Here is a 144,179-nt window from a genome sequence, read left to right as displayed (position 1 = left end):
TTAGGTCCCCAGAGAGGCAGGGAAGTGGAAGAGGCCAACTCAATGCACAGGTACTTGTCTGGGCTTAAAGGCCCCATGTTCTCTGAATCAATTTCTGTTATAAAGTCTCCAGGTGCATTCAAAGACATGGCTGGAACTGATGATTGCCACTTTTTGAGTTTTTTTTATTACAAATCTTTTCTAACTGTGCCCCAGATGAAACTGCAGAATCCAAATGGGCAGTGAGATACTACGTTCAGATTTTGAGGGCAGGTAAGATCTTCACTGAACAATTGTGGCTTGGGGGAAGAAAGCCTGAGAAAAAATTTGATGGGTATTTGCCAAAGGCCCTTCTAGTAGGAAGCCTGGTGGTTACCTTTTATATTTGATCTTGTATTTCTGAACAGTCCTTGGGAAAATAATTAAAAGAAATTTGTCTCCCAATCTAGAATGCCTCTTTACAAAGGTAGAAGAGAGATAAAACTGTTTTATATAACTCAAAACAGAATGTGATGTGCATCAGAGGCAAACATAGTGTTTAAACGTCATAGTCTGGTTTGAGTTATAAAACATATGTGTTGTCAAGATTAATAATAATAGTCCTCAAGTAGGAAGATTTGACAGCACCAGCTGCCATAGGTTATCCCAAATTCACTTGGTAACCAGAAAGATGATCTAGGTTTGGTACTTGGCTTTATTAAATGGAAAAATAAACTTCTAATCTTTGTGACAGAAAATGGTTTTGCAACTTGGAGCTAAGTTCCTGATGAAATTAGGCTTCTATCTTACTGCAAAATTGTGAAATAGGGCACTATCTTTTTCATATTTAAATTTCAAATACATTGTTCCCAGGTCCTGGAGAAAAGCATTTCTGAGTTTGTTTTCTAAAGCTTTTTCTTTTTTTTTCAAAGAGTATCAAATCAGCCAGCTAAATGTCAGAAAGTTGCACGTTTTGGAGACTGATTTAGTTGAATAGGTGGGCTTCTTAACTTAGCTTGTTTCTTAGATTGCTGGCTTCAGGGTAGAGCCACTTAATAAAGCAAAGAAAGCATGCATGCAGTTTTTAGAGCTTAATATTTAAATATGTGCAAAGCAGGAACAGCTGGAAGGCATAACACTTAGATCCCCAAAAATCAAGAATCCCACTTTTACATTGAATTCTGGACTCCCAAAAGAAAGGAAATGCCAGAGGACTGGACAGTTCAATGATTCCACAGTGCACCTCAGTAGAGGGACATTTCTTTGAGGTTGGTGGGCAATCCTGTGCCAGTTAGCACACACTATGATGAGTCCATCCCACATGGGTGTCCTACCCCTCAATGAGGTGGGTGGGAATGTTTCTGTAGACTCTAGTTTCCAAACCATGCTTTTTCTATCCAATCACCCAAAGAAATAAGCAACTCTCTAGCGTGATAAACATTTACTGTAAGCAACTGCTGTCAGCCTCTAACACCATAGCTCTTACCAATGACTCACCAGCAATTACATGCACCTAGTCAAGTTCTCTCACAATATACAATGTAATCTCTGGTATCTCCCAATACAAAAAAAGGGCAGAGTGTTAGACCTCAGAGGAATCTGTCTGCTTACAACTCTGAGGGCCTCATGAGAAAAAGCAGGTTCCTTTTGAGAGGAACCTGCTTTTCTGTTTTCCTTAAGTGATTCTAGGCTAGAATTCTGTTAGCAATCTTTTCTTGGGGGGTCCCCCCATGTGGTATTTGGAGTGGCGACAGAAAGAAAAGACAGAAGTAAATGGAGAAACAGAATTCATTTGACTGATTGTTTTACAGAGAATCTTAAAATAATGCATATGAGTATGTACATAGACTAAATATCAGTTTTAATAAGTCAACGTTTGACTGTAGAGCTCTTTAACAATCCTTTTCTTAATTGTAATTACTATTCAAGTCATTATACTTTTGCTGCTAGCTGGACCTCTGTAGCCAAATGAGGAGCTGTTAAAACCTCAGTCGTTGCTCACCACCCTTCCTCACTGCAGTGTGATAGACAGCTCTCAGATAACAATCATGCTAAACCTGCCAGAAGTATCCCAACCAGTCACCCTATCTTGAATAAAGGCCAGGTAAAGCCAAACTTGTGGCTGGGCATGGTGGCTCATGCCTATAATCCCAGCACTTTGGGAGGTCAAGGTGGGCAGATCACCTGAGGTCAGGTGTTCAAGAACAGCCTGACCAACATGGGGAGAACCTGTCTCTACTAAAAATGCAAAAATTAGCCAGGTGGGGTGGTGGGTGCCTGTAATCCCAGCTACTCAGGAGGCTGAGGCAGAAGAATGACTTGAGCTGGGAGGCAGAGGTTGCAGTGAGCCAAGATCACACCATTGCATTCCAGTCTGGGCAACTGAGCAAGACTCTGTATCCAAAACAAAACAAACAAACAAAAAGCCAAACCTGCTGGATTACTTTCCAAGGGGGTTGGGCATTCTTGGTCCCAAGATATTTATGCTTGAGACACTGAGTTAATGATGTTAACCAACTAAATAAAACTCAGAACTTATAAAAATGTCACAGTATTTTAAGAACAAAAAGCATTGTTTTCCTTTAAAAATAATACTCATAAATTCTTGCTAAAATCAATAGTAACATAGAAAAGTAACACTACTAATAGCCTGTCACAAGCTGATTACAAGTCTCTGTAATAAAGTCCACTATTCTTCACCTATATAACCATTTGAAATGGGTGGACTTCTCCTCTTGCTTTCTGAGGAAGGCTTACTCTAACAGAGTAGCTTTCAATAAACTATCTCTTCTCACTGCAAGGCATTCTTCTTCTTGTTTTCTGAGGCTGCCCTACTCTGTAACTGAGTAATCTAATTAACTATTATAACTTTACTTTACTCTGCAACTCACCAAGAATTCTTTCCTGTGTGAGATTCAAGAAACCACTCTTGGGGTCTGGGACAAGATCATCACATCTATTCTAGAGACTCTGCCAGAACTTCAGTGAGGTGAAGTCCCAACCCAAGGAATGAGGTCCCAACCCAAATGACTCCACAGCACCAACTGGCTGACACAAACTCTACCTATGAATTTTTGACAAATAAATAAACCCATATGACCTTCACCTAGTTTAGAAACAGAACATTTTCATCACCTTTAAAAAATTCACGTGTATTTTGTCCCAGGAATCTTTTTTTCCTCAACCAGAGGCTATCAATGTGATTTATTTCACCATAGGTTTATTTTGCCTGAAATAATACAATACATAAATACACAAAACACAATTTTTTTTTTTTTGAGACGGAGTCTCACTCTATCATCCAGTGGCATGATATCTCACTTCAACCTCCACCTCCCAGGCTCAAGTGATTCTCCTGCCTCAGCCTCCTGAGTAGTTGGGATTACAGGCATGCACCTGTATCTATGCCTGGCTAATTTTTTGGATTTTTTTAGTAGAGATGGGGTTTCATCACGTTGGTCAGGCAGGTCTCAAACTCCTAATTTCATGATCCGCCTGCCTCAGCCTCCCAAAGTGCTGGGATTACAGGCATGAGCCACCATGCCCAACACAAAACACAATTTTATGTCTAGCATTTTTCATTTAGGAGTTCTATGAGATTCATCTGGGGTGTGACCTTTAGTTCTCTGTTTCTTCGAATGGCTGAGTTGTATTCTGTTATATGAGTGCTATACAATTAATTCAAACCACTACTTTAACCCAACACCTTTTGGTGAACTACTTACAAACTGGCTCTCAAATGAATGTAAAACATTTGTTGCTAAGTTGTGGCCTTTCAGTCTTACTTGCATTAATCTACTCATAACAAGATAGTCACTATGAGAAAACTATTCTCCAAATTACTGAAAGTTTAAGTCCTCCAAAAAAAGAAATATTAGGGAAGACATTTCACAGTTAGCCCATAGTATATTATTTTCATCTGTTGACCACAATCTTAGATAAGACAGAATAGTTTAACATTAGTGGCAGTACATTTCATTCATTGTACATCAGTGTTAAAACATTAAAAACCATCTGATTTTATTAAAAGAAATGTAAGTTCACCCATAGTCTAAGCAAAGCATTTTAAAATCCACTATATTCTTCCTGGTCAAAATACAGTTGCAAGTACTCAAGCAGCATTCCTTTTCCCCAATATACTAATCTTGCAGTTCTGTCTCTACATTTTTTTAAAGTGAGGCTAATTAGTGAATGTTGACAGGAACTATCTTCATACTTCCCTGATATAGGTGAAGATGTTATTTTCATCACATCATATACTCAACTCTTTCAGTGTCTTCTATCACATCAAATAATACTAAAGACACCTACTTTATTCTATTTTAAAGATATGTTAGTACTGTAACTCAGTGGTCTCTAACCTTTTTGGCACCAGGGACTGGTTTCATGGAAGACAATTTTTCTACAAACCGGCAAGGAGAGAGATGGTTTCGGTATGAAATATTCTATCTCAGATCATCAGGCATTAGTTGAAGTCTCCTACGGAGCACAAACCTAGATCCCTCACATGCACAGTTCACAATAGGGTTTGTGAAAATCTAATAACACTACTCATCTGAGAGGAGGCAGAGCTTAGGTGGTAATGCTCACTCACCCACCACTCACATTCTGCTGTGCTGCCCAGTTTCTAAAAGACCACACAGACCAGTACCAGTGTGCAGCCTGGGGAATGGGGACCCCTGGTTTAAATGAACTTTGTTTTCTTTTGTTTTGTTTTACTTACAGGGGAATTGGTGAAGTAATTTGTCTTAAAAATTCAGAATATCCCTCTTACTCTAATACAGAAAATGCTCGAAACACATATCATATTTTTACATCCATTACCACTTTATTCAAAAACAAAGAGCATATTTTTAAACTTTCTCTTCATGTGTTTTACACTTGGCATTAAACTTCCATGAAAAATGTGGATAATAATGATGTTCACCTACTGTAGAAGGATCTCACATTGTTCTGATGCAGAAAAAAAACCAGAACACATATTTTCACATGAACACCATGGATTAAGGAAAAGCAGCAATGGATTTGAGAGCTCAATTATATAAATAATATTTGCTTTCCAAAAACCTTGAATACTATAAATACAAATGAAGTATCCACAAAATGTACCTGTCAAAATATCAATGTTCTAGCGACTTTAAAACATATAAGCAAATAAATAATCTATTTTGCCTTTATTCTGTATAAAAAAATACTCTTATTTAGCATAAAGGCTGAAAATGTCTGTGCTTCAGTCCTTTCTTGAGTAAATTGACACATTTAGACTTCATTTTTTATTAAATACTTCCTCACATTTATCACATCTGCAAACTTTTTCTATGAACCCCTAGATGACTCATAAGTTTGATATCTTGAGTAAAACTTTTCACATTTTTATATCTATACTGTTTCTCTAGTATGGATTACCTTGAGTAAGGGTTAAGCATGGTTTAAATAATTTGCCACATTTTTGATATCTGTGTGGCTTTTTTCCAGTTTATATTCTCTGCTGTTGTCTAAGGCTTGAAAAACGGTTAAAGGTTATGCGCATTCTTAACCCTTGCAGGGTTTCACTCCCATATAAATTATCTGATGCACAATAAGACATAGGTAACAAGTAAAAAATTTGCCCCGTGTTTTACATTTTTAAAGTTTTTCTCTAGTATGACTTCTCTGATGTGCAGTGAGGTATGACCTAGAGTTAAAGGCTTTGCCACATTCTTCACATTTATAAGGTCTCTCTCCAGTATGACTTCTCTGATGTGTAGTGAGGTATGACCTATAATTAAAGGCTTTGCCACATTCTTCACATTTGTAGGGTCTCTCTCCAGTATGACTTCTCCGATGGGTAGTGAGGTATGACCTAGAGTTAAAGGCTTTGCCACATACCTCACATTTGTAGGGTCTCTCTCCAGTATGACTTCTCCGATGGGTAGTGAGGTATGACCTATAGTTAAAGGCTTTGCCACATTCTTCACATTTGTAGGGTCTCTGGCCAGTATGAATTCTCTGATGCTGAATAACATCTGAACTATAACTAAAGGCTTTGCCACATTCTTTACAGGTATAGGGTTTCTCTCCAGTATGAGTTCTCCGATGCGCAGTAAGACCTGAGGAGTCACTAAAAGATTTGCTACATGCTTTACATTTGTAAGGTTTTTCTCCAGTATGAGTTCTATGATGCCGAATAAGGTGTGAACTATAAGGAAAGGCTTTGCCACATTCTTTACATTTATAGGGTTTCTCTCCAGTATGAATTCTCTCATGCACAATAAGATTGGAGAAACAAGTAAAAGGTTTGGCACATACTTTACATTTGTAAAGATTTTCTCCAGTATGAATTTTCTGATGTTGAGTAAGGCATGAACTACGGCTAAAGACTTTGCCACATTCTTTACACTTAAAAGGCTTCTCTCCAGTATGAACTCTCTGATGCATAATAAGATTTGAAGAACGAGCATAAGATTTGCTACATACTTTACATTTGTAAAGTTTTTCTCCTGTATGAGTTGTCTGATGTTGAGTAAGGCATGAACTACGGTTAAAAGCTTTGCCACATTCCTTACATATATAAGGTTTCTCTCCAGTATGAATTCGCTTATGTTTAGTAAGGTATGAACTACAGCGAAAGGCTTTGCCACATTCTTTACATTTGTAGGGTTTCTCTCCAGTATGAATTCTCTGATGCACAATAAGACTGGAGGAACGAGTAAAAGATTTGCTACATGCTTTACATTTGTAGAGGTTTCCTCCAGTATGAATTTGCTGACGTTTAGTAAGGTATAAACTACAGTTAAGGTTAAAAACTTTGCCACATTCTTTCCATTTATAAGCTTTCTCTTCAGTAGGAATGATCTGATTTTGAGTAAGGTACAAACTATGGTGAAAGCTATCACCACATTTTTCATATTTGGATGGTTTCTCTTCGTTATGGATTACCTGCTTTCTAAGATTTGATGATTGACTAAGGTCTTTATATTTATTACATCTATGTGAGTCTTCTCTGATAGGGATGGTCTGATGTTGAATATGTTTTAATGACTGGGTACAAACTTCTACACATTTATCACATTTGTAAGACTCTTCTTGCTTCTCTTGCACATGCATACTCTGAAGAAAGACTTTCTCAAATTCTTTACATTTGTATTGTTTCTCTAGAAAATAATTTTCCTGATTATTTTTAGGGCTTGACCTTTGGTTCAAGATTTTATCAGAATTATTGCACTGATAATTTTTCTTTCCAATAAAAATATCTTGGTAACCATTTAGAGTAGAGGCCTGCCTAAAGAACACTGAAGGTTTATCATATATGTGATGTTTTCCCCAAATATCAATTTCCTGTTGTTGATTAAGCAATGATGAATGAGTAAAGATCTTCCTATATTGATCAAAGTTATAGCTTTTGGCACAAGAAGAAAGTATTTGTTGGTGAAACAAACTTTCAATAGAGGACTCATCAAATTGATTATATTTAAAAGTCTTTTCATCATAACACCCACAGTGCGCTTCACACTCCTCCCTTTTCCAACTTTTCCTTATATGTAAATTCTCAAGATCACAGCTCTCATGTCTCTTCAGTATCACTTTTTGGAATGATGCCTCTGTGCAGTGCTGTGTCAACAGGTCCTTGTTATAATGTGAAAATATATCTGAAAGATATAAAAATTTTAAGAATTCCAATTACTAGATTCAAGTACATATATTTTATAAATCTAATATACAAAATTATGCTAAGTTCATGAGATAAATAAGGTTTCTGACTTCAATACCTGGTTCCCACACATATCTCTTGACACATCTGGGGCCAAAGGGAACTTATCGCCCTGAGGAGACACAAACCTGGCTTGTTGCCACCTGCTGCTTGTAGACCCCTAAGGTCTTGAGTAAACTTAGGCGGTAGCCAAGTAGTAATTACACTAGGCCTTGGGTGAGACCCAGTGCTGTGCTCACTTTAGATCTAAATTACCACAGTCCCAGTGGTGGGGGCAAGAGGGAAGCTTGTGTCACCCTACCCCAGCTCCAGGTAGCACAGCAAAGAGAGAGAACTCAGTTTGTCTGGAAGAAATTAAAGGAAAAGAACAAGAGTCTCTGCTTGGTAATCCAGATAATTCATTCAGATTTTAACCAAGACCAACAACATGGTACCTCTATGAGTCTGCAAGAACTATGTTACTGAGTTTGAGGTCCAAGTACCTTCAAATTCCTAGAAAGCCTTCCCAACAAGGGTGGGCACTAAGCCCAGACTCTGAAGGCTACAATCAATGAATGCCCAGACACAGACAAACATGTACACATTAAAAAAACATGTACACATCCAGGAAAATGTGGCCTTGCCTAACAAACTGAATAAGAGACCAATCCTAAAGAAACAAAATAAGTTACTTTTCAGACAGATAATTCACAATAGTTGTGTTGAGGAAACAAATTAGAGATAACATGAAGAAGGAATTCAGATTCTATCAGATGAATTGAACAAACACTAAAATAAAAAGAATCAAGCAGGAATTGAAGTTTAAAAATGCAACTGGCATACTGAAGAATGCATCAAAGTCTCTTAATAGCAAAACTGATCGAGCAGAAGAAAAGATTATTGAGCTTGAACACAGGCAGTTTGAAAATATGTAGAGAAGACAAAAAAAAAAAAAAAGAATGAAGCATGCCTACAAGATCTAGAAAAAAGCCTGAGAAGGGAAAATCTAAAGGTTATTCACCTCAAAGAGAGAAAGAGATAGGTATAGAAAGTTTATTCAAGGAATATGATCAGAGAACTTCCCAAATCCACAGAAAGATATCAATATCCAAGTAAAATCAGGTTACAGAACACAAAGCATAGTGAACTCAAAGACGACTACCTCAAAACATATAATAATCAAACTCCCAAAAATTAAGAATAAAGGATCCCCAGAGAGATCCAAGATGGTTGATGATTAGCAGCTCGGGCACGTACCTCCCAGTGAAAGCGCAGAGAACGAGAGGACGCCACACTTTCAGACGAATATTGGTTGCTCACGGACCAGGAGATTCCCAGTGGAGGAGCTCCACGGGTCGCCAGGGCGACTCTTGTGGCCGGCGTGGCGGTTTTGCTGGCACCTTAGCACGCCAGTTCTTGGTGCGGAGTCTGGAGACTCCCGGGCAGAAAAGCACCATCAGTCTTAACACCGCTGTTTTGGCCGGCTCAGTGGATTGCTCAGATTTCGGCGCAGGGAATCAACAAGTTGGACGTCAGAGACCCAGTTAGAAAGTCGGTAATTATAAAGACGACAGATGGACAAATATATAATGAAGGGAAGAAACCAGCGTAAAAAGGTAGAGAATACTCAAAATCAGAATGCCTCTCCCTCTACAGGGGATTGCAATTCCTCATCAGTAACGGAACAAGGCTTAATGGATTACGAGTGTGTTCCAATGACAGAAGCAGGTTTCAAAACGTGGGTGATAAGAAACTTCTGTGAGTTGAAAGAACTTGTTCTGACCCAATGCAAGGAAACTAGGAACCTTGAAAAAAGGTTTGACGAGATGTTAACGAGAATGGACAATTTGGAGAAGAATATAAGTGAATTGATGGAGCTGAAAAACACAACACGAGAACTTCGCGAAGCATGCACAAGTTTAAACAGTCGAATTGATCAAGCAGAAGGAAGGATATCAGAAGTCGAGGACCAGCTCAGTGAAATGAAACGAGAAGACAAGAATGCAGAAAAAAGGATGAAAAGGAATGAGCAAAGTCTCCAGGAAATATGGGACTATGTGAAAAGACCTAATTTACGTTTGATAGGTGTACCTGAATGTGATGAAGAGAATGAATCCAAGTTGGAAAATACTCTTCAGGATATCATTCAGGAAAACTTTCCCAACTTAGCAAGGCAAGGTAATATTCAACTCCAGGTAATACAGAGAACACCACAAAGATATTCTTCAAGAAGACCAACCCCAAGGCACATAATCGCCAGATTTATTAGGGTTGAAATGAAGGAGAAAATACTAAGGGCAGCCAGAGAGAAAGGTCAGGTTACCCATAAAGGGAAACCTATCAGACTTACAGCAGATCTCTCAGCAGAAACCCTACAAGCCAGAAAAGAGTGGGGACCAATATTTAACATCCTTAAAGAAAAGAACTTTCAACCCAGAATTTCCTATCCAGCCAAACTAACCTTTATGAGCGAAGGAAAAATTAAATCTTTTGCAAACAAACAAGTACTTAGAGAGTTCACCACCACCAGGCCTGCTTTACAAGAGCTTCTGAAAGAAGCACTATACATATAAAGGAACAACCAATATCAGCCTTTCCAAAAATATATCAAAAAGCAAAGAACTTTAACACAATAAAAAATTTACATCAACTAATGGGCAAAACAGCCAGCTAGCATCAAACGCCGGTATTAAACTTATATATATTTTAATTGGATAAAAAGCCAAAACCCATCAGTATGCTGCATCCGGGCCCATCTTACATGCAACAATACACAAAGACTCAGAGAGAAGGAGGAAGATTTACCAATCAAACAGAGAGTAAAAATAAACAAATAAACAAAAAGCAGGAGATGCAATTCTCGCCTCTGATAAAGTAGACTTTAAAGCAACAAAGATCAAAAGAGGCGAGGAATGACATTACATAATGGCAAAAGGATCAATGCAGCAAGAAGAGCTAACGATTCTATAGATCAACGAGATAGAAAATTAACAAGGATATTCAGAACTTGAACTCAGACCCGGAACAAGTAAACTTAATAAACATTTATAGAACTCTCCACTTCAAATACACAAAACATACATTACCACCTCACACCTATTCCAAAGGTGACTATATAATTGGAAGTAAATCACTCCTCAGTAATCGCATAGCATTTCATAGGTTTAAATTAAATATTGGTTGGCTGTTTGTTTGTTATCTTCTTCCCTTATTCCTTCCTGACTACATCATTAAGTATAATTATCAGTATAAAAGAGGTTTTCAATACCCATTACTAAATTGCATTCTAGCCTGGGCAAGAAAGCAATACTCCCATTCTCTCTCCCTCTTTCTTTTCCTTCTCCCTCCTCCCCATTCTCTCTCTCTCTTTCTCTTCCTTTTTCCTCCTTCCTATTCTCTCTCTCTCTTTCTCTTTAAAAAAAAAAAAAAAAGAAATCACTAAGGGCAGGCCAGCACAGTGGCTCAGGCCCGTAATCCCAGAGAAAAAAAAAAAAAAGAAAAGAAAACTTAAATACAAACCTTGACACTTAAGCTGCCATACTTTCTTCGCATTTCCTTGTCCTCAAAAAAAAAAAAAAAAAAAAAAAAGAATAAAGGATCCTAAAAGCAGCAAGAGAAAAGAAACAGCATACAATGAAACTCTAGTTAATGTCTGGCAGCAAACTTTCAGTGGAAACCTTACAGGCCAGAAGAGAGTAGCATGACATATTTAAAGTGCTGAAGGAAGAAAGCTTTTACCCTAGAATAGTGTAACCAGTGAAAATATCCCGTAAGCATGAAGGAGAAAAAAAAACAACCTTCCCAGACAAACACTGAGGGATTTCATCAAAACCAGACCTGTCTTACAAATAATACTAAGGGGCATTCTCTTTCATCTGTAAGAAGAGAATGTTAACGAACAATATATAAGTCATCTGAAGGTACAAAACTCACTGGTAATAGCACAGAGAAAAACTGAATATAATATACTAATTGTGGTGTGTAAAATACTCAACTAGAAATACCCATTGATGAATCAATACAACTACAATAATGTTTCAAGACATAGACAGTACAATAAGACACAAAGAGAACCAACAAAGTTTAAAAATGGGGAAACAAAGTTAAAGGTAGAGTTTTTACTAGTTTTACTGTTGTTTATTTGTTCAGTCATCAGTTAAAAATAATAGGCTATAAAATAGTATTTGTAAACCTCATGGTAACCTCAAATTAAAAAAAAATACAACAGATAAACAATGCAATACAAAGCAAAAAATTATAGCATCAAGAAAAATCACATTCACTAAAATGACAGGAAGGACAAAAGAGAAGATACAAAACCAGAAAACAACAAAATGGCAGGAGTAAACACATACTTATCAATAATAACACTGAATGGAAGTGCACTAAGCACTCCAATTAAATAACACAGAATGAGCGAGAAAAAGAACAAGAAAGACCCAATGGTCTGCTACCTACAAGAAACATACTTCACCTGTAAACATACACAAAGACTGAAAATAAAGGAATGGAAAAATGTTTGATGCAATGGAAAAAAAAAAAAAAAAACAGGAGAAGCTATACTTAGACAAAATATATTTCAAGACAAAAACAGTAAGAAGACGGAAAGAAAGTCATTTTATGATGATAAAGGAATCAATTCAGCCAGAAAATATAACAATTTTAAATATATATGCACCCTACACTAAAGCACTGAGACATATATAGAGCAAATCATATTCAGCTAAAAAGAGAGGTTCCAATACAATAACAATTGAGACGTAACACACCACTTTCAGCATTGTACAGATCTTACAGACAGAAAATCATGAAAGAAACATCAGACTTAATCTGTACTATAAACCAAATATACCTAATAAATATTAACAAAACATTTTATCTAATGGCTACAGAACACAACATTTTAGGTTACAAAACAAGACTTAAAACATTCAGAAAAGTGAAATAATATCAAACATCTCTGCTCACAATGGAATATAACTAGAAATCAGTAACAAGAAGTTTGGAAACTATACAAACAAATAGAGATTAAACAGTGTGCCCCTGAATGAAAAGTGAATCAGTAAAGCAATTAAGAAGGAAACTGAAAAACTTCTTCCAACAAATAATGAAAAAAACCACATACCAAAACCTATGGGATATAGCAAAAGAAGTACTAAGAGAGAAATATATAGACAATGTGTTTATATCAAAAAAGAAAGAAAAAAATCAAATAACCTAAAGTTGCATCTTGAAATAACAGTAAAACAAACCAAAAATTATAATAATAAAGATCACAGCAGAAATAAATAAAATTGAAATTAAAAAATACAAAAGATCAATGAAATGAAAAGTTGATTTTTATAAGCAGATAATGTGTATAAACCTTTAGCTTGACTAAGAAAAAAAAAAGACCGAAATAAAATCAAAGATGAAAAAGGAGACACTATACCTGATACTGCAGAATTTCAAAAGATTATTAGTGGCTACTATTAACAACTATATGCCAATTAATTGGAAAATCCAGCAAAAATGGGTAAGTTCTTGGATATATACAACCTACCAAGATTAATCAAGGAAGAAATCCAAAACATGAACAGACCAATAACAAATAACAAGATCAAAGCCATAATAAAAAGTCTCCCAGCAAAGAAAAGTCCAGGACCTGATGGCTTCATCACTAAATTGTACCAAACACTTAAAGAACTCATACCAACCCTACTCAAAAACTCTTCCAAAACATAAGAGGAGGAAGGAATACTTCCAAACTCATTCTTTGAGGCCAGTATTACCATAATACCTAAATCAGAAAAAGATACATCAAAGGATGAAACCTATAGGCCAATATCTATAATAAATATTTATGTAAAAATAATCAACAAAATATTAGCAAATATAATTCAACAACACATTAAAAGATTGTCCATTATGACAAAGTGGGATTTATCCCAGGGATGCAAGAATGGTTCATCATATGCAATCAATCAATATGATACATCATATCAACAGAATGAAGGACAAAATCATAGATCATTTCAACTGCTGCTGAAAAGGTATTTAATAAAATTCAACATCCTTTGATGATTTTAAAAAAGCCCTCAAAAAGCTGGGTATAAAAGGAACATGCCTCAAAATAATAAAAACCATATAATGACAGATGCATAGCTAGCATCATATTGAATGGAGCAAAAAAAAAAAAAAAACCTAAAAGTCTTTTCTCAAAGGTCTGGAACATAACAAGGATGCCCACTTTCACCACTGTTATTCAACATAGTACTGGAAGTGCTAGCTAAAGCAGCAGGAACACAAGAGAAAAAACTAAATGGCATCCAAATTGGAAAGGAAGAAGTCAAATTATCCTTATCTGCAGATGGTATAGTCTTATATTTAGAAAAATCTAAAGACTCCACCAAAAATTATTAGAACAGATAAACAAAGTTGCTGGATATAAAATGAACATACAAACATCAGTAGCATTTCTACATGCCAACAGGGAACAATATGAAAAAGAGATCAGAAAGTAATTCCATTTACAATAGCCACAAATAAAATTAAATACCTAGACATTAATTTACCCAACTAAGTGAAAGACCTCTACAATGAAAACTATAAAAGATGAATGAAAGAAATTGAAAAGGGTGGATGGGTGCAGTGGCTCACACCTGTAATCCCAGCACTTTGGGAGACTGAGGCAGGCAGATCACTTGAGGTCAGGAGTTTGAAACCAGCCTAGCCAACATGGTGAAACCCCATCTCTATTAAAAATACAAAAACTACACCAAGCACAGTGACAATTGCCTATAGTACCAGCTACTCAGGAGGCTGTGACAGGACAATCACTTGAACCTGGGAGGCAGAGGTTGCAGTGAGCTGAGATTGCACCATGGCACTCCAGCCTTAGCAACACAGTGAGACTCCATCTCAAAAAAAAAAAAAAGAGGACACACACACACAAAAAAAAAAAAAAAAAAAAAATTCCATGTCAATGGACTGGAAGAATCAATATTATTAAAATATCCACACTACTCAAAACAGCCTACAGATTCAACGCAATCCCTATCAAACTACCAATGATATCCTTCAAAAAAACACAAAAAGCAATCCTAAAATATATATGGAACCACAAAAACTAAGACTAACAAAGCTATCCTAAGAAAAAAGAACAAAACTTAAGGATTCACATTACCAGACTTCAAATTACACTACAGAGGGGGACAACCAAAGATGGCCACTTAGGAGCAGCTCAGGATTGCAGCTCCCAGTGAAAGCGCAGAGGCTGCTGCAGGTGATCCCCAGGCAAGCAGGGCCTGGAGTGGACCTCAGCAGTCCTACAGCAGAGGGGCCAGACTGTTAGAAGGAAAAATAAGAAACAGAAATAACTTCATCATCAACAAACAGGACGTTCACTCAGAGACCCAATCAGAAAGTCAGTAACTACAAAGACGACAGGTGGATAAATCCACAAAGATGGGAAGAAACCAGCACAAAAAGGATGAAAACACCCGAAACCAGAACACCTCTCCTCCTACAAAAGATCACAACTCCTCACCAGCAAGGGAACAAGACTGGATGGAGAATGAGTGTGATGAAATGACAGAATCAGCCTTCAGAAAGTGGGTAATAAGAAACTTCCATGAGCTAAAAGAACATGTTCTAACCCAATGCAAAGAAACTAAGAACCTTGAAAAAAGATTTGATGAAATGCTAACGAGAATGGACAACTTAGAGAGGAATATAAGTGAATTGACGGAGCTGAAAAACACAACACGAGAACTTCGTGAAGCATGCAAAAGTTTCAACAGCCGAATTGACCAAGCAGAAGAAAGGATATCAGAGGTCGAAGATCAACTCAATGAAATAAAACGAGAAGGCAAGATTAGAGAAAACAGGGTAAAAAGGAATGAACAAAGTCAACAAGAAATATGGGACTATGTGAAAAGACCTAATCTACGTTTGATAGGTGTACCTGAATGTGATGAAGAGAATGAATCCAAGCTGGAAAATACTCTTCAGGATATTATCCAGGAAAACTTCCCCAACCTAGCAAAGCAGGCCAATATTGACGTCCAGGAAATACAGAGAACACCACAAAGATATTCCTCAAGAAGAGCAACCCCAAGGCACATAATCGTCAGATTCACCAAGGTTGAAATGAAGGAGAAAATGCTAAGGACAGCCAGAGAGAAAGGTCAGGTTACCCACAAAGGGAAGCCCATCAGACTCACAGCAGATCTCTCAGCGGAAACCCTACAAGCCAGAAGAGAGTGGGGGCCGATATTCAACATCCTTAAAGAAAAGAACTTTCAACCCAGAATTTCATATCCAGCCAAACTAAGCTTCATAAGTGAAGGAAAAATAAAATCCTTTGCAAACATGCAAGTACTCAGAGATTTCATCACCACTAGTCCTGCTTTACAAGAGCTCCTGAAAGAGGCACTACACATAGAAAAGAACAACCAATACCAGCCACTCCAAAAACATACCAAATGGTAAAGAGCATAAACACAATGAAGAATCTGCATCAACTAACAGGCAAAACAGCCAGCTAGCATCAAAATGGCAACATCAAATTCACACATAACAATATTAACCCTAAATGTAAATGGACTAAATGCCCTAATCAAAAGACACAGACTGGCAAATTGGATAAAAAGCCAAAACCCATCGGTGTGCTGTATCCAGGAAACACATCTCACATGCAAGGATACACAAAGGCTCAAAATAAAGGGATGGAAGAAGATTTACCAAGCAAATGGAGAGCAAAAAAAAAGCAGGAGTTGCAATTCTCATCTCTGATAAAATAGACTTTAAAGCAACAAAGATCAAAAGAGACAAAGAAGGACATTACATAATGGTAAAAGGATCAATGCAACAAGAAGAGCTAACGATCCTAAATATATATGCTCCTAATACAGGAGCACCCAGATACATACGGCAAGTTCTTAATGACTTACAAAGAGACTTAGACTCCCACACAATAATAGTGGCAGACTTTAACACCCCATTGACAATATTAGAAATATCAATGAAACAGAAAGTTAACAAGGATATCTAGGACTTGAATTCAGACCTGGACCAAGCAAACCTAATAGACATTTACAGAACTCTCCACCCCAAATCCACAGAATATACATTCTTCACAGCACCATATCACACCTACTCTAAAATTGACCACATAATTGGAAGTAAATCACTCCTCAGCAAATGCAAAAGAACGGAAACCATAACAAACAGTCTCTCAGACCACAGTGCAATCAAGTTAGAACTCAGAATTCAGAAACCAACCCAGAACCACACAGCTTCATGGAAAATGAACAACTTTCTCTTGAATGTTGACTGGATAAACAATGAAATGAAGGCAGAAATAAAGATGTTCTTCAAAACCAACGAGAATGAAGACACCACATACCAGAATCTCTGGGACACATTTAAAGCAGTCTCTAGAGGAAAATATATAGCAATAAGTGCCCACATGAGAAGAAAGGAGAGATCTAAAATTGACACCCTATCATCAAAATTGAAAGAGCTAGAGGAGCAAGATCAAAAAAACTCAAAACCTAGCAGAAGACAAGAAATAACTAAGATCAAAGCAGAATTGAAGGAGATAGAGACATGAAAAACCCTTCAAAAAATCAATAAATCCAGGAGCTGGTTTTTTGAAAAGATCAACAAAATAAACAGACCATTAGCCAGATTAATAAAAAAGAAAAGAGAGAATAACCAAATAGATGCAATAAAAAACGATAAAGGGGATATCACCACAGATGCCACAGAAATTCAAACCATCATCAGAGATTATTACAAACAACTCTATGCACATAAACTAGAAAACCTGGAAGAAATGGATAAATTCCTGGACACTTGCCTCCTCCCAAGCCTAAACCAGGAAGAAGTCAAAACCCTGAATAGACCAATAACAAGGTCTGAAGTCAAGGCAGCAATTAAGAGCCTACCACCCAAAAAAAGCCCACGTCCAGATGGGTTCACAGCTGAATTCTACCAGACATACAAAGAGGAGCTGGTACCATTTCTTCTGAAACTATTCCAAATAATCCAAAAAGAGGGAATCCTTCCCAAATCATTTTATGAGACCAACATCATCCTGATACCAAAACCCAGCAGAGACTCAACAAGAAAAGAAAACTACAGGCCAATATCCATGATGAACATAGATGCAAAAATCTTCAATAAAATACTGGCAAGCCGATTGCAACAGCACATCAAAAAGCTTATCCACCATGATCAAGTAGGATTCATCCCAGGGATGCAAGGCTGGTTCAACATATGCAAGTCTATAAACCTAATTCACCATATAAACAGAACCAAAGACAAAAACCACGATTATCTCGATGCAGAGAAGGCCTTCGACAAAACTCAACAGCCCTTTATGCTAAAAACCCTCAATAAACTAGGTATTGACAGAATGTATCTCAAAATAATAAAAGCTATTTACAACAAACCAACAGCCAATATCATACTGAATGGGCAAAAACTGGAAGCATTCCTTTTGAAATCTGGCACTAGACAAGGATGCCCTCTCTCACCACTCCTATTCAATATAGTACTGGAAGTTCTAGCCAGAGCAATCAGGCAAGAAAAATAAATAAAGGGTATTAAAATAGAAAAGGAGGAAGTCAAATTGTCTTTATTTGCAGATGACATGATTGTATATCTAGAAGACACCATTGTCTCAGCCCAAAATCTCCTGAAACTGATAAGCAACTTCAGCAAAGTCTCAGGATACAAAATCAATGTGCAAAAATCACAAGCATTCCTATATACCAATAACAGACTTAAAGAGAGCCAAATCAAGAATGAACTGCCATTCACAATTGCTACAAAGAGAATAAAATACCTAGGAATACAACTAACAAGGAATGTAAAGGACCTCTTCAAGGAGAACTACAAACAGTAGTAGCTCAATGAAATAAGAGAGGACACAAACAGATGGAAAAACATTCCATGTTCATGGTTAGGAAGAATCAATATCGTGAAAATGGCCATACTGCCCAAAGTAATTTACAGATTCAACGCTATCCCCATCAAGCTACCAATGACCTTCTTCACAGAACTGGAAAAAACCACCTTAAACTTCATATGGAACCAAAAGAGAGCCCGCATAGCCAAGTCAATTCTAAGCAAAAAGAACAAAGCGGGAGGCATCACACTACCTTACTTCAAACTATATGACAAGGCTACAGTAATCAAAACAGCATGGTACTGGTATCAAAACAGCATGGTACTGGTACCAAAACAGATATAGACCAATGGAACAGAACACAGGCCTCGGAGGCAACACAACATATCTACAACCATCCGATCTTTGACAAACCTGACAAAAACAAGCAATGGGGAAAGGATTCCCTGTTTAATAAGTGGTGTTGGGAAAACTGGCTAGCCATATGCAGAAAGCAGAAACTGGACCCCTTCCTGACACCTTACACTAAAATTAACTCCAGATGGATTAAAGACTTCAACATAAGACCTAACACCATAAAAACCCTAGAAGAAAATCTAGGCAAAACCATTCAGGACATAGGCGTAGGCAAGGACTTCATGACCAAAACACCAAAAGCATTGGCAACAAAAGCCAAAATAGACAAATGGGACCTAATCAAACTCCACAGCTTCTGCACGGCAAAAAAAACAGTCATTAGAGTGAATCGGCAACCAACAGAATGGAAAAAAATTTTTGCAGCTTACCCATCTGACAAAGGGCTGATATCCAGAATTTACAAAGAACTAAAACAGATTTACAAGAAAAAAACAAACAAGCCCATTCAAAAGTGGGTGAAGGATATGAACAGATACTTTACAAAAGAAGACATACATGAGGCCAACAAACATATGAAAAAATGCTCATCATAACTGGTCATTAGATAAATGCAAATCAAAACTACATTGAGATACCATCTCACACCAGTTAGAATGGCGATCATTAAAAAATCTGGAGACAACAGATGCTGGAGAGGATGTGGAGAAATACGAACACTTTTACACTGTTGGTGGGAGTGTAAGTTAGTTCAACCATTGTGGAAGACAGTGTGGTGATTCCTCAAGGACCTGGAAATAGAAATTCCATTTGACCCAGCAATCCCATTACTGGGTATATATTCAAAGGATTGTAAATCATTCTACTATAAGGACACATGGACATGAATGTTCATTGCAGCACTGTTTACAACAGCAAAGACCTGGAACCAACCCAAATGCCCATCGATGATAGACTGGACAGGGAAAATGTGGCACATACACACTATGGAATATTATGCAGCCATCAAAAATGATGAGTTCGCATCCTTTGTAGGGACATGGATGAACCTGGAAACCATCATTCTCAGCAAACTGACACAAGAACACAAAATCAAACACTGCATGTTCTCACTCATAGGTGGGTGTTGAACAATGAGAACACATGGACACAGGGAGGGGAGCGCTACACACTGGGGTCTGTTGGGGGGAAATAGGGGAGGGACAGTGCGGGGTGAGGAGTTGGGGAGAGATAGCATGGGGAGAAATGCCACATATAGGTGAAGGGGAGGAAGGCATCAAATCACACTGCCACATATGCACCTATCCAACAATCTTGCATGTTCTTCACATGTACCCCAAAACCTAAAATGCAATTAAAAAAATAGATATAATGATGAGAAAAAAAAACAAAAACAAAAAAACAAATTACACTACAGAGCTATAGTAACCAAAATGGCATGGTACTGGCATAAAAACAGACACAGAGATCAATGGAACAGAATAGAGAATCCAAAAAACAATTCCACACACCTTGAGTGGACTAATTTTCAACAAAGATGTTAAGAACATACACTAAAGAAAGGACAGTTTTTTCAATAACCGGTGCTTAAAAAAACTGGATATCCACATATATGAAGACAAATTATTCATTAAAAAAATACAGAAACTAGACCCCTGTCTCTCACCATATACAAAAATTATATCAGAATGTATTAAGGACTTAAATCTCAGACTTCAAACTATGAAACTACTACAAGAAAACATCAGGGAAATTCCCTAAGACACTGGTTTGGGTAAAAATGTCTTAAGTAATGTACTAAAGCACAGGCAACCAGAGCAAAAACAAACACATGTGATCATGTCAAGTTTAAAACCATCTGGACAACAAAAGAAATAATCAACAAACAGAAGAAACAACCCACAGAATGGGAGAAAATATTGACAAACTATCCATCTGACAAAGGATTAATAATCAGAATACGTAAGGTCCTCAAACAACTCTATAAGAAATAATCTAATAATGCAATCAAAAATGGGCAAAAGATTTGAAGGGATATTTCTTAAATTAAAAAAAAAAAAACAGGCTAGAGAACAGTGGCACAATCATAGCTCACTGCAGCCACAAAATTCTGAAGTTAACTGATTCGCCTGCCTCAGCTTCCTGAGTACCTAAAATTACAAGCATGTACCGTAACACCTAGTGTATTTACTATATTTTATAGACACAGAATCTCACTGTAATGCTCAGGCAGGTCTCAAACTCCCAGCCTCAAACAATCCTCTGACTTCAACCTCCAAAGTAGTTAGGATTACAGGCATGAGCCACATAATGGTCCAAAATATCTATACTAAAAATGCTCAATCAATTAAAGGAGAACAAGGAACTAAACTAAAAGAGAAAATGCACGATGAAAATAAACAGAAAGATTAAAACTATAAAAACACAAAATGTGGAAGTAAAAACTAAATTTAAAGATTCACTAGATGAGGTACACAGCAGACTTGATATAGCAGGCAAAAAAAATCCCCAGCGAGCTTGAAAACAGGTCATTTGAAATTGTAGAGTCAAGATGCAAACAGGATGAAAAAATGAAGGAAAAAAAACAGAGCCTAATAAACTTTTGGAATACTATCAAGTAGGCCAATATACTCATGAGAATTCCAGAATGAAAGAGAAGAGGCCAGGTGCAGCAGCTCGCACCTGTAATCCCAGCACTTTGGGAAGCCGAGGCGAGTGGATCACCTGAGGTCAGCAGTTTGAGACCAGCCTGACCAACACGGAGAAACTCCATCTCTACTAAAAAACACAAAATTAGCCAGGCGTGGTGGTGCATGCTTGTAATCCCACCTACTCAGGAGGCTGAGGCAGGAGAATCACTTGAACCTGGGAGGCAGAGGTTGCCGTGAGCCAAGATTGTGCTGTTACACTCCAGCCTGGACAACAGAGCAAAATTCTGTCTCAAAAAAAAAGAGAGAAAAGAGCAGAAAACTTATTTGAAGTAATAATGACTAAGAATTTTCCAAATTTGTTGGAGAAAATGGCCTAAGATGTAAACTTCAACTAACTCTAATTAGTAGCAACACAAAGAGAGTCCACTACATGGGACATTATAATCAGAAATTCAAAAGTTACAAAGAGAATCTTGAAGTTAGAAAGAAAAAGATGACTAGCCATGTACAAGTCCACTCTTATAAAATGATCAACAGATGTCTCAGCAAAAAAACTCACAAGCCAGAAGATGGTTGGATGATATATTGAAAGCGACAAAAAAATGACAACTACTTACTGTGAACACTACATCTGCCCAAACTGTACTTTAAAAATGAATTAGAAATAAAGAATTTTAAGTAAAAGCTAAATGAATTTATATCCATTAAACCTGTCATACAAGAAATACTAAAGGAGTCAGTCCTTTACACTGAAAAATAAAATGATGGTAGGGAGGAAAACAAAATCAAGTTTTCTGGTTAAGGTAATTACACATATAAAGTATTCTGTATTACTGTAATAATAGTATATAGAATACTTTTAATGCTACTATGTATTTGAAAAGACAAGCACTTAAAAATAACCATAAATCTGTGTTAATGGATCCACAGTACAAAAGGTTATAATTTGTGACATCAATAAAATACAATAAGGGGACATAAAGAGGCAGGGTTTTTGTATGCTATTAAAGTTATCAGGTTAATACAAATTTATTATCAGGTTATCATATATTAAAGTTAACAGTTTATAAATTTAAGATGTTTTGTGTAATGTCTATGGTAACCACAAAAATACCTATAGTAGAGACACACAAAAAAAATGAGAAAGGAGTCAAAACATGTCACTATAAAAAAATCAATAAAACACTAAAGAAGACAGCAAGAGGAAAACAGGAACAAAAACGCTACAAGAGCTAAAACAAAAAAAAAACAAAAAGCAATGTCATTCCCTTTAGGTAATTACTTTGTATATAAAAAAATTAAATCACTCACAACACAAAATTTGGCTTAATAAATTCAATAAACAAGATCCAACTCTATGCTTTCAATAAAAGGCCCACTTTAGATACAAAAACACACATGGGCTGAATGTGAAAGCATGGAAAAAAGAAATTAAATATAAAGTCAAATACTGACAGACAAAATACACATTTCATCAAAAACTGTCACAAAATACAAGAAAGGGCATTATATAAGAATAATAGTGTTTACTGACCAGAAAGCTGTAACAAGCATTAACATATATGCAACTAATGTCACAGCTCCCATATATACATAGCAACCTTTTATAGAATTGAAGCAAGAAGTAGCCAGCAGAACAATAATAGTAAGAGACTTCCATACCCCACTTTCAGTAATGCAAAAATGAACAACACCAAAAACAGAAAGATCAATAAGGTAACAAAGGACTTGAACACTAAAGACCAATTAGACCTAATATATATACATAACCCTTCACCTAACAACAGCATAATACACAATATCTTTAACCACATATGGTATTTTATTCCAGATAGACAAGTTTTTAAGCCATAAAATGTCTTAACAAATTTAAACTGATGGAAATCACACAAAGTATTATTTTTGACTACAACAGAATAAAGCTTGAAGTTAAAAATGAAAAGAAAACTGGCAGGTCTACAAATATGTAGAAATTAAATAACAAAGTCTCAAACACATGCTGGTTTAAGAGTTTGAAGACTCAATATTATTAAGATGTCTATACTATCCAAAGTGATTTACAGATTCAATGTATTCTCTATCAAAATACCAATAGATCTCTTTGGAGAAGCATTAAAATATTCTAAAATGTCTATGGAATTTCAAGAAATCATAAACAGTCAATCTTAGGGGGAGAAAAAGACAGAGATACCTACTTTCTGATTTTAAAACACATTACAAAGCTATAATAATCAAAACTGTGGTACTCACATAAAGACAGACAAGGATTATAGATGATAAAAGATGAGAGAGCCCAGGGATAAATCCTCACGTATATAGTAAATTTATCTTCAATAAGGGTTCTAAGAACACACAATAAGGAAAGAACAGTCTCCTCACCAAAGAGGGTTGAGAATACTAGAAATGTGCATGGGAGAGAATGAAGTTAAACCTCACTTTGAACCACATACAAACATAAACTTTAAATGAACTGACTTTCTGTAGCTATTGTAAATGGAATTTTGAAATTTTTATTTCAGTAGTTTGTTATCAGAGTAAAAATGCTACTGATTTTTGTATGTGGGCTTTATATTCTGCAACTTTAATGAATTTGTTTATTGGTCCTAACAGTTTTGTTATTTCGGCTGTGTGTGTGTGTGTGTGTGTGTGTGTGTGTGTGTGTGTTTTATTTATTTTTTGGTGTTGTGTTCAGGTTTTGTATATATAAGATCTTTTTGTCTGCAAACAGGAACCATTTGACTTCCTCTTTTCCAATTTAGATGTCTTTAATTAAAATTAAGATACCTAGCAATGAACTTAACTAGAAATATGCCTACACTAAAACTACAAAGCATGGATGAAAACAGAAATACATGTGAATAAATGAAAAGATATCTTGTGTTCATAGATGGAAAACATGTAATTAAAATGGCCATCCTAGCCCAAACAATCTACGGATTTAATGCAATTCTGATCAAAACATCAACAGCATTCTTCACAGAAATAGAAAAAATAATCCTAAATGTATATGAAACCACAAGGGACTCTGAATAGCCAAAACAATCCTGAGCAAAAAGAATAAATCTGGAGACGATATACTACCTTACTTCAAAATTTATGACAAAGCTTTAGTAAGCTAAATATTATTGTACTGGCACCAAAATAGATATATAGAGTAATATGCCTGATGAGCCAAAAATACATTCATGCATCTAAAGCAAACTGATTTTCAAAGGTGCCAAGAATACACTTTGGAGAAAAGACAGTTTCCTCAATAAATGATGCAGGAAAAACTGAATATCCATATGCAGAAGAATCAGACTATGCCCCTACCACTCACCATATACCAAAAAATCAACTCAAACTGGATTAAATAATTAAAAGTAATCAGCTGAAACTATGAAACTATTAGATAAAAACATAGAGCAAATGCTTTACAACAGACTTGGAAGATATTTTTCAAATGAGACTTCAAAAGCATGTCCAGTTGCAGTAGCTCATGCCTGTAATCCCAATACTTTGGGAGGCCAAGGTGGGAGAATCATTTGAGGTCAGGACTTTAAGAGCATTCCAGGGCACATGGTGAGATCCCATCCCTACAAAAAATTTTTTTTAATTAGCTGGCTGTGGTGGTGCACGTCTATAGTCAATCTACTCAAGTGGATGAGACAGGAGGATCACGTGAGCCCAGGAAATCAAGCCTGCAGTGAGCTATGATCATGCCACTTCACTCTAGCCTGGGTGACACAGCAAGGCCCTGTCTCTTAAAAATAAAAATACTTCAAAAGCAGAGATAACAACAACTATATATATATATATATATATATAATTATATCAAACTAAAAAGAGTTAATAAAATGAAAATACTAACGGAGTGAAAAGGCAACTTAGACAATGTGAGAAAATATTCACAAACTATATATATATGACAAGGTGTTAATAGCTAAATCATTTAAGAAGCTTTTCATATAACCCAATTTAAAAACGTGTGGAAGACCTTACTAGACATTCTCAAAAGAAGAAATATAAATGGCCAACAAGTACATAAAAAGATGCTCAAAATCATTAATCACACAGGAAATGGAAATCCAAGCCCAGTGGGACCCCCCTCACTCCAGTTACAATGGGTATAATGAAAAAGACAAAGGATAATAACAAAAAAGTATTGATGAGGAGGTGAAGAAAAGGGAAGACATAAACACCGTTGATGGAATTGTATATTAGTATAGCCACCATAGAAAATAGTATGAAGATTCCTCAAAATATTAAACATATAAGAGCCATATAATCCAGCAATTCCACTATTGGAGTATATTCTCCAAAGAAAGGAAATCAGAGTGTGAGAAAGATATCTGCATTCCCGTGTGTATTGCAGCACTATTTATACCAGCCAAGATATAAAACCAATTCAAGTGTACAGCAACAGATAAATGGATAATGAAAATGTGCTGTACATACATACAATGAAATACTATTCAGCAATTAAAAAAGAATAGGGACATGGATGAACCTGGAAACCATCATTCTCAGCAAACTGACACAAGAACACAAAATCAAACACCACATGTTCTCACTCATAGGCGGGTGTTGAACAAGGAGAACACATGGACACAGGGAGGGAAGCACTATACATGGGGGTCTGTTGGGGGTGAGGGGGGACAGCGGGGGGGTGGGGAGTTGGGCAGGGATAGCATGGGGAGAAATGCCAGATATAGATGAAGGGGAGGGAGGCAGCAAATCACACTGCCACGTATGCACCTATGCAACAACCTTGCATGTTTTTCACATGTACCCCAAAAACTAAAATGCAATTAAAAAAAAAAAAAAGAATAAAAATCCTGTCATTTGAAACAACATGGATGGACTTGGAGAATCTCATGTTAAGTGAAATAAGCCATATGTAGAAAAACAAATACTTTTGTCTGCCAGTGTCTGGCCATGGGGTGCCTTCATCAGCTCCTCAGCTCAGCCAGAGCTTGCACTCACCTGCCAGCCACCACAGAGCCTCCTTGCCCACTCCCACTGACAAGCAAGATGATATGAGAGGTGATGCCAGCCATCAGCGAAGCAGAAGGCCCCCTGGGAGGAAGTGGGAGCCATAGGTCTGGCTCCCCTTCACAGTCAGATGCAGATTCATATTTTGAACGGTTTATGGTCTCCATGCTAGAAGAAAGGGGTTGTCTTCTTGATACACTGAGAGAGATTCCAGAAACTCTGGCCCTAACCGAGGGGCAGTTACACAAGGTTGGTCATGAAAGAGATTCCTTGCAGAGATAGCTCAACACTGCACTTCCACAGGAGTTCACAGCACTTACTAAAGAAGTCAATATATGCAGGGAACAGCTCCTCAAAAGGGAAGAAGAAATGCTGAAATGAAAGCAGAAAGGAACACCACCAGGCTGCTATTAGAGCATCTGGAATATCCTCTCTCCAGGTATGAGTGGTCTCTTAGGATGACAGTGGTGAAGAGACAAGTGCAGTCCCCAGAAGGCATGTCCAGCAAAGCTGAAGTGCTAAAAGCACTTAAGTCATTATCTGAACACCACAAAGTTCTGGATGAAAAGAAGAGAGAACGATTACGAGTAGCACTTGAAAAATGTAGTTTGTTAGAATAAGAAGTAGGTGTCACACACAAAGAGCTAATGACTCTTAAAGGACAGAATAATCAGAAAAAAAACAATAACAGATGGTGTGCTTGACGTAACCACGAACAAGAAAATACACCAAGCATGAATGGAAAGAGATCTTTGATGGTTCTTTAAGCAATGAGGAAGACCTTGCTAAAGTAATTGCGCTCCAAGAAATCATAACAGTCAAGGGAGCAGAGCCAAATGAAAGAGCACCTGGCTGCCCTCTCCAGTCAATGACTGAACACCGCTAGAAAAGATCTCATCGAATCTGATGAAATGAACACAAAATTACAAGATGTCCATGAAGCCATGGCCCAAAATGAAGACATGGAAGAGAATCACTACTCTTGAAAAATGCTACCTTGCTGGTCAACCTTAGATACTGCCCTTGACCAAGTGGCAGGTTTGCTAATCGTGGTCCTGGCTACAGAACAAAACCTGCCACATCCCACTGCAGACTTAGCTATAACCCACTTGGCTTTTCTCCTGACACTAGGACCATCTGCCAAGAACCAAGGACAATTTATACCCACCTAAGCCTTAGGTGACATACATGCAGAATTTGGTCATCTGTGACACATGAATCAGGCAAAATCCACCCTCTTCACCTCTCAGTCACGGTCTGGAAAAAAAATCCTTCCCACACAGAGATCCTCAGGGAAAAATACCTATCTGTGGTTCTATATATAGGACCATCAACAACAATCTGAATGTGGACTGTAACCTGGCTCCAGATTCATGCAGCCACAGTTCAGGAGCAGTTATGCTCAACCTTGAGACCTCCCTGAAGGCACACACATCTGTGCCCATAAGGGCATGCCTGCTACCATTAGTCTCACCATGAATCTTAAAGCAGCTCTGTAACCTAGGTGACCTGGGTGCTGTCAAAGGCACTCAGTTTTATAAGGTAAGCAGAGCATCAAAGTTCAAAAAATTTACAGCCTAACAATGTAATAGAAAAGAAAATCTCATTTTCTGAGGAGAAATTAAAGTCGGCTGCAGATATTTCCATAAGTAACAAGGAGCCAAATGTGAATCACCAAGACAATGGGGAAAATGTCTCCAGGGCATGTCAGAGGTCTTCATGGCAGTCCCTCCCATCATAGGCCTGGACGCCAAAGATAAAAAAGTGGTTTCCTGGGCCAGGCCCAGGGTCCCCATGCTGTGTGCAGCCTAGGGACTTGGTGCCCTGCATCCCAGCCGCTCCAGGGTGGCTGAAAGGGGTCAACACAGAGCTCAGGCTGTGGCTTCAGAGGATGCAAGCCCTAAGCCTTGGCAGCTTCCATGTGGTGCTGAGCCTGCAAGTGTACAGAAGTCAAGAACTGGGGTTTGGGAACCCACACCTACATTTCAGAGGATGTATGGAAATGCCTGGATGCCCAGGCAAAAGTTTGCTACAGAAGCAGGGCCCTCATAGAGAACCTCTGCTAGGGCAGTGCAGAAGGGAAATGTGGGGTCAGAGCCCCCATACAGAGTTCTTACTGGGGCACCGCCTAGTGGAGTTGTGAGAAGAGGGCCACCACCATCCTCTGTGGGGATCGCTCCCATGTGAGGCCCCTCGGAATTGGGCCTCACCATATGGTGAGCTTGAGCCCGGACACAGTTTCTCGTTGGAGGCAGTCGAGAATGGGGAAAGTTAAACTGAGATCAAAGGATATCTAAAAGCAACTTTGCTAGACGATAAGGTGATACCTATGTGGTCTGAGAAGACATTGTGTTTATTTTCTGTTTCTGCTTTTTATGACTTTGTCTAACCATTTGCTGGGTCCTGTGCTTGTTCTTGTGACTGCTGTTTGCTTAGATAACAGGCTTACTGCCTCTCTGGTGCCTTGCATAGATAGTTAACTTTTTAACTTTAGCTTTTTCTGCTGTTTGCACAGTTAACAGGCTTACTGCCTCTCTGGTGCCTTGCATAGATAGTTAACTTTTTAACTTTAGCTTTCCCCAACCTGATAATGAGACCCATCTGGATGACTTGATTGTATCGGATTATGTACCTGATTTTACTATTGTGTTATCTGCTGCCTAAGCTTGTATCCCAGGACTTTCTGTTCCCTTTGATGTATGAGATATTGGTGTCTGTTCCTGCAAATGAAGTAGGACAAAGATATATATACTAACTGTGTGCAAAAATAAATTTGTCATTTGAGCAAAAGCTTACTTGACCCTCCGGACCTCTCTATGCTTTCTCTCTTTTCTTCCAGTGCACTCCCCTATTCAGGTTGGAACCCTCTTGCTGGCCAAGAGTCCCCAGCAGGCGTGCCAGCCGACCGGGAACGCAGAGTCCTCCAGACCCCAGAATGGTCTGGAGGGGTCACACCATTCTGACAGTTTGCACCATGCGCCGGACAGTTTGCACCATGCACCCCAAGCTGCAGACACTCAACAACAGCCCGTGAAAGCAGCCAGGAGATAGGGCTTTACCCTGCAAAGCCACAGAGGCGTAGTTGCCCAAGGCCAAGGGAGCCCACCTCTTGCATCAGTGTGACCTAGATGTGAGACATGGAGTCAAAGGAGATCATTTTGGAGCTTTAAGATTTGACTGCCCCACTAGATTTTGAACTTGCATGGGGCTTATAGCCCCTTTGTTTTGCCCCATTTCTCCCACTTGAAATGGCTGTATTTACCCACTGCCTGCACCTCCATTGTATCTAGGAAGTAACCAACTTGCTTTTGATCTTACAGGCTCACAGGTGGAACAGACTTGCCTGGTCTAGGATGAGACTTTGGACTGTGGGCTTTTGAGTAAATGCTGAAATAAGACTTTGGGGACTCTTGGGAAGGGATGACTGGTTTTGAAATGTGAGGACATGAGATTTGGGAGGGGCCAGTGGCAGAATGATATGGTTTGGCTGTGTCCCCACCCAAATTTTATCTTGAATTCCCAAGTGTTATGGGAGGGACCTGGTCAGAGGTAACTGAATCATGGGGGCAGGTCTTTCCTCTGTTATTCTCATGATAGTGAGTAAGTCTCACGAGATCTGATGGTTTTATAAATGGGAATTTCTCTGCACAGGCTCCCTTTCTCTTTGCCTGCTGCCATCCATGTAAGACATGATTTGCTCCTTTTTGCCTTTCACTGTGATTGTGAGGCCTCCTCAGCTATGTGGAACTGTAAGTCCATTAAACTTCTTTCTTTTGTAAATTGCCCAGTCTCAGGTATGCCTTTATCAGCAGTGTGAGAACATACTAATACATCATCTGAGACCACCTCAGCCTGGATTTTGTTATTCATATCATTATCAGCATTTTGGTCAAAGCCATTCAACAAGTCTCTAGGAAGCCCCAAATTTTCCCACATTTTCTTGTTTCTTCTGAGCCCTCCAAACTGTTCCAATTTCTGCCTGTTACCCAGTTCCAAAGTCACTTGCATATTTTCAGGTATCTTTTCAGCAGCGCCCCACTCTACTGGTACCAATTTACTGTATTGGTCCGTTTTCACACTGCTGATAAAGACACATCCAAGACTGGGTGATTTACAAAAGAAAGAGGTTTAATGGACTCACAGTTCCATGTGTCTGGGGAGGCCTCACGATCAAAGTGGAAAGTGAAAGGCATGTCTCAGATGGCAGCAGACAAGAGAAGAGAGCTTGTGCAGGGAAACTCCCCTTTATAAAACCATCAGATCTCGTAAGACTTACTATCAGGAGAATAGCACAGGCAAGACCCACCCCCATGATTCAATTACTTCCCATTGGGTCTCTCCCACAACAGGTGGGAATTATGGGAGCTTCAATTCAAGATAAGATTTTGGTGGGGACACAGCCAAACCATATCAAATGCTAACAAAAATACAAAAAAAAAAAAAAAAATTAAAAGTATACATGTCACTGGAAATGGTAAATACATAATGAAATTCAGAATACACTAATACCATAATGTTGGTATACAAATCACTTTTAACTCTAGTATAAAAGCCACAAAACAAAAGCATTAAAATAACTATAGCTACAATAATTTGTTAATGAATGCAGAGTATAAAAAGTTATAAAGTATAACATACATAGTAATAAAATGTGTGAAATGGAGAAAAACTGTCAAGTTTTTTCTATGCATAGATGTTACATTGTTATCATCTTAAATTAGACCTTTACAAATATATTTTATCTAAGTCTCCTGATAACCTCTAGGAAAAAACTGTAGTAGATACACAAATGGAAAAAGTCATCAAAACATAAAAACAACAAAACAAAAAAAAATTAACAAAACAGAAGACAGCACGAGAAAAAAAGAAACTATAAAACAGAAAACAACAAAACTATAATAGTAAGTCCTTATGTATCAATAATTACTTTACATATAAAGAGATTAAATTATCCAATAAACAGATACTGGTATAGACTGAATGTCACCTCCAAAATTTAGGTTAAAATTTAATAGCCATAGTGATACAATTAAGAGGTAGGATCTTTAAGAAGTGGTTAGGCCATTAGGACTCTGCCCTCATGAATTAATTATTATCCTTGTGGGAATGTGTTAGTTATCACAAAAGTGAGTCTGTTATAAAAGGGAGCTCTCTTCTCCCTCATGTCTTCGGCCATGTTATTACGCAGCAAAAAGGACTTCACCAGATAACAGCATCATTTTCTTTGCCTTCCAAGCACCTGGAATCATGAGCCAAATAAACTTCCATTGCTTATAAATTAGCCAGTCTGTAGTATTTTGTTATAGAAAATAAAACAGACTAAAATAAACACAGAGTGTTAAATAAATTTTTTTTAATTAATAGTATGCTGCTTAAAAGAGACTCGCTTTGATTTAAGGACAAACATAAGTGAAAGAATAGAAAATACATTGCATGCAAATAACAACCAGAAGCCGGGACAGTTAAAGACAAAATAGACTTCCATGCAAAAATCTGTCACAAGAGTCAAAGGAGTTCACTACATGATGATAAAGAAGTTAATTTGTTAAGAGGATAGTATGTATGCACCCAATACTGGAGCACCTAAAGCAAACATTAACATACCTGTGTTGAGAAACTGAAATACAGTAACAGGAAACTTCAACATCCTACTTACAACAAAGCACAGAATATTCAGACAGAAAACTAAGAAGAGAGTCCACCTATATAACACTATAAACTAAATACAATATTTTATCAAATATGAGAATACACATTCTTCTCAAGAATACATGGAATATTCTCCAGGATAGATATTATGTTAAACCAAAAATAAAAAAAACAAGTCTTTTTAAATTTAAGAAGATTAAAATTATATCAAATTTTTTATCACAATGGTATAAAACTAGAAAATCAATAGCAGAAGGAAAACTCAAAAACTCACAAACACGTTTGATACAGTGTGGATGTTTTGTCTCCCACCACAAAACTCACGTTGAAAAAAGTAATCCCCAATGTTGCAGGTGCACCTAATATGGGGTATTTGGATAATGGGGGCAGATCCCTCAAGAATTCTTTGGTGCTGTCCTTGATAGTGAGATCTTATGAGATACGGTTGTTTAAAAGTGTATAGTACCTGGTAACTCACTCTCTTGCTCCTGCTTTTGCCATGTGACTGCCAGTTCGCCCTTTACCAATTGTCATGATTGCAGACTTCCTGAGGCCCTTGCCAGAAGCCAAGCAGATGCTGGTGCCATGCTTCTGTGAGCCAATTAAATCTCTTTTCTTTATAAATTACCCAGTCTTAGGTATTTCTTTAGAACCATGTAAGAATGGACTAATACAGTGTTGACATTCAACAACATGTTCTGAACAACCATGAAATCAAAAGGAAAATCAAAAATTATCTTGATACAAATGAAACTGGAGACACAAGAAACCAAAACTTCTGAAGATGTAACAAAAGCAGTTCTAAGACAGAAGTATATAATGATAAAGTTCTACAATAAGGAAAACAAATATCTCAAATAAACACTCTAATCCTCAAGGAACTTTATCAAGAAAAACAAAATAATCCCAATGTTGGCATAATTATGGAAATCATAAGGATTAGAGCAATAAGAGAGAGAACAGAGACTAGAAAAATAATAAAAAATATCAAAAAACTAAGAGTTGAGTCTTTTAAAGAAAACAAAATGAAAAAACTTTTCCTAGATTATCTAAGGGAATAAAAGAGAGGGGACTCAAAAAGTTATTAATGAAAAAGTAGTCATTCCAGCTGATATCACAGAAAAAGAAAAACTAAGAAACTATTATGAACAATTACATGACAGAAAAGATAACTTAGAAGAAATGATTCTTAGAAAGAACAACATATTGCAAAGAAATAGAAATACCAAAAAGACTAACAATAAGGAAGAAGACAGAATCAAAAATCTCCCAATTTAAAAAAAGCCCATGACCAAATGACTTCCTGTGTAAACTGTATCAAGCATTTAAAGAATTAATATCAATGCTTCTCAAACTCTTCCAAAAAACTGAAAGAAAAAAACACTTTCAAACTCATTTTACGAGGCCACCAACAACTCATAATGAAGCCAGATAAAGACACTACAAAAAAAGAACAAACCAATATTCCTTATAAAGATACAAGCAAAAATTCTGAACAAAATACTAGATACCAAATTCAAAAACACATTAAAAGGATCATGCATCATTATCAAGTAGGATTTATCCCTGAGATGCAAGACTGTCTTAATACAATAACAAAATATGAAAATCATATAATCCTCTCAAAAAATCTATTAAAAGCCTATGATAAAATTAAGCACATTTTCATAATAAAAACTCCAAACAACATACATACAAAAATATCCATCTCAACACAATAAAGGCCATATACATAACAAGCATTCAGGTAATACTCAACAGTGAAATGCTGAAAGTTTCCTCTAGTATCAGAAACAAGACAGGGGTGCCCAATCGCAACACTTCTATTCAAAAGAGAAGTGAGAAATCAAGTCAAAACAATTAGGTAAGAAAAAGAAACAAAAAAACCATTCAAATCAGGAATAAAGAAGTAAAATGCTCACTGTTTACAGATGAGGTGATTTTAAAATATAGAAAACCCTAAAGACTATACCAAACCAAAACAAAAAAATAGAGCTAATAAATCCATTCAGTAAAGTTGAGGCCACAAAAATATACAAAAATTAGTTGCATTTCCATATACTAACAATAAACTATCTGAGAAAAAAGTTACAAAAAATCTTATTTATAATAGTATAAAAATTAAAAATTTCTATAACTTCATTTAACAAAGGAGGTGAAAGATCTGGCCAAAATCTATAAAACACTGATGAAAATAATTGAAAAAGACACATATATTTCTTTTTCATGGATTAGAAAAACTAATATTGCTAAAATGTCCATACTTCACAAAGTGATTTACTAATCCAGTGCAATCTGTATTAAAATTTTAATGGCATTTTTCACAGAAATAGAAAAAAATCTAAAACTTCTACAGAATCACAAATAACTCCAAATAGACAATGCAATATTGAAAAAGAAGAACAAAGCTAGAGGCATCGCACTTCTCCATTTCAAACTATTACACAGCTATACTAATCAAGAGTATGGTACTGACACAAAACCAGACACATAGACCAATGGAATAGAATACAGAAACCAGAAAGAAACCCATGGTGTATACAGTCAACTAATACTTTGACAAGGGAACCAAGATACACAAAGGGTATAGTCTCTTCAACAAATAATGCTGAAAAAAAGTAGTTACGTGCAAAAGGATAAAATTGAACATTTATACCATGTACAAAAATTAACTCAAAAGAATTAACACTTAAATGCAAAACCAGAAACTGTATAACTTCTAGAACAAAGCATAAGGAACAATCTCTTTGACACTGGCCTTGGCAATAATTTTTCTGGATATCACACCAAAAAATCACAAGCAAAACATAAAAACAAGTAGCATTACATCAAACAAAAAGGTGGGTGAACAGCAAAGAAAACACAGAACATAAGAAAGCAACCCAGGGATTGGGAGAAAATATATCTGATAAGACTTTTATATCCAAAATATGTAAGAATTGCACACACTTCAATAGCAAAAAAAAAAAAAAAAAAAGTAAATCTGACTTAAAAATTTGCAAAGGACCCAAGTAGAAATTTCACCAAATATGACACGGAAGTAGCAAACAGGTTTATGAAAAGGTTCTCCATGTCATTATTCATCAGGAAAATGCAAGTAAAACCTCCATAGATATCACCTCACACTTGTTAGAATAATTACTGTCAAAGAGTCAAGAAATAAATATTCACACTTGTTAGAATGACTGCTGTTAGAGTCAAGAAATATTAACAATAACAAGAGTCAGAGTGTGGAGAAAAGAAAACCCTTGTATACTGTCAGTGGAAACGTAAATTGATCCAGCCATTATGAAAAACGGCATGAAGGCACCTCAAAAAAATTAAAAATAGAAGTATCCTACTTCTAACTGTATAAGCAAAGGAAATAAAATCAGTATGTCAAAGATATATCTGTACCCCTATGTTCACAGCCAATTATTCACAATATACAGAATATTTTTCAGCTGTAACGAAGAAGGTACTCCTGCAATTTTGACAACATGGATGAATAAACCAGGTGGACATAATGGTAATGAGTACAAACTTTCATTTACAAGATAAATTCTGAATATCCAATGTAAAGCCTTGTAAATATAGTTAACAATACTCTATAGTAGCAGTCCCCAACCTTTTTGGCAGCAGAGACCAGTCTTATGGAAGATAATTTTTCCATGGATGGAGGTCAAGTGGGAGATGGTTTGGGGATGAAATTCTTTTACCTCAAATCATCAGCATTAGATAGATTCTCATAAAGAACACACAACCTGGATCTTTTACATGCACAGTTCACAATAGGCTTCGCACTCCTATGAGAATTGAATGCTGCCACTGATCTGACAGGAGACAGAGCTCAGGCAGTAATGCTTGTTGGCTCAATAAAGGTCACCTCCTGCTGCGTGGCTGGATTCCTAACAGGCCACAGACCAGTACTATAGACCTCTGCTCTATAGTATACTTGAGATTTGTTAATATTGTACATCTTAAGAGTTCTCACCACACACAAAACAATTGGCATCTAATGTGAGAAAACTGATATTGTAATTAACTTTGTTGTGTTAGTCATTACACAATGTGTATGCATATCAAATCATCAAGATGTACCCTTTAAATAGATACCATTTATACTTGTGGAAAGAATCATATGTCAAGAAAAAAAAAGAACTAAAGGACATATTCTCAGTAAGCTTCATACTTAACCAGACGAAATTATAAAATGATAGTTAAGATACAAGGCAAGAAAGAGTTTAGGGTTTGTTATATACTAGGCAATGTTCTAAGCTTCCCATAGACAAAAGTTAGATAAGATTTCTACATAATGAGTAATATATATTAAACTATTTTACATTTGTGGAATTTGTGCCTATAGAGTTTAAATTTCTCATCTTAGCTCAGGCTAGGAAAAATGAAAAGTTGAAGTGAAACATAAAATTAGATTTTCTTATATTTAGGAAGATGCTTTGTGGTTTGATAAAATTACTGCATCTTAATTTCTGTAGGATCACCCCAGAAACCACAATAGAATTAAAAATTAATATATCAAAAATATGTGACATCTGTCCACAGAATTCCTGGAACTTCTGAAAAAAATCCCACTGTCTGTCACTCCCCTCACACACTTCTGACATGAGTCAAAAACAGAACTTTAAAAGTGGTTTCACATAGAGGTAGAAACATGCACAGACTTTCCCAGAGCCCCCAAATCAATGGAAGAGCAGTCAGATCACACGGGCTCTCACAGGCCAAGGGGAGCACTTTGGCTGTCACTGTGAATTTGAAAGTGGATCGCAGAAGGGAAAAGAGAATCATTAGATAATTTCAGAGCATGAGACAAAAGATGTCCCTCTGTGACAGAAAGAGAAATAAACTCAGGCTTCTCAAAAATCATTTCCATTGGAGAACTTCCCAATGAACTTTCAAGGTCTGGTTCTTTCCTGACCTCTGGACCTCTCACTCATGTCATCTATTCATTCACTCCCGCCTACCTGGCTGGATGGCTACTGTCTCCGCACTCTTCACATTCCAGGGCTCTTTCCTTTGCTCCAAAAAGGTGATCAGGTCCGGCTTAGAGACAGCAAGACCTGTTTTATTGGAAAAATTCACATGATTCTAACAGTTCTTTTTATGTTTTTATACTTTTTTTGGCCCCACAGGACAGGATTAATTTCTAACAATTTCTAATTTCTTTTTTCTACTATGCTCAGTAGAAAAAAGAAGACATTATAGAAGATTCTAGAAAAGTGTTTCTCAAAATATTGTTTCCTACCAGCTTCTTTAGAATATTTAGGAAACACTTTAAATTTGGGGATCCTGAGTTCTCTTATAAATCTGACTGAATCAAAATTTTAAAATATTGGATTTTAAAGTGTTGGCAACAATAGTTTATGTCAACCAATTTCTAGACTCTACTAGAGCAAAACTTGCACATCACCTCAAATAAAAAGGCAAATGTCGAGATCAAACATTATGAAATTTTTTTCTACATCAACAAAACCCCCGTTTTTTTATCCTGAAAACAAGAATCTGAAACTAATTCATAGAAAGCACAAGAGACATTCTGAAAAGAAGAGAAATAAAACTCTTATTAGATACTCTGAAGGCAAGTTATCCTCACCCAGAGAGACCAGGTTTCTGTAGTTCTCTAACATCACATCCCAATACAAATTCTTCTGAGCTGGTTCCAGGTATTCCCACTCCTCCACAGAGAATTCTATGGCCACATCTCTGAATGTCAACAGTCCCTGAAATAAAAATAAACAATACATTGACCATGTGGCCATAGCAGAGTTCTTCATTTGTCCCAAGGTTCTGACTTATATGAGTGACCTGAATTATTCAATAAGATAATTTTTAACACATTTAGTAATATTTTCCAATGTTGTCTCAATCTCTGTGGAGAGTTACATAAAATCCTCAAAACTAGTGTAGATATTATTTACACAGAATGTAAAATATAAAACTATGTCTTCTCTGCTTTAGCTCTTTGCTGCTTCACTTTTTTGTAAAGTTAAGTTGTAACCTGATGGTAATTAGCTGGCTTCATTATTTTGTAGTACAACCAATATGTTCATTAGAATTTTTTGCATTTAATGTAAGTTGGTACTGTAATGGTATCTTGTTCCCCTCAAATGAATCAACACTGCCACCTTCTGTACAATTTTTTTTTTCATTCTGCAAAAACACTAGAAAAGCTGGGAATGTATGTTTTTATAATCTGTTTATAATCTGATGTAGAAAAAATTTCATGTTTAATCTTGACATTTGCCTTTTTATTTGAGGTGATGTGTAAGTTTCACTCTAGTAATGAGTCTAGAAATTGATAGACATAAACTACTGTTGCCAACACTTTAAAATTCAAACACAGGAATATACATTTTTGAGTGTTATATTTCCACCATCCAGAATCAGTTGTGTATAATTCTCAGGTGGAAAAGTCATGATGACTTAGAGGCATACTTCCCAAGTTTTATTGTATACAATAAACTGGATCTCTTATTCAAATGCAGATTCTGATCTAGATTTTGGCCTGAGTTTCTGCATTTCTGTGTTTTTAAATTTTTTATTTTGACACAGCTCTGCCACCCAGGCTGGAGTGCAGTGATGGAATCTTCGTTCACTGCAGCTTCGACCTCCTGGGCTCAGGTGATCTTCTTGTTCTTGTCTCAGCCTCCTGAGTAGCTGAAGCTACAGGCATGAGCCAACCACAGCTACCTGAGTGTCTACATTTCTAACAAGTTCACCGGTAGTGTTAATGCTTCAGGTCCAGAAGCCACTTTTGAATAGCAGAGGCAGAACACTGAGGAAAGAATTCAGGCATGATGTGAAACATCATGTAAATTTTTATGAAATTTACAACATAATAGCTAGAATGCTAGTTCCCTTTTAAACATACAGTGTATATCAGCTGTCATCTTAACAGTTGTTTACATATACAAAACCCAATAAATAATCTATGAGAAAAATTATAGGATTCTTCCTCTTCTATAAAAATATTTTCCAAATGTTAGCTACATAGTAAAGCTTGTATTTTGCCTCAGTTTATCTGATTTAGAATTTATCTCAAAGGGACATATAGGCCAATATACAAAAACAACCTTAACAGAACGTTTAGAGAAAATTTCATAACTGAGTAATGAAAACAAGAAGGCAGCCACACAATATTGATCAAATAATGCTTTCATTTTTTGTGCACACACACAGAAACAGTAACTATATACACAATTAAAGAGAATATTTCTGTGTAAATAGAATTAGAAAATATTTTAAATTGTATAAAAACTATAAAACTCTTTGTGGATGATGCTTTTTTGTGTTTTTAAAGAACTTTATAAAGACCAATACATATAATGATATAAACTAAAAGCTCTTGTTTCTGAGTCTGGTACTTTTTTCAAGTTTTTGTTATGTTTATTCTATGTGCTATTATATATCTTAGAATTTCAAGACAATAGATATATTTACTATGTTTATTTACTATATGTTAATAGACAATACATATTTACTATATGTTAATAGACAACAGATATATTTACTATGTTATATTTACTGTACGTCAATTCTTGTTCTTTCTCTGAAAATATAGAGAAGCAATAAGGATATGCTTGTGACATGAGAGGAAATAAAATGGAAACCTACAGAACTAAGAGCTGCTTCAGAACTTCCAGGCTCAAAAGCTGTTATCTCCCGTCAACAAATGTAGGAGCCTTCACTCTGCAAAGCAAGCTACAAGCAAAGGGAAACTAAAAAGAAATGGGAGTCTCTGGGTTAAATGTGCTGGTTTATACACATCACTCAGTAAATCCTCCCTTCTAGATACTCACTAAAGACAAAGAGAAAAATGATTAAGTTTATGGTAAAGGAATCTGGCAAAGAGCACCTGAACCAGGTGAATGAAGTTAGCATCGGCTGTAATAAGACAAATTGGTATTAGTGCTGATGCATAGATGGGCCCATAATCACTGCTGTGATATGAGTGGAGGGGAAAAGTAAATCATAATCTTAATATAATCATAAAAAGCAATCTGTGGGGGAAGATACAGGTGATGATAGTTCCTCAAACTGGCCAGGTGACCCTACTTAGAAGCCTGGGCTGAGAATCACTTAGCTAAGCATTGCCTCTCAAGGCTCAATATGCGTACCTATCATTTGGTATTCTGGGCCCCCTCTAAGTAATGTGATTCTGCATGTTTGGAAAGTTTCCATGAACTGGCTTCTTTAACAAGTCCCCAGTCAATGCTGCTATTGCTCCTCCTAGACCCATTATCAATAGCACTCAGCTAGAGGAAGCAGACACAGCACACAGGGTCCCTCATACACAATACTTTTAATCACAACGCAAATACTTTTTGTTCACAGCGAGAACTACCAACCACTGTCCTGAAAGATCACATCCGTTGCCAGCCATTTAAAGCCTACAGAGGCTGGAGAAGACAGTAACGTCTAAGACAGCATTTGGAAAACAGCATGGATACATGCACTAATGCAGCGTTTACTGAGCTTGTACTATGTGTTCACAGCATGCACTGTGCTGAGAACATCACGTGGTGTGAGTTAAACCATATAAACTCCTGGGATGCAGATCCTGAGTATCCCATAATTCCCAGCAGGATTTAGATGATGGCCCAGCCTTTCTATTTCTTCTTCTGTTTCCCTATCACTATAAAAGCTAATTATAGACATATGGGAGGGATACAGAAAGGAAGGAGTGAAATTTAGTTTAGAAGAATTTCTTGGCCAGGCATGGTGGCTCACACCTGAAATCCCAGCACTTTGGGGGGCCAAGGCAGGTGGATCACTTGAGGTTAGGAGTTCAAGACCAGCCTGGTCAACATTGTGAAGCCCTGTCTCTACTAAAAATACAAAAATTAGCTGGCCATGATGGCATGCCTGTAATCCCAGCTTCTCGGGAGGCTGGGGCAGTAGGATCACCTGAACTGGGGAGGCAGAGGATTCAGTAAGCTAAGATCGCAACACTGCACTCCAGAACCTGGGAACAGAGCGAGAGAAGAATTTCTCATTATTGTCTTTACATCTTTACATTGACTTCATTACAACTTGTGGAGCAACTACTAGGTCTGCAGAAATGGAAAAGAGGTTGCCAGGTGGAACGTTTCTAGAGGTACTGGTTTTAATAAGAAAAAAAATTAAATTTTCAAACAATTTTTAAAGTGAGTCCTTTGCTCTCTTTTACTTGCTTTTGGATTTGGGGAAATTATGAGCACCACCTCTGAAGAAATGGCAGCAGCAGCCACCCAGAAATCTTATCTCCTCTGGTCAGTTCTACGAGGGGAGGCTCCAGGGTGGAGGCAGACCTGGACAAGGCTCAGAAGAGGGTGGATTTGGGCAGAGCAGATGAGGGTGGATGCGGGCCCTAGGCTTCTCATCTCTACCCTGCTGGTTTATTTTCAGTTTTGTCTTTCCTAAGCCTGACCAACGAGAATTTGACTCCCATGGTTTGCCTTGTTTTAATTGTTTAAGCTTCATCCTATTTTGTAACATGCAATAACAAGCAATTTAACCAAAACACATAGGGCTTTCTAAGAAAATTATATTAGTAGCTACACAATTATCCGTAACAAAAAAAAGCAATATAAATAATAATTATAATAATAACTCTTTTGTCCATGGGCAGCCCTTCATGTGTTGACATTAGAACTCACAATGTTAACATACAGGCAGTGTCCCAAATGAAGCCCAAGTTCCCTATACACCTCTGTTCTTGCTCCTGACATGCTGGTGAATTCAACCATTATCCATCTGCTCTAGACTGAAAGTTCCTGGATAGTAGGAACTATGGCTGCTACATCTGTTTTTCTAATGGCCATATGAAATGGAAGCAATTGGTTTACCTATCAGTATGAGTCTTCAGACCTCCTCCTTGTTCTTCACCCACACATTAGAAAACTGGAGCAACGCCCATTTGGATACCAAATAAAGAGATTCCTTATGTTAAAGGAGAAACAAAACCTGGATAACTCATTCCTCTTCCTCTGAGACTGAAGCAAGATTAGCCCATTGTCAGCCTGAGCCCTGTCTGCACAGGATATAACCAAGTGTCTCAAGGATCCCTAGGTGCTGGTGAAGAGTCCCTGGTAACCCTGGGATAAAAAACCAATGGTGATTTAGGCAGGCAAGACTCAAGTTGTCCTTGTGGAACCAGAGTAGAAAACTGAGTTGTCATGGTAGGGCCTCAGTTCCTGGATCCAGATATGTTATTACCTACACCTGATCAGCTAATTCTTCGGTACAAGAGAGGACAAGATTACCCTACTCCAGTAACACAGCTCACAGGAAGGTGTAGCTTCACTCACGGATCTGGACAGTTGTGGCCCTGCCCTCCCTCTGCTAAGGTGCTGCTTTACATTTACAGATTCTGCCACCAGATTGTTTATAAAAGGAACCCCTCACAGAACTGCTATAGCTCACTGGGCAAGATCTTGAAAACTCTGAGGGCCTCACTCCAAAAGGAGGGCTTTACAAAGTCCATGTTGATCTCTCACAATGCAGAAAATGTCCCCTGGATTTTCTATACATCCTCGGTCCAAAGTCTGGCCCTGTCTTGTGGATCCCAGGTGGAAACCAGCCTTCACCTCCAGACTCCAGGTGGAATCAACCTGGCTCTGCAATTCTTGAGTGTTGCTGTGAAGAGCAGAAAACTAGAGGAAACAGCTCCTCAGGAAGGCTGCTCTCACACATCCTAGAGAACCCCTGGACCTGGGTTCAGAATTTGCAGCTGCAGATTTAGATATTGGAGGGGCAAGGAAGTGGCAGGCGCCCTATGCACACTCATGGGCATTTGGGCAGGAGAATGAGGGGAATGTTGAGATTCTTAGGCCTACTCAATGTGTGCCTGGTTGGTTTCCAGACCTCATGGTCTCTGAATCAGTTTCTGGTCTGAAGATGCCAGGGGCATGGAAAGACAGAAGTGGAACAGCTAAATGATGCCCTGTGAACTTATTTTTGTAGAAATCTAGTCAAATTGTTCTAGAAGGGACTGAAGATCCCACCTAAGCAGAGAGAGACCATTCTGCCTACAGACTTTAGGGGCAATGGGCACTTTGTTGCACAACTGTATGTTGTGAATGAAAACCGAAGAGGGAAAGGACCCTTTGAAGTGAAGGCTTATGGGCACCTTATGTGTTTATATTCTGTGGCGTAATTCTGGGCAATGTTTGAAAAATGTTATTAAGAAGAAAATCATAAAATCATCTCCAACTCCAGAAAAACTATCCACAATGGTAGAAAAGAAAGAAAACTGTTTTATTACACAATTAGACCAGAATGTAAAGGACATAATAGGCAACCTGCAAAGAGACTGGAAAAATGCCCACCAGTGAAAGTTACCATAATTAGTCCTCAAGTAGAAGACCTAACAGCACTATTTGTCAGATATATTTCACGCTAAATTCACCTGGGAATTGGGAGGCCATCTTTGTTTTTTAACTGGCTATATTCAATGGAAAAATAACTTCATGTCTTCGTGACAGGTAGATTTGCAACTTGGAGCTAGGTGCCTGCTCTCCTAGAGAAACTGTGGGATACAGCTGTATCTTCTTTGCTATTTACATTTTATATCAATGATTCCTAGTTCCTAGAGAAAGGCAGTCCTGAGTCAAAAAGACTGACAAATGGCCTATTTAGCTGTTAGAATGATTTACACAAATTGTAAAACAAAAATAACTTTACATATGAAACTTTTCCAAAGTAAATGCTTTAAGAAAAAAATATTTCTTTCCTATTTTTTTTTAGAGACGGGGTCTCGCCCTGTTGCCCAGGCTGGAGTGCAGTGGCACAATCTCGGCTCACTACAACCTTTGCCTCCCGGTTTCAAGCGATTTTCCTGCCTCAGTCTCCCAAGTAGCTGGGACTACAGGCACCTACCACCCAGCCCAGCTAATTTTTTGTATCTTTAGTAGAGACAGGGTTTCACCGTGTTGGCCAGGCTGGTCTCGAACTCCTAACCTTGTGATCCACCTGCCTCGGCCTCCCAAAGTGCTGGGATTACAGGCATAAGCCACCGCACCTGGACCTCTTATTTTCAAGAAAGATTAAGTCTTGTATTCCTAATTTGTATTTGCTCTTACAACAGCCAGGTCTAGGGTCATGGTCTTGAGCTCATGGACATCTGAATTTCAACAGGTGCTGTATTTAGGCACATGAGGAGTGACCTTGAACACTGTACACATAAAAAAAAGGGGGCTTGTGGGGAAGTAAAAGGCAGAAGAGAAGAAGATGCTATTGGGGAACCATGAGCAGGGGGCAGTGCCAAGTTGGTTGAAGGACTGGTTTGTGCTATAGATACTGGCCCAGGTGGGGCTATGCTCTGACATATTCCTGGGTCCATGCAGGCAGGTGAGATTATGATTAGGTGGTCCACAAGCCTAGGTTGATGGAGAAAGTAGTCCACTGCTACAGATTCAGCATCTGGGATGACAAGTCAGGAGCCCTCAGGCACTTGTGTGAGTTTTTGGCAAGAAACTGGAAGCAAAGGTGCTGTGGGTGCAATTCCTGAGGGTCAAGCCTTCTCCTGGGAGGGGCGGGGACATGTCTATGCATAGTGGGTATGTTCAGGAGTGGGCGGGAATCATATGGTGGCAGCTGGGTGGGGGAGGGGGTCTCTTCCCAGAACTCCTTTCCTCTCAGTCTTCAGTCCTCTGTACCCTAGCACTCCTGGAATCAAAGGACAATGCACAGTGGGGCAGCCTGCGTGCAGAACAGAGCCTCCCTTCCCCAAGACACTTGGAGTCTCTCTCCAGCCCAGGCCCCTGTGAGGTCTGTCTTCTGACACCAAATGTGTAGAGTTTGCTGAACACCGACCAATCCTCCAGCAATTAAGGTGTTTAGCAAACAACTTAATTCTGACACCACCCAGAGTCAGCACAAGCCCTACAAGTTCTGGGCTCAGTCCCACAACACTGCCCCCACTTCAGATGCCAGTCACAATTCCTGGAGGCCCAACTATACTTCCAAGCTACTGCCTATAAATCAAGGGCACCGATAACCCTATCCTTAAGTTCAATCATTTCAAAGATCTACTCACAGAACCCAGCAAATCACTTTACTTACATTGATCCGGTTATCATAAGGATACAATTCAAAACAGCCAAATGGGATAAATACATACAGGGCCAAGAAAAGTGGTAGGAAAAGATAGGAATAGTAACCTGGTAAATAGCTGTGATTAAAGAAATCCTCTATCTTTTGTGTTCTCAAGAGCAGCTTACTGCAAACACCCACCCCATTATGACTTCGATGATGCTCCCTGATTTAGTCATCACAAAGCCACAGACTCTCCACACTCCCACTTTCTGACTCAGCTGAACAGTTAGTTGTGTCTTCAGTGTTCAGAATGAACTACTTAGCCAACCTTTTTTCTCCAGGTTGCTGGATTTTGACATACCCACAGCCTGGTCAACATCCAAGCCCTCCTTATGCCCCTCCTAAGAACAGGCTGACCTTAGAGTGAAACATTCTCTGATCTAGAATCTGATTTTGACACCTAATCCTGCCCTTCCCCTCCCACCTTCTTTCTGAGGTTGTTTGTTCCTCCCTGTGAAAGAAAGCCATTGTCTAACCAACCTTTGAGATCCACAAAGCTCTTACAGTGGGTGCTTTCCCCTTGTAGCAATACTCCTTTAGAATTAAGGAACTTCTTACCTAAACCTGAATTCGTTTTATTTGACAAAATCAAATAAAATGTGGGGAAGGAACTGGAAATTTAATATTTTACTGCAAGCCTCAGGCTGGGGGAACACAGCGGTGGATTTGGGATTCTGCGTGCCACACATTAGGAAAACACAGGGGGAAAACCAGTTGGGGGCAGCGTTAAAATGATTAATGAGTAGGCGATTATACTATATGGAAGTGGTTCTAGTGCCCCCCATTTCTAGGGAGAAAAAACAAAACCAAATAGACCCAGGACAATGACAATTTCTATCCTCATAAAAAGCCTCCCAACCTTCCTCCCATCCCAACCCCACCTGACTCTTTCTGTGAATTTTCAGCTTTCCAGGGCTCTGTAGCTTCTCAGTATAAAGGGCTCCTTCTATGGTTGAGGTGCGCAGGCTGGGACACCTGCAGGTGAAGCTCCCCAGGAAGAACTAACTGGGCCTTCGGTGACCTCTTCTTGCAGGCTCAAGACTGGGTTAGTTTGCACTCACTGAGCTCAGGCTTCTGCTTCCCAGTCAGGGTTATTCACTTAGTATTAAATGAGAAAATGCCCAGTGTTTGAAGAAAGCAAAACTACTCAAACAGTGTTTATAGAAGTGAAGGAAACTAAAACACCTTTACAAGTTATACCTCAACAGAAAACGCAAAAGTATCCATCCCTTTCAGACAATAAATGTGCCACTTACTTATTTCCATGATGACAGATCATTTAGTAAATAAGTAATCATATATAAACACTTCTAGCAGGTGCCAAGTTCTGTCTCATAAAATTTAGCATTAAAGCCATAAGGCCAGGCATGGTGGCTCGCACCTGTTATCCCAGCACTTTGGAGGCCAAGGTGGGAGGATTGCTTGAGCCCAGGAGTTTGAGGCCAGTCTAGGGGCAACACAGTGAGACCCACATCTCTACAAAAAGAAGAAAAAAAAAAAAAACAGCCAGCCATGGTGGAGCACACCGTAAGTCCCAGCTACTCAGAAGGCTGAGGTGGGAGGATCTCTTGAGCCCAGGAGCTTGAGTGAGCTATGATCACACCACAGCATTTCAGTCTGGGTGACAGAGGGAGATCCTGTCTCCAAAAAACAAAAAATAAAAAATAACCTCAACATCCAGACAAGAAGATAAAGAACAAAGATATCCACTGTCACAATTTCACCCTACAAAAAAAGAAAAACTGATGTTTTGATGAATCTATAGAATTTACCAATTAATCTACCACACATTGTTGTGAAAATGTATTCACTTTCTACAGTCAATAATGAAAGAAAGATTTTTCTCCATTTCTTTTCCCAGACAGCATTTCCAAAGGTGAGCTCTGAGATTCTTTTAAATTACTCCCAAAATAGGAACACCCTGAGAAACTTACTATGCTCACTCTGCTGAAGAAAAGGATAATAAGAATTTTTAACAATGAAGTATATGACTTGATATTTTAATTTTCTGAAATCCACCTTTCATGGCCTTGGAAATGTTTTTTATCTTTCAAGCTCTAGTGATGAAATTTACACTAATTAAAAAACTGAAATTGAAATAAATGAACAAATCTTTCTAAGGCAGCAAACTCAGGGAATGGCAATGCTAATTGGAACACAGACATATCTGGCTCAAGTGTCAAGTCAGGTCACGGTATCATTTGGGACATTCTCCTATCCGAATACTGTTCATTAAAATGCTCAGGGACCATCCTCCCAGTAGATCCTGAACTGTGCCACCATGGACATCACAGCTGAGTTTGCACCACCTCACTGGGGTGGGGTTTTTGTTTTTTGGTCCTTAGGAATTTTTTCTCCCTTCACAAATCTGAATGAATCCAGAAGGCAGGAATCATTTATGACTCTTTCCTCTAAATACCAGCAACGATTGGCTGACCAGCAATGTGTCTCCAAGGGATGAAAACTAGGTTTGAATAAAATCTTTATGTCCCAGGGGGTTAGCTTTTTAGGTTAAAGGTGTCCCAGAAGATTTCTCTCAGCCCCAGGGCATCTAGCTACTTCCCTGGGGGGCTACACTTCCATACCTCGGGTGGTCCTCTAAGAGATGACACGGGGCTGACAGTCACTAAACACTCCAAGACACATGACCACTGTGGGCATCTTAAGTCATCCCAGACAGTTCTGAATCTCAGGAACTGGAAAAGACTGGACGGAGGGTGGCTACACAGGGCCCTGTAAAGTTTCCAAAGCAAAACCTGAAGTCAAAAGACATTCTTTCTGATGTCTCTGTGCCTAGGGAAGATGAAAGAAAAAGAGGCACAAAGACTTTTTTGCAGTGCAGTGTCAGGGATTTATTCTCTGCTTTCCTCTCACATCAAATGTATACCAAAAAAAAAACCCAAATCTTTAAAAAAGTGTCATCCACTGCTCTGTGAAATAATGATTAACGAGTAAAATACTCTGTCTGAAATGTACAGTAAATGACCAATAGTTAATAATGTAGTGAACTGGAGAAGGGAAACTAGCCTTTGGAAATATCAGGAAGAAACAGGAAATTTAATATTTTACTGCAAATCCCAGTTAGGCTGGGGGAACGCAGTGGTGGATTTCGGGCTCTGCGTGCCACACGTCAGGAAACCGCAGGGGGAAAACCAGTTCTGGGCAGTGTTAAGATGATTAACAAGCAGGCGATTATACGGAAGTGGTTATAGTGCCCCGGGTTTCTAGGAAGAAAAACCAAACCAATGCATTTCTTGTAAATTACAACATTAGGGGAAAACAAAATTCAGACTTAAAGATCCACAACCCTTCAATTTATCCCCGACTGTATAACCAGGAAATTTCCACCTGCATAGTCTAAATAAGGCAACTACAGAACTGTAACCCATCAGTTACCTAATTTGGTCTGCTTCCTCACGCACCTTAAAAAAAACCTTTCCTTCAAGCCCCTCTAGAGACCTCCGAACCACAAACCAGGACTGCAGGCTTCCCAAGTCACAAATCGCTATTTGCTGAAATTCCTCACCGTTTTAACAGTGACTCCCTTTAATTCTTAATAGGAGTAAGGCGCCACTGGGGACCCCGTGGGGGACAATTTCTTCCTACACACGAACCACACACAGTGCCCAGGTCTCCCCTGAGACGCTCCTGTCCTCACCGCACAATGCTGGGCTGCGACGCGGAGTTTCCCAAAGACGGCTCAGGCCAGGGCCGAGATCGCTCCGCAGGGACGGGACAGGACGCGCGGGGTCCCCGCTGCCAGCCCGGCCGCCATCTTGCGGCGGAGGGGACCGAGGGCCGCGCTGCGCCCGCGGGGACTCAGAGCCTAGACCGCAAGCCTGACCGCGGGGAGTCCCGGGTACCCCCACAGCGGTTTCCCGCCGCTTCCGACCGCCCCCCCATCCTCTGGGGACCCCCAACCCCGCAGACTCACCATTTCCCAGCTTCCGGGATGCTCTGGCGTCTTAGATACGGATCTCCCAGTGCCTGCCGGTCACAGAGCAACAGAAGCTCCGTTTATTCTCAGAACGCGAATCCGCCTGGGCCTCCCAGAACCGAAGACTCGCAGCCGAGCTCTGACTGGAGCTGACAAAGGCCCCCGCCAAATCCCGGAAGCCGCCCCTGCTCTCCGGCTTCACTCCTGATTGGACGGTTTCCACTCCAGCACCTCTGATTGGATAAAACTCCAGGCCCCGCCCCTCATTATTAGTGGGTTTGGGGTTTTTTTTGTTTTTTTTTTTTTTAAAGGGAGACCGGCTCATTGAGGTGGGGCCGCCTGCTGCGGGAATTACAGCTAACTAAAGGGTGAGCTGCGACTTGAAATGCATTTGCTCTTTCTCTTACCTGGTTCTGCTTGTATAAAGCATCTTATTACCTAAGTTTAAGAAGAAGGACGTTTAGACACCCTTAGGGCAAGAAAGACCCTCATGCTATCCCTTAGCACCTCTCTTACCACACTGTAACGCCACCGTGCGAGGGCCCGCTCAGCTGGGAACAGAAGACCGTACACTTCACGTGTTTTCAATTAGGCCTTTGTATGATATGTACACTGAACCAGTACAAAAGCATCTTATAGGCGGCATGCAAGCTGGGGTCCCAGGAGGATGCTGCGGGTGGTGGAACATGGAAGAGAGGCTGGCCTCTTCCTCTAATCTGCAAGCCTGCCCCCATTTCCTGGAGTCTGCATCCCTGGTAACGGGCCTCTGACTGTCCATCTGTCTCTCCCTCTTGATCCCTGCAAGCTCAGGGAAGAAGCGTCCTTGACGGCCACAGCGCTGGGAGCTCAGTTCCGCTGGGCCCTGCTGGCTCAAACTCAGTGGCCATGGACTCCTCAGCCCTATCTCTGGGGTGTGTGTGTGTGTGTGTGTGTGTGTGTGTGTGTGTGTGTGTGTGTTGAAATCATGGCTCACTGTGGGGATCACTCCAGCATAAGAGACCCCTAAGTGTCTCCGCCATAATGGAGTTTGAGCCCAGACACATTTCTCCCTCCTGGAGGCAGTCTAGCTGAGGGAAGGAAAGAATTGAAAGAAGCTTGAGTTTGCAGAAGTTTATCTAAGGGCTGGGTGAAAGCTGTGTGGTTTTACTAGGCTTGAAGTACCTGCTCTGGGCTAGTTTTATGACTTTGTTTACCCTCTATTGATGGGCCCTGTGCTTGTTCCTGTGACTGCTATTTGCAAAGTTAATGGGTCTATCGCCTCTCTGGTGCCTTGCATAGATCATTAACATTTTAACTATAGGTTTCCCCATCCTGATAATGAGACCCACCTGCATGACTTGATTGTACCCATTGTATGTTTTCCACTGCCTAAGCTTGTAGCCCATGGCTTTCTCTTCCCTTTCATAAGATAATGGCATCTGTTCTGGTAAATGAGATGGGACAAAGAATGCTTATGTAAATGAGGTGGGGCAAAGAATGTTCCTGTAAATGAGGTAGGACAAAGATATATACTAACTATGTGCACAATAAAGTTGCTGGTTTAGGCATTGCTAAATTGGGCAATTCCCTGGCCAGCCCTCCAGACTCCAGCTTTCTGTCTCTCTTTTCTTCTGCGCACTCTCTCTTCCAGGTATTGGGACCCTCTTGCAGGTCAAGAGACCGCAGCAGATGTGCCGTTCTCACAGACCCCAACAGCTCACTGCAGCCTCAACCTCTGGAGTTCAAGCAATCTTCTCACCTTAGCCTCTTGAGTAGCTGGGACTACAGGCACATGCCACCATGCAAGGCTGATTTTTGTATTTTTTGTAGAGAGGAGGTTTTACCATGTTTCCCAGGCTGGTCTCGACCTCCTGAGCTCAAGTGGTGCTCCCACCTCAGCCTCCCAAGTAGCTGGGGTTAGTAGTCAGGTCTCCAATTCCTGAGCTCAAGTGATCTGCCTGCTGTGACCTCCCAGAATGCCCTATCCCTGTTTTTCTGGACTCCTGTAGCTGGTGGCACTGCACCACCTCTGTTTTCAGATTCTCCTAGTCTTCCGGATGAGAAGGTGGGAGAGGAGGTGGGTGTCAGACTGGGCCAGGGCCCTCGGCCCTCCTCTAGCTTGATTAAACTCCCACTTGGGATGGATCAGGCTCTGTGCCTTATTCAGTGAGATATGTGTGGAACAAGTGCTTCCCTCCCAAAAGCAGAAAGCTCCCTAATGGCAGTCAGGATTCCATGCACTTTACTCGGCCTAGGGCCCAGCTGCCTCTCACCCTCACACCCAGTTCCAATTGCTGCACTCTGTGGCCTCCCTGCCACCAGATTAAGTGTAGACAATGGGTGTGGGGAGGGGCTGCTGACACCCCTGGCTGATTAAACCCGTTTCCCACACTGAGGGGAGAAAAGGCAGGAGGTTAGGGGCTGCCAAAGACAGCACTGCTTGTGACAGCTCCTCGGGAGTCCTTACAGCCTTCTAAGGGGCTGGGCTGGAACTCAGGATCAACTCTGCCTGACTCCAAAGTCCATGCGCTTCCATGGGCCTCACAACTCAAGCATCTTCCCTAGGCCTTTGAAATCCTGGAGACTGACTCTTCTGCAATAGAAGAAAGATTCCTTTTGATTCTCATCCTTCTAGTACTTTTCACAATTAGAAATAATCTCCACCAGAGAATGCTTCTGAAATCTTGGAAACATTTAGAATAATTTGGGAAAATGGCTAAAGGCTGGGTTTAAGAAATCAAGGCCTAACATTTTATTATTCATTTCTTATCATAAGAGAAATCTGAAAGCACTTAGATGAGCTCAGTATGTCTGCAAATTATTTTTGTTCCCTCTCAGTATTAGTAGGCAGTTGATGGTTTTCAATACAGACTAACTCAAACTACTGTGTCTGAAACAACCTTTTGTTCTGGAAGCAAGAGATGCAAAGGTAGATCTGCTGAGAAGACATGTTCTCCTGCCACAAGTTAGCCAGACAGCTGAGTACATCTTAAAGTCAGCCTCTGATTTCTAACAAGTCAAGCTGTTTGCCAAGACCCCAATCAGATCATATGAGTGCTTCAGCTCCTTCATCATCCCAGAAGGTTGACCAGAGAGATCAAAGCTCTGGGGGTGGAGCGGTGAGACAATCTGTACTAGCAGGTGGGCAGTCATAGGTCCATAGGTGACAGTCATTCATTAGGTGGAGTGTTTTGGGGTCCTGATATTTATAACACAATTAACATGTATATTACTAAAACTAAATTATAAAACATTGCAAATAATAAATCTATATATAAACTAAACATGTCAGCAATTACAATTACATTATTTATTATTATTCTAAGTATGATCGTTATTGTGACCACAATTAGAAATACTAGTTGTGGTTGCTGCTGCTGCTGCTGTTGTTGTGGAGATGGTGATAAAAACACGGAGTAAGGCTCTGCTGGCTCCCCCTCCTGTGGCGTCGGGGCTGCTGGCTCTCTAGTTTGGTGCACACTCTGGATCTCTTTCATGAAGCTGCAGCTGAAAAGTCTTCAGGCTCTGCTATGGCAGAGAAAGAGCCCGAGTCGAGGCTGAGAGCAGTAATCCTATGAATTTGAAGGTGGCAGGTACAATGGTCCTGGGGTACAGTTGATGGTGAAGTGTCGCACACCACTTAGGGAATGAGTGGAAGCCTTTGGTGAAAGGCAGAGTTTGTCTGTGACATAGATCAGATTCTACTTTGACTGGGGACCAATCAGTGAAACAGACACATGTGCAGAACTGGAAATGGAGGACAAAGATACAGTTGATGTGTTCCAGAAGCAGAGAGGAGTGTCTACTGAGAACACACCTGCTGCTTTACCCCAGAACTCCGTTCCTACAGACCAAGCAGACGTTCTCATGTGGAAAACTGCAGTATGGTTCCACCACGTCTGGCTGGTCCAGTATCCCTTTCTCTATTCTTCACTTTCCTGTTCCTCATTCCTTTGTTGTACATAAACTATTGGGTGTAGCTGTACAAACAGCTTGTTTGCTGCTTGTTTGTACTGAATGACCAACAGTCATTGATTTCCAATGATCATTGAGTTACTGGTGTTGAATGATTTCCAGTGAAGACAGGTGAGAGAAAGCACTGGTTCTATGAAAAGATTCCCTTTCTCCACCAGGGGGTGCTCACTCATCGTTTATCTCTATATTCCAGGACTTAATATAAAAAGCATCATGATCCTTTAGGTTTGTTGGGGGCAGGAAAAAGGTGGGGGGAATAATCTTTGCCTACATTGTTCAAATTGAAATTTTTATTTTTAAAAATATATCATATAAAGCTAAGGACACAAAGTGCTGGGATTACAGGCGTGCAATTTTATAACTTTTTAAATGTAGCTGCTACCCATACGGCAAATCTGTCTTTACACAGGACTAAAGTGACAATTAAAAGAACAGAACAAATCTTAGATATGTTCTTCTTTAAATCCAGGATCTGGTTGTTTAAATACATATCTTGTGTAAAATTAAAAACACTTAATATATAAATAAAAACAGGAAGTAAAGTTTCTCTAGCCATGAAGTTTGTTCATTGGACTGAAAATGAGGAAGAAGGGGTTTCTGTCTGCAATAAATTTGAAATCCTCCCAGGGGCCAGGGAACTGTCCACACCCTCTGAGGCTAGCCCCCTCCTCTTCTGCCACCAGCTTCCATGTCCTGGACCAGGAGGTACATGGAGGGTAGGAGGTTGTCTGTCTCACACCCAGGCAGACATCCCTGGCCAGGGCCCTCTGGAAGGTATTCCCTGAGTCCCCATAAGCTTCCAGGGTCACATCCTTCCAGAAAAGTTATATGAATGAACTGTTCTTGAAGGTCAACCATCCATGAGTGATACCCAGCCATATTGCACCCTGGACAGAGGGCAACACATCTCATGCAAATGCCAACCTCTGTAAAGCTCTGTCTGCTGACAAAACTTGAGAGCCAAAACATGAGACATCCTCTTTATGCTTTGAGGGAAAAGAGAACAGGCTAGAAGTGTTTGGCTCACGCGTTCATGACTGCCATTGTCAGGGTGAGCTGAGAAGTGCACGCACTCAGAAAAGGACTGTGCCGCATGACAAACTGGGGGTGTGTGACAGGAGAGAGAAGATGACAAATAGAATATGGGAAGCAAAATGGAAGTTCTGCTTCATGAAAACACAGCACATTCTTTCCTTACAGTGAAGAAAAAAGGAAGAAGAAAGAAACTTGAAAACCAGCTTTATTTTAAAAAGAGCAAATATATTCTATAACAAAGTCCTCATTAGTCTCTGGATGGCATATCTGTGCTTTCATGCAATGATTAGATGAAAGCTGCTACCAGCACATCAATCCAATCAGCAACAGCATTCCAAAAGAATAAGAAAAAAAATATGACGTGGTGTGTACTCTTGCCACAGACATATGGGAAAGTCAATTTCCATGCATTACCCTGAGAAGAAAAAAAATTACCCAGATTGAATTGGGGATGGGACTAATCACTCCTGGGATGATGAAATACACTCAAATCGATTAAAATGGGGCTTGTGCTGCTTGCATATGTGAGTGTGTGTGTGGAGAGAGAGAAAGAGTGTGTGTGTGTACTGTGGTGTTTGCCACTGAGTACTAGAAACACTGCCTACTTGAACTAAAGGAAATGCTCTGAGTTTAAACAAAAGTAAAGTCCTATGGCATTCAGAATCCTCCCAGCTAGTAGGTTGCTCTTCAACCTCAGGTTTCAGTCTCAGCTCTTTTGACAGCAGCCACGCAGCAGATCAGTTGCTGTGGGTGGGGGACTTGGTGGAGGGTGCCAAAGGTTTCGTTGGGGACCAGGCCGTAATTTGGGAGAATCAGTGAAAGAATGCGTTCCTGCCCACAACAGGGAGCTAAGTCCTCAGTTGGGATACACAGGCAAAGTAGTCACTTCATTTCTCACCCCTCTGCTTTCTTCCCCACTCCGAAGTTGGTCACCAGGTGGCAGCAGAAGATCAAAGATAAATATCACTAGCCCCAGAGCAGACTATGTTTTCTTTTTATGTGACAAATAATAATTTTATATATTTATGGGGTACAATGTGATGACCATTTTGATATATGTATACATTATAGGAAGATTCCATCAAGCTAATTAACATAGCCATCCACACCTCAGTTTATCTTTTTTGTAGTGAGAACATTAAAATTTTAATTTTGCAATTTTGAAATGTACATTATTCACTGTGCTCACCATGCAGTGCAATAGATCACGTATTCCTCCAGTCTAACTAAAGCTTTGTATCTTTCCATAAACATCTTCTTTTTCCCTATCCCACCCTCCCCCTGACCCAACTTCTGGTAATCACCTTTCTAGTCTCTATTCTCCATTTCTGTGAGAGCAATGTTTCTAATTCCACATCTAGGTGAGATCATACAGTATAGGTCTTTCTGTTCCTGGTTTATTTAACTTACCGTAATATACTCTGGTTCAATCCGAGTTATCACAAATAACATAATTTCCTTCTTTATGAAGGCTAAATAGTACTCCATTGTGTATATACACATTTTCTTTATTCATTCAGCTGTTGATGGACACTTAGAGTGCTTCCATATCTTGACTATTGTCGATAATGCCAAAATAAACATAGGAGGGCAGATCCCTCTTCAATATCCTAATTTGAGTTCTTTTGGATATATACCCAAAAGTGGAATTGCTGGACCATGGGATACTTTTTTTCCTTCAGTTTTACTTTAACTTCCAGGGTGTGTGTGCAGCAGGGGCAAGTTTGTTACATAGGTAAATGTATGCCATGGTGGTTTGATGCACAGATCAACACATCACATAGGTATTAAGCCCGGCATGCGTTAGGTATTCTTCCTGATGCTCTCCCTCCCCGCAACCCCCACAGGCCCCAGTGTGTATTGTTCCCCACCATGTGTCCGTGTGTTTTCATTGTTTAGCTCCCACTTAGATGTGAGAATATGTGGTATTTGGCTTTCTGCTCCTGCATTAGTTTGCTGAAAATAATGGCTTCCAACTCCTTTAATTCCCTGCAAAGGACGTGATCTCATTCCTTTTTATGGCTTCATAGTATTCTGTGGTGTATATGCACCACATTTTCTTTACATAGGATACTTTTATTTCTAATCTTTTGAAGAACTTCCATACTGTTTTCAGAATGGCTGTACTACTTTACAAGGACTTTTCTCCACATCCTTGCCAACGCTTACCTTCATTGGTCTTTTTGATAAGAGATATTCTAACAGGCCTGGCATGATATAACTGACATTGCTTTCTTCTGTTCTCAATTAAGTGGTCATAATGTTTCATTTAAAGTCTTTAAATGACCTCAAATTCTCCCATTGAAAATGGTTTCTCATAGTATTAGCATAATTTCAAACTACTCATCAGAATGATAACATGCCCTGTGAGATGATGTGGGATGAGGAGGGCAATTGAGAGAGCCACGGCCAGAACACAGACAAAGGAGGAGGAGGGCTGGGGTGGCTGTGGAGCTGGTGGTGAAACTGAACAGACAGGAACAGGAGAGAATCAGAAAATACAGCCAGCAGAATTCTTGCACCACAAAATCAGTGCTGCAGCCTGGGAACAGGCATCCTCCCTCCACATGTAGAAGCAATGCCACTTCTTCACCTGGATGTTGCAGTCTCTTGCCTGTGGATACAACCTCACTCCAATAGGACCATTTCTCAGCCCCACCTTAACTTCTGAGGAGGCAGAAAGGCTGAAAGTTAAGTTGATCACCAATAACCAGTGATTTAATCAATCATGCTTATTTATTGAAGCTTATAGGGAATCCCAAAATAATGTGTTCCTAGAGCTTCTGGATAGCTGGATACATGGCAGTTCCCAGAAGGTGGGGTGCCCACATGAAGACAGGGCCCTGAAGCTCCAGGTGGATGGTGTCAGAATCCAATTGAATTATACAACACCCAGCCGGTGTCTGCTGCAGAATTGTCTGTTGATGTAGAAAAATGTCCACACATTTGGTGATCAGAGGTCACAGAAGTATTCTGTATGGATTGTAGAGCGAGGAAAAAGAAACACACTTCAGTTGATTTATTTTTTCTATATCTCTCTGAGTTAGAAAAGTGATAAATAAGGTGCAGGTGTGTATATATTAATGACAAAAGTTGTTCAAGAGAAATACGTGTCAAACTTGCATCTACAAAGGGGAAGTAAAATGGTTTTGATAAACTCATCCCAAGAAATGTGGAGAAACAGGTTTAAGAAATATGTTCTACTGGGGCAGGCCATCGTGTTTGTGAAAATCTCGCTGCGGGATATTCACATGCAGCCTGGGTTGAGATCCACAGCCTTAGAAGAACAGAATTCTCTTTATCATGAGCTGCTCTGAGGGCAGGGATCACCTTTGTCCTTCCTCATCTTAATGTGCCACAGGAGGGCGAGGACTTCAGTAAGTGGGAGTCACAGCCAGGTACAGATTAGAACTCTCTGCGAAGGGTTTCACCATGCTTTGAAGTCCCATTCCAGAGATTCTGATGGAATAATCCAGCTTAGGCCCCAGGCATCGGCAGGCCTAAAGCTCCCAGGGTGCTCTGATGCACCGCCAGTGCTGGGAAGCTCACCCCCAGAGGTTCCAATGCCCAGGGAGCTTTTTCCCCTGAGATAATGAGGGGAGTTTTATGGACATCTTGGGGCCAGAGGCAGGGGACTAGGGTGTGACCAAGGAACTCTTCTTAAGATAGACTCTGGAGGGGTGTGTGGGTTCTATAATAATGTGTTTTTCAAATGTGTTGAAGGCTGTTTCTCTTCTTGAAAATATGTCAGGAAATGCTTGTGTTCAGCTTTCAAGCTTAGGGAAATTCGTCAAATCTAAGGAAAATTGTTTCCATCATTTTGGGTAAATGATAATGATTTCTAATTTCATGATACAGGGCTTCATGAAGTCTGTTTTCATCTGGCTTATCGAGGTAAAAAGGCATTTTATTTTTGTCTTTTTTTGGCGTATACAGATGTAAAACTAATAGTCAGATTTCTTTGGTGATACATGAGAAAAAGAGGAGGAAGGAAAAGATTTGGGCTGTGATGGGGACTGGTTTCTACCTGTTTTTCTGAGGGTAAGGAGTTAAATCACACATACCACTACAACAATTAGTACTAGTGATCCTTTTTAAAGGTAATAAAATGGAAAATTCCCAATGGACATAAACATGTTCAAAGGTTTTTTTTTTTTTTACCCTCAGGTCAATTTCTGCCCTCATAAAAAGAGACAAAATGATTATATGATGGGACTGCTAACTCCACTGGACATTCTATAACTCACTCAACCACTGGTCTCCCACAGAGGTGAGAGGAACAGGCAGTAGGTTTTGTCATGTTATAGTAGTAAACAGATGTTTTAATGACAGCTTAATTGAGCTCCATTGGTCCCTTGAATCCATATGAAAAAGCATAGCTATCATTTCCTGCCTGCCCGTATCTAACCACATTCAGATGCCTTGGGAACCACAAAGAAAGAAAAAAACATTTAATCCCATGTTCATTAATTGGGATTTTAAAGTGATGTTTCTTCCATAAAGCCACAGGGTGGTGAAAATGTGACAGGGGCTGCTGTGATTTCCGGAATCAGCTCCCATCCTCTGGAGGTCCTGAGATGGATTGATCCTGGAGTCCTCTCGAAAGGAAGGCAATGGTGCCATTGGGTGGAACATGGGTGGCTGAAATCCTGGGGGTAGCATCAGGACACACCAGGGGCTGGAGGCCAGGCAGTGCTCAGCACAGCTGGAGGAGCACACAGGGGTAGGTTGCCGTAGTTGGCACATACATCTGTTGCTGCAGAAGGAGGAAGAGTTCCTGTTCCTGGCAGTGCTGGAATAGGCGTTAGCTGGATCCCAGTTTGAGGTTCTGTCCTTTTTCTTTTCCTCTGGCTGCTTGGGATCCTCTCCATTTTACACTGAGTCTGCAGCCCTTGACAATCAACTTACTAAAGGATTTCTCAGCAGCCACTTCTGCAGCCTGCCCTGTGGAAACCTGGATGAAAGCACCCTACTGTCTGGTCTGCACAACAGTGATCATTCAGATCTTCAAAGAACTGCAAATGATTATTTAGATCTGTCTCAGTAATGGCATCACCCAGATCACCAACATAGAGTGTGGTGATAACACTGCCCTCTGGTGGATCCAGACCAGGCATAGTGAAGCTTGCTTTAAAAGCTTATCTGCTCCAGGGTCATTGATTCCATAACACCAGTATTCGATATTCTTTTTTTTTTTTTTTTTTTTTTTTTTTTTTTTTTGAGACGGAGTTTCGCTCTCGTTACCCAGGCTGGAGTGCAATGGCGCTATCTCGGCTCACCGCAACCTCCGCCTCCTGGGTTCAGGCAATTCTCCTGCCTCAGCTTGCTGAGTAGCTGGGATTACAGGCACGCACCACCATGCCCAGCTAATTTTTTTGTATTAGTAGAGACGGGGTTTCACAATGTTGACCAGGATGGTCTCGATCTCTTGACCTCGTGATCCACCCGCCTCGGCCTCCCAAAGTGCTGGGATTACAGGCTTGAGCCACCGTGCCCGGCCAGTATTCGATATTCTTATCAGCAAGGACAACATCTGGATCTGTAGGTTTCTTATGTCCGTATGGACCCTCCTCTTCTCCGTCACACTCTCCTTTCACCCAGCAGGAGCAAATGTGCTCATTCCTTTGGTAGTAGGGTGTGGACTGTGCCAGTTCCAGCAGCATGTCACTGGTGTATGTGACTCTCCCCACCAGACCAACTGACCGTGTTCCATCAGAGTCCAAAATTGCTCTGTCTATATTCTGCATGTAGTACTCTTTGCTGATGTCTAACTTTGGCAAGTCATCTTTTAAAGACAATTCTGTAACATGAACCTGAATGGACAGGCCATAGTCTAGGACTAAGACATTCATTCTTCAATGTCCTGCAGGCTTGGCACACTTCAGTCTTCTTGAAATGCACATGGATCCCAGGATACCAGCAAAACACTGTGACTAGCCTAGGATAGATTTTCAATTTTTTCTCATACTTTTCTTTGGTCATTCATACGTAAGTTTTCTCACATGTCTAGCACCAAATGAAGAAGTTTGCATCCTCCCAACTTTGCCTATTTTAGTTATTGCAATCAAGAAATATTGCCATCCTGAGAGGGTCTAGAGGCAGTGGTAGCTTTTTGGTTTAAAGACAGGACCAGCACCATTGTGTCAGCCCAGCTTTTCTTTCCCTGTTCTTGAGATCATGGGCAACTTCCTTTGAAAGTATGTGATTCCTCTTTCTTGACTCAAGGTAAAACTCTCTTCCAAGGAATCTCATTCCTATAGGACACTCTGGATTTCCTGGTCTGTCCAAGGACTGGCCTACAAGGGACAGAGAAATGTGAATGCACCTTGAAACTACTCAGAGTGTGTATTTGAGTGACTTTCAGACACCCTCCCTCTATGCCACCGAGGCCTAAGCATGACCTTGTGTCTGTTGGTGGGAGATGATAAAACCTTATGTGACAAGTTTGAAATTGCTGGGAGAAGTAATGTCCAATCCTTAATTTTGATTACTGTAACCTTGTAGTATAGTTTGAAGTCAGGTAGTGTGATGCCTCCAGCTTTTTTTGGTGGGGGTAGGGGCTTGGTATTGTCTTGGTTATGCTGGCTCTTTTTTGCTTCCACATAAAGTTTAAGGTGGTTTTTTCTGATTCGGTGAAGAAAGTCAATGGTAGCTTGATGGGGATAGCACTGGATGTATATAAATTACTTTGGGCAGTATGGCCATTTTCACAATATTGATTCTTCCTAACCATGAACATGGAATGTTTTTCCATCTGTTTGTGTCCTCTCTTAATTCCTTGAGCAGTGGTTTGTAATTCTCCTTGAAGAGGTTCTTCACATCCCTTGTTAGTTGTATTCCTAGGCAGTTTATTTCCTTTGTAGCAATTGTGAATGGGAGTTCACTCATGATTTGACTCTCTGTTTGTCTATTACTGGTGTATAGGAATGCTTGTGATTTTTGCACATTGATTTTGTATCCTGAGAGTTTGCTGAAGTTGCTTATCAGCTTAAGGAGATTTGCGGCTGAGATTATGGGGTTTTCTAAATATACAATCATGTGGTCTGCAAATAGAGGCAATTTGACTTCCTCTTTTCCTAATTGAATACCCTTTATTTCTTTTACCTGCCTGATTGCCCTGGCCAGAACTTCCAATACTATGTTGAATAGGAGTGGTGAGAAAGGGCATTCTTGTCTAGTGCCAGTTTTCAAAAGGAATGCTTCCATGTTTGCCCATTCAGTATGATATTGGCTGTGGGTTTGTCATAAATACCTTATTATATTAATATACATTCCATTGATACCTGGTTTATTGAGTTTTTAGCATAAAGCACTGTTGAATTTTGTTGAAGGCTTTCTCTGCATTTATTGAGATAATCATGTGGTTTTTGCCTTTGGTTCTGTTTATGTGATGGATTATGTTTATAGATTTGCATATGTTGAACAAGTCTTGCATCCCAGGGATGAAGCTGACTTGATCTCGATGGATAAAGTTTTTGACATGCTGTTGGATTCCGTTTGCCAGTATTTTATTGGGGATTTTCAGAACAATGTTCATCGTGGATAGTGGCCTGAAATTTTTTTTTGTTGTATCTCTGCCAGGTTTTGGCATCAGGATGATGTTGGTCTCATAAAATCAGTTAGGGAGGATTCCCTCTTTTTGCATTGTTTGTAATAGCTTCAGAAGGGATGGTACCAGCTCATCTTTGTACCTCTGGTTGAATTTGGCTGTCAACCCATCTGGTCCTGGACTCTTTTTTGGTTAGTAGGCTATTAATTGCTGCCTCAATTTCAGACCTTGTTATTGGTCTATTCAGGGATACAACTTCTTCCTGGTTTAGTCTTGGGAGGGTGTAAATGTCCAAGTATTTATCCATTTCTTCTAGATTTACTGGTTTACTTGCATAGAGGTGTTTGTAGTATTCTCTGATGGTAGTTTGCATTTCTGTGGGATCAGTGGTGATATCCTTTTATCATTTTTTTTTTGCATCTATTTGATTATTCTCTTTTCTTCTTTATTAGTCTGGCTAGTAGTCTATTTTGCTGATCTTTTGGATTTTTTTAAATTAAATTTAAGTTCCAGGATACATGTGCAGGACGTGTAGGTTTGTTACATAGGCAAATGTGTGCAATGGTGGTTTCCTGCACCTCTCAACCCATCACCTAGGTATTAAGTAAGCCCCACATGCATTAGCTATTTATCCTGATACTCTCCCTCCCCTAAACCCCTGGACAGGCTCCAGTGTGTGTTGTTCCCCTTCCTGTGTCCATGTGTTCTCACTGTTCAGCTCCCACTTATAAGTGAAAACATGTGGTGTTTGGTTTTCTGTTCCTGTTTTAGTTGCTGGACATGGATAATGGCTTCCAGCTCCATCCATGTCCCTGCAAAGGATATGATCTCATTCCTTTTTATGGCTGCATAGTATTCCATGGTGTATATGTACCACATTTTCTTTATCCAGTCTATCATTGATGGGCATTTGGCTTGATTCCATGTCTTTGCAATTGGGGATAGTGCTGCCATGAACATATACACGCATGTATCTTTTTTTTTTTTTGAGACAGAGTTTCGCTCTTGTTACCCAGGCTGGAGTGCAATGGCATGATCTCGGCTCACCGCAACCTCCGCCTCCTGGGTTCAGGCAATTCTCCTGCCTCAGTCTCCTGAGTAGCTGGGATTACAAGCACGCGCCACCATGCCCAGCTAATTTTCTGTATTTTTAGTAGAGACGAGGTTTCACCATGTTGACCAGGATGGTCTCGATCTCTTGACCTCATGATCCACCCGCCTCGGCCTCCCAAAGTGCTGGGATTACAGGCTTGAGCCACCGTGCCCGGCCGCATGTATCTTTATAGTAGAATGATTTATATCCTTTGGGTACATACCCAGTAATCACATTGCTAAGTGAAATAGTATTTCTGGTTCTAGGTCTTTGAGGAATTACCACACTGTCTTCCATAATGGTTGAACTAATTTACATTCCTACTAACAGTGTAAAAGTGTTGCTATTTTTCCATAGCCTTGCCAGCATCTGCTGTTTCTTGATTTTTTAATAATCACAATTCTGACTGGCATGAGATGGTATCTCATTGTGGTTTTGATTTGCATTTCTCTAATGAACAGTGATGTTGAGCTTTTTAAAATATTTGTTGGCTGCAAAAATGTCTTCTTTTGAGAAGTATCTGTTGATGTCTTTTGCCCACTTTTTAATGGGATTGCTCTTTTCTTGTAAATTTGTTAACTTCCTTGTAGATCCTGGCTACTAGACCTTTGTCAGATGAATAGATTGCAAAAAATTTCTCCCATTCTGTAGATTGTCTGTTCACTCTGAAGATAGTTTCTTTTGCTGTGGATAAGCTCTTTAGTTTAATTAGATCCCATTTGTCAAGTTTTGCTTTTGTTGCAATTGCTTTTGACATTTTCATCATGAAATCTTTGCCCATGCCTATGTCCTGTGTGGTATTGCCTAGATTTTCTTTTAGGTTTTTATAATTCTGGGTTTTATATTTAAGGCTTCAATCCATCTTGAGTCAATTTTTATATAAGATGTAAGGAAGCGGTCCAGTTCAATTTTCTGCATATGGCTAGACAGTTTTCCCAGCACTATTTATTAAATGAGGAATCCTTTCCCTATTGCTTGTTTTTGTCAGGTTTGTTGAAGATCAGATGGTCGTAGATGTGGGGTCAATTTCTGAGATCTCTCTTCTGTTCCATTGGTCTATATGCTTTAGAATCAGTAACATGTGGTTTTGGTTACGTTAACCTGTATAGTTTAAAATCTGGTAGCATAATGACTCAGCTTTGTTCTTTTTGCTTAGGATCATCTTGGTTATACAGGCTCTTTTTTGGTTCAATATGAATTTTAAAGTAGTTTTTTCTAACTCTGTGAAGAATGTCAATAGTTATTTAATGGCAACAGCATTGAATCTATAAATTACTTTTGACAGAATGGTCTTTTTTATGATATTGATTCTTTCTGTCCATGAGCATGGAATTTTTTCCATTTGCTTGTGCCCTCTCTGATTTCTTTTAGCAGTGGTTTGTAGTTCTCCTTGAAGAGGCCCTTCACTTCCCTCGTTAGCTGTATTCCTAAGTATTTTATTCTGTTTGTAGCAATTGTGAATAGGAGTTCATGTATGATTTAGCTCTATGCTTGTCTATTGTTGGTGTATACGAATGCTTGTAATTTTTGCACATTGATTTTGTATCCTGAGACTTTACTGAAGTTGCTTATCAGCTTAAAAAGGTTTTGGGCTGACATGATGGAGTTTTCTAGATATAGGATCACGTTATTAGCAGAGAGACAGCTTCACTTCCTCTCTTTTTATTCAAATATGCTTTATTTCCTTATTTTGCTGGGTTGCCCTGGTCAGAACTTCCAGTACTATGTTGAATAGGAGTGGTGAGAGAGGGCATCCTTGTCTTGTACTGGCTTTCAAGGGGAATGCTTCCAGCTTTTGCCTATTCATTATGATCTTAGCTGTGGGTCTGTCATAAATAGCTCTTATTATTTTGACATTTGTTCCATCAATACCTACTTTACTGAGAGTTTTTAACATGAAAGGATGTTGAATGTTATCAAAGGCATTTTCTGCACCTATTGAGATAATCATGTGGTTTTTGTCTTTAGTTCTGTTTATGTGATGAATTACGTTTACTAATTTGCATATGTTGAACTAGCCTTGCATCCTAGAAGTGAAGCCGACTTGATCAATCATGGTAAATAAGCTTTTTGATGTGCTGCGGGATTTGGTTTGCCATATTATATTGAGGATTTCTGCATCTATATTCATCAGGGAAATTAGCCTGAATTTTTTTTTTTTTTTTGTATTATTGTTAATGTTTATCATTGTATCTCTGCCAGATTTTGGTATCCAGATGATGCTGGCCTAATAAAATGAGTTAGGAAGAAGCCTATCTTTTTTAATTCTTTGGATTAGTTTTTGAAGAAATGGTACAAACTCTTCTCTGTACCTCTGATAGAATTCAGCTGTAAATCCATCTGGTTCTGGGCTTTTTGAGGTTGGTAGGCTGTTTATTACTGCCTCAATTTCAGAACTTCTTATTGGTCTATTCAGGAATTCAACTTCTACCAGGTTCAGTCTTGGGAGGGTGTATATGTCCGGGAATGTATCTATTTCTTCTAAATTTTCTACTTTATTTGCATAGATGTGTTTATAGTATTCTCTGATGGTTGTATTTCTGTGGGGTCAGTGGTAATATCCCCTTTATCATTTTTTATTGTATCTATTTGATGTTTCTCTCTTTTCTTCTTTATTAGTCTAGCTAGTGGTTTATCTATTTTATTGTTGTTGTTTTTCCAAAAAACCAGCTCCTGGATTCATTGATTTTTTTCAGTTTTTCATGTCTCTATCTCCTTTATGTCCACTCTGATCTTGGTTATTTCTTGTCTTCTGCTAGCTTTGGATTTGTTTGCTCTTGTTTCTCTCGTTTTTTTTTTGTTTGTTTGTTGTTGTTGTTGTTGCGATGTTAAGGTGTCAATTTTAGATCTTTCTAGCTTCTTAATGTGGGCATTTAGTGCTATAAACTTCCCGCTGAACACCGTTTTAGCTGTGTCCCAGAGATTCTGTTACATTGTCTCTATGTTCTCATTGGTTTCAAAGAACTTGTTTATTTCTGCCTTTATTTCACTATTTACCCCGGAGTCATTCAGGAGCAGGTTGTTCAATTTCCATGTAGTTGTGTGGTTTTAAGTGAGTTTCTTAATCTTGAGTTTTAATTCGATTGTGCTGTGGTCTGAGAGACTGCTTGTTGTGACTGCATTTATTTTGCATTTGCTGAGGGGTGTTTTACTTCAATTATGTAATCAATTTTAGAGTAAGCACCATGTGCCACTGAGAAGAATGTATATTCTATTGTTTTGGAGTGGAAAGTTCTGTAGATATCTATCAGGTCCACTTGATCCAAAGCTGAGTTCCAGTCTTGAATATTCTTGTTAATTTTCTGTCTTGATCTGTCTAATATTGACAGTGGGGTATTAAAATCTCCAACTATTATTGTGTGGAGTCCACATCTCTTTGTAAGTCTCTAAGAACTTGTTTTATAAATCTGGGTGCTCCTGTGTTGGGTGCATATATATTTAGGATAGTCTTGCTGAATTGATTTCTTTACCGTGATGTAATGTTTTTCTTTGTCTTCTTTGATCTTTGTTGTTTTACAGTCTGTTTTGACAGAAACTAGGATTGCAAACCCTGCTTTTTTCTGTTTTCCATTTGCTTAGTAAATTTTCCTCCATCCCTTTATTTTAACCCTATATGTATCTTCACAGGTGAGATGGGTCTCTTGAATACAGCACATCAATGGATCTTGATTGCCTCTATCCAGCTTGCCTTTGTATGTCTTTTAATTGGGCATTTAGCCCATTTACACTTAAGGTTAATATTGTTATGTGTGAATTTGATCCTGTCAAATGATGTCAGCTGTTTATTTTGCAGACTTATTGATACAGTTGCTTCATAGTGTCATTTGTCTATAGACTTCAGTGTGTTTTTGCAGTGGCTAGTAATAATTTTTCCTTTCCATATTTAGTGCTTCCTTCAGGAGCTCTTGTAAGACAGGCCTAGTGGTGACAAATTCCCTCAGCATTTGCTTGTCTTAAAAAGATTTTATTTCTCCTTTGTTTATGAAGCTTAGTTTGGCTGGATATAAAATTCTGAATTGGAAATTCTTTAAGAATATCGAATATTGGACCCCAGTCTCTTACGGCTTGTGGTGTTTCTGCTGAGATGTTTGCTATTAGTCCAATGGGCTTCCCTTTGTAGGTGACCTGGCCTTTTTCTCTGGCTGCCCTTAACATTTTTTCCTTCATTTGACCTTGGAGAATATGATGAGTATGTGTCTTGGGATTGATTTTTCAGAGTATCTTACTGGGGTTCTCTAGATTTTCCTGAATTTTAATATTGGTTTGTCTTGCTGAGTTGGGGAATTTCTCCTGAATGATATCCTAAATTAAGTCTTCCAACTTGGTTCCATTCTATCTCCTCAAGTACCCCAATCAGTCATAGGTTTGGTGTTTTTAGATAATCCTATAGTTCTTGGAGGTTTTGTTCATTCCTTTTCATTCTTTTTCTCTAACTTATCTTATTTCAGCAAGATAGTTTTCAAGCTCTGAAATTCTTTCCTCTGCCTGATCTATTTGGTTAGTGATACTTGTGGTTGCACTGTGACATTCTCATGCTGTGTTTTCCAGTTCCATCAGGTCTTTTATTTTCCTCGCTAATCTGACTGCTCTAGTTAACAGTTCCTTATGTTTTATCATGGTTCTCAGCTTGTTTGCATTGGGATAGAACACGCTCCTTTATCACAGCAAAGTTCACTATTACCCACCTTCTAAAGCCTACTTCTGTCTCATCCATCTCAGCCTCCTCCCTCTTGCTGCAGAGGTGTTGTAATCATTTGGAGAAGAGGCCCTCTGGCTATTTGAGTTTTTACAGCTTGTTAATTCTTTCTCATCTTCATGAGTTTATCTACCTTCAATCTTTGAGGGTGCTGACCTTTGGATGGGGTTTTTGTGACATTTTTGTTGATGCTATTGTTGTTGTTGCTTTCTGTCTGTTTTTCTTTTAACAGTCAGGGCCTTCTTCCATAGAGCTGCTGGGGGTTCACTCCAGACACTATTTGTCTGGATTCCTCCCACACCTGGAGGCGTCACCAGCAGAAGCTGCAGAACAGCAAAGATAGCTGCTTGCTCCTTCCTCTGGAATCTCTGTACCAGAGGAGCACTGACCTGGTGCCAGCAGGAACTCTCCTGTATAAGGTGTCTGGTGACTCCTGTTGGGGGATCTCACCGAGTCAGGAGGCATGCAATCCAGGACCCACTTAACAAAGCATTCTGACTGCCCATTGGCAGAGGGGATGAGCTGCACTGGGGGAATCGCACTCATCTGGACTGCCCAAATTCCTCACAGCAAGCAGGAGGAAAGACTGCTGATCCACCGTGTAAGGCTGGTTGCGTTGCTGAGACCTCGGACACACCCCCTTCCCTCACGGGGAGCTCGGACGCTCCCCCCTCCCTTGTGGAGAGCTCGGACCCTCCCCCCTCCCTCACGGAGAGCTCGGACACACCCCCTTCCATCGTGGGGAGCTCAGACACACCCCCTTCCCTCTCGGGAGCTCGGACGCTCCCCCCTCCCTCACGGAGAGCTCGGACACACCTCCTTCCCTTGCCGGGAGCTCGGACACACACACACACACCCCCACCGGGGAGCCCGGGAAAAAAGCCCCACCAGGACCTACCTGATAGCACTTTGTCCCATCCAGGCCCCACTCCCCACCATTTTGTCCTATCTGGGCCCCACTCCCTGCCTACCATTTTGTCCTATCTGGGCCCCATTCCCTGCCATTTTGTTTCATCCAGGCCCCACTCCCCGCCATTTTGCCCCACTCACCTTGGGCACAGCCAATCAAACGCCTCCACTCCCTATAAAACCCCACGTCTGAGAGGAGTCCGCGTGACTTCTCCAGCCCCTCCTGTCGGGCCGCAGAACCTCGTCCAGGAGCCTGAATAAATTCCTTTGCATCAGATCTTCTTGTGCTGGCCTCAGTTTCTTCTCTTTAAACTCGGCAAGAACAGACCTTACACATGGAGACTGTGGCTGTCCCTCCCCCGGGAAGGTCAGTCCCAGGGGGATCAGAGTTATCTCCCTAAACCCCTGGCTGGAGCTGCTAAAATTCCTTTAGAGATAACCCACCCACCACCTGCAAAGAGGGTTGGGTCAGGGTCAATCCTAAAGAGGTGGTCTGGCCACAATCTGCCACAGCTGCTGTGCTGCACTGTGTGGGATTCCTTCTGGGTCCAAACTGCCCAGTCTCCCTGGCACTGGCAGGTGAAAAATGGCAGACCAGAACTGCAGAGATGACTGCCACCCCTCCCCCTGGGAGATCAGTCATCTTAGGCATCAGGCAGCTGCAGTGATAATGGCCACCCCTCTCCATGGGAACTCAGTAGTCTTAGGCAGTCTCCAGCCAAGTGGCTGCTGAAAATCTGTATAGCTGTGCTTGGGACCCAAGGCCCTAGTGGTGTGGACTCAGGGGGATCTCTTGATCTGTAGTTTGTACAGATCCATGGAGAAAGCAGTGGTTTCCCAGGCAGGGTAGCAGGATCACTCCCTACCTCCCTTGGATGGGGTTGGGTTCGGTGCTCCCCTTGCCCTGTGTGGTTCCCAGGTGGGCCATCACATCACCCTACTTTTCCTCACTCCCCATGGGTAATGCCCCTGCCCAGTCAGTCCCATTGAGAGAAACTGGATACCTCAGTTGCTGGTGCAGGATTCACTAGCTGTTTTTATTCTTCTCATTGGGAGCCTTCAACTGCAGCTGTTTCTAGTTGGCTATCTTGGCCCCTCCCTCCCATGGATAAATTTAACAAAAGAAGTACAAGAACTTTACACTGGAAGATTTCCTTATGCGAAAATAAATCAGAGCTGAATAAATGGAAAGACATCCCATATTAAACAATATTGTAAAGAATACAATATCCCACAACTTGACCTGCAAATTAAATGGAATCTCTTCAAAGTTCAAGTACAGTTTCTATAGTTTTTATAGAAAATGACAAGCTTTTCAAAATCCACATATATATACAAAGTAAACCAAAAACACAAACACAATCCTTAAAAGACATAATAAAATTCAGCCAGGCATGTTGTCTCATGCTGTAATCCCAGCACTTTGTGAGACAGAGGCGGGTGAATCACCTGAGGGCAGGCATTCAAGACCAGCCTGCCCAACATGGTGAAACTCCATCTATACTAAAAATACAAAAATTAGCCAGGCCTGGTCGTGCATGCCTATAATCCCAGCTACTCTAGAGGCTCAGGCAGGAGAATCACTTGAACGTGGGAGGCGGGGGTTGTGATCAGCCGAGATCATGCCATTGAACTCCAGCCTGAGCAACAACAGTGAAACTCCATCTCAAAAACAAAAAAAAAAGGAATAACAAAATTCTGTAACTTAAACTTAATAATTAACTAATTTTTATTTACTACAAAGTAACAATAATCAAGCCTGTAGTGGTCATATAGAACAATGAAATAGGAAGTTTCATTAATAAACATGCATTTATGGTAAAGTGATTTTAACAAGGGGCCAAGAAATTTCTGAATAAAGAAAAGTCTTTTCAACAAATGATACTGGAAAATTGGATACTGGCCTGCAAAATAATGACACTGGATTCCTAACTCAAATCACATATGAAAAACCAAGCAACCAACCAATGAACAAAAGTTAAAAAGATCATACACTTAAATGTAAGTGCTGAAACTAAAAAATTCTTGGGAGGAATATTAAATTTTTGTAACCTTGCATTAGGCAACAATATTTTAGATTTTACACCAAAGGATAATCAAAAAGAGAAAACTACACTTCACCAAATTTAAAATGTTTTCTTCTTCAAACACCATGAAAATATAAAAATGGAAGTCACTGAATGAGAGAAATCATCATAGCTAACACTTCGATATGGGATTTTTAGTCTCCAGAATTGAGTTCATTTTTGTTTCTAAAGCCACCCAGCATGTGGTAATCTGGTAATGTGGTATGGCAGCCCCAGCAAACTGATAGTCTATCAGAACAAACATAGGATGTCCTCTACAATGTGGCTGGGATGACCACAGAACTAAATCACAACAATCTTCACCAGCAAGGGAAGGATGCACCACTGTGGGAAACAGCCTCACTTATGGAACATTATGAAGACAGGTGAGGGCAGTTTCTGACTTGGCAGGGTTATGATGATATGTTTTATAAAACTAAAAGTTATAGACAAATGTTAGAATAGCCTAAACCCCTCCTTTTCCTCTATAAATCACCCAATTTAGAGTAATGAGGGGAGGTCTGGAAGAGTAGTACAGATGACTGCTACATAGAATACTTGGGGCAAGGTAAAACAATGAACAGTGACAACATACAGAGGTATTTATGGCCTATTGTAAAGCAAAAACAATGAAAAAGTGTTTTCTCTGATATTTTAAGAAATATGTGGACAGGGACTTTGCACCTAGCCAAGTTAGGTTCACTGGGGATTAATGGAGGCCAGATTTCTTTGGGAATGGGATTATCGGCCACTAAATTGGCAAAAATATAGGAAAGAGCCCAGGGGAGTCTCTATACTCAGGTTTGGGCCCTGGGCCCATCCTGGTCATCTCAGGTCCTTGTCTGTGATGACATTCTGTCCTCACTCTCATGCTTGCCCAGCAGTGACCCTTGGTTGAAATATGGTGCTACTGTCTTTTGTTCAAGGAGATAGAGTTGGACCTATCGAACAGCTCTTCACTGATCTCCTGCATGGAATTCTGCAAATAGAGTACCCAGCAAATTGATTGAGAGGTGTTAGTGGCCTGCTTGGCTGTTCCCACAAGGAAATACACTGATTAAAGTTCTGCATTCTAAATCAGAAACAGAGGAGCATCTCCATGAACCTCCAGCCAAGGCAAAAACCACATGACAGCTTGAGGTCTCAGAATCAAATCTAAGTAAACAAGCTTAATCCCCAACACTCACCTTCCCATCCTGCCAGTCATGACCTGGGGTATGAACACAGTAGGGTTCCAGCACCTAACAACCTGCTCTTTCCCAGGAAGAGCCTCACCTCACCTTCTACTCCCCACCCCCACACACATATATGGTGATGAGGAGAGGGGATGAGGTTGTCCAGATGGGATCTCAAGTGAGGACTGACCTGGAAGGGGCTACCCCCTGGTTACTTTGGGGTACCTCCTGCCAAATGGCCTGAAGCATGGATGTTGAGAGATTGAGAGCTGAGCCAAATTCTGCATCTTTAGAAAAGGCTCTCACTGAAGCAAGAGCTTTGAAAAGTTGGGATACAGCAGAACATCTTGCTCTCTTGACAATCTCTGGCTAACTAAGCTTGATAGGAGACTGTCTTCAGAAATCTGAGTGCTGGTTACCAATGTTCTAAGTTCTGTTTGGGGTCTTTCACCAAGGAAGTGAGGCCACTTCAAGTTTTCATCATTCTCTTACTAAGACCTACCCAAAGGCTTCTCTGGGATGCTGACTGCTCATCTTCCTTCCCCATGTTGTTTTATTACCTGCAGACAATTATACAAACATAGACCCCTCTCCCCCAGCCTCTGAGAAGACTCAGTGAAGCCCAGACTATAGGTTGAGGAGAGCTAGGTCAGAACCTCCTTTTAATAAATTTACCAGTTATGTCATCCTAGATATGTCATTGTGCTTCTCAGGGGATCCATACTCTCCCAATCTGCACAATGGAGATCATGGTAGTTACCCAGTTCTAAGATAACTCCTCAGGAGTTACCTAATTCTAAGGTAACTCATCAGTGGTATGTGAGTTAATACAAGAGGTCATGAGTTGGTATCACATGTAGCTAATGTGTAAACACAGAGATGGAAAAATTACATGTGGTGCAACAATTCAAACATGCCTGGGTTTTACCAGTTGCATGTTGGGAAAGTTGCTTCCCCTCCTGGTCTCATTTCTCAAGATCCAGCATAAGGGAGGTGAAATTAAATAAACTTTTGATACTCATTCTGAGAGGCAATAAACCTTCCAAGGTCTTCTCATTCTATTTAGAATCAGGTCCATTTGTCTCACCTTGGCCTCTGTGTTGAGCAGCCTACATGATGGTTCATGAAGATCCCCATTTCCTAGTATACACACCCTTGTATAGCCAGTAAGTGGTTAGTGACTCACCTCTAAGCAAAAGAATACAACTGAAGATATTCCAAGATTTAATTACTAAAATATTGTCATTTACCTCTTACTTTCTCTCTCTGATGCCCTTAATTCCTTCTTTCTTTTCCCCACCCCTTGTGGCATATACTTTGCTCTGTAGAAGGAAGCTCCAATGATTTGAGCTTCTCTACTTGCAAGCCTGTGTGACAAAGAATGGAGGGAATACCCTGAGCAATGGAAAGGAACCTAGGCCTGATTCCAAATTGAATGATGCCACAGCTAATCAGTTTGAGGTCTGGAAGCCTATCCTTCCCCAGTTAAGCCATCGTTGAGACCACAGCTCATGAGAAACTTTGAGGCACAAACCTAAACTAGATTTTCTAGGCAGTTGGCATAAAAGACTCAGGAAGTATAATGTAGGTGAATGAAGTGTGGGGACAATCAGTGAATGACCCAGAGCTTCCTCTGTTGTAGGATTGAGAATATGACTAAAACTTCATTGAGGTAAAAAAGATATTCCATCTAAAGGGAAACAGTGAAGCATGGCATTGTCAAATGTGAATTGAATTTTATCACATTGAATTTTATCAATATGACACATTGGCCTACCTCATCTTTTTAATAAACATTTAGAGAGGACAGAAAAATAAATGTGAATAACATACAGAAAATAGTTTAGTAAATGAAGAATAGTATGAACAAATAGAAATTTGATGAAGCAGAATGGTTAGTACTTAGAAGCCCCTACAATGTGTTAGAGATTATTCTAAGCCATTTACACATGGACTTAATTCCTGAAATGTGTATAATACAGAAATTCATGAAAAATAACAAATGGACCCATTTACAATCATGTAACATTAAGACCATGATAAAAATAAAATGTTTTGGTATACAGTAACTAAATGAACATAAACATGCTAAATAACTTTATTGAAGTTTGATGGGAACATCTGTCACCAGTCTAGAGAAGATATACATTATATTCCAATACCAGAAGTAAGAAAAAAATAAATGGCCAAGTGTAGGCCAAATAATGTCATGAATTTTATAGCAGAATGACAAGAATTTCTGATAGCAGAAATGCAACAGCTCACTATTTTCTAGGCAACTAGAATGACACCAGAAATTATAAATTATAACCAACAAGTACTACCTACCCACACACAAATTTCCCTTGTCTCTTTTAATTTATAGAATAAGCGTAAAATCCAAATAGATTTTTTATAAATTCAGAAACATGCTAAAAAAGAGGCAGAGTGATTAAAGCCAAAAGATCTGAATTCAGGTAAATAATTTTATCAATATTAACTTAATGCTATCAAAAAACAGTAATTCTGGCTATATCTAGATCCGTTCTGTTCATTGGCATGAAGTACCTAGTTTCAGAAGTGTGCAAAAAACAAATTTTTAAGTATCAAAAAAAACCTACTGTTTAGAATTCCTATTACCAGAAATCACACAGATCCCAGTGTCTTTTCAACAGGCGACTGGAACACCTGGGAGAGAGTCGATCGTTCAACTAAAACAAAAGGCTCTGAGGCAGGGAGCCAGGTGATCAGGCTCGGCTGGTCCCACCCCCACAAAAAAACAGCAATTGGAAATGCTCTGGGTTGAGAGATTCACAGAAAGCACAGCTGAACCCAGGAAGGTACAGCTCTGTGGGGAAGGGGCGTCTGTCAATACTGAGGCACTCCACCACTATGGAGGTAGTTCATAATTGCTGAGGCAGACCGCTGTTGCCAAGGCAACCTGCCATTACAGAGAGAGTCTGCCATTACAAAGGTGGGCCGGCTTTGCCGAGGCAGTTGTAACTACACCTGTACAAACAGGACTGCAGGGAAGTTCACATGGCAGCTGGGTGGAGCCCACAGCAGCTCAGCAAAGTCTCTGCAGGCAGACAGTGACTAGGCTGCCTCCTTGCTGAGCAGGGCAGCCCTGATAAAAAGGCAGCAGGACAATGGAAACTTATAAAGCCCTAACTACCTGAGACAGAGCACCTGGTGTAAAAAAAAAAAGGGGGGGGTTATGAGTTCTGCTGCAGCAGACTTAAACATACCTGCCCAGCAGCTCTAAATGAACAATGGAGATCACAGCTCAGCACTTGAGCTCCTATAAAGGACAGACTGTCTCCTGAAGCAGCTCCCTGACTCCCATACATCCAAAGAGTCACCTCATAAAGGAGAGCTCAGACTGACATTTGGTGGGTATCCTTCTGGGACAAAGATAGCAGAAGAAGAAACTGGCAGCAATCCTTACTGTTCTGCAGCCGCTGCATGTGATCCCCAGGCAAGCAGGGCCTGGAGCGGACCTCAGTAGTCCTACAGCAGAGGGGTCAGACTGTTAGAAGGAAAACTAAGAAACAGAAATAATTTCATCAACAAACAGGACGTCCACTCAGAGACCCAATCTGAAAGTCAACAATTTCAAAGACGACAGGTGGATAAATCGACAAAGATGGGAAGAAACCAGCACAAAAAGGATGAAAGCACCCAAAACCAGAATGCCTCTCCTCCTACAAGGGATCACAACTCCTCACCAGCAAGGGAACAAGCCTGGATGGAGAATGAGTGTGATGAATTGACAGAATCAGGCTTCAGAAGGTGGGTAATAAGAAACTTCTGTGAGCTAAAAGAACATGTTCTAACCCAATGCAGAGAAACTAAGAATGTTAAAAAAAGATTTGATGAAATGCTAACGAGAATGGACAACTTAGAGAGGAATATAAGTGAATTGATGGAGCTGAAAAACACAACACAAGAACTCCGCGAAGCATGCGCAAGTTTCAACAGCCAAATTGACCAAGCAGAAGAAAGGATATCAGAGGTCGAAGATCAACTCAATGAAATAAAACGAGAAGGCAAGATTAGAGAAAAAAGGGTAAAAAGGAATGAACAAAGTCAACAAGAAATATGGGACTATGTGAAAAGACCTAATCTACGTTTGATAGGTGTACCTGAATATGACGAAGAGAATGAATCCAAGCTGGAAAATACTCTTCAGGATATTATCCAGGAAAACTTCCCCAACCGAGCAAGGCAGGCCAACACTGACATCCAGGAAATACAGAGAACACCACAAAGATATTCCTCAAGAAGAGCAACCTGAAGACACATAATTGTCAGATTCACCAAGGTTGAAATGAAGGAGAAAATGCTAAGGGCAGCCAGAGAGTAAGGTCGGGTTACCCACAAAGGGAAGCCCATCAGACTCACAGGAGATCTCTCAGCAGAAATGCTACAAGCCAGAAGAGATTGGGGGCCGATATTCAACATCCTTAAAGAAAAGAACTTTCAACCTAGAATTTCATATCCAGCCAAACTAAGCCTCATAAGTGAAGGAAAAATAAAATCCTTTATGAACAAGCAAGTACTCAGAGATGTCATCACCACTAGACCTGCTTTACAAGAGATCCTAAAAGAGGCACTAAACATAGAAAGGAACAAAAGGAACAACCAGTACCAGGCACTCCAAAAACATAACAAATGATAAAGAGCATCAACACAACGAAGAAACTGCATCAACCAACGGGCAAAACAGCCAGCTAGCATCAAAATGGCAGGATCAAATTCACACATAATAATATTAACCCTAAATGTAAATGAGTAAACACCCCAATCAAAAGACACAGACTGGCCAATTGGATAAAAAGCCAAAACCCATCAGTGTGCTGTATCCAGGAAACCCATCTCACATGCAAGGATACACAAAGGCTCAAAATAAAGGGATGAAGATTTACCAAGCAAATGAAGAGCGAAAAAAAAGCAGAAGTTGCAATTCTTGTCTCTGATAAAATAGACTTTAAACCAAAAAAGATCAAAAGAGACAAAGAAGGACATTACATAATGGTAAAAGGATCAATGCAACAAGAAGAGCTAATGATCCTAAATATATATGCACCCAATACAGGAGCACCCAGATACATAAGGCAAATCTTAATGACCTACAAAGAGACTTAGACTCCCACGCAATAATAGTGGGAGACTTTAACACCCCACTGTCAATATTAGACAGATCAATGAGACAGAAAATTAACAAGGATATCCAGGACTTGAACTCAGACCTGGACCAAGCAAACCTAATAGACATTTACAGAACTCTCCACCCTAAATCCACAGAATATACATTCTTCTCAGCACCACAACTCACCTACTCTAAAATTGACCACATAATTGGAAGTAAATCACTCCTCAACAAATGCAAAAGAACGGATATCATAACAAACAGTCTCTCAGACCACAGTGCAATCAAGTTAGAACTCAGAATTCAGAAACTAACTCAGAACCGCACAGCTTCATGGAAACTGAACAACTGGCTCTTGAATGTTGACTGGATAAACAATGAAATGAAGGCAGAAATAAAGATGTTCTTCGAAACCAACAAGAACAAAGACACAACGTACCAGATCTCTGGGATACATTTAAAGCAGTCTCTAGAGGAAAATATATAGCAATAAATGCCCACATGAGAAGCAAGGAGAGATCTAAAATGGACACCCTATCATCAAAATTGAAAGAGCTAGAGGAACAAGATAAAAAAAAAAAATCAAAAGCTAGCAAAGACAAGAAATAACTAAGATCAGAGCAGAACTGAAGGAGATAGAGACACAAAAAACCCTTCAAAAATCAATAAATCCAGGAGCTGGTTTCTTGAAAAGATCAACAAAATAGACAGACCACTAGCCAGATTAATAAAAAAGAAAAGAGAGAATAACCAAATAGATGCAATAAAAAACGATAAAGGGGATATCCACAGATTCCACAGAAATCCAAACCATCATCAGAAATTATTACAAACAACTCTATGCACATAAACTAGTAAACCCGGAAGAAATGGATAAATTCCTGGACACTTGCCTCCTCCCAAGCCTAAACCAGGAAGAAGTCGAAACCCTGAATAGACCAATAACAAAGTCTGAAGTTGAGGCAGGAATTAAGAGCCTACCACCAAAAAAAAGCCCAGGTCCAGATGGATTCACAGCCGAATTCTACCAGACATACAAAGAGGAACTGGTACCATTCCTTCTGACACTATTCCAAATAATCCAAAAAGAGGGAATCCTTCCCAAATCATTTTATGAGACCAACATCATCCTGATACTCAACGAGAAAAGAAAACTTCAGGCCAACATCCACGATGAACATGATGCAAAAATCTTCAATAAAATACTGGCAAGCCAATTGCAACAGCACATCAAAAAGCTTATCCACCATGATCAAGTAGGATTCATCCCAGGGATGCAAGGCTGGTTCAACGTACACAAGTCTATAAACGTAATTCACCACATAAACAGAACCAAAGACAAAAACTACATGATTATCTCAATTGATGCAGAGAAGGCCTTTGACAAAATTCAACAGCCCTTTATGCTAAAAACCCTCAATAAACAAGGTATTGACAGAAAGTATCTCAAAATAATAAAAGCTATTTACGACAAACCAACAGCCAATATCATACTGAATCGGCAAAATCTGGAAGCATTCCCTTCGAAATCTGGCACTAGACAAGGATGCCCTCTCTCACCACTCCTATTCAATATAGTACTGGACGTTCTTGCAAAAGGAGGAAGTCAAATTGTCTCTATTTGCAGATGACATGATTGGATATCTAGAAGACCCCATCATCTCAGCCCAAAATCTCCTGAAACTGATAAGCAACTTCAGCAAAGTCTCAGGATATAAAATTAATGTGCAAAAATCACAAGCATTCCTATACACCAATAACAGACTTGAGAGACAAATCAAGAACGAGCTGCCATTCACAATTGTTACAAAGAGAATAAAATACCTAGGAATACAACTAACAAGGAACGTAAAGGACCTCTTCAAGGAGAACTACAAGCCACAGCTCAATGAAATAAGAGAGGACACAAACAGATGGAGAAACATTCCATGTTCACAGTTAGGAAGAATCAAAATTGTGAAAATGGCCATACTGCCCAAAGTAATTTACAGATTCAACACTATCCCCATCAAGCTACCAATGACCTTCTTCACAGACCTGGAAAAAAACACATTAAACTTCATACAGAACCAAAAGAGAGCCTGCATAGCCAAGTCAATTCTAAGCAAAAAGAACAAAGCGGGAGGCATCACACTACTGGACTTCAAACTATACTACCAGACTACAGTAATCAAAACAGCATGGTACTGGTACCAAAACAGAGATATAGACCAATGGAACAGAAGAGAGGCCTCGGAGGCAACACAACATATCTACAACCATCCAATCTTTGACAAACCTGACAAAAGCAATGGAGAAAGGATTCCCTGTTTAATAAATGGTGTTGGGAAAACTGACTAGCCATGTGCAGAAAGCAGAAACTGGACCCCTAGCTGACACCTTACACTAAAATTAACTCCAGATGGATTAAAGACTTAAACATAAGACCTAACACCATAAAAACCCTAGAAGAAAACCTAGGCAAAACCACTCAGGACATAGGCATAGGTAAGGACTTCATGACTAAAACACCAAAAGCATTGGCAACAAAAGCCAAAATAGACAAATGGGATCTAATTAAACTCCAGAGCTTCTGCACAGCAAAAGGAACAATCATTAGAGTGAACCAGCAGCCAACAGAATGGGAAAAAATTTTTGCAATCTACCCATCTGACAAAGGACTTATATCCAGAATCTACAAAGAACTAAAACAGGTTTACAAGAAACAAACAAACAAACACATTCAAAAGTAGGTAAAGGATATGAACAGACACTTTTCTAAAGAAGATATATATGAGGCCAATAAACATACGAAAAAATGCTCATCACCACTGGTCATTAGAGAAATGCAAATCAAAACCACATTGAGATACCATCTCATGGCAGTTAGAATGACAATCATTAAAAAACCTGGAGACAACAGATTCTGGAGAGGATGTGGAGAAATAGGAACACTTTTACAGTGTAGGTGGTAGCGTAAATTAGTTCAACCATTGTGGAAGACAGTGTGGTGATTCCTCAAGGACCTAGAAATAGAAATTCCATTTGACCCAGCAATTCTATTACTGGGTATATATCCAAAGGATTAAAAATCATTCTACTATAAGGACACATGCACACGAATGTTCATTACAGCACTGTTTACAATAGCAAAGACCTGGAACCAACCCAAATGCCCATCGATGATAGACTGGACAGGGAAAACGTGGCACATATACACCATGGAATATTATGCAGCCATCAAAAACGATGAGTTCGTGTCCTTTGTAGGGACATGGATGAACCTGGAAACCATCATTCTTAGCAAACTGACACAAGAACAGAAAATCAAACGCCGCATGTTCTCACTCATAGGTGGGTGTTGAATAATGAGAACACATGGACACAGGGAGGGGAGCATCACACACTGGGGTCTGTTGGGGAGGACTAAGGAAGGGGCAGCAGGGGGTAGGGAGTTGGGGAGAGATAGCATGGGGAGAAATGCCAGATATAGATGAAAGGGAGGAAGGCAGCAAATCATGCTGCCATGTGTGTACCTATGCAATAATGTTGCACGTTCTTTACATGTACCCCAAAACCTAAAATGCAATTTAAAAAAAAGAAAAAACAAAAGAAAACAGCATGACAGCTGGAAAAAATATATAGAGATATAAATAAATACTACAAGTTTCTATTTACATGGAGCATAAACTCTAGTAAGCAGAGTAGAAGGACATGTATAAAAACAAATGAGTCTCTGTATGTAAAAGAATTTGGCAAACTGTGAAGTATACCACAAGATTTGTGAACAACAATGAGGCATTATTGATTTTCCCTAACATCATCATCTTGCTACAGACTTTCTAGTAGTTAAGGAGAGAGAAATATATTTAGTCATGGGTCCTTGTAAATCTCTTAGTTTATAATCAGAAGTAAAAACACTGCTGCAATGCTGGCTGCTCCTAAAATGAACAAATGTGCAGGAATGAATTTCTCTTTAGGCTAAAGGGAAGAAACGTGTTGCTCACATTTTCAAAATCCATGTGTTGACTTCCAGTTCCTGGTCTTACATGTAAGGGTGGGGACTTGGTGTAGGGGAGGGATGAGTAGGCAGAACACAGATGGTTTTCTGGGCAGTGTAACTGTTTTGTATGATACTACAATGGTGGAAGCATGCCATTATACATTTGTCAAAAACTCTCAGAATGTACAACATCAAGGGTGAATATTAATGTAAACTATGGACTTTTGGTGCTAGTGGTGCGTCAATGAAGGTTCATCAATTGTAAACATGTGTATCATTCTCATGTGAGATGTTCATAGTGGTTGGGTTGTGTGTATATAGGGACAGAGGGTATATGAGAACTATCTAAACTTCCTTTTAAATTTTGCTGTGAACCTAAAACTGCCTTAAAAAAAAGTTTATAATTAAAAAAAAAAGAATTCCTATTACCACATGGTATATTTGAGAGGAATGTTCTGAATGAAGATATGAGATACCTCATAAGATGCTGCTGTATGCAGCAGAATGTCTACTGAAATATTTTACTCATGTACACTGTGGATACTTGTGCTTTTAGGAAAAATGTTATATATTATTAAATATTTTAATATGGACAACTGAAAAATCCTCAAGAAGTAACAATAACCTTTAAGTTGCTGAATGGAGTTAAAGGAAAGTATTAGAACTTGACAGAAGCAGAAGTAAATAAAGAGAATGACCCAGAGTCAAACTAAGAAAAAAATGCTCCCTTCAGATACTGGCTGATCACAAGGATGTCAGATCTGTGTGTGTGTTCATCTTGTTCCCAGGGAAAATGGAAGAAACACTGGAAATCATATGACTACGGACACCTAAGATATGGTATCTCCCAAAAGTGAGAACCAAAGGAAAAGCTGAGTGACATAATAAAGAAGAAATGTCGGAAGAAAAAATATGCAACAGCTTTGCATATTGGAATAATATTTTACTTATGTCTTCAGATTAATATCTAAGCACCATTAATTTTGCTTTTTTTGTTGTTTTTTTGTTTTGTTTTTTTTTGAGATGGAGTCTCACTCTATCACTCAGGCTGGAGTGCAGTGGTGTGATCCTGGCTCACTGCAAATTCTGCCTCCCAAGTTCAAGCAATTCTCCTTCCTAAGCCTCCTCAGTAGCTGGGATTACAGATGTGCACCACCATGCACAGCTACTTTTTGTATTTTTAGTAGAGAGATGAGGTTTCACCATGTTGGCTCGGTTGGCCTCAAACTCCCAACCTCAGGTAATCTACCCACTCAGCCTCCCAAAATGCTGACATTACTGGCATGAGCCATTGTACCTGGCCAACAATTATAAGAAAATCATATAATTATTCTTACATAAATCATAGGCAAGAAAAAAGGATTTGTATGGGATGGTCTGAACCCAGAAGACATTAGATTTATGAGGGAAAAATTCAGTGTACAACAGAGAAACTAACTTTGCTTTGAGAATCTGTGAAGTTTCTAGTTTGGTAGTAAATCAACAGTTCTCACATTTCCTGTTGTGATCCATGATTTTCTTTTCCATTTGAAGACAGGTACACACACATGCATTTCTGCCTGTATAACACCTGTTTTTATCTTGATACATCTGTATATTCCATTCAATGCAAGTTAAGGCCAAGAAAAATCTCTACATGTTCAATTGGACTGAAAAAGGGCATGTGCAAAGAAAAATATTTAAGAAAATTTCATAAACAGTGATTCAGGATTTTAAAAGTATGGATTTTAAGTATACTCCCATATAATCTTTATTATAACTGTCATAGTACACCAGTAGCTACAAAAAGCAGGAATATAATATAGTAACAGAAAGCATACAATATAGTTACTATGAGAATACTATCAATATTATTGGAAGTTTAAGTCCTCTGAAAAATTTATATTAAGTATATTTATGATCTTTCAGATATGAGTTTTCACTTTGATAACTGTGAAGACATTTTTATTTTTAACATGTCAAATAATATTCAAAATTACTACTATATGGTACTATAGAGGTATGTCAGTATTTTAAATAACTGATCCATTTTTTTCTACTTAAGGAACAACTTATGTAATAAATAATTTCAGGATATTCCACTTAATAATGCCCTAAATACATACTTATGCTTACACACATTACTATTTTATAATTCAAACACAAAGAGCATCTTTCTTTAGATTTTCTTCATGCATTTTATATTTGCCATTAAATTTTCATGAAAATAAATTGATGTTAATAATGTTCATCTACCATAGAAGGACCTCTCATAGCTCTGATGCAGAAAAAATAGACTATATGTTTTTATATAAACACTAGACATGAAGATATAACAATTAATTTAAGAATTGAATTATTGTTTATACAAATCTCAAATGTTTTCAATACAAATAATGTACTTACTGCATAATAATTTAATCTGTAAAGTCTGTTTTCCTATAAACTCTATGGTAACTCTTAAGTTCTCAATTTTAGATAAAACTCTTTCTGCATTTATTACAACTACAGAGATTCTCTAGTATGAATTCTCTTATGTCGAGTAAGAGTTGAGCATCGATTAAATAATTTGCCACATTTTTTACATTTGTAAGGTTTCTCTCCAGTATGAATCATCTGATGTCGTCTAAGGTTTGAAGACCGGTTAAAGGAGATGCCACAATCCTTACATATATATGGTTTCATTCCAGTATGAATTATCTGATGCACAACAAGAAGTGAGGAACGAGAGAAAGATTTGCTACATGCGTTACATTTGTAAAGTTTTACTCCAGTATGAATTCTATGATGTTTAGTAAGTGATGAACTACAGTTAAAGGCTTTACCACATTCTTTACATATGTAGGGTTTCTCTCCAGTGTGAATTCTTTGATGTTGAGTAAGGCGTGAACTGCAGTTAAAGGCTTTGCCACATTCCTTGCATTTATATGGTTTTTCTCCAGTATGAATTCTCTGGTGGACAATAAGACTTGAGGAACGAGAAAAAGATTTGCTACATGATTTACATTTGTAAAGTTTTTCTCCTGTATGAATTCTCTGATGTTTAGTTAGGTATGACCTACAGTTAAAGGCTTTGCTGCATTCTTTACATTTGTAGGGTTTCTCTCCAGTATGAATTCTTTTGTGTTGAGCAAGGGCTGAAGACTCTTTAAATGATTTACCACATTCTTTACATTTGTAAGGTTTCTCTCCAGTATGAATTCTCTGATGCACAAGAAGATTTGAAGAATGAGTAAAACATTTGCTACATGCTTTACATTTGTAAAGTTTTTCTCCAGTGTGAATTCGCTGATGTCTCGTAAAATACGAACTAGAATTGAAGGCTTTGCCACATTCTTTACATTTGTAGGGTTTCTCTCCAGTATGAATTCTTTGATGTTGAGTAAGGTGTGAACTATGGTTAAAGACTTTCTCACATTTTTCACATTTGTAATGGTTCTGTAGGAAATGAGTTTTCTGAAGTCTTCTAGGGCTTATGCCTCGGCTTACTGTTGTATCAGATTTATTGTACTGATTATTCTCTGCAATACAAATATTCTGGTAATTATTCATGGTAGAGTCCTGTTTAAAGGCTGTCAAAGTTTTATTATATGTGTGATGTTTTCCCAAATTATCTATTCCCTGATGTTGATTAAGCAATGATGAATGAATGAAGACTTTTCTATATTGATCACAGGCAGAACAAGGTGTTATTTGTTGGTGAAACAAACTTTTAACAAAGGACCCATCAAATTGATCATATTTAGAACTCACCTCTTCATTTTTAAATCTCTCCTTTTCAAAAATTTTTGACTGAAAATTTACTCCAGTTCTATATTTTAATTGATTCATATGATTATTTGAAACATGGACTAAGTCACTATTCAGATTTTCCAAATTTCCTTTCAAAGAAAAAGTATGTTTCAAAAATTGATGTTGACATTTAGTTACAGAAACACATAGTTCAGAAAAAGCAACTGACATAGATTGAGTTTTTCCATGTTTTTCACCTCTTGTACACTGATGTTTTTGTTATAGGTAGTTGTCCTACATTTTGTATGTCCGTTATAACAGCCGTTGTGACCTTCACACTTACCATCACTTTCACACTCTTTCCTTAAGTGTAAATTCTGAAGGCCACAGCTCCGATATCCATCTAACATCACTTTTTGGAATGATGCTTCTACGTGCTTCTTTCTCAAGAAGTCTTGAGTATTACGAGAAAACACATCTGAAAGATACCAAAAGTTTTGAAAATTCCAAAAACTAAATTTAGGCGAAAATCCTTTATAAATCTAATATACAAAATTATACCAAGTTGAGAACACCATGATAGCTGAATCAAAAACTTGAGGCCCCTTTGTTTTCTCAATTGATATGTTAACTTAAATACAACAGAGTGACTAAAGCCAGTTGAGTTTGCAGCATCTAGGTGAACTCAAAGCCAAGAATGGTTGCACTTAGAAGAAAGAAAGTTTGCTGTATTTGTGCACCATAGCACAATGCGGTTACACAAAAACTTTTCGCATTTTGTTTTGCCCTCAGGAAAAAAAAATAAAAATGAATGAAACATATGTCCAAAGTTCTGGGTTGTTCTGGGGCTATCTAAAGACTGGTCATTGCTTCTTTTAATATGTGATGCTGAAGAAAATGGTGATAAAGTTGAAATGACATGTCAGGTCAACAGAGAACAAAGATGAATGCTTGTTACAACAACAGAGAGACACTCACCAAAGGGAGAGATTAAAGGCTCTTAAGAGAAAAAATGCAAATCTTTTTAATAGGAAAATACACACAAGTAGTCCAGAAGAGACACATCCTGACAACAGTTTGAAGAATCTCCCAGAACGACTAGAATGCCTAATGGGTTATCAGTTTTCTAATATACAAATTCATTCCATAAAAGATGGAATAGGTAGCTGTCTCTTAATTGATCAAAATGCCAACAAAATCACAAGGCATCAAAGTAACCAAAAACAAGGCCCAATCAAAGGACCAAAATGAAAGTGAATCTAAAGAAGTAGAAATCTATTAACTAACATATTAATATTCAACCGAAGCTAGAGAAATAGAAATCTATTAACTAAGTACAAAATAATTTAAAATATCTTTGTCTTACAGACAAGGTCTTGCACTGTCACCAGGCCAGAGTGCAATCATAGCTCACTGGAACCTTGAATTCCTGGCCTAAAGCAGTCACCCCACCTCATTTCCCCAAGTGGCTATGACTACAGGAGGGCACCATCACATCAGAATAACTTTTTTCAACTATTTTACAGACAAGATCTTGCTAAGTCACCTAGGCTGGTCAAGGATTCCTGGTTCCAAGGAGTCCTACAGCTTCAGACTCTCAATATGCTGGGATAACACCAGCAACTGCACCTTGGGTGCAATTTAACAAGAATACTTAAATATGCTAAACACTTATCCACCAAATTTTGGAGCACCAAGATTCATAAAACAAGTACTTCTAGACCTGAGAAAAAAATTAGTAACATAATAACAGTGGGGTACTTCAACACCCCATGGACATCATTACATCATTGAGGTTGAAAATTAACAAAGAAATTTTGGACATCAATTCCACATGGCCAACTAGACTTAATAGGCATCTACAGAATAGACCAATTAGACCTAACAGACATCTACAGAACTCCACCACCCACCAACCACAGAACACACACATCTTTCATATGCACATAATGTAGAAAATCTAGAGGAAATGAATAAATTCCTAGAAACACACAATCTCCAAAGATTGAATAAGGAAGAAACTGAAACCCTGAACAAACCGGTATCAAGTTCTGATACTGAATCAGTAATAAAAAACCTACCAACCATAAAAAAGCCCTGGACAAGATGGATTCACAGCTGAATTATACCAGAAGTATAAGGAAGAGTTGGTATCAATTCTACTGAAACAATTCCAAAAAATAAGGAAAAGGGAATCCTCTCCTCTCATTCTATGAGGCCAACATCATTCTGTTACCAAAATCTGGCAAAGACACAATGAACAAAGAAAACTACAGGACAATATCTCTGATGAACATGGGCACAAAAATCCTCAACAAAATAACAGCAAACAAAATCCAGCAGCACACCCAAAGTTAATTTACTACAATCAACTAGGCTTTATTCCTGGAAAGTAAGGTTGCACTAACATATGGAGATAATAAATACAATTCACCACATAGAATTAATATTTAAAAAGCTGGGCACAGTGGCTCACACCTGTAATCTCAGCACTTTGGAAGGCCAAGGTGGGCAGATCACCTGAGGCCAGGAGATTGAGACCATTCTGGTCAACATGGTGAAACCCCGTCTCTACTAAAAATACAAAAAATTAGCTGGGTATGGTGGCACGTGCTTGTAATCCCAGCTACTCAGGAGGCTGAGGCAGGAGAATTGCCTGAACCCATCTCAAAAAAAAAAAAAAAAAACAAAAATTAACTGGGTGTTGGTGGCACATGCCTGTAGTCACAGGTACTCAAGAGGTTGAGGCATGAGAATCTCTTGAACCTGGGAGGCGGAGGTTGCAGTGAGCACTCCAGCCTGGGGGATAGAGTGGGATTCTGTATCTCCAAAAATAAAAATAAAAAATAAATAAAAATAAATCATCATTTCAATAGATATGAGATAAGCTTTTGATAAAACTCAACATCCCTTTATGATTTTTTAAAAACCCTCAATGAACCACTGAAGACCTCAAAATAATGAGAGCTGTCTTTGGCTATTTGGACTCTTACTTAGTTCCATATTTTTTTTCTAATTCTGTGAAAAATGACATTGGTAGTTTGATAGAAGTAGTACTGAAATAATCAGAGCTATCTATGAGAAACCCATAGTCAACATACTGACCAGGCAAAAGCTAGAGGCATTCCCCTTAAAAATAAGAACAAGACAAGAATGCCCACTCTCGCCACTTCTATTCAATATAGTAATGGAAGTACTAGCCAGACAAATCAGCCAAGAGAATGAAATAAAGGGCATCCAAAGAGGAAAAAAAGAAAGTAATATCATTTCTGTTGATAAGATTCTACACTTGGAAAGACTGTGCCAAAAGGGCTCCTAAAACTGATAAGGAACTCAAGTAAAGTTTCAAGATACAAAATCAAAGTACAAAAATCAGTAGCATTTCTAAATACCAATAACATTCAAGCTGAGAGCCAAATCAAGAACATACTTCCATTTACAACAGCCATGCACACAAAGAAAAAACCAAATACCGAGGAATAGATCTAACCAACGCAATTAAAGATCTCTACAAGGGGAACTATAAAACACTGTTGAAAAAAATTACAGACAACACAAACAACTGGAAAAGCATTCCATGCTCACAGAAGAATCAACATCATTAAAACAGTCGTACTGCCCACAGCAATCTAGAGATTCAATACTATTCCTATCAAACTACCAATGACATTTTTCACAGAATTAGAAAACAACTATTCTAAAATTCATATGGAACTAAGAGTTCAAATAGCCAAAGCAATCCTAAACAAAAAGAACAAAGCCAAAGGCTTCACGTTATCCAATTTCAAACTATATTATAAGCCTACAGTCATCAAAACAGCATGGTACTGGCACCAAAACAGACACACAGGGGCAGGGCCAAGATGGCTGACTAGAAACAGCAGTGTTCAAAGACTCCCATCAAAAAGAACCATAATAAGTATGTGAATCCTTCACTGACAACCAAGTTATCCAGGTTCTCCCATCAGAATTGACTAGGAGGCTGGCATGATCCACAGAGAAGAAGTAGTAACAGTGTGGTGTGGCAGCCCACCTGAGAGCCACACAGGGCAGGAGAGCCCCCTCCCACCAACCCAAGGAGGTGGTGACTGAGCATGCTACCCAGCCAGGAAAACCATGCTTTTTCCACAGAACTGCGCAACCACGGATTGGAATATCCCACTTTTAAACTCACGCCACTGGGGCTTAGCATCCCAACCCTGGGGCTGCACAGATTCTCGACAGCCTCTCAGCTGGAATCTGCTTAAGCCTATGGAGCACCTGCAGGGAGAGGCGACCAGAACCACGGCTGCAGCTGCCTGCTGTCTAAGCCATTTGAGCTCCTTGGTGGAGGGGCAGCAGCCAGCACTAGGACTCACACCTGCCTAACACACTAAGCTCCCTGGGTGAGGGAAGGGCAGCATCCACCTCTATAGCTCCAGGCAGCATTTTCCCCTTCTGGAGTCAGGTCTGTTGCATGGCTTGGTCCCAGGATGTGCCCTGACAGCCCAACACACTGGCTGTGGCAGACTTCAGCCAGAGTGCCTCTTCAGGCCTGACCCTGACCCATCCTTCCTCATTGGGTGGGGCTTCTCTGCAGGAACTCCAGCAACTCCAGCAAGAGGCTCAAGGACAGAACCTGGATCTCCCCGGGCCTGAGCCCCTATGGAGAGGGATGACAGCAGTCTCTGCAGACCAGCAGACTTAGCCTTTCCTCCTGGTAGTTCTGAGGAATCCGGGCAGCCCAGACAAGTGGGTTTCCCCTCAGCGAAGCACACCCCTTCCACCAAAGGACAAAGTGTTTTGTTAAACAGGTCCTGTTCCATGTGCCACTCAACTGGGTGAGACCTTCCAACAGGGTTGTTAGACACCCTATACAGGAACAATCTTACTGGCATCAGGATGGTGCCCCCCGAGCCCAGTAGAAGGAGCAGGCACCCATCTTTTCTGTACTCCAGCCTCCCTGAGTGACATCTCCAGGTGTGAGAGTGAATCAGATGAATAGGGCTTGAAGTGAACCTCCAGCAAACTGCAGCAGCCCTGTAAAAGTAGGATCTGACCATTGAAAGAAAAACAAACAAAAACCAACGACAGCAGCATCAACAACAAAAACAACGCCACAAAATTTCATTAAGGGGCAACACCCTTAAAGATCAAAACTAGACAAACACAGAGATGAGAAAGAATCAACAAAAAAAATGCTGAAACCCCAAAAAGCCAGAGTGCCACTTTACCAAATGATTGCAACAACTCTCCATCAAGGACACAGAACTGGATGGAGAAGAACTGACAGAAGTAGGCTTCAGAAGATGGGTAATAAAAAACTATGCTGAAGTAAAGGAGCATGTTCTAATCCAATGCAAAAAAGCTAAGAACATGATAAAAGGTTAGAGGAGCTGCTAACTACAATAAACAGTTTAGAGGGGAACATAAATGACCTAATAGAGCTGAAAAATACAGCCTGAGAACTTCATGAAGCATACACAAGTATCAACAGCCAAACCAACCAAGTAGAAGAAAGGATATTAGCATCTGAAGACCACCTTGCTGAAATAAGGTATGCAGACAAGACTAGAGAAAAAAGAATAAGGAATGAACAAAGCCTTCAAGAAAGATGTGACTTCACAAAAAGACCAAACCTACAATTGACTGGAGTACCTTAAGGAGATGCGGAGAATGGAAACAAGCTGGAAAACACATTTCAGGATATTATCCAGGAGAACTTCCCTAACCTAGAAGTCAGGCCAACATGCACATTCAAGAAATATAGAGACCCCAGCTAAGATACACCATGAGAACATCAGCCCCAAGACACACAATCATCAGATTCTCCAAGGTCAAAATGAAGGAAACAATGTTAAGGGCAGCCAGAGAGAAAGGCTAGGTCACCTAAAATGGGAAGTCTATCAGACTAACGGTAGACCTCTCAGCAGAAACTCTACAGCCAGAAGAGACTGGGGGCCAATATTCAACATTATTAAAGAAGAATTTTCAACCCAGAATTTCATATCTGGCCAAACTAAGCTTCATAAGCAAAGGAGAAATACAATCCTTTCCAGACAAGCAAATTCTGAGGGATTTTGTTACCACCAGGACTGCCTTGCAAAAGCTCCTAAAAGAAGCACTAAATATGGAAAGGAAAAACTGGTACCAGTCACTGGAAAAACATACCAAAATATAAAGACCAGTGACACTATGAAGAAACTGCATCAACTAGTGCACAAAACAGCCAAATGGCATCATGATGACAGGATCAAATTCACACATAACAATACTTACCTTAAATGTAAATGGGCTAAATGTCTCAATTAAAAGACACGGACTGGCAAATTGGATAAAGAGTCAAGACCCATTGGTATGCTGTATTCAGGAGGTCCATCTCACATACAAAGACACATACATATAGGTTCAAATAAAGGGATGGAGGAAAATTTACCAAGCAAATGAAAAGCAACAACAATAACAACAACAAAAAGCCAGGGTCGCAATCCTAGTCTCTGACAAAATAGACTTTAAACCAACAAATATCAAAAAAAAGGCAAAGAAGAGCATTACATAATGGTAAAGGGAACAATTCAACAAGAAGAGTTAACTATTCTAAATATATATACACCCAATATAGGAGTACCCAGATTCATAAAAAATGTTCTTAGAGACTTACAAAGAGACTTAGACTCCTACACAATAACAGTGGGAGATTTTAACACTCCACTGTCAATATTAGACAGGTCAATGAGACAGAAAATTAACAAGGATATTTGGTACTTGAACTCAACTCTGGATGAAGTGGACCTAACAGACATCTACAGAACTCTCCACTCCAACAGAACATACATTCTTTTCAGTGCCACATGGCATTTATTCTAAAATCAACCACATAATTGGAAGCATAACACTCTTCAGCAAATGCAAAAGAACTGAAATCATAACCAACAGTCTCTCAGACCACAGTACAATCAAATTAGAACTCAGGATTAAGAAACTCACTCAAAACCATGCAATTACATGGAAATTGAAGTCTGCTCCTGAATGAATAAATTAAGGTAAATAAATAAATTAAGGCAGAAATCCAATGAGAACAAAGAGACAACAAACCAAAATCTCTGGGACACAGCTAAAGCAGTATTAAGAGGGAAATTTGTAGCACTAAGTGCCCACATAAGAAAGCTAGAAAGATCTTAAATCAACACCCTAACAGTACAATTAAAAGAGCTAGACAGGGAAGAGCAAACTAATCCAAAAGCTAGCAGAAGACAAGAAATAACCAAGATCAGAGCAGACTTGAAGGAGATAGAGACATGAAAAACCCTCCAAAAAATATATGAATCCAGGAGCTGGTTTTTCGAAAAAGTTAACAAAATAGATTTGATTGCTAGCTAGACTAGTAAAGAAGAAAAAAGAGAAGAATCAAATAAATACAATAAAAAATGATAAAGGGGATATCACCACTGACCCCACAGAAATACAAACTGTCTCCAGAGAATACGATAAGCACCTCTACACAAATAAACTAGAAAATCCAGAATAAACAGATAAATTCCTGGACACATACACCCTCCCAAGACTAAACCAGGAAGAAGTCAAATCCCTAAATAGACCAGTAATGAGTTCTGAAATTGAGGCAGTAATTAATAGCCTACCAACTAAAACAAGCCCAGGACCAAATGGATTCACAGCCAAATTCTACCAGAAGTACAATAAGGAGCTGGTACCATTCCTTCTGAAACTATTCCAAACAATTGAAAAGGAAGGACTCTTCTCCAATTCATTTTATGAAGCCAGCATCATCCTGAGACTAAAACCAGGAAGACAGAAAAAACAAAAACAAAAACAAAAACAAAAAAACTTCAGACTAATATCCCTGATGAACATTGATGCGAAAACCCTCAATAAAATACTGGCAAACTGACTCCAAGAGCACATCAAAAAACTTATCCACCGTGATCAAGTCAGCTTCATCCCTGGGATGCGAGTCTGGTTCAACATATGCAATTAATAAATGGTAATCCATTACATAAACAGAACCAAAGACAAAAATCACATGATTATCTCAATAGATACAGAAAAGGCCTTTGATAAAATTCGACATCCCTTCATGTTAAAAACTCTCAATAAACTAGGTATTGATGGAAGATATCACAAATAATAAGAGCTATTTATGATAAAAACATAGCAAATATTGTATTGAATGAGCAAAAGCTGGAAGTACTCCCTTTGAAAATCAGTACAAGACAAGGATGTCCTCTCTCACCACTCCTATTCAACATAGTATTGGAAGTTCTGGCCAGGGCAATTAGGCAAGAGAAAGAAATAATGGGTATTCAAATAGGAAGAGAGGAAGTCAAATTGTCTCTGTTTGCAGATGATATAATTTTATATTTAGAAAACCCAGTCATCTCAGCCTAAAAACTCAAACTGATAAGCAACTTCAGAAGAGCCTCAGGATACAAAATTAGTGTGCAAAAATCACAAGCTTTCCTTTACACCACCAACAGACAAGCAGAGAGTCAAATCATGAATGAACTCCTATTCACAACTGCCACAAAGGGAATAAAATACCTAGGAATACAGCTAACAAGGGATGTGAAGGACCTATTCAAGGAGAACTACAAACCACTGCTCAAGGAAATAAGAGAGGACACAAACAAATGCAAAAATATTCCATCCTCATGGATAGGAAGAATCAACATCATGAAAATGGCCATACTGCCCAAAGTAATTTATAGATTAAAGGCTATTCCCATCAAACTACCATTGACATTCTTCACATAAGTAGAAAAAACTAAAATTTCACATGGACTCAAAGAAGACCTCATATTACCAAGACAATCCTAAGCAAAAAGAACAAAGCTGGAGGCATCACACTGCCAGACTTCAAACTATACTACAAGACTACAGTAACCAAAACAGCATGGTACTGGTACTAAAACAGATATATAGACCAATGGAACAGAACAGAAACCTCAGAAATAACACCACACATCTACAACCAACTGATTTTCCACAAACCTGACAAAAACAAACAATGGGGAAAGGATTCCCTATTTAATAAATGGTGCTGGGAAAACTGGCTAGCCATTTGCAGAAAACAGAAACTGGACCCCTTCCTTACACCTTATACAAAAATTAACTCAAGATGGATTAACGATTTAATGTACAACCTGAAACCATAAAAACCCTAGAAGAAAATCTAGGCAATACTATTGAGGACATAGGCATGGGCAAAGATTTCATGATGAAAACACCAAAAGCAATTGCAACAAAAACCAAAATTGACAAATGGGATCTAATTAAACTAAAGGGCTTCTTCACAGCAAAAGAAACTATCATCAGAGTGAATAGGCAACCTACAAATTGGGAGAAAATGTTTACAATCTACCCATCTGACAAAGGTTTAATATACAGAATTTACAAGAAACTTAAACAAATTTACAAAAAAAAAAAACAGCCCCATCAAAAAGTGGTCAAAGGATATGAGCAGACACCTCTTAAAAGAAGATATTTATGCAACCAACAAATGTATGAAAAAAATCTCAACATCACTGACCATCAGATAAATGCAAATCAAAACCATAATGAGATACCATCTCATGCCAGTCAGAATGACAATCATTAAAAAGTCAAGAAACAATAGATGCTGGCAAGGCTATGGAGAAATTGGAATGTTTTTACATTGTTGGTGGGAATGTAAATAAGTTCAACCACTGTGGAAGACAGTGCGGTGATTCCTCAAGGATAGAGAACCAGAAGTATGATTTTACCCAGAAATCCCATTACTGGGTGTATATCCAAAGGAATGAATATAAATCGTTTTACTATAAATACACATGCACATGTATGCTTACTGAAGCACTATTTACAACAGCAAAGACATGGAACCAACCCAAATACCCATCAATGATAGGCTGGATAAAGAAAATGTGCTACATATATACCACGGCATATTATGCAGCCATAAAAAAGAATGAGATCATGTCTTTTGCAGGGCCATGGATGAAGCTGGAAGCAAACTAACACAGGGATAGAAAACCAAAACATCACGTTCTCGCTTTTAAGTGGGAGTTGAACAAATGAGAACACATGGGTGCAGAGAGGAAAACAACACACACCAGGGCCTGTTGGGGGTTTGGGGGGCAAGGGGAGGGAATATACAGGATGGGTCAATAGGTGCAGAAAACCACCATGGCACACGTATACCTATGTAACAACCCTGCATGCTTTGCAAATGTATCCACCCTTTTTTTGCTAAAGGAAATAAAGAAAAACAAAAATTTAATTGAAAAAAAAGACACATAGACCAATGGAACAGAATAGAGTACCCAGAAATAAATAGAGGCACACACTTAAAATCATCCAGTCTTCCACAAAGTCAACAAAAATAAGCAATAGTGAAAGGACTCCCTATATAATAAATGGTTCTGGGATGACTGACTAACCATACACAGAAGAATGAACATAGACTCCTACCTTTCACCATATATAAAAATTAACTCAAGATCATTAAAGATTTAAATTCAGAACCTCAAACAACAAAAATACTAGAAGAAAACTTGGCAAATACCATTCTAGACATTGACTTTGGCAAAGAATTTATGGCAAAGTTCTCAAAAGCAACTGTGGCAAAAATAAAAATTAACAAATTAGGACCTAATTAAAGAGTTTCTACACAGCAAAAGAAACTGTGAACCGAATCAACAACCTACAGAACAGGAGAAGATATTCACAAACTATGTTCCTGACAAAGGCCTAATTCCAGAATCCATATGAAATTTAAATTAACAAGAAAAAAAATAACCCCATTAAAAAGTGGGCAAAGGGCAAGAGCAGACACTTCTCAAAAGAAGACATACAAGCAACCAACAAGCATATGAAAAAATGTTACACATCACTACTCATCAGAATAATGCAAATCAAAATGACACTAAGATACCATCTACACCACTCAGAATAGTGATTACTGAAAAGTCAAAAAACAGATGCTGGCAAGTGCTGTACAGTAAAGAGAATACTTACACACTGCTGATGGGAATGTGATTAAATGAGCTCAGTCACAGTGGAAAACAGTTTGGAGATTTCCGAAAGAACTTAGAACCATCACTTGACCAAGCATCCCTATTACTCAGTGTATACCCAAAGGAAAATTAATTGTTCTACCAAAAAGTCACATGCACTCATATGTTCATCATAGTACTATTCACAATAGGAAAAAGATGGAATCAGCCTAGGTGCCCATCAATGGTGGATTGGTTAAAGAAAATGTGCTACATAGGCACCATGGAATACTACGCAGCCATTAAAAAAAGAATAAAATCATGTCCTTTGCAGCAACATGGATGCAGCTATTATCCTATGTAAATTAACAAAGGAATAGAAAACCAAAGACCATTTTCTTGTAAGTGGGAACTAAACATTGGGTACATATGGACATAAAGATGGGAAAAAGAGACAATGGGGACTTATAGAGGGTGAGTAAAGGAAGGAGGCAAGGGCTGAAAAACTACCTACTGGGCACTATGCTTATTATCTGGGTGATGGGATTATTCATACCCCAAACCAGTGTCATGCAATATACCCATGTAATGAACCAGCACATGTACAACTTAAATCTAAAATAAAAGTCAAAATTATATTTAAAAAAAAGAAAAAAGAAAAAATAGGGTCTTACTCTGTCACTCAGATTGGAGTACACTGGTACAATCATAGCTCAATGTACCCTATCCTCAAATTCCTGGGGTCAAGCAATCCTCCTGACACAGCCTCCTGAGTCACTGGGACTACAGGCACATGCCACAACAACTAATTTTTTTAAAATTCTTAGACACAAGGTCTTGCAATATTGCCCAGGCTGGCCTCAAGTGATCTTCCTGCCTTACCCTCCAAAGTAGCTGAGATAACAGGCACATGCCACTGTGCCTAGCAAAATATCTATTTTAAAGATGCTCAATGAGTTAAAGGAGAACACAGACAAAGAAACAAAAGAAGACAAAAATGCATGAAGAAAATGAGCTTATCAACAGAGATTAAAACTATAAAAACACAAAGTGTGGAACTGAAAAATAACTGAATTTAAGGATTCACTAGAGGGTTCAACAGCAAACTTGATTTAGTGGGAAAAAAAAAACCAATAAGCTTAATAATAGGTTATTTGAAAGCATATGGTCAGGACAGCAAAAAGGAAATAAAAGAAAACAACAGAGTGCCTAAGGGACTAATGGGGTGCTATCAAGTAGGCCAATATACTCATAACGGGAATTCTAGAATGCAAAGAGAGAGAGAAAAGAGTAGAAAATTTATTTGAAGAAATGATGGCTTAGAATTTTCTAAATTTGAAGGAGAAAATGGCCTAAAATGTAATGAAACTCTACCAATTCTAACTAGTAGCAACACAGAGACCCACAACAAGACACATTATAATCAGAGATTGAAAAGTTGCAAACAAAGAGAATTAGAATCCAGACAGAAAACAGTGACTTGGCATATACACAGCCCACTCCTATAGGATGACCAGCAGATGTCTCAGCAAAAAATCTCTCAGGTCAGAAAGTTGAAGAATGATATATTCGAAGTGCTAAATAATGACAACTACCAATCAAGAAAATGTTATTTGCCAAAACGATCCTTTAAAAATATGGAAATAAAGAATACTCAATATCAACAAAAGTCGAATGAATTCATATCCACCAGATCTGTTCTAAAAGAAGTGCTAAGTAGAGGTAGTTCTTCACATTGAAAAACAAAATGATGGGAGAGAGATCCAAGATGGCTGATCACTAGCAGCTCGGGTTCGCAGCTCCCAGTGAAAGCGCAGAGAACGAGAGGATGCCACACTTTCAGACAAATATTTGTTGCTCACGGACCAAGAGATTCCCAGCGGAGGAGCCCCACAGTTCGCCAGGGCGACTCTTGTGGCCAGCGCGGCAGTTTTACTGGCGCCTTAGTGCAGCAGTTCTTGGTGCAGAGTCCGGAGATTCCCGGGCAGAAGAGCACCATCAATCTTAACACCGCTGTTTTGGCCAGCGCAGTGGATTGCTCAGATTTCGGCGCTGGGAATCAACAAGTTGGACGTCTGCTCAGAGACCTAGTTAGAAAGTCGGTAATTACAAAGATGACAGAGGGATAAATATATAAGGAAGGGAAGAAACCAGCCTAAAAAGGCAGAGAATACTCAAAATCAGAATGCCTCTCCCTCTACAGGGGATCGCAATTCCTCATCAGTAACAGAACAAGGCTTAATGGAGAATGAGTGTGTTCCAATAACAGAAGCAGGTTTCAAAAGGTGGGTGATAAGAAACTTCTGTGAATTAAAAGAACTTGTTCTAACCCAATGCAAAGAAACTAAGAACCTTGAAAAAAGGTTTGACAAAATGTTAACGAGAATGGACAATTTAGAGAGGAATATAAGTGAATTGATGGAGCTGAAAAACACAACACGAGAACTTCACGAAGTATGCACAAGTTTAAACAGTCGAATTGATCAAGCAGAAGAAAGGATATCAGAAGTTGAGGACCAGCTCAGTGAAATGAAACGAGAAGACAAGATTGGAGAAAAAAGGATAAAAAGGAATGAGCAGTCTCCAGGAAATGTGGGACTATGTAAAAAGATCTAATTTACGTTTGATAGGTGTACCTGAATGTGACGAAGAGAATGAATCCAAGTTGGAAAATACTCTTCAGGATATCATTCAGGAAAATTTTCCCAACCTAGCAAGGCAGGGTAATATTCAACTCCAGGTAATACAGAGAACACCACAAAGATATTCTTCAAGAAGACCAACCCCAAGACACATAATCACCAGATTTATTAGGGTTGAAATGAAGGAGAAAATACTAAGGGCAGCCAGAGAGAAAGGTCAGGTTACCCAAAAAGGGAAACCTATCAGACTTACAGCAGATCTTTCAGCAGAAACCCTACAAGCCAGAAAAGAGTGGGGACCAATATTTAACATCCTTAAAGAAAAGAACTTTCAACCCAAAATTTCATATCCAGCCAAACTAAGCTTTATAAGCAAAGGAAAAATTAAATCTTTTGCAAACAAACAAGTACTTAGAGACTTCACCACCACCAGGCCTGCTTTACAAGAGCTTCTGAAAGAAGCACTATACATATAAAGGAACAACCAATATCAGCCTTTCCAAAAATATATCAAAAAGCAAAGAGCATTAACACAATGAAAAATTTACACTAACTAATGGGCAAAACAGCCAGCTAGCATCAAATGCCAGTATTAAACATATATATTCTAATTGGATAAAAAGCCAAAACCCATCGGTATGCTGCATCCAGACCCATCTCACATGCAACGATACACAAAGACTCAAAACAAAGAGAAGGAGGAAGATTTACCAACCAAACAGAAAGTAAAACTAAACAAATAAACAAAAAGCAGGAGATGCAATTCTCGCCTCTGATAAAGTAGACTTTAAAGCAACAAAGATCAAAAGAGGCAAAGAAGGACATTACATAATGGCAAAAAGATCGATCTAACAAGAAGAGCTAACGATTCTATAGATCAATGAGACAGAAAATTAACCAGGACATCCAGGACTTGAACTCAGACCCGGAACAAGTAAACTTAATAAACATTTATAGAACTCTGCACTTCAAATACACAAAACATACATTACCACCTCACACCTATTCCAAAAGTGACTACATAATTGGAAGTAAATCACTCCTCAGTAATCGCATAGCATTTCATAGGTTTAAATGAAATATTGATTGGCTGCTTGTTTGTTATTTTCTTCCCTTATTCCTTCCTGTCTACATCATTAAGTATAATTATTGGTATAAAAGAGGTTTTCAATACCCATTACTAAACTGCATTCTAGCCTGGGCAAGAAAGCAATACTCCCATTCTCTCTCTCTCTTTCTCTTCCTTTTTATTCCTCTTGTTCATTCTTTTTTTTCCTTTCTTTCTTTCAAAAAAAGAAAGAAAAAGCATGCAGTTGAAATCTTCATTAAAAAAAAGAAAAAGAAAATGATGGTAAATAGCAACACAAATTATATAAAAATAATAAATTTTCTGGTAACAGTAATTATATAAACAAGTAAAATATTCTGGATTATAATGATGGTGCACAGAATACTTTTAATTCTGCTAAAGATTTGAGAACTCAAACACTTAAAAATAACCATAAATCTGTGCTAATGGACTTATAATATAAAGTGATAGAATCTGTGATATCAATAAAATACAATGGAGGGTTCATAAAGAGGCAAGATTTTTGTATGCATCAAAGAAATGCAAATCTAAACCACAATGAGATACTACCACACTCTAGTTAAAATGACTATAATCAAAAAGACAAAAAATATAACTAAAACAAGTATTGGTGAGGATGTGAAGAAAAGGGAACACGTGTATACTGTTGATGGGACTGTAAAGTAGTATGGCCACTATAGAAGAGTACGGAGTGGAGGTTCCTGAAAAATTAAAAATACAGCTGCCATATGATTTAGCAATTCCATTATTGGGTATATATCCAAAAGAAAGGAAATCAATGTGTCAAAAACATAGCTGCATTCCCATGTCTACTGCAGCACTCTTTATAATAGCCAAGATATGAAATCAATCTAAATGTATGGCAAGAGATAAACAGATAAAGAAAATGTGGTGTTCAAGCACAATTAAATACTATTCAGCCATTAAAAAATAAAATCCTGTCCTTTGCAATAATATGGATAAACCCTGAGATATCAGGTTAAGTGAATGGGCCATATACAGAAAGATAAGCCCTTCTTGATCTTACTCAAATGAGTAACCTAAAAAACAAAAAGAAAGAAAAAAAGGGCAGGGCACAGTGGCTCATGCCTCTAATCCCAGCACTTTGGGAAGCCAAGGCGGGTAGATCATTTTAAGTCAAGAGTTCAAGACCAGCCTGGCTAACATGATGAAACCCTGTCTTTACTAAAAACACAAAATATTAGCTGGGCATGGTGGTGTGTGCCTGTAATCCCAGCTACTCGGGAGGCTGAGGCAGAATAGCTTGAACCCAGGAGGCAGAGATTGCAGTGAGCTGAGGCCACTGCACTCCAGCCTGGGAGACAGAGCTAGACTCTGTCTAATGAAAAAAAAAAAAAAGTTGATGTAAGTAGAAAGTATAACAATGGTTACCAGAGACTGCAGGGGAAGGAATAGAAAGAGGTTGGCTAAAAGGTATAAAGTTACAATTACATAGGAGAAATAAGTTCTGGTGTTCTATAACACAGTAGGATAACAATAGCTAATAGGAGGGTACTGCATATTACAAAACAGCTAGAAGAGGCCAGTCACGGTGTTACATGCCTGTAATCTCTGCACTTTGAGAAGCTGAAGCAGGAGGACCACTTGAGGTCAGGAGTTCAAGGCCAGCCTAAGCAACGTAGTGAGACCCTATCTCCGCAAAAATTTTTAAACATTAGCCAGGCATGGTGGCACATGCCTGTAGTCCCAGCTACTTGGGGCGCTGAGGCAGGAGGATCACTTGAACCCAGGAGTTTGAAGTTACAGTAAACTATAATTGTGCCACTGCACTTTAGTCTGGGTGACAGAGTGAGATTTTGTCTTTACAAACAATAAAGATTAAAATATAACAGAAGAGAGACTTTTGAATGAATGTTCTCATCACAAAGAATTACCAAATACATGAGGTAATATACTAAATACCGTGTTGTGATCATTATAAAACACACACATATATATAATTGTACCCCATAAATAGGTATAATTAACATTGTATCAATTAAAAAAGCAAACTAAAACTTAAACATAAACCTATAAATGTAAAACTCCTAGAAGAACACATAAGGGGAAAGCTTGGTTATGAAAACTGGTCTTGGCAATGAATTTTTGGATATAATATCAAAGGGTGAGGCAACAAAAAGCAAGAACATACACATGGCACTACATCCATATATCCAAAATCTTCCAAACATATTCAAAACAGAACATGGAATAGATATTTGCAAACCCATGCACCCTGCAGAATTACTCACAAAAGACAATACCTGGAAGCAATCAAAAATGTCCCTTTATGGATGAGCAGATTAAACACATGTGGCACACATATACAACAGAACATTACTGAGCCTTAAAAATAAGAGACATTTTGCCGGGCGCAGTGGCTCACACCTGTAATCCCAGCACTTTGGGAGGCCAAGGCAGGTGGATCAGGAGGTCAGGACCAGCCTGGCCATGGTGTAACCCCGTCTCTACTAAAATTGAAAAAACAAAAATCAGCTGGGTGTGGTGGCACACACCTGTAGTCCTAGCTACTCAGGAGGCTAAGGCAGGGGAATCGCTTGAATCTGGGAGACAGAGGTTGCAGTGAGCCGAGATCGTGCCACTGCACTCCAGCCTGGCGAAAAGAGCAAGATTCCGTCCCCCAAAAAAATAAGAAGACACACTTTGACAAGTTGTATAATAAGGACAAACCTTGAGAACGATTATGTTAGGTGAAATAAGATAGTCTAAAAGGAAGAGACACCATTTGATTACACTTACATCAAGTATCTAAAGTAGCCAAACTCACAGAAACATGGAACAGAATGGTGCTCTTCAGGAGCTGGAGAGAAGTGTGGAAAGGACAACGTGTTGCTTAACCGGTATTCACTTTGACTTTTGTAAGATAAAAATGGTCCATCAAAAAGTGGGCGAAGGATATAAACAGATACTTTCCAAAAGAAGAACATTTTCGTAGCCAACAACCATGAAAAAGTGCTGATCATCACTGGTCATTAGAGAAATGCAAATCAAAACCACATTGAGATACCATCTCATACCAGTAGAATGGCGATCATTAAAAAATCTAGAAACAACAGATGCTGGAGAGAATGTGGAGAAATAGGAATGCTTTTACACTTTTGGTGGGAGTGTAAATTCATTCAACCATTGTGGAAGACAGTGTGGCAATTCCTCAAGGATCTAGAAACAGAAATACCATTTGACCCAACAATCCTACTACTGAGTATATACCCAAAGGATTATAAATCATTCTATTATAAAGACACATGCACATGTACATTCATTGTGGCACTGTTTACAACAGCAAAGACTTGGAACCAACCCAAATGCCCATCAAAGATAGACTGCATAAGGAAAATGTGGCACATATGCACCATGGAATACTATGCAGCCATAAAAAAGGATAAGTTAATGTCCTTTGCAGGGACATGGATGAATCTGGAAACCATCATTCTCAGCAAACTGACACAAGAACAGAAAACCAAACACCACATGTTCTCACTCATAAGTGGGTGTTGAACGATGAGAACACATGGACACAGAGAGGGGAACAGAACACACTGGGGTCTGCTGGGGGGTGGGGGCTAGGGTAAGGATAGAAGGGGGTGGGGAGGTTGGGGAGGGATAACATTAGGAGAAATACCTAATGTAGGTGACAGGGGGGTGCAGGCAGCAAACCACCATGGCATGTGTATACCTATGTAACAATCCTGTAAGATCTGCACATGTACCCCAGAACTTAGAGTAAAATAAAATTAAAAAAAAAATAAATGGTCTACAAACCTCTTGTAAAACGGTATGACTATACTTAACACTAATAAACTTTATACTTAAAAAAAATTATTAAGATATAAATCTTAATGATTACAAGTTTAAGTTCAAGGCCAGCCTGGGCAATGTAGTGAGACCGTATCTCTGCAAAAATTTTTAAACATTACACAGGCACGGTGGCACATGCTTCATCTAGACAGAATAAAGCAATCATTAACAACTAAGAAAAAAAAGTATACAAGTCATGAACAAAGTAGAGGCAATATTTCTACAGGTGAAAAACACAGTTTTGTTTTGTTTTTTTTTTTACAAGTAAAAGACATATAGCTAATTCATATATAAATTAAACATCATATTGTCTTAAAGTGTACAGAGTTGAAAATTATCATCCAATTCATAATACCAAAGTTGAAAAGCAAAAATACAATTAACTGATCTAAGAAAACATATCTGAAAAAAACAAAGCACGATCATATGGAATCAATAATAAGAGTAAGAGAAATTTTAGTGTATAAAATAATGAATACCACATATATATTCTATTAAAATATAATCCTATAGATATTTACAATTATCAACTGTGCGTACCCAGGAAGAACAGGCACTTTGAATCATTGGCGTTCAATGAACGGCAGTAAAATGTCACAGAAAATGCATTACAATCATTAATAATTAGCTCTAATGAGAAAATTTTAATGAATAAATACTTAAAAGACACTAGGAAAACTTCTTTATCGTGTTATCAATATATTGGTGTTATTCTTACATAAGATATAATGGCATTAATAAAGACTTTAGAAGCTAAAAAAAGCTTTATATTTCCAAATAAAGGAACAACATAAAGTTGCAAAACACAGCGAGAAATACTGAAATATAAAGTCAGTATTTGGGATTAAATTATACGTCATTTAAATACAGGCTAAAAAAAGGATATAAATCTTAATAATTCTTTTTTGCTTACAGTAAATTTATAATCAAGCATATTAATAAATATGTGATGCCCACTAGTCATCTAATTTACATCTTACACAAAAATGTGTACATTTGAACATTTTATTTCAGAACTTTTGAATCTAAAAATCACAGACAAATCTGATATATATTTCAGAAAGTGAAACTTATAGAATTAGTAACATAAGCAAGATGACCAAATAGGAGGCCCCCATGCATATTTCTCACAACATAATGAGGCAGCTGTGCCAAGCACAACTGTCTTTATGAGAGCTTTGCGATCCAGGTCAGAATTTTTGATGCCTGTGGAGCCCAAGCTCAAAGAGAACAATTTGAGGACAAGTCCTTAACCGAAGGGTAGCTTATCGATCATGGTTCTGGGGACACACACACACACACACACACACACACACACACACACCATATCCCACTGTAGATTTAGCTGTAGCTTACTTGGCCTTGGTCCTGCCGCTCAAAAAATCTGCCAAGGATCCAGGGGGATTCATTCCAACCTGAGATTCAGGTGACAGGCCTGAAGACCCTGATCCTGTCTGTGGCCCCTGAATAAGGCAAAATCTATCTCCCTCACCTCTCAGTCATGGTCTGGAAAAAAGTCTGTCCACACAGGGAGCCTAAGGAAGAAACATCCATCTGTGACCTTGGATTTAGGACTGTCAACACTGACCTGAATGGGAATCAAGTAGTGGCACTGAAACTTTGTTCCAGTTTATTGCAGCCACAGTTCAGTTTTGCTCAACATGAAATCTGCCTAAAAACACACATATCTGTGCCCCTGGAGCTAGACTTGCTGACATTAATCTCACTGTTAATCTTAAAGCAGCCCTTAAAGTAGCCCTGTAACCTAGCTTTATTTTCTGTCAGCCAGGGTCTGGGAGCAGTCCTATTCACCCAGAAACCTGGAGGGAGACATGCCATGGTCCCAGAGACAACTGAGACTTTCATCTCAGCTGTATATCCTGCAGCAGCCCTTTGAATCAGTTCCAGCGGTCAGTCATGTCCATAGGTGACTTATTCAATGACTGGATGAAAGCACTTCCAGAGACTCAGCAGGAGCCACACCTGTCCACATCTATTCTATCAGCAACCCCACTCTGCAGAAACAACTGCAATTCCTTATCTTAGAAACAGCCCCAATGCTCAAGATCCTGAAGAAAGTTGTCTTCCCAGAGAATGGACAGGATCCATGACTGTCTATGCCCTGCTAATAGGTCTGTCAACCATAAAATCCATTGCAGATCCAGTAGCAGTCATGTGATGGCTCCAACACACTTGACTGCAATCTTAGTCAAAATCTCATCAGCTCAGGGATCCGAAAGAAAAAGTATTTATTTCCCAAAACTAGTCTATAATAACTGGAAGAGGTGTTTGCTCCTTCACGTTCAGGGACATAAACATAATGGTACACAGATTATAAAGAATCGAGCAAACCACCACCACCAAAGAAACCTAAAAATCCCTAGTTATCATCTCCAAAGAAATGGTGATCTGAAAGTTGGCTGATAAAGAATTCAAAATAATCATCTTAAAGAATTTCAATGAGATGCAAAAGAACACAGATAGATAACTAAAAAGTTTTATAATACAATGCTGGAACAAAATGAGAGTTTTAATAGAGAAATAGAAACCATTTAATAGAGAAATAGAAACCATTAAAAAGAACCAAACAAATCTTGGAACTAAAGTGAAAAACGGAAGAACTGAAAAAAATGTAACAGTTTTAACAAGAGACTCAGTCATGTAAAAAAAAAAAAATCAAACGCACAGACAGGTCATTTGAAAGTAATCTCATTCTTTGGGTATGCTGGGAAAAAAAAGGAAAAGAAAAGAAAGTAATCCATTAGAAAAAAAAATGAAAGCATGAAGGAAGCATATAGCCTGTATAGTATATCATAAAGTAAACAAACATACACATTTTTGGATTTTCAGAAGAAGAAAGAAAGAAAAAAAAGATTATTTAAAGATATAATGTCTTAAAACTCCCCAAATCTGTAAAAGGAGATGAACAACCAGTTTCACAAAGCTCAAAATACCCACCTATGGTAAGAAGAACCTAACGAAGACCTCCCTGGGACATATTAAAATTAAATTGTCAAAATTCAAAGACAAAGCAAGAATCATGAAAGCAACATGAGATAAGAGATTCTTCATATACAAGGGAAACTTTATAATGTTATCAGTAGATTTTTTTAGCAGAAACCTTACAGACCAAATGGGAGTGATACCATATATTCAAAGTGCTGAAAGAACGAAAATTTAAAAAAAAAAAAAAGGGTAACTACGAAGCTATATATAATAAAGCATCTTTTAGAAATAAAAGAGAGACGAAGACATTTCAAGACCTCCAACCGCGTCTCCCCACAAAAAAAGTTAAGGGAATTCATCACCACTAGACCTGTCTAGAAAAGCTAAAGGACTAAAGGGAATTACCCAAGTTGAAATGATGAAATGCTAACTAAATATGAAAACATTAAAACTACAAACATCACTGGAAATGGTAAATATATAATGAAATTCAGAATACTCAAATACTGTAATGGTGGCACAGAAATCACTTTCAATTCTAGTATAAGAACTACAAAACAAAAGTAGTTTTAAAAAGTATAGCTACTTTTTACTTAAAATGTATAATTTGTTAATGAATACACAATATAAAAAGTTTTAAAGTGTGATATATATGGTATAAAATGTATGAAGGGGAGGAAAATTATAGAGTTTTTCCATGAATAAAAGTTGAATTATTATCATCTTAAACTAGACTATTACATGATGTCTTATGTAAGTCTTATAACCACTGGGGGGAAAAAACTAGTTGATACAAGAAAAAGAGAAAGTAATCAAAGTATACAAAAACAAGACAAAAAATTAACAAAACCAAAGGGAAGACAGCATAAGAGGGAAAAAGAAACAAATGAAGTGTAAAATAGAAAACAAAATTATAATAGTTACCTATCAATAATTACATAAAAAGAGATTAAATTATCCAATGAACAGACACCGATATAGACTGAATGTCACTTCCAAACTTTAGCTTAAAATTTAATAGCAATTGTGATAGAATTAAGAAGTGGTACTTTTAAGAAGTGATTAAGCCATAAGAGTTCTGCCTGCATGAATGTATTAATGTCCTTATCACATCAGTGGGTTAGTTATCACAGTGTGAGTTTGTTACAGAAGAGAGCTCTCTCCCCCTCATGCCTTTGGCCTTGTTATTATGCAGAAAAAGATCTTTACCTGATGCCAGTGTCATGCTCTCTGCCTTCCCTGCCTCCTGAATCATAAGCTAAATTAATTTGTATCCCTTATAAATCACCCATTTCCTTATAAAATACCCTGTGATATTCTGATATAGTGGCACAGATTTAAAACAGACAGAGAGTGGCTGAATGAATTTTGAAAAACTGAGTGATAGGTTGCTTACAAAAGACTCACTTTTGATTTAAGGACAAACATAGGCTAAAAGGGAAAGAACTGGAAAGGATATTCCATACATATGGTAAAAAACAAAAAAAGAGTGCAGGCAGGGGTAGTCATACTTTCATTAGACAAAACAGACTGTCAGACAAAATCTGTCACAAGAGACAAAGGAGTTAATTATATAATAATAGAGACATTAATTTGCCCAGAGGATAGAAAAATTAAATAGACATATGCACCCAACACTGGAATACCTAATTATAAAAAGCAAACATTAACAGAACTGGAAGGAGAAATATAAAGAAATACAATAAAAGAAAATGTTAGTACCCTACTTAAAATGAATACCTCATTCAAGCACAAAATTAAGAAAACAGTGCACTCCTATAAGATTACAGACTAAATATACATATAATATCCCATCCAACAATATGAAAATACACATTCTTCTAAGAATACACGAAACATTCTCCAGGACAGAGCACATGTTAAACCAAAAGTGAAAAACAGTACGTATTTTCAAATTCAAAAAAAATAAAATTCTATCAATTTTTTTTCTGATTGCACTGATATAAAACTGAAAATCAATAGCAGGAACAAAACTGGAAACTCACAAATATGTGAATATTAAACAACACACTCCTGAAAAATCAATGGGTTAAAGAAGAAATCAAAGAAAAATCAAACGTATCCTGACACAAATGAAATTGGAAACACAAGAAACTAAAACTTCTGGGATGCAACAAAAACAGTTCTAATAGAGAAGTTTATAATAATAAAGTCATACAGTAAGGGAAAAAAAGGTGTTGAATAAGCACCCTAACTCTAATCTTCAAGAATCTTGAACAAGAAAAATAAAATAATCCCAATGTTAGCATAATTATGGAAATAATAAGAATTAGAACAAAAAGAGACTAAATAGAGACTAGAAAGACAATAGAAAAGATCAAAGAAACTGAATTGAGTTTTTTAAAGAAAACAAAATTGAGAAACTTTTGGCCAGATTAAGCAGAGGAACAACGAGAGGACTAAAAAAATTACAAATGGCTGGGTACACTTGCTCATGCTTGTAATCCCAGCACTTTGGGAGGCCATGGTGGGTAAATCACTCGAGTCCACAAGTTGGAGACCAGCCCAGGCAACATGGTGAAACCCCTCTCTCCAAAAAATACAAAAATTAGCTGAGCATGGTGGTGTGCACGTGTAGTCCCAGCTACTTGGGAGGTGGGAGAATCATCTGAACCCAGGAGGTTGAGGCCGCAGTGAGTCATGATCATGCCACTACACTTTGGTCTGGCCATCAGAGTGAGACCCTGTCTCAAAAAATAAATAAATAAATAAAAGAAAGATGAGTCATTACAACTGATACCACACAAAGAATAAGAGACTGCTATGAACAATTACAGGATAACAAATTGGATAACTTAGAAGAAACAGATTCTTAGAAATGAATGACTGACCAAGATTAAATCATGAAGAAACAGAAATACTGAACTGACTGACCAGTGATAAGAAAGGAGATTGAAGCAGTAACAAAAAAAAATCCAATGAGAAAAAGCCCATGACCAAATGACTTCATGGGTGAATTGTATCACACATTTAAAGATGAATTAATGTCAATCCTTCTAAAATTCTTCCAAATAATTAAAGGGAAAAAACATTGCCATTGCCCTAGTTTGCATGTAAGGAAAAGCGGGCATGTAAGTACATGACTGCAGAACTGCTCCCCTCAGCACACTGCCTACAGGGGAGCCTTGTTCCACAGGAGCAGTCATAGAGCTGCAACAGTGCCAGCTCAATAAAGCTGTTTTCTTCTACCACTAGCTCGTGCTTCAATTCTTCCTCAGTGAAGCCATGAACCTTGCCAGGATAAGCCCCAATTTGGAGGCTCACCTGCCCTGCAAGAAAAGCAATTAAGAAAAAGAAATAAAAGGCACTCACATCAGCAACGAAGAATTAAAATTCTCTCTGCTTGCAGATTAGGTGATTTTATATATAGATAACCCTCAAGAGTACACAAAAAGAGTTAGAGCTAATAAACCCATTCAGTAAAGTTGAGGTCACAAAATTAACATACAAAGATTAGTTGCATTTCTATATACTAACAAAAAATGATCTGAGAAAAAAAGTTAAGTAAACAATGCAATTTATAATAGCATCAAAAAGTATAAAATTCTTATGACTCCATTTAACAAAGGAGGTGAAAGATGTGCTCGGTAAAATCTATGAGACACTGATGAATGTAATTTACAAAGACACAAATAAATGGAAAGATATTCCTTGTTCATGGACTAGAAAAATTAATATTAATAAAATGTCCACACTACACAAAGTGATCTACAGATACAATGTAATCCCTATTAAAATTCCAGTGTCAGTTTTCAAAGAAATAGAAATAAATTCTAAAATTTTTTTTTTAATATAGTTTTTGAGACAGAGTCTCACTGTTGCCCAGGCTGGAGTGCACTGGCATGATCGTGGCTCACTGCAACCTCTGTCTCCTGGGTTCAAGCACTTCTCTTGCCTCAGCCTCCCAGTAGCTGGCATTACAGGTATGCACCACCACACACCCGGCTAATTTTTGTATTTTTAGTATAGATGGGGTCTCACCATGTTGGCCAGGCTGGTCTTGAACTCCTGGCCTCAAGTGATCCACCTGCTTTGGTCTTCCAAAGTGCTGGGGTTACAGGTGTGAGCCACTGCATCTGGTCTTCAAAGTTCTATAAAACCACAAATGACTCCAAATAGCCAACACAATCATAAGAAAGAAGAATAAAGCTGAAGGCATAACACGTCTTCATTCCAAACTATTACAAAGCTATACTAACCACGAGTATTACACTGACCTAAAAAGACACATAGACCAATGGGACAGAATAAGGAAACCAAAAATAAACCCATGTGTATACAGTTAGCAATCTTTGACAAGGGCACCAGGATACACAATGGGAAAAGTACAGTCTCTTCAATAAATGATGTGGAAAAGATGGATATTCATGAGCAAAAAGATGAAATTGAACATTTATACTATATACAAAAATGAACTGAAAAAGAATTAACACTTCAATGTAAAACCAGAATCTGTATAATTTTTAGAAGAAACATAGGAAACAAGCTCTTTGACATCAGACTTGGTACTGATTTTTTAAATTTCACACCAAAAAAAGCACAATCAACAAAATCAAAAAACAAAAACAAGTGGGACTCTATCAAACTAAAAGTATCTGCACAGCAAAGGAAATAAAGAACAACATGAAAAAGCAACCTAAGAACCGGCCTAAGGACTGGGAGAAACTCAATCTAATCAGTTTCATATGCAAAATACGTAAGAATCTCACACAACTCAATTGCCAAAAAAGTCAATCTGACTTAAAAATATGCAAAGGATCTGATTAGAAATTTTTCCAAGGATGACATAAAAGTGGCAAACAGGTTTAAGAAAGGTGCTCAACATAATTAATCATCAGGGAAATGCACATCAAACCTCAATGAGACATCACCTCACACTTACAGAGAGATACCACAGTGAGATATCAAATCATGAGATATCACCTCATACTGTTAGAATGGCTATCACCAAAGACACAAGAGATCACAAATGTTGGTGACTGTGGAGAAAAGGAAACCTCTTACACTGTTGGTGGAAATGTAAATTGATCCAGCCATTATGGGAAAAAGGATGGAGGCTCCTCAAAAAATTAAAAATAGAAGTACCATATGAACCTTCAATCCCATTTCTAAGTATATACCTAAAAGAAATACAATCTGGCGGGCGCAGTGGCTCACGCCTGTAATCCCAGCACTTTGGGAGGCCAAGGCAGGCAGATCACTTGAGGCCAGGAGTTTGAGATCAGCCTGGCCAACATGGGAAAACCCCGTCTCTACTAAAAATACAAAAAAATTACCCAGGCGAGGTGGCACACTCATGTAATCCCAGTTACTCAGGAGGCTGAGGCACCAAAATCGCTTGAACCGGGGAAGCAGAGGTTATGAGCCAAGATGGCACCACTGCACTCCAGCCTGGGCAACAAAGTGAGACTCCATCTCAAAAATAAATAAATAAAATCGGTATGTTAAGGAGATATCTGTACCCCTATGTTGATAGCTGATTATTCAAAATATATAGTGGAATATTATTCAGCATAATGAAGAAGGTAATCCTGCCATTTTTGACAACAAGGATGAATGAACCAGGTGGACATTATGGTAAACGAATAAGATAGAGAAACACAAATACTGTATAATATCAGTTATTTGTGGAATCTAAAAAAGTTGAACTCATAGAAGCAAAGTGTAGAACAATAGGTCCCCATAGCTGAGAGGTGGTAAAAATGGGGATGCTCTGGTCAAAGAGTACAAACTTTCATTTAAAAGATAAATAAATCCTGGGGATCTGATGTATAGCACCGTGAATACAGTTTACAATACTCTTATATACTTGAGATTTGCTAACACAGTAGATTTTAAATGTCCTCTCCACAAGAACCTGGCAACTATATGAGATGATTAATGTGTTAATTAATTTCATTGTATTAATCATTATACAACATATACATATATAAAATCAAATTATCAGGATGTATCCCTTAAATATATATAATTTACAAGTGTGGGGGAAAAAATCCACATGAAAGAAGGAAGCAAAAGAAAAAAGAAAAGGAAAAGAAAAAAATGAACATAAAGAACACATATCATTAACCTTCACACTTAACTAGACAAAATTTAAAAATACTATTAATTTATAAGGTAAGAGTTGAGAGGTTACTATATACTGGGCAATGTTCTAAGCTCCCCACAGACATTCATTTAGTTAAGAATTCTGGCCAGGTGCGGTGGCTCAGGCCAGGCACGGTGGCTCACGCCTGTAATCCCAGCACTTTGGGAGGCCGAGGTGGGTGGATCCCGAGGTCAAGAGATCGAGACCATCCTGGTCAACATGGTGAAACCCCGTCTCTACTAAAAATACACAAAAAAATTAGCTGGGTATGGTGGCGCGTGCCTATAATCCCAACTACTCAGGAGGCTGAGGCAGGAGAATTGCCTGAACCCAGGAGGCGGAGGTTGCGGTGAGCCAAGATCGCGCCATTGCACTCCAGCCTGGGTAACAAGAGCGAAACTCCGTCTCAAAAAAAAAAAAAAAAAGAATTCTACATAGTAAGTAACATATTAAATGATTTTATATCTGTGGAATTTTTCCATGCAGAACTTATATTTCTAATCTTAGTTTAGGCTAGGAAAGATGAAAAGTTGAAGTGAAATACAGAATCAGATTTTTTTATATTTAGGAAGATGCTTTGTACTCTGATGAAATTACTGAGTCACAATTTTTGTCGGATCATCATGGAAACCACTGTAGGATTAGAAATTCAAATACCAGAAAATATGTGACATCTGTCCACAGAATTCTTGGAACTTCTAAAAAAAAAAATCCCACCGTCCATCACTGCCCTCACACACTTCTGACATGAGGCAAAAACAGAACTTTAAAAGTGGTTTCACATAGAGGTAGAAACATGCACAGACTTTTGCAGAGCCCCCAAATCAATGGAAGAGCAGCCAGATTATGCAGGCCCTCACAGGCCAAGGGAAGCACTTTGGCTGTCCATGCGAAATTTGATGGTGGATCACAGAAGGTGAAGGAGAATCATTAGATAATTTCAAAGCATGAAACAGAAGATGTCCCTCTACAACAGCAAGAGAAATAAACTCAGGCATCTAAAAAATTATTTCCACTGGAGAACTTCCCAATCCACACTTCAATGTCTGGTTCTTTCCTGACCTCTGGACCTCTCAGTCATGTCATCTATTCATTCGCTCCCCGCTACCTGGCTGGATGGCTACTGTCTCCACACTCTTCACATTCCAGGGCTCTTTCCTTTGCTCCAAAAAGGTGATCAGGTCCGGCTTAGAGACAGCAAGACCTGTTTTATGAGAAAAAGTCACATGACTCTTGCTGGGAGTTCTTTAATTGCCAACTCAGTAGAATACTCAGTAAAGAGGGAACATTATAGAGGATTCTAGAAAATTACTTCCCCAAATACTGTTTCCTGTCAGCTTCTTTAGAATATTTAGGAAGCATTTTAAATATGGGAATCCTGAGCTTCACTTCCAAGTATGACTGAATCAAAAATAAGGAGAAGGAATTGGATTTTAAACTGTGGGCAATGATAGTCTAGATCACTCCATTTCTAGAATCACCACTAAACTAGAGTGAAGCTTGTACATCACCCCAGAAAGAAGGCAAATATTAAGATCAAACATTAGGAAGTTTTTTCTCCAACAAACCCATAATTTCTTTTTCCTAGAAGCAGGAATCTGAATTCATTTATATAAAGCATAAGCTCCCAAGAGACATTCTACAAAGGAAAGAAATAAAACCCTTAGTTATTAGATATTAGATATTCCAAAGCCAAGTTATCCTCACCCAGACAAACCAGGTTTCTGTAGTTCTCTAACATCACATCCCCATATAAATTCTTCTGATTTGAGTCCAGGTGTTCCCACTCCTCCAGAGAGAATTCTATGGCCACATCCCTGAATGTCAACAGTCCCTGAAATAAAAATAAATAACACATTGTCCCAGGATGAAATAAGAGAGTTAAGAGAACTGACTCTGATTTATATGAGTGACCTGAAATAATAAGATACTTTTAAACACAGTAATATTTTCTAATGTATTCTCTAACTCTGTGGAAAGAGAATGACATAAGATCCACAAAACCAGTGTAGATACTATGCCTATATGCAATATAAAATATAAAACTAAGGCATCAGGGCTGGGCGCTGTGGCTCATGCCTGTAATCCAAGCACTTTGCAATGTCAAGGTGGGTGGATCACCTGACATCAGGAGTTTGAGACCAGCCTGGCCAACATGATGAAACCCTGTCTCTACTAAAAATACAAAAAATTAGCCAGGCATAGTGGCTGCCACCTATAATCCAAGCTATTCAGAAGGCTGAGGCAGAAGAATCACTTAAACCCAGAGGTGGAGGTTGCAGTGAGCCAAGATCGCATCATTGCACTCCAGCCTGGGCAACAAGAGCAAAACTCCGCCTCAAAAAACAAAAACAAACAAACAAAAGAATCAGAAAACTAAGGGATCAACATAGGAATACGCATTTTTGAGAGCTATATTTACATCATCTACAATCAGTTGTGTGTAATTTTCAGGTGGAAAAGTCATAGTGACTTAGAGGCATACTTCTCAAATTTTATTGTATTCAAAAATAAACTGGAGAACTTGGTCAAATGCAGATTCTGATTCAGACTATCTGGGACTGAGTTTCTGCATTTTTTTTTCTTCTTTTTTTTACCTTTCTTTTTTTATTGCATTTTAGGTTTTGGGGTACATGTGAAGAACATGCAAGATTGTTGCATAGCTACACACATGGCAGTGTGATTTGCTGCCTTCCTCCCCATCACCTATATCTGGCATTTCTCCCCACGCTATCTCTCACCAACTCCCCACCCCCCCGCTGTCCCTCCCCTATTTTCCCCCAACAGACCCCAGTGTGTGATGCTCTCCTCCCTGTGTCCAAGTGTTCTCATTGCTCAAGACCCACCTATGAGTGAGAACATTCGGTGTTTGATTTTCTGTTCTTGTGTCAGTTTGCTAAGAATGATGGTTTCCAGGTTCATCCATGTCCCTACAAAGGACACGAACTCATCGTTTTTGATGGCTGCATAGTATTCCATGGTGTTTATGTGCCACATTTTCCCTGTCCAGTCTATCACCGATGGGCATTTGGGTTGGTTCCAGGTCTTTGCTATTGTAAACAGTGCTGCAATAAACATTCGTGTGCATGTGTCCTTATAGTAGAACGATTTATAATCCTTTGGATATATACCCAGTAATGGGATTGCTGGGTCAAATGGAATTTCTGTTTCTAGGTCTTTGAGGAATCACCACACTGTCTTCCACAATAGTTGAACTAATTTACACTCCTATTAACAATGTAAAAGTGTTCCTATTTCTCCACATCCTCTCCAGCATCTGTTGTCTCCAGATTTTTTAATGATCGTCATTCTAACTGGCATGAGATGGTATCTCAATGCAGTTTTGATTTGCATTTCTCTAATGACGAGAGTTTCTGCATTTTTAACAAGCTCATCAGTGATGCCAATGCCTCAGGTCCAGAGGCCACACTTTTGAATAGTAGAGAGGTAGAACACTGAGGAAAGAATTCAGGGATGATGTGGAATTGAGAGTTTTATGAAATTTACAGGTTATAACATAATAGCAAGAGTAGTAGAATCTTTTTTGAACATTTAGTATATACTAGATGTCATCCTAGCAGTTTTTCATGTATTGATAAAGGCATAAAAATAATCTATATGAGAAATAACAGTATTCTTCCTCTTACATAAAAATATCTTGCCAACCCTCCCCGACTCAAGCCTGAAAAAAACTTTTTTGCCAAATAGCTAGTACATAGTAGAACTTGTATTTTACCCCAGTATGTAACTTAGAATTCATTTTAAAGGGACATGCGGGCCAATATGCAGAGACAACCATAAAAGGATGTTCAGAGCAGGTGTCATAACTGAGAAGAATGATGACAACAGGAAGGCAGCAACACAAAACTGATCAAATGCTGCTGACGTCACATGCACACACGTACACAGAAACGGCAACTATACATACATGATAAGTGACAGGACATTTCTTAATAAAATTAAGAAATAAGAAAGAAATAAAATTAAGAAATATTTTAAATTGTGTTAAAACTATAAAACTTTTCACAAATGATCCCTTTTTCACTATGAAGACCAATACATACAATGATATAAATTAAAATAAGAGCTTGTGTTTCTGAGTTTGTTTTTTTCCCCAAGTTTTTGTTTTATTTTTTCTATATGCTGTGTTATATTTTAGAATTTTAAGACAATAGACATTAATTACATGTTAATTGTTATCTTTCTCTGAATAAGGAGAGTATGCTGTGACATGAGTAAAATAAAATGGAAACCTACAGAACTCAGGCTTGTTTCAGAACCTACAGTTTCAAAAACCAGTATCTACAGTCAACAAATGTGAGAGCCTCTCCAAAGCAACCTACAAGCAAAGGGAAACTAAAAAGAAATGAGAGTCTCTGGATTAGACATGATGGTTTATGTGCATCTCTCAGTAAATCTTCCCTCCTAGATACTCATTAACAACAAAGAGAAAAATAACTAAATAGTGAAGGAATCTGGCCGAGAGCACCTGAACCAGGTGAATGAAGTTAGCATTCGCTGTAATGAGACGAATTGGTATCAGTGCTGACTCACAGATGGACCCATAATCACTGCTGTGATATTAGTAGGTGAAAAAAGTAAATCATAATCTCAACGTAATAAACAGAACATGTGGGGAAAGATACAGGTGGCCATATTGTTTCAAACTGGTCATGTGACCCTACTTAGAAGCCTGGGCTGAGACCCACTTAGCTAAGCATTGTCTCTCAAGCTTCATATGCATACACATCATTTGGTATTCTGGGGCCTGTGCTAAGTAATATGATTCTGCAGGTTTGGAAAGGTTCCATGAATTGGCTTCTTTAAGACTCATTATCAGTAGCACTCAGCTAGAGGAAGTGAGCACAGCACACAGTGTGTCTGCTGTGATATTCTAATCACAGTACAAATACTTTTCATTCACAGTGAGGACCACCAACCACTGTCCTGAAAAATCACATCCTTTGCCAGCCATTTAAAGTCTACAGAAGGCTGGAAAAGACAGTAACATCTAAGTCAGCATTTGGAAAACAGCATAGATACCTGCATTAAAGCAGTGTTTACTGAGCTTGTACTATGTGTTCATAGTATGTACTGTGCTGGGAACATCACATGGTATGAGTTAAGCCACATAAACCCCTGGGATGTGGGTCCTTAGTATCCCATAATTCCCAGCAGGATTTAGAAGACGGTCCAGACTTTCCATTTCTTCAACTTGTGGAGCAACTACTGGATCTGCAGGAATGGAAAAAATGTTGCCAGGTGGGATGTCTCTACAAGCACTGATTTCAATGAAGAAAAAAATTCAGGCCCCATATTGTCCTTTGTTCCCATTTATCTGCTTTGTGGTTTGGGCAAAGTGTGAGCACCAGCTCTGGAGAACCAGCAAGAGCAACCGCTCAGAAGTCTGATCTCCAACAAACAGTTCTGTGAGCATAGGCTCCAAGGTGGGACCAGACCTGAACCAAGCTCAGAAGAGGGTGGATTTGGGCAGGGCTGGGACACAGCAAGGCTAGCGGCAGGGCGCAGGCCCTAGGCTTCCCATCTCTATGTTGCTGGTTTATTTTCAGTCCTGTCTTTCCTAAGCCTGACCGCAAGAACTGGACTCCCAGAGTTTTTCTGATTTTAATTGTTTCATTCTTAACTATTTTGTAAATCCATTAACAAGCAATTTAATCAAAACACGTACGCTTTCTGGGAATATTATATTAAAAACCAAATCAAGAGAAAATCAATAGAAATAATCATAACTACTCTTCTGTCCATGGGTGGCCCTTCAGGTGGTGACATCAGAACTCACAATGTGAACATAAGGGCAATGTCCCAAATCAAGCCTAAGTTCCCTGTACACGTCTGCTCTTGCTCCTGACCACGTGATGCTGAATTTGGCCATTATCCTTCTGCTCTAGACTGAAAGTTCCTGGATGGTAGGGACTATGGCTGCTGCATCTGTTTTTCCAATGGACACATGAAATGGAAGCAACTGGTTTACTCGTCAGTCTGAGTCTTCAGACCTCCTGTCTGTTCTTCACCCACATATTAGAAAACTGGAGCAAAGCTCATTTGGATACCAAATAAAGAGACTCCTTCTGTGAGTGGAGGGACAAATCCTGGATGACACATTCCTTTCCCTCTGAGATGGAAAGATTAGATCCTGCAGTCAGCCTGACCTCAGCCTGCACAGGACATCACCAAATGTCTCAAGGATTCCCAGGTGCTGGTGAGAGAGTCCCTGGTGATCCTGTGCTGATGCCCCAATAGTGATTTGGGCAGGAGAGACTCAGGTGACTCTGTGGGGCCAGGATAGAAAGTGGAACTGACCCAGTGGAGCCACAGACCCTGGATCCAGGTGTAATATTACCTATACCTGATCAGCTAACTCTTGGGTACAAGAGAGGACAAGATAACCTACCCCAGTAACACAGGTCACAGGGGTAGGTTAGCTTCACTCATGGCTCTGGACAGTTGTGGCCCTGGCCTCCCTCTGCTAAGGTGCTGCTTTACACTCACAGATTCTGCCACCAGATTCTGCTTAGACCAGAAGGCCCTCACAGAACTGCAGCAGCTCACTGGACAAGATCTGGAAAACTTGAAGGACTCCACACAAAATGTAGGACTTTACAAGGTCTATGGCAATCTCTCATAATGCAGAAAATGTCCCCTGGATTTTCTATACATCCTCAGTCTGGCCCTGTCTTGAGGATCCCAGGTGCAGACCAGCATTTATGTGCAGACTCCAGGTGGAATCAACCTGGCTCTGCATTCTTGGGTGTTGCAGTGAAGACAGAAAAACTCGAAGAGACAGCCCCTCAGGAAGGCTGCTCTCACACATCCTGGAGAACCCCAGGACCTGGGTCCAACATTTGGAGCTGCAGATCTAGGTGTTGAAGGGGCAGGGAAGTGGCAGGCACCCTCTGCACATTCGTGGGCATTTGGGCAGGAGGATGCGGGGAATGTTGAGATTCTCAGGTCTACTCAATGCACATGTGTGTGCCTGGTTGGATTCCAGGGCCCATGGTCTCTGAATCAGTTTCAAGACTGAAGAGGCCAGAGGCATGGAAAGACAGAGCTGGAATGGCTAAATGATGCCCTGTGAAATATTTTTGTAGAAATCTGTCCAAATTGTTGTAGAAAGAATTAAAGATTCCAAACAAGCAGAGAGACCATTCTGTCTGCAGATGTGGGGGACAGTGGACAGTTTGCTGCACAACTCTGGTTGTGACTGGAAGTCTTACAGGGAAAGGCCCCTCTAGCCTGAGGCCTGGTAGGCATCTTACATTTCATAATGTTTGGGGAAATATAATTAAATACAGAATCACTAGAAAAACTATCCACAATGATAGAAAAAAAGAAAACTATTTTATGATACAATCAGAGCAGAATGTGAAAGACATTACAGGCAATCTGCTAAGGGATTGGAAAACACCCACTCATGAAAATTCACTATAATTAGTACTCAAGTGGAAGACCTGGCAGCACCATTTGTCAGAGTTCAAGCTAAATTCACCTGGGAATTGGGAGGCCATTTTTTAATTGGCTATATTCAAAAGAAAAATCAACTTCATGTCTTCATGACAGGTAGATTTGCAACCTGGAGCAAGAACCTGAAGGTAGATGCCTGCTCTCCTAGAGACACTGTGAGATATGGCTCTACCTTCTTTGCTGCTTACATCCCAAATCAATGATTCCCAGTTCCTAGAGAAAGAATGTCCTGCATCAAACAGTCTGGCGGCCTGGCACAGTGGCTCAATCTGTAATCCCAGGACTTTGGGAGGCCGAGGCGGCCATATCACCTGGGGTCAGGAGTTTGAGACCAGCCTGAACAACATGGTGAAACTTCATGTCTGCTAAAAATACAAAACTTAGCCCAGCATGGTGGCTGGCACCTATAATCCCAGGTACTTGTGAGGCTGAGGCAGGAGAACCGCTTGAACCTGGGAAGTAGAGGTTGCAGTGAGCCGAGATGATACCACTGCACTCCAGGCTGGGCCCACACATCAAGACTCAAAAAAAAAAAAGGACGACGAAAGACAAAAGGTCTGTTTAGCTGTTGGAATGATTTAGAAGTATTTCCAAAACTTACATATAAAAATTTTCGGCCGGGCGTGGTGGCTCACGCCTGTAATCCCAGCACTTTGGGAGGCCGAGGCAGGCAGATCACAAGGTCAAGAGATTGAGACCATCTTCACCATGATGAAACCCCATCTCTACTAAAAATACAAAAAAATTAGCCGGGTGTGGTGGCACACGCCTGTAGTCCCAGCTACTCGGGAGGCTGAAGTGGAAGAATCACTTGAACCCAGGAGGCATAAGTTGCAGTGAGCCGAGATTGCACCACTGCACTCCCGCCTGGAGACAGAGCAAGACTCCGTCTCAAGAAAAAAAAAAAAAAAATTTCTAAAGTAAATGCTTCAAGAAAAGGAAGGAGAGAAACATGTCTTCCCTTATTTTCAAGAAAGGTTAATCTCATATTTCTAATTTGTATTTGTTCTTAAAACTGGGAGATCTAGGGGCATAATCTTGAATTCATGGACATGTGAATTCCAGCAGATGCTGGATTCAGGCACTTGAGGGTTGGCCTTGGACACACTGTGTGCACCTAAAAAGGGGTTTGTGGGCCAGATATGGTGGCTCACGCCTGTAATCCCAGCCCTTTGGGAGGCAGAGGCAGGTGGATCACTTGAGCCCGGGAGTTCGTGATGAGCCTGGGCAACATACTGAGACCTTGGTCTCTACAAAAAATAGCCAGGTGTGGGAGCACACGCCTGTAGTCCCAGTGATTCAGCAGGCTGAGGTGGGAGGATCACCTGAGCCTGGGGAGGTTGAGGCTGCATGATCATGCCACTGCACTCCAGCCTGGGTGACAGAGTGAGACCCTGTCAGGGTTTGTAGGGAAGTAAAAGGCAGAAGCGAAGGTGCTACTAAGAACTCACGCATGGCGGGCAGTGCAGAATTGGTGGAAGGACTGGTTTGTGCTACAGATACTGGCCCAGGTGATGCTATGCTCTGACTTATTCCTGTGTCCATGCAGGCAGAGATTATGACTGGGTGGTCCAGAAGCCTTGGTTGATGGAGGGACTAGGTATGAATTGCTCCTCCAGTTTCAGGGTCTGGGAGCAACCACAAGCCAGAAGTGCTCTAGGCACTTGTGTGGGAATTTGGGCAGGAAACTCTAGGAGAAAAGGTGCTATGGGTACAATTTCCTGAGGGTCATGTCTTGTCCTGGAAGGGGCGTGGCCAGTCAGTGCCTAGTGGGTGTGTTCAGAAGTGGGTGGAATTATGTGGTGGCAGCACAGTGGGGGCAGGACTCTGTTCTCAGAACTTCTTCCCTTTCTGTCCTCAGTTGCCTCTCCCTGGGAGGAACCATGGAATCACAGGACTATGTGTAGGGTGACAGCCTGTGTGCAGGGGAATAGAGCCTCCCTTCTAGAGACACCCAGAATCTCTCTCCAGCATGGGTCCCTGTGCTGTCTTTTTTCTGACACTAAATATGTAGAGTTTGCTGAACAACAGCCAATTCTCCAACACCAACTGGTTGTCCAACAACTCAATTCTGACAGCCCCCACAGAGGCAGCACAGACCCCACAAGGTCAGAGTTCAGTGCCATGACACCGTCCCCACTACAGATGCCAGTCACAATCCCCAGGGTCCATCTATACTTCAGAGCTACTAACTATAAACTGGGGCCTCCCATAATCCCCTACTCAAGTTCATTCATTTTATACAAGGACTCACAGAACTCAGACTGTAATTGCATTGGCCAGTTTATTATAAAAGATACAACTCAGCCAAATGGAAGAGATGTACGGGCAAGAGAAAGCGGTGGGGAAAGACGGGGTGGACAGTTAACCCTGGTAAGCAGCTGTGATGAAAGAAATCCCCCTTCCTTTGTGTTCTCCACGGACAGCTTACTGCAAAGAATCACCCTTCCCATTATGACTTAGATGATGCTCCCTGTTTAAGGTATCACAAAGCCACAGACTCTCCTATTTCCTTTTTTTCCCCTCATAAGCAATTAAAGAGTTTTGTCTTTGGTGGTCAGAATAAAATATGTGTTAACCAAACTCGCTTAAGTTTGTCTCTTTCTCCAGGTCCCTGAACTTTGTCCCACCCACAGCCTGGGCCAACAGTCAACCCCTCTTTATGCCCCGCCTAAGAACAGGCTGACTTGGGGGAAACATTCTCTGATCTGGGATCTGATTGTGCCCCAGAGTTGTGCCCTTCCCCTCCCAACTTTAATCATGTTTGCTCCTCCCTATGAAAGAAAGGCCTTTTCTGCCTAAACTGTGAGATCCATGAAAATCTTACAGTTGTGCTTTCCTCCTCGTGCAATACTCCTTTAGAATTAAGGAACTTCTTACCTAAATCCAGATGCTTTATTTGACAAAGTCAAGAAACAGCCCCAGGACACTAACAATTCCACCCTCAGAAAGAGCCTCCCACCCTCCCTTCCAGCCCAACCTCAACCACAACCGCCTGCAAATCCCCGGCTTTCCAGAACTCTGCAGTTTCTCCCAGTACAAAGGGCTCCCTCCATGGCTGCCGTGAACCTCAGGGACACCTGAAGGGGACATTCCCTAGGAGGAACTAACTGAGCCTTCAGTCACCTCCTTTTGCAGGCTCAAAAGAAGACTGAGGTCTTCTACTTCCCAGTCAGGGTTATTCCACACACGCACTTCTCCCTTCGCAGGCTCTGTCCCTCGGGTCCCTCGAGGTGGGCTGCCTTCTTCCCATCTCATTAGCTCTCCTCAAGCATCTAGTGAGCTCTAACACCTACCGCAGGATAGCAAACGTCAGGCTCTCCTCCACTCTCCCAGCACTGCACACCTTCTGGGGAGTGCTGCCAATCCCACCTCAACTGAAGGGACAGGGCAGGTGCCCAGCAGTCAGATGTTCAGTGACCTAACAGGTTTCAGGAAAAGAGCAAAATCACTCAAACACAGTTTCCATAGAAAGGAAGGAAACTGTACGGCATTAACACTTTATGCCTCAACAGGAAAAGCCGAAATACCTCTTTCAGACAATTAACATGGGATTTAATTACTTCCATAACAGCAAATCATTTAGTATACGCGAACACTTCTAGGCGGTGCCAAGTCCTGTCTCACAAAATTTGGCATTAAACTCGGACATCCAGATAGCTGTAGAATATGGAACACAGGTATCAACTGTCACAATTCCTCCACTCTGCAAAGGAGAGGACCTGATGTTTTAATGTATGTTTGTAATTAACCAATTAATCCAGCACACTTTATATGGAAATGTATTCGTTTTCTACAGCCATAGTGGAAGAGAGATTGTCCCTATTTCTTTTCCCTGGCAGCATTTAAAAGCTAAGCCCTGGGATTTTGAAATCGCTGCTACAGAGGACCCTAAACCACAAACCACGGCGGCAGGCTTCCCGTTTCACCAATCGCTGTTTGCCCAAATACACCCTTTAACGCCTCAAGGGTGACTCTATTAATTTGTAAAAGGAAAAAGGAGCGACTAGGGACCCCAAAGGGCACAGTTTCTTCCCACACCCGAATCGTACCCGCACCAGGGTCTCCCCTAAAACCCTCCAGTCCCCACGGCACAATCTGGGGAGACGCGGGGCTGCGGCGCGGATCTGCCCAGAGACCGCTCTGGCCAGGGCCGGGGTCGCCTCGTGGGGTTGAGACTGGACGGGACGCTCGGGGTCCCGGCTGCCGGCCCAGTAGTCATCGTGCGGCGGAGGGGACCGTGGGCCGAGTTGCGCCCGCGGGGACTCGAGCTGACCGCGGGGAGGCCCGGTGCCCCCACAGCGGGTTCCCGCCGCTTCCGACCGCCCCGCTCCCTCCTCTGCGGATACCCGATGCGGCACATTCACCATTTCCCAGTTTCCGGGATGTCCTGGCGTCTTAGCTACGGATCTCCACGTGCCTGCAGCTCACAGAGCAACAGAGGCTGTTTATTCTCAGACTGCGGAGCCGCCTGGGTCTCCCGGATCGAAGGACTCGTAACCAGGGTGCGGCGGCCCGAGCTCTGACTGCATTCAACAAAGGCCCCAGTGGAATCCCGGAAGCCGCCCCTGCTCTCAGGCTGCTCCTGATTGGACGATTTCCACCCCAGCGCCACTGATTGGGTAAAGCTCCAGGCCCCGCCCCTCATTAGTTCATCTTTTTTTGAACAGGACACAGGCTCTTTGAGGTGCGGCCGCCTGCCGTGGGTATTACAGCTAATTTTGGGGTGAGCTAGGACTTGAAATGCACTTGCTTTCCCTTACCTGGTTCTGCTTGTATAAAGCATTTTATTAGCTAATTAAGTTTAACAAGGAGGGCATTTGGACACCTTTAAAACAACTTTTAACGTTTTAGTAACACAGGAAAGACCCTCAATCCCATCCCTTAGCACCTCTCTCACCACACCTTACCGCACGGCTCAGGACACAACTGTGAAGACTGCAGAGGGAACTGCTGGGGGTTTGGGGAGCATGCAGGAGGCTTCAATGGCCAAGGCACTGGTGGCTTCACTTGAGTGTCACTTAAAATCTCGAGGTCAGGGACATCTTTTTTCCACTTGGCTCAGGGAAACTAACAGGCATGAGGATTGTAGTTTCTCTTTTCTGAATTTCCAGGCAATAAAGGACTATCGAAACATCCCAAAAGGCATTCAATTATAGATGAGGCTGAGGGGCTCCCTGCTCTGGAGAGGGATGGCCTGGCAGCAGCCATCAGCTGCAGTGAGCTGAGATAGCGTCACTGCAATGAGCCTTTAATTTGCCCTCTTGTAGACAGGGCACCTCCACACACCCGCTTCTTACTTCGCAGGCTCTGTCCTTCAGGTCCATTATGGTGGGCTGACTTCTTCCTATCTCATTAGCTCTCTACAGGCATCTAGTGAGCTCTAAAACCTATCCCAGGATGGCAAACATCAGGTCCTCCTCCACTCTCCCAGCACTCATGCCATCTGGGGAGTGCTGCCAATCCCACCTCAACTGAAGGGACAGGGGCCCCTGCCCAGTCAGACGTTCAGTGACCTAAAATGTCCAGCATGCCCAGGGCCTGGCCCCACAGCCTAGCACCCCTCCCCCACCTGGCCTTCACTCCAGCCTTTTTTCTTCTGTCACCAATAATGGGATGTTCACCTGTGCCACAATCCCATGAGTCTAGTGACTGGGCCAGGTAAACCCCAACTGAGTGCCTGTGACTCCACCCTCTTACCTCCCACTCAGGTGACAGTACAAGCATAACCTTCAATTTGACCTAATTTATACGTATTCCTCTCCTAGTAACCTGACAACAGCCCTCACAATCCAATGAGACTGGGGCAGCAGGTTTCAAAACCTCACTTTATTCCAATGTGAAATGAAGGCATGATGGTTTAAAAATGAGAAAAAGTTCATCAGCTGTGGGGGTGCTCCACTTGCCAACTATGTCCACTCCCTCTGAAACAAGGTATCTGGCGACACTATACCCATAAGCAGCTCTCTGCAAAGCCCCAGGCAGAGGTCATAGCCTAATGTGGCTCCCTCAGGCTCACAGGGTAGTAATCTCCTCCCACCGTCCAGGCTCCAATAGCAGGCACAGACAGGTGGAGAGAGGGTGCAACCGTGGCCTGTGGGGTTCCCCGCCACCCCCAGAGCTAGTCTCTGCAGAAGGTGCTGTGTGGCAAGGAGCGGGGCTCCACAGAGAGGTGACAACCCCTTCTGTGTCTGTAACCTTTCTCCAGGATCCATGATTGGGCCCTGGTTCCCCAGGTCCCTTACCCACCCCACCCTCCCTGTGTCGGGCAGCTCAGGTTAAAATGGGGAGAATGATATATTCAGACTGTAGACCCCAAGGTTATGTCCATCTAGGGTGCAGGGAGTGGAGGGGGGCAGTCAGAGCCTGTGGCAGCACCTCCTGCTGGGCTTGAGGGCAAACAGGCCAGGGCTGGGCACAGGAACATCTGGGGGACCACCACTGACAAACCCATCCCCCTTGGCCTACAGCTACTGCCAGGCCAACCATGATTAATAAAACCACTGCAGACTATCCTGCCACAAGACTGAAGTGCACCCCAACCCCCAGCCCTGCCACAGAGCCCTGGCTCCCCATCTTTTTTGGCTTACAACTTAGGCATTAAGCCAGGTTGGGCCTGGGAGTTGTGGCAGTAAAAGCAGCAGCCATAATATCAACCATGCAGATGAGCTGAAAAATCCCATCTGCACGTCATCCACTCAACTGTCTCGGGGCAATGTACAGGCTGGGAAGGACAGATCAATACTCATGCCCTCCACACCCCTGCTGGAAGATGGGGAGGCTGAGGGAAATACGGGGAGCCTGAGGGAAAGATGAGAAGGTCAAGGGGTCCCTCAGCTAGGAACTAAAGACTGTACACTCATGAGTCTTCAATTAGGCCTTTGCATTGCATATTCACTAAACCAGTGCAAAAGCATCTTTTAGGAGCGCATGCAAGCTGGGGTCCCAGGAGGATGGCAGGGGTGGAACATGGAAGAGGGGCCCACCTCCTCTTCTGATCTGCAAGCCTACCCCCTTCTCCTGGAGTCTGCATCACCGATAACAGGGCCGCTGACTGTCCCTGTATCTCCCTCTCGACCCCTGCAAGCTCGAGAGAGAAGGTTCCTTGGCAGCCACAGGACTGAGAGCTCAGTTCCTCTGGTCCAGCTGGCTCAGGCTCAGTGGCCATAGGCTCCTCAGCTCTAGCTCTGCTTTCTTGTTTTTGAGACAGGGGTTCACTCTATCACTCAGGCTGCGGTGCGGTGGCACAATCATGGCTCACTGCAGCCTGGACCTCTCCAAGCTATCCTCCCACCTCAAACTGCCAAGTAGTTGCAACTACAGGTCACATCACCACACCAGGCTAATTTTTGCACTTTTTTGTAGGTGGGGTTTCATCATGTTGCCTGGGCTGGTCTCCAACCCTTGAGCTCAAGTGATCCGTCCACCTTGACCTCCCAGAATGCCCTATCCCTGTTTTACTGGACTCCTGGAGCTGGTGGTGCTGCACCACCTCTGTTTTCAGATTCTCCTAGTATTCTGGCAGGAGAGGAGGTGGTTGACAGACTGGGCCAGGGCCGTCGGCCCCCCTCTAGCTTGGTTAAACTCCCACTTGAGACAGATCAGGGTCTGTGCCATATTCAGTGAAACGTGTGGAACAAGTGCTTCCCTCCCAAAAGCAAAAAGATCCCTAATTGCTGACAGTCAGGATTCCACACACATGACACAGCCTAGGGCCCAGCTGCCTCTCACTCTCACACCCAGTTCCAATCGCTGCACTCTGTGGCATCCCCACTACCAGATTAGGTATAGACAATGAGTGTGGAGCAGGGCTGCTGACACCCCTGGCTGACCAAACCCCTTTCCCACAATGAGGGGAGACAAGGCAGGAGGTTAGGGGCTCCCAAAGGCAGCACTGCTTGTGTCAGCACCGCAGGAGTCCTCAGGGCCTGCTCCTAAGGCACACTTTGCACTGGAGCGAGAGGCAGCTGGGGAAGGAATAAAGCCACTCCTTAGGAACTGAAATGGAAGATCACCAAGACATATTGTTAAATGAAGTAAACAATAATAACCTTCATCCGTGGCCTGCCACAATTTCAAAGGAAAAAAGGGGAGAAAAGATTACATGGAGTATTTCTGGAAAGATTCACAAGGAACTTCTCACCACTGGTTGCACTTTTCAATTTTGGGCAATGTCAGCATATCACATATCTTAAAAAACTAAAGGCCACCTTCTAAGTAGCAAGCTGTGGAGGGGCCTCAGTGGAGAGGAATGAGGAGGATGTCACTGATGACCTGGAGCTGCTGTAAGATGCTGGCCATGCTGGGAGCTGTGAACCGAGGGGCTGTCAGGATGAGCTGTGAGTGAGGCTCATCCTACTTAGGCTGGGTGGGAGCCGGGCTCCACCCATAGACACACCTGGAGGAGCAGGACGCTGGCTCTGCAGCTGACGGGTAGATTCCATTCATGGTGCGCTGCTGGGCCACGGCCTCCTGGGCCAGGCCCTTGAGGTTCTCACCCAAAAACAAGGGAGAGAGCAGAGGCAGGAAAGGATCAGCTGCCCACAGGTACAGTTCAGCCCGCCAGCCCCGGCACAGCCCACCTGGGCCTAATAGATGCTCTCAGCTTCCTTCTCCTGCTGCAAGGCCGACCAGAACTCAGCTTTGCTTTCACAGACCCAAGCAACAAGGTGGTGGCTGCCAGATCTCCCCAGAAAAGAAGAAGACAGCCAGAGTACGGAGGTGACGGATAGGGGGGCCCCATCAGGCCAGGACTCTCAACAGAGACAGGAATGCCTCTGGCTTCTGAAAAAGAGTTACCTGTGTGTACGACATTTAACATGGTCAACTCCTAAGCACGAAACAGCAGGAGCAGCAACACTCGGGAACTGTGACCTTCACAACCACCCAGCGACTTCCAAATGCTCCTAAGGAGAACAGCACAGCTCAGCTGGGCCACTGGTTTGACTGCTCCCTAGCCTGCAACTGACACAAAGTTCCCGATCTGAATCTGGGAGCCTGATGGCAGGGTCGGTAGGGGATGGGGAAGGGGATCTAGTGAGTGTGGCCAGAAGGAGCCCTGCTTCACTGTGCAAAGCTTCTCTCCTCAACGATCCAGCCCCAGAACAACCCAGGGTGCCCGTGCCCCCAACAGGGTGCAGCGGCTGCAGCTCCAACCTCACAGGGCTACTCCTCACCTGTGCTCCACAAAGGCATCCACCAGCTCCTTGTGCAAGCAACAGAAGCTGTGCCTGTAGGTGCAGGAGAAGGTGGCATGGGGGCACCCCTCTGGCAGCTCCTTGGGGGGTACAGTAAGGAAGCTGAGGTCAGGGGAAGGGGGCTCAGCAGGTAGAGAACACAGTGGCACCTATCATTGCCAGTGACGCCCTTGCCCTCACCAAGAAGAGCTCCGCCTCCTCATCGCAGTGGTTGAGCACACAGTGTCACAAAGTCTTGAGCAGCTAACTCATGCTCCAGCAGCTCCAGGCACCACAGGGGCCACACCACTGTTTTGCAAGGCCACTGAAGCTACAGATGATACTCTGCTCCTGGTCCCACTGCAGGATGCCAGGGATGAGGGGAACCTGACCCAGTAGCTGCAGTCATCCATCTCCACTGTGTCCAGCATGTACAGAACCTCCAGGTCCGCTGCACTGCGCAACTGCTCACCATTCAGGTCACTGGTGAATGCTATGGAGGCCACCACATCCCCAGCAAAGTCCTTGTAGTGGCCACTAACAACAAAGCCCAGACTGAAGACGATGTGGCTCCAGATGAACATCTGCAGCTTGGTCTCCTCACTGGGGCTGATGGCCATGATGATGCCCCTGACTACCATGGGGCCCCATGTGGCTGCCACCCTGAACCTGCTGTGTGCCTGGGAGGGGCCGAGACTGGGAGGGTGAAAGGCCACATCCACAAAAGCCTCAGGCTACATCCACCTGGCCCAGCTCACCAAGATGGGGGAGGCAGCCAGGCCTTTGGGAGCCAGGGACTCTTGCCTCGGTTTCCTTACATTTAGAGAAGGGCAAGAAAACCATTTTTTGAAAAAACTAAACACTTAAGGAGGCGCAGAGCTTAGTGGCTAACAAGGAGTGCGAGGGCTGGGGCAGGTTTGGGATCCCCCGGTCATGTGCCCGGCTAACCTGGGCAGGTAACTTCAGACCCAGTTTCTCACCTACACAACAATGATGACAAAAAGTACTGATATTTACAAGGGGACCAGAAGATTATAGGAAATGATGCTTATAAAGCACTTAGAACCATCCTGGTAAAGTTAGTACCCAAGAAATTACTTCTTCCATGATCACCTCGAGGCAGGAAGTTTAGGAGAGACTTTTTTTAAACAATTATTTTGTCCTCATTTCTCTCAGAAACAGCATTAATGACGTTTAAACCCCAGAGAGCTGAAAGTGCTACGTCAATGAGCCCCTGCCCTAGAAGGGCCATGCTGGGCACCGTGTGCTCGGGGAAGGGCCCCATGGCACTCAGTGGAGGGTGGGAAGCTGGATGGCCCTGGCCGCTCAGCCCAGATACCAGGCAGAGCCTTCTCCTCCCAGGGACTCAAAGTCTCAGAGGCCAGAGAAAGGTGCTGGGATGGTCTGCCAGGAAGCAGAAGGCTAGAAGGCCTTCAGGGCACCTGACAGGGCTGGGACAGTGCCAGCTTCCCTCGCTTCCCTCCTGTGCACAAGATAACTTTCCAGCAGGTGGCAGGTGGGTCTGAGGCTGTGACGCTGTCACTCACTCACCAGGGGCTTCACGCCTCTTGAACATGGCTCCTTCCTGCAGCAGCTGCTCAGGTCGGTTCTTGTTGGCAGGTCCCTCACTGTCTGCAGCTCCTCGTTCCAGTTCTGGGGCTGCAGAGGGACCAGGGAGGGAGACATGGGCTCAGCCTGTGCACTGCATCCTGCTCTGGGAAGTCCCTTCTCCTCCCTCCCCACGTACAGCCCCAGATTCCCCAATGAGCAGACCCGCATGGAGTCTCAGGGAAGTGCACAGAACCCCACCTGGCACCCAGGAAGGAAGGGGGTTCCCAGTGAGGGTAGGGTCAGGCCGCAGGCCCCTATGCAGGACTGTGCTCCTCACAGCCCAGCCTCCAGGTGCAGGCGACTCTCCACACATGCAGTCCATAGTGTGCTCCGTCACAGAGGCCATCCAGCTGCATGCCTGGAATGGGGTGACCCCCTTTTGAATGGGTAGTGCTAGACCTGATGGCAGGCAGGGGAAAGGGAGGTGGGGCCGCCCACCCATCTCAGGGCCCTGCCACAGGCTCTTTCTTCACAGAGGCCCGCACCTGCTCTGGGTTCTCCTGGCCCTGAGACACTGCCCTGAAAGGTGAGTCAGAAGCACATGGGTGCCGCTCCCAGGCTGCTCTCTCCAGAGCTGGCTCACAGCTCCCTAGAGGGAGACTTGGCCACTGGGGTCCTGGGAGCAGTTTCTTTGGGCAGAGGCCCTGAGTTCAAGCCAGACGAATCATCCCAGACCCCCATGTGACATGAGCCAGGGCAAAAGCAGATGGGGCAAAGGCTTCCCCTTCCCCTGCAGCAGGTGGAGCAGCTCCCCTGGGAATGGCTTAGGAAGCAGGGGTGGTGGGCTTGGGGTTGAATTGACAGGCTGGGGACCTACAAGGAGAGGATGAACCCTGAGTGGGTGCCCCTGGTGGGCTGGCAGGGACTCACCGGTTATGGTAAAAGCCCCGTGTGGATGTGGTGATGCTGCCTCACTGGTCCTCGTCTGTGATCATAAACAGGTACACGAGGTCCTGGTGCATCTTGCAGTTCCCAGGTCACAGGTTCCAGCTGCTCATGGTGGGTACCTTCAGGCGCTGCAGGAATGGCCAAGCATGAATGGGCCAGGCCTCCTGGTGTGTGGTCTTCCACCCCCACACTCCCCCCCAGGGACCCTCTTCTTTGCTCCTCCCTGGAGTCCCACCTTTTAGTCACGGTTCTGGGGCTACAGGGGACACAGTGGCTGTTCCTGGCTCCCTAGCAGGATGTACTTGGGTGGTGTGCAGCCAGTGGGGTACATCTCTAAGCCTTTCTGCTCCTGCCATCTGAGATATCCGAGGCTGGTGGTCAGCACACGGGCACCCAGGGCCAGCTGCCTCTATCTGTGGCCCTGGTCTGGGTTCCTCAGGCCCAGGCCCCTCCAGGTGGAAATGGCCTGGCCCTCAGCCCCCTTCACCAGCCTCTGGCCTCCTTGCTCCCTGCCCCTCTCCCATGTGCCCCATTTCTGGTCCCAATGCCTCCGCCCCTCCCAGGTCAATGTCAGTGAAGACACTCAGGAAGGACAAGGAGCTGGATCACCCGGGTCTGGGCTCCTGAGCAGTCTCAGATGCGGCACTCATCCCCGTGGGCCTTATGCACTGTGCAGGGCTCTGGCAGGAACAGGGGAGGGGCGGGTGCGACCAGGGCCCTGCACCCTGGAGCAAGACACCCAGCTCAGAACATAGTTGGCAAGGGAGTTTCATGGATGATTTTAATTTTCAACTTGAGGCTTCCATTTTCAAATTCCATCATGAACACATAAGCTGGAGTTTTGGTTTCAATACACAAAGGTACGAGCACACACACACACGATGGTTTGCTGGGGGCAGGAATCCATGCTTGCAAAGACCCTCTTGCCAGTTGCTTCTGAAGCACACACGGACCTCGGGGAGCCCACAAGGCCTCCTGTTTTCTGTGCACTGGTATCAGGTGGGCAGGGCCCGTGGTGCTGTGGGGCCCCTGCAGCCTCCCCTTGCTCTCCTGGAGCAGCCTCCATGCAGGGGTGACCTGAGAACTTCCTAGGGCTGCCACATTCAACCGCCCCCATTGAGTATCATGGGTTTTAATGGTCATTCTTTTGGGGGAGAAGAGAGGTTGTGATGAACTGTGGGCCCCCTTCAGCTACACACTTTTGCCACAATTGCTCTTAATAAGTACTCAGGCCCCAGGAACTGGAGTGCTTTGCCCCAGGGAACTTGAGTCTTTGGGAGCTTTTATTTGACAACAAAGCCAGGCTCCCCACACCAGCTGATGGTGCTGCTTGGAGCCGACTTCCGCACTAAGGACTGTGAAACTTTTTACTTTCTTTAGGAGACTAAGCATTCATCTTTTCAGAATTTAACTGAGCTGATTCCAAGCCCTAGTTTGGTACTGTCTGACTTTCTTTTCAGAATTTCAACTGCTTTTTCACCTCTGGGCCATGAAGGTAGAGTGCAGGTGTGATGGCCTGAAAAGCAGACCTGTGCTCCAGTCCAGCCTCCACATGCTCATCTGCCACATAGAGACCCCAGCCGGGGCAGTGAAGTGTGGCCCTGCCCTGCTTGCAGGGGCCCTCCCTGGGCAGGCCGCCCAACTTCCGGACCAACCTTCTACCACGTGGAGCACCAAGCCCGCCTGCGGCCCTGCCATGCCGTGCAGCTCTGAGAGGTGGTCCAGCGTGCTATCGCCCAGGTGCACTGAGAAGTGATGCAGGGACATGGTATTCATGGCCCAGGAACACTGGTGGATCTCCTGTACCATCTCCTGGGGTGACACCTGCCAGGGAGAAGGCCCAGACCACCCTGGTGAGAGGCCACATGGTAGGGAGCAAGGACACACCCCTTCCCCAGCCCAAAACACCTGGGTCCTGAGAATAAATGTCTCAAATACTCAGTTTCCCACTTTTTGGCTTTTACATTCCAGGCCCTGTCCATATACAGCACACCCATCCGCACCTGTATGCTTAAGTGCAGGACAGAGCCTGGCTCCACTGACTCTTCCCACAGCCTAAGAGCAACCCCAGAGCAGAGGAGAGGCAGAGGGAAGAAAGGTGGGAGGGAGAACGGCAGCCTTGCTCTTGCGCTTGCCTAGTGCCAAGGGCTGAGCAGCCCAGGGCAGATGGCCTTTTCCTTCCAGAGGGGTGCTCCAGGGCCCAAGCCTGTGAGTGGAGAGGACATGAGAGGGCCTTGCCCAGCTCCCCACCAAGTTACCAGCTTGCAAGTCCTCTGGGTTGGCTCTGTCCCTGGAGAACACCCAATACCACCACCACCCCCATGTGACAGATGGTAAGGTCATGGCCCAGAGAGAGGTGACTTGTCCGAGGGCACAGAGCAAGAGGCTGGGGTGTCCTGGGACCTGACACTCCTCACTCCTCTCCCTGAATAGGGCTCGTAGGCCCAGCTGCTAGCTGTCCTCTAGCAATAAGGCAGTGACCTGAACCTGGACTCCATTCCCAGGTCCACCACGCTAGCAGAGTGACCCCGGGCAGGGTCCAGAGCCCTCCATTTCCTGCCTACAGCATGGGGCCAGGAGGAGCCGGGGCAAGGCTGGGCTTCCCACCCTCATCCTCCCCAGCAGGCTCAGGCCCTGGTCCCCAGCTCCCCTCCTCCATTGTACCTGCAGGGAGAAGGGCTCAATCCTAGGGCCAGGATCTCCACAGAAAAGCTTGAATCCTGAATGATGACTTCCTATTTGGTGGCGGCATCTCCTGGCTTGGCCTCATCCAGCCCATGCTCCCGGGGCAGCTCAGCCTCCTCCTTCCTCCTTCACACTCTCCAGGCAGTTCCCATTCAAGAACATGAGTGATGGTGGCTCTGGGGGTGACAAGAAAGGCACTGAGTCAGATGCGCCTCGATGGTGAGGGAGGGCTGTCCACCTCACCCCTCCTGGGTGGGCATAAGTCTTATGGAACGGTGTCCGTGTGCCCTCCTGAGCCTCGGCCCCACAGTCCCAGCTCACCCTCAGCACACCTGCAGGCCGCCACCTTCTCCCTTCCACATCCCATGCCTCCCTCCTCCACTGCTCCTGGACCCATCACAGTCTGGCTTCTACCTAAGCTCATGCCCAAAGCACTCTCCCCACATCACCAGGGCCACCCTCAGGGCCAAGCCCCAGGGGCTTCTCCAGCCGAGACACATCCCTCTACTCAGCAGCACCCCAGGTCATGGCTCATTTCATCTTCCTCCTCCCTAACCAATGCCACACCCTCATCCCCCATTCTCCAGCTCCATCCTTTTCCACCAGTCCTGAGCTGAGGTGTGTTAGGCTCCAGCCTCTCCTCATTCTCACCTCACCCTCTCCCATGGCTTCAAAGGTCCTCCCATTTCCCAGCTCTCATAGGCAAGCCTGGCCTCGATCAGGCTTCTCAGATCAAAGGAGACCGCTGCCTCCTGGGCATCAACATATGACTCTCCCTTCAGTATCACGGAAGGCTCATCCTGCAGGGATGAAACTCACCTTCCTCCACAAGCTGGTCTCTGCTCTGCAAAGGCCCCATTCCTTATGAAGTCACCCACCCTCATTCTCCCATCTCGTATTTCAACAGTGCCACTTGGAACCCTTCTAAGAAGCACACTGCTCACAAAACCAAGCTGCTTTTTTTTTTTTTTTTTTTGACACGGAGTCTTGCTCTGTTCCCCAGGCTGGAGTGTTATGGCATGATCTAGGCTCACTGCAAACTCCGCCTCCTGGGTTCAAGCGATTCTCCTGTCTCAGCCTCCCAGTAGCTGGGATAGGCACACGCACCCACCATGCTTCGCTAGTTTTTGTATCTTTAGTAGAGACAGAGTTTCATCATGTTGGCCAGGCTGGTCTCGAACTCTTGACCTCAGATGATCCACCTGCCTCGGCCTCCCAAAGTGCTGGGATTACAGGCGTTGAGTCACCCGGCCTGGTCAAAATCAAGCTGCTTAAGCCAGTGCTCTCAGGCACCAGCCTAAAGGCAACCCCAGCTCCTGCCGCTCCTCCACTGAGGTCTACATTCCCCAAACCACAGAAGCCTGAGAATACCTGACACCTGCCCTCTCACCTCTGTGCTTTTCCATGCTGCCCCGACATCCCATTCTGTTGGACAAACACTGACTCGGCCTTCAAGGCCTAGGTGAAATTGGCTACAGGTGAACCACTGCTGCTCACCTGCCGCCCATCCTCCTTCCCAGAGATCAGTGGAGCCCCAGGAGGAGGGAACTACATCTTCTGATCTATCCACAGCCTCGACCTCCAAAGTTTAGATGTGGATGGAGTAGAATAAAGGCAAACTTTTTATTTTGCAATTTGACCTTGGCTCTAATGGTCAGACTGCATCTGCTTGAAATCTACAATAAAGAGCAAATAGTTGACAATGTTGTGAATTAGAGGGGAAGCTGGCACTTGAGAATCAGGAAAGGAAGTGAAAATTTAGAATTTTACTGCAAGCAGTAGAAGAATTAGGTTGGGGGAACAGGGTGGTGGATTTGAGACCCTACTTGCCATACATTTGGAAAATGCAGGGAAAATCAGTCCCCCTGTGGGGTGTTAAAATAATTAAATAGGAGGCACTTACACTGAAATGGCTGTAGTGCCCTGGGTTTCTACCTAAGAAAACCAAAACGTAACTCATGCATTTCTTGTAAATAACTTAAAGGAAAACAAAACAGTTTTAACCAACCACAAACCACCAATTAACCTTTGATTATATAACCAGCAATTTCGGTCCGGACAGTTCAAATAAGGGGACTGCATAACTGCAGCCAATCAATTATTGAATTGGTTCGCTTCCTCATGCACCTTATAAAACCCTTTCCTTCAAGCCCCTCAGGTGGACCCCAAACCACAATTCAAGGTTATGGCTTCCTGATTTACGAATCGTTATTTGCTCGAATAAAATCTTGAACGTTTTAACCAAACCCAAGTTTAATTTTTAACACAAGAAAGAAGGACCAGGGATCCCACGGACCACACCTCCTCCTAAGCCCTAACCCCGCACCCCGAGCCGGGTTTCACCCTTAAGGACCCTCCCGTCATCGCCGCACAACGTGGGGATACGCGGGGCTGCGGGCGCGGGGCTGCCCCGGGCTCCAGGCAGGGCCGAGGTCTCCTCGCAGTGACGGGACGGAACGCCCGGGGTCCCAGCTGCCGGCCCAGCCGCACCGTGGGACCTAGGAGAGTCCGGGTCCAGACTCCAGGGCTGCCCCGGGGAGGGCCGGGTCCCCACCGGTTCCCGCCGGCCCCCTGCCGCGTCTCGGGAAGCTTGGCCCCGCAGACTCACCGACTCTCGGCTTAAGGAGCGCCCCGGTATCCTCTCTACGGACCTTAGAGTACCTGCAGGTCGTGTGGCAAATGAGGCTGCGGAACACAGGAGAAAGAGCAGCCGAGACTAAGCACTGAAGCTCACCTGTGAAAGGGAAAATCCAGCCGAGAACACAGGAACTGCTCCCCCTTTTCCGGCTGCGCGCCTGATTGGACAGGCTCGACCACGGAGCCGCTGATTGGATAGGGCTCCAGGCCCCGCCCCCTTGCGCCCTGAGTGACAGCAGATGCTATCCCAGGTGTGGCTGAATGAGGTCTGAATGAATGATTGTTGTCTGCTGCCCTGTCTAGGTGGGGCTGACTTCCTGTGCTGGGCCCTGGAGCTGCCAGGAACATTAGCATTTAACCTTACACATAAGATTACATCAGTTTATGAGTATGTATTTAATATTTAAAATTGGAAATTATATAATAACGATTCTTTTAAAATTTCAGATTTCATTGACTTCATGGCCTCTGGTCCCTTGAGGAGGCAGCTTGAGATTTGATAAGGGAGGGAGTCCTCTAAGTCAGAAATGTCCTATAGGAATAAAATGTGATCCGCATGTGATATTTACAGTAGTCTAGTGGCATCATGAAAGGAAAACAGGTGAAATTGATGGTAATACTTAAACCCAATAGATCCAAAATATTATCACTTAAATATGTGAGCAATATAAAATTATCAATGAAGGTGTTTGGGTACTAAATCTTCTAAAGTCACTCTGTATTTAAACCTCTAGCACATCTCAGTTCCAACCAGCCCCATCCGAAGAGCTCAGCAGCCCCACGTGGGCAGTGACTGCCGCATTTAAGAGCAGCTCTGAGGACCCTGGTGAGTCTAATCTCAGGGAGGTCGAGGGCCTGGACCCCCTTTCCTGCCAGAGGTGAGGGAACACCCTCATCCAGCCCATCTCTCTCCTTGCACCCAAGGGTGGGAGAGGCAGTGCCCAGTGAGAGAGTTGGGGCTGCAGTCAGGAGATGTCCACAGGTCGACCACTGCTGCCCACCTGCTGCTGGGCGGGGGTCCCTCACCCTTCCAAAGGTCAGGCAGTGAACGAAGAGTGTAGGGCTTCAGGAAGAGAAATCTGCCTTCAGATCTGTCCACAGCCTTGACCTCCAAAGTTTGAATGTGGAGGGAATAAAGGCAAACTTTTTATTTTGCGATTTGCCCTTCACCCTGCTGGTTAGGCTATGGCTGGCTGTTTCCTCCTGTGGTGTGGGGACTGTGTGAGTTTAAGCACCAAGCATGTCAACATACATTTCGGTGTAACTTACCCCATCTAACAAGAGGCCCACTTAAATAAAGGGAAAAGGAAATCGATATCTACATAGTGCCTTCTGTTTGGCAGGTAACCAGTAGTAACCAACCTGTCATTTGAATCCTGACTGCACAGGTGTATATATCAGTTAGCTATTGCTGCATAAAAAACTACCCTAAACCTTATTAGTGCATGATTGGGATGGTCAGTCATTTAGGCTGGACTCAACTGGGCCATTCTTCTGGTCTTAGCTTGGCTCCTTCAGGCATGTGTGGTCAGCTGCTGGTTGACTAAGTGACTCTACTTCTGGGGGTGAGCTGGCTGTCAATTGGGGCACCTTGGTTTTCCTCCCCATGGGAGCTCATCCTCCAGCAGGCTAACACGTGCTTGTTCTCATGGAGATGGCAAGTTCTAAAAGAAAAAGCAGAAGCATTCAAGGCCTTTCATCCCTAGACCCCAAACTGTCACACTGCCATATTTATAGCTTCCTATTGCCTAGAAAAAATAAGGCCAGTCCAGATCCAAGCATCAGGAAACAGATTCTGCTTCTCTGTTGGAGCAGCTGTAAAAGCATATTCCAAAGGGCATGGATACCAGAGGGGATGCAGAATTGCTGCCATCTTTGCAATCTGTATCATTCTGTCTTTTCTTACGACAAGTTTTATATAACTGTCCCAAGTCAAGGAACTCGTCCAAAGTGCTACAGCTACTAAGTGGCTGGACTGCGACTCAGGATCAACTTTGCCTGACTCCAAAGCCCAGGCACCTCCATAGACCTGACAATTCAAGCAGATTCCCTAGGCCTTTGAGATCCTGAAAAGTGACTCTTCCGCAGTAGAATAAAGGTTCTTTTGAGATGCTCATCCTTCTATCACAATTGGGAATAATCTCCACCAGAGAATGCTTCTGAAATGTATTGGAAACATATAGAATATTTTGGCAGAATGGCTGACTGAGTTTAAAAAATCAAGGCGTAACTTTTCATTTCTTATCATAGGAGAGATTTGAAAGCACATATAATGCACTGAACATGTGTGCAAATTACTTTTATCCCCATTTAGGCTGCTTATGATTTTTAACACAGACTAAATCAAACTACTGTTTCTGAAACAGCCTTTTACTCTGAAAACAAGAGACACAAAGGTAGATCTGCCGAGAAGACATCTCCTCCTGCCTCAATTTAGCCCGACATCTGAGTATGCCTTAAAGTGAGCCTTTGATTTCTAACAAGTCAATCTGTTTGCCAAGACCCCAATCAGATGATATGAGTGCTTCAGCTACTTCATCCTCCCAGAAGGTTGACCAGAGAGATGGAAGCTCTGGGTGGAATGGTGAGATGATCTGTACTAGCAGGTGGGCAGTCATAGATCCATAGGTGAGAGTCATTCATTAGGTGGGGTGTTTTGGGGTCCTGATATTTATGACACAATTAACATGCATATTACTAAAAGTAAATTATAGAACATTACAAATAATAAATCTATATATAAACTGAATGAATATATCAGCAATTACAATTTTTTTTTTTAGATGGAGTCTCACTCTGTCACCCAGGCTGGAGTGCAGTGGTGGGATCTCAGCTCACTGCAACCTCCACCTCCTGGGTTCAAGCAATTCTCCTGCCTTAGCCTCCCGAGTAGCTGGGATTACAGGAGTGCACCACCATGCCTGGCTAATTTTTGTATTTTTAGTAGAGACAGGGTTTCACCATGTTGGCCAGCCTGGTCTCAAAATCCTTACCTCAAATGATCCACCTGCCTCGGTCTCCCAAAGTGATGGGATTACAGGCATGAGCCACTATGCCTGGCCAGCAATTACAATTATTGTTATTCATCATTTTTCTAGGTGTGATCATTATTATTACCACAATTAAAAATAGTAGTTGTAGTTGCTGCTGCTGCTGTTGCTATAAAGATGGTGATAAAAACATCAAGAAGACTCTGCTGTCTCCTCCACCTGAGGCATCAGGGGCTGCTGGCTTGCTAGTTTGCTGCATACTCTGGGCATCTTTCATGAAGCCGAAGCTAAACAAGAGCCTTCAGGCTCCTCTATGACAGAAAGAGCCTAAGACAAGGCCAAGAGCAGTAATCCTGTGAATTTGAAGGTGGCAGGTAGGATGGTCCTGGGGTGCAGTTGATGGTGAAGAGGCACACACCACTTAGTGAATGAGTGGAAGCCTTTGGTGAAAGGCAGAGTTTGTCCAGGATGCTGATCAGATTCTACTTTCACTGATTGGTTCTCCTGGGAGCCAATCAGTGAAATAGACACATTTGCACAGCTGGAAATGGAGGACAAAGATACAGTTGATGTGTTCCAGATGCAGACAGGAGTGTCTACTGAGAACACACCTGCTGCTTTACCCTAGAACTCTGTTCCTACACACCAAGCAGACGTTCTCATGTGGAAAACTGCAGTATGGTTCCACCACGTCTGGCTGGTCCTGTATCCCTTTCTCTACTCTTCACTTTCCCCTTCCTCGTTCCTTTACCGTACATCAATTACTGAGTGTAGCTGCACAAGCGTACTGATGATTTTGTTTGCTTGCTTGCTTGATTGTACTGAATGACCAGCAGTTTGTGTTGAGTGATTTCCAATGGACACAAGGTGAGGGAAAACACTCCCTTTCTCCACCAGGGGACGCTCACTTACCTCTTGTCTCCATATTTCAGGACTTTAACAGCAACAAAATAATGATCCTTAAGGCTTGGTGCAGGGAGAAGAAAAAACCATAACAATCTTTGCATGCATTGTTTGATTGGAGAATTTTATTTTTTTTTTAAATAGTCTATTGCAAAACTAAGGACAATTTTATAACTTTTAAAATGTTGCTGTTACCCCTAGGGCAAAGCTGTCCTTACGCAGGACTAAGTGACACTTAAAATAACAGAATGAATCCCAGATATGTTCCTCTTTAAATCCAGCATCTGGTTGTTTAAACACACATCTTGTGTAAAGTAAATAAATATATATGTGTATATAGATATTTTGAAATGTATGTAAATAGAAATGGGAAGTGAAGTTTCTCTAGCCACCAGTGTTGGTTGGACTGAAAATGAGGAAGAAGGGGTTTCCATCTGCAATAAAATTGAAGCCCTCAAGGAGCCTGGGAATTGGCCACACCCTCTGAGACTAGCTCCCTCCTCTTTTGCCTGGGGCAGGGTGCCCTGTGAGAGTTCCATGTCCTGCTCCAGAAGGTACATGAAGGGTGGGAAGTTGTCTGTCTGAAACTCAAGTAGACAGCTTTGGCCCAGGGCCATCTGGAAAGTATTACTGGATTCCCCATAAGCTGCCAGAAAAGTCATATAGGTGAATTGTTCTTGGGGGTCAGTCCATGGGAGACACCAAGCCACATTGCACCCTGGAGAGAGGGCAATACATCTAATGCAACTGCAAACTACAATGAAGCTCTTAATCTCTTTTTTCCTTTCTTTTCTTTCTTTCTTTCTTTTTTTTTTTTTTTTGAGACAGAGTCTCTCTCTGCTACCCAGGCTGGTGTACGGTGGCATGATCTTGGCTCACTGCAACCTCCACCCCCCGGGTTCAAGTGATTCTCCTGCCTCAGCCTCCTGAGTAGCTGGGACTACAGGTGCACACCACCATGCCCAGCTAATTTTTGTATTTTTAGTAGAGACGGGCTTTCAACATGTTGGCCAAGATGGTCTCGATCTCTTGACCTCATGGTCCATCCACCTCGGCCTCCCAAAGTGCTGGGATTACATGTATGAGTCTTGGCATCTGATCTTTTAAAGACAATTGTGTATCATGAACCTGAATGGACAGGCCATACTGTAGGACTAAGAGGCAGGCCTGGCAGATGTTCTTCAATGCCCTGCAGGCTTGGCACACTTCAGTCTTCTTGAAATGCATGTGGATCCCAGGATACCAGCAAAACACTGTGAATGGCCTGGAATAGATTTTTCCATTTTTGTCTCATACTTTTCTTTGGTCATTCAGATATATGAGTTTTCTCCAAGACATGTCTGACATAGAATGGAGAAGTTTGCATCTTCCCAATTTTGCGTATTTTTAGGTATTGGGACCAAGAAAAGTCACCAACTTGAGAGGGTCTAGAGGGAGCGGTAGCATTTGAAGTGGGAGCCAGGACTGCCACACTTCTGTCAGCCCAGCTCTTCTTTGTGCCCCTGTTCTTGGACCCTGGACAATTGCCCTTGATGCTATGGTTCCTCTTTCTTGACTCAAAGTGAAACTCTCTTCCAAGGAATCCCCATTCTTGTAGGAAGGTCTGGATTTCCTGATGTCTCCAAGGACTGGCCTGGAAGGGACAGAGAAATGTGCGTGCACCTTGAAACTACTCACAGTGTATGTTTGAGTGGTTTTCAAAGATCCCCTCTATGCCTCCAAGCCCTAAGTATGCTCTTGTATCTGTTGGTGGGAGATGATGAAACCTTAAACAAGAAGGGCAAGAACTAGGATCACTAGGAGAAGTAACACCTAACCTTAAACTCATGGACATGTTAGGAAGCACGTCTGGATATTTATCATGCTCGATAATGGATAAAGGCACCTGAAAAGTGAATGAGTGAAAGGATCTTCAGGCTGAGTATTTCTTATTTCTTCCCTGGAAGGGTTCTTCCTTTGTTTCAGGCATAGCGATCTTCCCTGAGGAAAGACCTTGGGTCACTTGGTCATCAGGGATTGCTTGGCAAAAGCTCCACATATAATGAGTCATATATCCATCATCTATAGATCTGCATTTGTTCCCAAGAATAAAAACTCAGGTCTACCAAGAGTGACTGAGGCTAGAACAGAAAGATTGTGGCTTGGTGGGAGAAGAGAGCTAATTCAGAAAATTAAAGAAAAAAGTATTCTAACATGAGACCATCTCTGTATTTATGCCTTGCCTACGAGTTGATTAAATATGGGAAATCACTGTAGTGAAAATAATTATCTAAAACTCTAACTACCAGGAAATGAACTACAATATTTGTGTCACTGTAAAGTAATAGAGAATTATCTTAGTCCAAAATTAATAATGAAGAATTTCAAAATCAATTTGGAGTTTTACTTTCTGTATATGTGGAAGAACAAAGTCCAGACTCCCTCTGGCATCAAACAGGTAGAAATCCAAATCCACTATGAGACCCAAATGTGCCCAGACCCTGGAAAGTATCTGATAGAAGCACAGGACAGTGACCTGGAGGCTGAATCCAAGGGAGGGGATCCCCTGGATGCACCAGCTCAGAGCCTGTAGAGAGCATCCAGGAGGCAGTGCAGGGAGGGAGGATCCGGGCAGAGCTCTGAGTTAAGGAAACAGGGTTGAAAATATTAGAAAGGCGGCTGGGAGACACAGGGCTGAGTACCCTAGAGGAGGAAGGGGTGACTGAACTAGAGGTAAGACTGGAGAGTAGAAGATTGGGGGTCATTGAGCCATTGGCAGATACAAGGGCAATTACCAATTAAACAAATTTGTCCCAGTGAAAAAGGGAAAGGGAACCCTGCCTTTTCCTTTCAGAGCATTTTTTTAAAGAAAAATTTTCCTTATGAGTTTCTTCTCTGTCCCTTTGTGATGTGTGGAAATCTCTTCAAAAGTTTAGTAGCCTCTTGCCAGCGTCCAAGCAGGACTATCTTTTCCAAGGCTGGGAGCCATCTCTCTGAAATGGAATCATTAAAGGATAGAGTTCCCATGAGAGCGTAGGAGCCCAACTTCCACCAGTGACCGTCTCTAACTTACTAACCTACTCCTGCCATAAACTAGGAGACACTGATCTTGTCATAAATGTGATTAGCGAGCACAGTGGCTACCCTTGAGGGACATGTGAAAACAGTGTTGTCAAGTCCCTTCCTTTAGGACTGGTGACTGTTTATCTCGAGAACATGCATGCACTGGTTGTAACTCCCTGGCTATGCACAAGTGTGGGATTTCCTTCTTTCTTGCAAAGCGCTAAGTTATTGCCTCTTTTGTGCATCAAAATATGGTTTAATGGTTCTTCAGTGAAACTATTTTCTTTCTCTTCTGTCTCTCCAGAGAGATTTCCTGGGTTCGCAGGAGATTTTGTTGCAGTCATATTCTCCACCACAGACAGGGCACATCACTGTGCCAGAGGGAAGCTCAAGACCTGAGTGGCAGCATCTCTCCCCGCTACCGCAGCCAAGGCCCCAGTGCCCAGGAAGAGATGCCACCACCTGAAGTAGAGTCTCAGATGGCGACTTAGATCAGTAATTTGGTAACTCTGCTTGGATAATAGGCAAGCTAGAGATGGCTCAGTTTAATTCATTCACAACTAAGCATTTCTGCTCTGGAGAAGACAAGACTAGACATACAGTCTCTATTCTTCCCAATAAGTACAACTTAAAATCCCTGGACAGTATACATAAAACAAAATGGAAAAAAGCTCTAAAAGATACATTATTGGCCATTCCAGGTGAAGAAAATGAGGTCCTATGAC

The 144,179-nt window shown here is 41.0% G+C and overlaps 2 protein-coding genes across 7 annotated transcripts in view; both read right to left on the bottom strand.

Moving 5' to 3' along the window:
• The window catches only part of ZNF267 (zinc finger protein 267), a 53,542-nt gene extending 4,220 nt beyond the window's left edge, over window positions 1-49,322 (bottom strand). The window contains exons 1-4 of one of the 2 annotated variants that reach the window (XM_064362695.1): window positions 49,161-49,322; window positions 37,743-37,869; window positions 37,114-37,209; window positions 1-7,586 (exon numbers count right to left, since the gene is read on the bottom strand). The exon at window positions 1-7,586 is cut by the window's left edge and continues 4,220 nt beyond it. In XM_064362695.1, the coding sequence (XP_064218765.1) occupies window positions 5,584-7,586; window positions 37,114-37,209; window positions 37,743-37,869; window positions 49,161-49,163 (2,229 nt within the window). In that variant the 5' untranslated portion in view covers window positions 49,164-49,322 and the 3' untranslated portion in view covers window positions 1-5,583. Of the gene's footprint in view, window positions 7,587-37,113; window positions 37,210-37,742; window positions 37,870-47,811; window positions 47,961-49,160 lie in introns of those variants that run through there. The other variant, XM_064362696.1, reaches the window with a different exon arrangement.
• Window positions 49,323-82,474: 33,152 nt separating this feature from the next.
• On the bottom strand, window positions 82,475-136,659 carry LOC105729257 (zinc finger protein 723-like). 5 transcript variants are annotated; one of them, XM_064362698.1, is made up of 7 exons: window positions 136,617-136,659; window positions 133,862-134,058; window positions 131,180-131,325; window positions 130,508-130,667; window positions 130,250-130,357; window positions 84,808-84,942; window positions 82,475-84,253 (listed from the first exon to the last, which is right to left on the bottom strand). In XM_064362698.1, exons 4-7 carry the CDS (start codon window positions 130,653-130,655, stop codon window positions 83,238-83,240), a joined length of 1,407 nt encoding a protein of 468 aa, XP_064218768.1. In that variant the 5' UTR covers window positions 130,656-130,667; window positions 131,180-131,325; window positions 133,862-134,058; window positions 136,617-136,659; the 3' UTR covers window positions 82,475-83,237. The 5 variants fall into 5 exon arrangements, with proteins under 5 accessions (XP_064218768.1, XP_064218767.1, XP_064218770.1 ...); XM_064362697.1 differs by having other exon boundaries at window positions 136,491-136,648; XM_064362700.1 differs by lacking the exons at window positions 131,180-131,325; window positions 133,862-134,058; window positions 136,617-136,659 and adding exons at window positions 113,149-113,244; window positions 113,748-113,874 and having other exon boundaries at window positions 130,508-130,582.
• Between the last annotated feature and the right edge of the window lie 7,520 nt (window positions 136,660-144,179).

The sequence above is a fragment of the Aotus nancymaae genome, unplaced genomic scaffold, assembly GCF_030222135.1.
Source record: "Aotus nancymaae isolate 86718 unplaced genomic scaffold, 86718_ANA_hifiasm-v0.15.2.pri h1tg000049l, whole genome shotgun sequence".
Classification (NCBI taxonomy): Eukaryota; Metazoa; Chordata; class Mammalia; order Primates; family Aotidae; genus Aotus; species Aotus nancymaae.
Note: the sequence above shows the minus strand (reverse complement) of the source record. Positions and strands in the feature narration are given on the sequence as shown.

Bases quoted from the DNA above. Each gene is read 5' to 3' on its own strand.
- LOC105729257 (XM_064362698.1), bottom strand. From the start codon at position 130,655: ATGGCCTCTGTGACGGAGCACACTATGGACTGCATGTGTGGAGAGTCG. The intron at 130,358-130,507 runs GTGGGGTTCTGT...GTCCCTCTGCAG, and splicing joins CCTTCCTTCCTGGGTGCCAG to CCCCAGAACTGGAACGAGGA. The intron at 84,254-84,807 runs GTAAGTGTGAAG...TTTGTATTGCAG, and splicing joins GAAAGAGTGTGAAAGTGATG to AGAATAATCAGTACAATAAA.